At 46.9% G+C, this 127,639-nt stretch overlaps 2 protein-coding genes and 1 non-coding gene across 3 annotated transcripts; 1 reads left to right on the top strand and 2 right to left on the bottom strand.

Moving 5' to 3' along the window:
• The first annotated feature begins 19,967 nt into the window (after nt 1-19,967).
• MATN2 (matrilin 2) lies at nt 19,968-85,071 on the top strand. The gene is made up of 25 exons (XM_054385377.1): nt 19,968-20,100; nt 33,978-34,547; nt 38,612-38,734; nt 49,055-49,177; nt 52,116-52,238; nt 54,488-54,610; nt 59,763-59,885; nt 63,247-63,369; nt 65,499-65,621; nt 66,707-66,829; nt 68,729-68,851; nt 68,969-69,091; nt 70,143-70,265; nt 72,633-72,755; nt 72,845-72,967; nt 73,059-73,181; nt 73,803-73,925; nt 75,061-75,183; nt 75,634-75,756; nt 77,995-78,408; nt 79,407-79,559; nt 82,498-82,569; nt 83,174-83,278; nt 83,703-83,798; nt 85,019-85,071. The coding sequence occupies exons 1-25, from the start codon at nt 19,968-19,970 to the stop codon at nt 85,069-85,071; spliced, it is 3,687 nt and encodes a 1,228-aa protein (XP_054241352.1).
• Nucleotides 85,072-86,932: 1,861 nt separating this feature from the next.
• RPL30 (ribosomal protein L30) lies at nt 86,933-92,042 on the bottom strand. Its single transcript, XM_054385453.1, has 5 exons — nt 91,999-92,042; nt 91,857-91,907; nt 90,756-90,901; nt 89,169-89,299; nt 86,933-87,120 (listed from the first exon to the last, which is right to left on the bottom strand). The coding sequence occupies exons 2-5, from the start codon at nt 91,875-91,877 to the stop codon at nt 87,071-87,073; spliced, it is 348 nt and encodes a 115-aa protein (XP_054241428.1). The 5' UTR covers nt 91,878-91,907; nt 91,999-92,042; the 3' UTR covers nt 86,933-87,070.
• LOC128970468 (small nucleolar RNA SNORA72) lies at nt 87,257-87,388 on the bottom strand. Its single transcript, XR_008489191.1, has one exon. It is a non-coding gene; the product is annotated as a small nucleolar RNA SNORA72 (small nucleolar RNA).
• Nucleotides 92,043-127,639: the final 35,597 nt, after the last annotated feature.

Genomic DNA, 127,639 nt, shown 5'->3' with positions numbered 1-127,639 from the left:
AATGAGAGCAAAGTTAGATTGGATGTGAAGAACAAGTTGTGCACCATGAGGGTGCTGCAACACTGCAACAGGTTGCCTAGGGAGGTGGTTGAGGTCTCATCCTTGGGGATATTCAAGGTGAGGCTGGACAGGGCTCTGAGCAACCTGAGCTAGTGGAGGACGTCCCTGCTGCCTGCAGTGGGGTTGGACTAGAATTCTTTCAGAGAAGTGATCTGGTATTTGTAAATGATGTCTCCACACCCATGGATGTGACCCAAAATGGTTCTGCAGCGTGGCCAGATTTTCAGCTGAATAGCTCAGCAGGGTGTGGGAGGCAGATCTCTGACCTCCTGCCTGCAGCCTGTGTCTACCTCCAGCAGAATAAGACACTGAGGCAGGAGGAGTGGAGACCCCAGTGTCACTCAGGCAGCAGGCAGAAAGTTATCTCAAAGCAAAAAAAAAAATATTTAAAAAAATTTAAAATAAAATAAAATAAAATAAAATAAGACAAAACAATAAAATAAAGTAAAAGAAAATAAATAAAATAAAATATAAAATATAAAATAAAATAACATAAAATATAAAATAAAATAAAATAAAATAAAATAAAATATAAAATAAAATAAAATAAATTAAAATAAAATAAAATAAAACAATAAAATAAAATAAAGTAAAATAAAAAATAAAAAAATAAAATAACATAAAATATAAAATAAAATAGAAGTAAAATAAAATAAATTAAATATAAAATAAAACAAAACAAAATTTAATTTAATTTAATTTAATTTAATTTTAAAATAAAATAAAATAACATAAAATATAAAATAAAATAGAAATAAAATAATATAAATAAAAAATAAAATTACAAAATAAAATAAAATATAATAAAATAAAATAAAATAAAATAAAATAAAATAAAATAAAATAAAATAAAGGCAATTCTGCAACTCTCACCTAAACCAGGAGCTACCAGAGGAGTTCAATGAAAAGCTTGCAGGAAATTGAACCCAGTGTTTTGCTTTTGTTCCTTCAGATTATTCAGCCCTTTCAAACAGGAGGGTATCCAGAACACCATGGAAGGTTTATCTTCTGCAGCCAGAGCTGGATTTAACTGATTAGCTTGAGCAGAGAACACAGGGTCACATGGAAGGGTGGATAAACAGCAAGGAGATGAATCAGGGCTGGCTACTTGGCTTGCAAGAGAAGCTGGCTCGGCAGAGAGAGCGAGCTGTGAAGCTACTCTGAGAGAAGGAGCTGCAGTGTGGAAGAGTCTCTGCAGCCATTTCAGAGGACTTCTGTTGGCTCTTTGAGATCCACACAGGCAGCAACAGCAGCAATGAGCCACACTAAGCATTTTAGCCCAGGATCTGAGTTCCACTGCAGTACCTAAGTGCAGCCTTGCTAATAACTCTACATACAAGGTCTCTGATCTGTATAAACTTAGCCCAAGTAGCCAAATATTTCTGGGGGTTGGAGGAGTTGAGAGATGTTTTGTTTTGTTTTGTTTTGTTTTCAGTTCCTTCTACTTCATCACCAGGAGCACTTGGGGGTTGATCACCTGTAATTTTGAAGCTGCATCCCACTCCAAATTGCCCCATTTCAGGTTCCTGCATGTCAGCAGAGGCAAGGAGGCAAATAGAGACAGAGGTCCAACACTGATAGACTTTTTAGCTTCAAATCTCAGAGTCATAGAATAGTTTGGGTTGGAAGGGCCCTCCAAAGAGCATCTAACCCTACATCTTCCCCTGCACTCAGCAGGGGAATCCTCCACTAGGTCAAGTTGCTCAGAGCCTTGTTGAGCCTAACCCTGAGTATCTCCAGGGATGGGGCCCCAACCAACCCACTTGGGTAACCTGTTGCAGTGCTCCACCACTCTCGTGGTGCAGAACTTGTTCCTCACATCCAATCTCCATCTCCTCTTCTTCAGTTTGAAGCCATTGTCCCTCATCCTGTCCCTGCAGGCCCTTGCAAACAGTCCCTCTGCAGCCTTCTTGTAGCCCCCTTCAGGCACTGGCAGGCTGCTCTGAGCTCTCCTCTCCAGGCTGAACACCCCCAGCTCCCTCAGCCTGTCCTCATAGCAGAGGTGCTCCAACCCCCTGATCATTTTTCTGGGGCCTCCTCTATAGCCAATCCATCAGGTCCATGTCCTTCAGTGTCAGGATGGGCAAGATGTCCTGAAAAATGCAGATACTACCCTAGTAAGACAGATGTGTTGCACTTCATGGATGGCAGACCTTTCTGATTCCTCTCTGGGAGCCAAAAAAGAGGCAAGCACAAAGAGATGGCCTGGCTCTGATGGAGGAAGGATGGCTGGAGCAGTGCCACCACTCTAAGACTGTTAGATCAAATCTTGGTGGGACACTGTGAGCTTGGGACCATTGATATGAACGTGGTCATTCCTAGCAGGATCAGATGCAATCACCTGAGGGCAGCAAGGGCACAGAAAGTACAGGAAGAAAGGCAAGAGCGGCCAATTAGTCACATTTAATTATCTTTTTTATTTTTTTTTTTCAGTTCATGAAGCCTTCTCCCCATCAAATCGTCAGAAAATTGGAATGGGCTTCATTTCCTTCACTGCATCACAGCAGAGGATGAAATCAGCTTTATCAAGCTGCAGCCAGCTTACATTTCCTGCTATTGTGTGATCCTCCTTCACTGATTCTCAGAATCACAGAATCACAGCAACATTCAGGCTGGAAAAGCCCCTCAGGGTCACCAAGTCCAACCATTAACCCTACTCTGCAAGGGTCACCCCTAAACCACATCCCCAAGCACCACATCCAAACCACCTTTAAACACATCCAGGCTTGGGGACTCCACCACCTCCCTGGGCAGCAGATTCTCACAAAGAAAAACCAGCTAAAGAATTTCAAAATGCATTTTAATGAACTAGACTACTTGATAAAGTATTTTGGGTTGTTTTTTTTTTACTCCAAAGGTACTCAAGTTTGCTTTTTTTTTTTTTTCTGGGTTTTTTTTTTTTTCATGCAAAGGTTTTCCTTCCAAATACAGATATTTAGATCTGCTGGAGAACTAAAAGTGGCAAATGCTACCACCAGGACCAGTGGTGGCACTCAAAAAGCATGTTTTGGAGAGTTGTGAATTAACATTTTTAGGCTTGAGGTTTCAGAGAGATTCAGCATTTCAGTGTTATGGACTAACTTGAGGGAAAATCTATCCATAAGGACCTTGACAGGCTTGAGGAGTAGGCCACTGCCAACTGCAGGAGGTTCAACAAGTCCAAGTGCAAGGTCCTGCAGCTGGGTCAGGCTAATCCCAGGCACAAATCCAGGCTGGGTGCAGAGTGGGATGAGAGGAGCTCTGAGAAAAAAAGACTTGGGGGTGTTGGTTGCTGAGCAGCTCCCCAGGAGCCAGCAGTGCCCTCCTGCAGCCCAGCAGGCAGCTGTGTGCTGGGCTGCAGCCAGAGGAGTGTGGGCAGCAGGGCAAGAGAGGGGATTCTGCCCCTGGGCTCTGCTCTGCTGAGACCTCACCTCCAATCCTGCCTCCAGCTCTGGTGTCCCCAGCAGAAGAAGGACACAGAGCTGCTGGAGTGAGTCCAGAGGAGGCCACAAGGGCTGGAGCAGCTCTGCTGTGAGGACAGGCTGAGGGAGCTGGGGGTGTTCAGCCTGGAGAAGAGAAGACTCCAGGGGGACCTTAGAGCTGCCTTCCAGTACCTGAAGGGATCCTACAGGAAGGCTGCAGAGGGACTTTTCCTGAGGGTGTCTAGAGACAGGACAAGGGGGAATTGTTTGAAGCTGAGGGAGAGCAGGGTGAGACTGGAGCTGAGGCAGAAGTTCTTCAGTATGAGACTGGCAAGATTTTTTTTGCCTATACCTTAAAACTGTGAATAATTCTGGCAGAACTGTTTAAAAAACCTTGGAGTGGGTTACTAAGAGATGAAAAAAAAATAAAACCCACAACCAAAACCACCACAATTAGAGAGCTGCAAAATATGCCATCAAGTGAAAAGCTCAGGAAATGCAGTGCCTCTACTAACTCACATTTAGGAGGTGACCTGGGGACACCATATGAGTAAGCATTCAGGGAACACACATCAAAGGGGTTCTCAATGCAGCCAAGAGAAGTGTGACAGAAACCTGCAGAGAGAAAAATCAGTCCAGAAACCAGTTGGGTTTCTGCTACTCTCCTTCTCCATTCTTCATATTCCACAATGTTCTGTAAGGTTGTTGGTTTGTTTTGGTTTTTCTTTTCCTTCCTTGGCATTGTTTTGAGTCATAAAGGTCTGGTTTTGTAAGGCAATCCAGAAATTAACTGAGGAATGAATTACTTCAGGGAACTGCTGCACCTTTTGGTATGTGGAAGTCTCAGAAAAGAGCTTGGATGTTTAATTCCCAAACCAGGCAGTGCCTTTAATGGCTGCCCAGCCTTGCAGATGCTTTAATTTGCTCAAGGACATTTGCTGCTCCCTTGGTGCCTGCAGTTCTGCATTGTGGACCAGGTTTCCTCCAGCCTTGGTATTCACCTCCTGCCTTGGCCCCAGAAATACCGGGTAAGGAGAAAAATCTGGTGATTCTAACACACCACGAGTGGGGCCCCACTCATTCACAAGCTCCCTGAAGCTGTTCAGCCACCTGAGTCCCTCTGTGCATTCTTACTACACACCCAGCACAGAAAGCTGCAGGAATCTGCTCCTCCTAAAAGGCAGAAGTGGCTCCTGGTGTCTTTTGCAGGACAGTCTGAGGTGCAGGTGCAGCTTGGCTGTTGCTGCTTGTAGAATGCTTTGGAGCATCTCCCCTGGGTTTGTGCCTGAAAGGAAGCAGAGAGTGACCAGCACAAGGACTGGGAGTCCTGGTGGACAAGAACTGGGAGTGCTGGTGAACAACAAGTTCTGCATGGGACAGCAATGTGCCCTGGTGGCCAAGAAGGCCAATGGGAGCCTGGGGTGCATTCAGAGGAGTGTGTCCAGCAGAGCCAGGGAGGTTCTCCTCCCCCTCTACTCTGCCCTGCTGAGACCTCACCTGGAATATTGCATCCAGTTCTGGGCTCCCCAGTTCAAGAGGGACAGGGATCTGCTGGAGAGAGTCCAAGGGAGGGTGACAAGGATGCTGAAGGGACTGGAGCACTGCCTGGGGAGGAGAGGCTGAGAGCCCTGGGGCTGTTTAGTGTGGAGAGAGAAGACTGAGAGGGGATCTGATCAATGTCTATCAATAGCTGAGGGCTGGGGGTCAGGAAGGAAGGGACAGGGACAGCCTCTGCTCACTCGTGCCCTGGGACAGGACAAGGGGCAATGGATGGAAACGACAGCACAGGAGGTTCCACCTCAACATGGGGAAGAACTTTTTCACTGTGAGGGTCCCAGAGCCCTGGAACAGGCTGCCCAGAGAAGTTGTGGAGTCTCCTTCTCTGGAGCCTTTCCATCCCTGTCTGGATGTGTTCCTGTGTGACCTGTGCTGGATTCTATGGTCCTGCTCTGGCTGGGGAGTTGGACTGGAAGATCTCCAGAGGTCCCTTCCAACCCCTAACATCCTGGGATCCTGTGACTCACAGAGGGCCAGGCAGACCCACTGCCCTTTCTCACCTGCAAGGACCCCTGCACAGCCCTCACAGCAGAGACCAGACTTCTGGTCTTGTGAGTGTTGGAACAGGACTGGCAAGAAAGGAAATGAACATCCAGATTGCCTTATGCACATAGAATCATAGAACTGTTTTGGATGGAAAAGACCTCTAAGATCATCAAGTCCAACTGTCAACCCAACACCATCATCTTTGTGGCCCTATGAAGTCTCTGAGTCCTGTTTCTGCTGCTACCACGTCGCAGGTTTGGGTTTTTTTCACCAGCAAACACTGTCGAGTCTGGACAGTAATAAGCTACCATAAGCTGCCAGACAATTCTTCTGAGGAAGATGAAGAAAGGATGCAAACTGTACATAGCAAATCCTTGCTTTGCAGGTCTCAGCTGCAAGAGTTCTCGTTTTCTTCCTCCACTATACTTGAAAGAGTCAAATGGAATTCCCAAGAGAATTTCAGTAGGTAAAACCTCACTCATTGCTTCAATAAGGAAATTTTCTGCCTTGTGCTGGTTTCACAGATCACAGAATTGTCAGGGTTGGAAGGGACCTCAAGGATCAGCCAGTTCCAAGCCCCCTGCCATGGGCAGGGACACCTCACACTACAGCAGGTTGCTCACAGCCACATCCAGCCTGGCTGCAAAAACCTCCAGGGATGAGGCTTCCACCACCTCCCTGGGCAACCTCTGCCAGTGTCTCACCACCCTCATGGGGAAGAATTTCTTCCTGACATCTAATCTGCATCTCCCCTCCTCTAGCTTGGATCCACTCCCCCCAGTCCTATCACTCCCTGACACCCTCAAAAGTCCCTCCCCAGCTTTCTTGGAGCCCCCTGCAGATACTGGAAGGCCACAAGAAGGTCTCCTCAGAGCCTTCTCTACTCCAGACTGAACAGCCCCAACTCTCTCAGGCTGTCTCCAGAGCAGAGCAGCTCCAGCCCTCTGCTCATCCTCCTGGCCCTTCTCTGGACACCTTCCAGCACCTCCAGATCTTTCCTGTACTAGGGGCTCCAGAACTGGACAGACAGCTCCAGGTGGGGTCTCACCACTTAGGTAGCAACCAGAAAGATGGAGGTCTGCAACAGTACAGAGACAGCAAAGCCAAAAAAAAAAAAAAAAAAGGCTGAACTGAGGCTGCATCTTGTCTGGCCATGTTCAGCAGTGAGTTATTTGCCTTTTTCAGATGTCTTAAGGATACAAAGTGATTCTTAGAATCAAGTACAGAGCCAGCCAAGGTCATAATCCTCAAACATTCGTAACTAAAACACTTCAAAATCAACACAGAAGTGTGGGAGAAAAGTTAAGGGCACACTCTTCACAAATTCATAGCCCTTCAGACCCTTGGATCTGCTTCAGTTCCCCAAGTGTTCCATAGACACAGTGAAGTTCATGAACTATGAGCCACGAGCAGAACCATGCAGGGTGTGTATCATCAGCCCAACACTGACACTCAGGTAAGGCTCCTTCTACCACAAAGGAGAAACAAACACATCAGGGTTTGAACCTTTACTGAGCCAAGTTCCTGGGATTATAGAAAGTGGCAGCTGAACAAAAAAAGACCCAAATAAGGATTTAAAAAAAATCATACTATGGGTTGGATTGGAAGGGACCTTCAAAGCTCATCCAGTCCAACCCTCTGCAGTCAGCAGGGACATCCTCCTCTAGATCAGGTTGCCCAGAGCCCTGTTGAGCCTAACCTTGAATATCCCCAGGGATGGGGCTCCAACCACCTCCCTGGGCAACCTGTTGCAGTGTTGCAGCAGCCTCATGATGCAGAATTTGTTCCTCACATCCGATCTAACTCTGCTCTTCTCTCATTTCAAACCATTGCCCTTCATCCTATCACTGCAGGCATCTGCAAACAGTCTCTGCAGCCTTCTTGTAGCCTGCTTCAGGTACTGCCAGGCTGCTATTAGGTCTGCCTGGAGTCTTCTCTAGGCTGAACAACTCCAGCTCCTTTGTAGCAGAGGCTCTCCAGCCCTTGGACCATCCTTGTGGCCTCCTCTGGACTCACTCCAGCAGCTCTGTGTCCTTCTGCTGGGGACACCAGAACTGGAGGCAGGATTGGAGGTGGGGTCTCAGCAGAGCAGAGTAAATATTTCTCTTGTTTACAATAGAAACTAACAGAGCTTTTATCTAAGGCCCTTGAGAGACCTGCCTTGTTTGTGCTTGTCTGCTCAATGCTAAACACTTCGCTATCTCCAAATATTTTGTTACTATCAATACAGACAAAGGCAGGGTAATAAGCAAGAGCAGCTGCAACTACAGGCAAGGGAGGCTTGAACCTTAAAACACATTCACATCAGGAGGAGCAGACAATTTCCATGCCAAAGGACAGCACAGGTGTGATAGCAAATTTTGTTGACAATTGGATTGAGTTAGATGGTCCCTAAAAAATGCATTTAATCAGAGAATGACAGAATTGTCAGGGTTGGAAGGGACCTCAAGGATCACCCAGGTCCAACCCCTTGCCGTGGCCAGGGACACCTCACACTACAGCAGGTTGCTCACAGCCACATCCAGCCTGGCTGCAAAATCCTCCAGGGATGAGGCTTCCACCACCTCCCTGGGCAACCTGTGCCAGTGTCTCACCACCCTCATGGGGAAGAATTTCTTCCTAACATCCAATCTGAATCTACCCATTTCTAATTTTGCTCCATTCCCCAACTCCTATCATACCTGACACCCTAAAAAGTCCCTCTCCAGCTTTCTTGGAGCCCCCTTCAGATACTGGAGGGCCACAAGAAGGTCTCCTGGGAGCTTTCTCTTCTCCAGACTGAACGACCCCAACTCTCTCAGCCTGTCTCTGTAGGAGAGGTACAGAAGTTTTCTGACAAAACACAGGAGAGTCAATAGACATTGTAAGAGTAAAAGGGGAAAAAAGACCTTGTTTGGAAAGAACTGAATGATCTTGAGACAAAGGGAAAGAGAGGAGAAATGAAACACCACAGTTTAAAATGCAAGACCCTGGTTTAGGTAGGGTTTATGGACTGGCAAAACAGTTGCAGCTGCATGTATAAAACTGAACACAAAGATGACCATCAGCAGTAATGCTGCTACTGAAAATGAAGAGGAAATCCTAGACCACGTCAGGCAAAGTATTTTCCAGAACCAGAAATGTTCTGGTGAGAGCTCACACAGTCTATCATGGGCAGTTCTGCCACATGCACCCATAGGAGCCAGCTCAGCACAAGCATGGCTGGAACCTGTTGAGCAAGCAAGAGGGAAGGCTGAAAGGGGAAATGATTGCTGGCTAGGGAAGCCTTGAAGAAAGGTGGGGGGGGGAAAGAGCTGTTTAAGTTGGAAGACAACATCTGTACTAGAAAACAAGCAAAAAATGGCCATAAATACATTTGGGCTGTAAATCAGTAGAAAGTACCTAACTACAGGGTGGTCTGAAACAGTGCTCTAGCAGTGGAGGAAAACCAATTAATTGTTTCACCAAAGCACTTGATTTGAAGAGGGAAATGTAGCAGCCTACAATAATCCCGAGGCAGCCCACATCACTGGGAGCTTCTTCCAGACTGAGAACTATGCTTCCAGACTCTGAGAGAAACCAAGAAAGGAAAGATGAGACACAGAAAGCGTCTACTATCCAGTTAGTAATCTTCAAGAGGCTTAATAATTGCCTGTAGGTCAAAGCATGGCTTGGAAGAAGCCTCCAGCTCTAACTTAACATATTCCAGTTTCCCTGTACCCATCCTTGCAAACAAATGGAAAAGAAGTCACACCATGGGAATGGAGGACAGGAGCTCATCATTTGAGGAACAAGTGGAGGAGACAGTGAGACTTTGCAATGTGTCAGTAGAGGTTGGGGACTGAGCTGTTGGAGAGCAGTGAAGGGGAAAAGGCCCTGGGGGTCCTGGTGGATGGGAGGTTGACCATGAGCCAGCAATGTGCTCTGGTGGCCAAGAAGGCCAAGGGCATCCTGGGGGGGATTAGAGGGGCTGTGGTTAGGAGATCCAGAGAGGTTCTCCTGCCCCTCTACTCTGCCCTGCTAAGGCCACATCTGGAATATTGTGTCCAGTTGTGGGCCCCTGAGGTCAAGAAGGACCTCAGGGAACTGCTTGAAAGAGTCCAGCACAGAGCCACAAAGATGATGAAGGCAGTGGAACATCTTCCTTATGAGGAGAGCCTGAGGGAGCTGAGGGCTCTGTAGTTGGAGAGGAGGAGCCTGAGGGTGACCTCATTGCTGGTGATAAAGATGTGCAGGGGGAGTGCCCAGAGGCTGGAGCCAGGCTCTGCTGGGTGATGCCCAATGCCAGCACAAGGGGCAGTGGTGGAAGCTGAGGCATAGGAAGTTCCATGGAAACAGGAGGAAGATTTTTTTTCCCTGTGAGGGTGTCAGAATGCTGGAACAGGCTGCCCAGGAGGATTGTGGAGTCTCCCTCTCTGGAGATATTGCAAACCCACCTGGATGTGTTCCTGTGTGATCTGCTCTAGGTGATCCTGCTCTGGCAGAGGGGTTGGGCTGGATGATCTTTGGAGGTCCTTTGCAGACCCCAACATTCTGTGATTCTGTGAATACACAGAACTTCTGGTAGAGTATCAAATAAATATCAAACAAAAATCCTTCCATCTTCTCAGCTGTGTCTTATGAAATGAACAGATGCCTTCTCATGCTGACCCACTGCCATCACACCCCTTCCTCTGGTCTCCAGCTGGGATACTTCCCATGTGTTCAACCTGTCACCAGCAGCAGGCTGCACAGCCTCTGGGAAGAGTTAATGTTGGGATTCCTCACACATAAACTGGAGCTGAAGGCACCAACCTGAGCTCACTCTCATCTCACCACAGCACTTTGTCTCCTGCTATTTGTTTTCCTCAGCTGGTGCCTCAAGCTATGTCACAGTGAAATCTCCCGAGGTATAGAGTCTGCCTTTCGAGATGATGGAGCATTAATGGACACTGGGGCTGGAGCCTCCTCCTTATGCTCACATTACAAAGGATGAAACAGAAGGTGTGAACTGTTCTGCGCCTGGATCTGCTGGGTTTGCTGTAATGTCTACCAAATGTTCAGGTGCTCTTTTCGTTCTTTACTTTCCTCTGGCTACAAGAGAGTTGCAGGAGCCAGCGCAGAGAACAAAAGGTGGCATGGATCCCTCCTCTTTCAGTTTAAGATTTACTCATCACTTACTCTCCCCGTTTTCAGGGATTAGATTTTGTACCCCCACCTGACAGACAGCTAATTATGTTTTACAAAACTCACCCAGATTAGCTCTGCTAATTTCCAAAGATTGCTCTGGGGGTACAAATTTCCTCTCTCAGAACCCGCTGGCACCCGAGGCACCAGAACTGGCATGGCTTGGTGATTTTACCCTGATCCTGCTCGACGTGACAGTGAGGCCGACCCGCCCCTGCCATTTGCAATGACTTTCACCGATGCGTTGTGGGTTTCATTTCCAAGTAACAGAAATCAGAATTGCTTCGGAACAAAGCAGGATTTTTTTGTTCTTCATCCCTATTAAACCCGTGTTGATATAAACCCCACATCCAGCTTTTTTTTTCCATCTGGACTGCTGGCCACGCTGCTGCCCTGACAGCAGGGAAACCGTCCCTGAAAGTGTTTAAAATAAGACTGGATGAGGAACTTAGTGACATGGTTTAGTTGATTAAATGGTGTTGGTTGATAGGTTGGACTTGATGATCCCAAAGATCTTTTCCAACATGGTTAATTCTGTGATTCTGTGAAACGCCGCTCCCCGCTGCTTGCCCTATTCCCTTCACGCCTCCCTCGGCGCTCTCCCCTACGGAGGCTGTCCCCGCTCGCCGCGGTGGCAGACACCCCCATGATTCACCGGGGACTGTTTGCCTTGGCCCGCAGGGAATGGGATTTCCATTCTCCGGCGGCTTCCCTTGGTCGGCTTCCCTGGAGAAGCACGGTGCTAGCTGGGGCAGGGTGCTGCTGGCCCGGCGCTGAACCGCCGTAACGAAACCCTGCCGCTTTCCTCTACCGTGGGACCCACGGCTCCCTCCTGCAGGGAGAACCCACTCGGCCGGGGCAGAAATTACTCCTTGGGGCTGCAGGAGCTTTCCTCGCCGCCTGCTCGCAGGTCCGACAGATAAGAACCGGCGGCGCGGACGAGGCGCGCGGCGAGCGCGGGGCGACGAGACCGAGTCGGGGCCACAGCAGGCGAGAGGCGGGAGGGTGGGAAGGAGTGGGTCCCGTGCCCCTCGAGGGGCAGGAGGGAAGGCGTGGGACCGACGGCCACGTACCCCGGGAGGGACATCGCTCCCGTTTCTTCCCTCACGGCAATCGGGAGGCAGCGGGAGGGCAGCCAGCGTCTCTCCGCGGAGCAGACGGGAAGAAGGGTACCGCGTCCCTGACGGCAGCGGCGGCTGATCGCAGAGGAGCCCGGACACCCCGGAGAAGAACTGGCTCCGGAGATCCGGACAGGGAAGCCGGTGTTTCCCTAGCGAGACGCTGTCTTTCCCTCCCCTCACGGCGGCTGAGCCTTGCTGCTGCCGCTCGGGGACAGGGCTGGCGGGAGGCGGCAGCTCCCCACGGCCCGCGGCGCTCCCCGGGAGGGGGGAGGGGGGGGCGGGAGGGGGAGCGCCGTCCGGGGCCGCGCCGAGGTGGGAGGAGGCCCTCCCGCGCTCGCTGCGTGCCGCTGCCCTCCGCCGAGCACAGCGGCCCCGCCAGCCCGTCAGGTAAGCCTGGCTCTGCCGCTCGCGCTGCGCTGCCCTGCGCTGCCCAGCCCAGCCCAGCCCAGCCCTGCCCTGCCCAGCCCTACCCTGCTCTGCCCCTGTCCAGCCCTGCCCTGCGCTGCCCAGCCCTGTCCAGCCCAGCCCAGCCCTGCCCTGCCCCTCCGGACCGCGCCCGGGCGCACCCCTCTGCCCGCCGCGCCGCCCGGCGGGGCTCGGCATCGCAGACTCGTCCTGTGCACGGCACAGCCTGCGGTCACTCCCACGCCGGGGTCCAGGCTCGGCGGAGGGACGGTCCCGTCCCCGCGGCGGCAGTGTTCCGGAGGCCCCTCCGGGTGAGGAGGTGGACGGGGAGGGCCCTGCGGGCGGCGGGGGCTGCAACGTGGGCGGCAGGGGCCTGGCTGGGAGCGGGAGGCCGAGGAAAGGGGCTGCGGCGGAGTCCGGGGATGTGTTAGATGCTCGTTTGCAGGGTCCTAGCGGAGAAATGTTTCCCTTTCGTTTGGACCGCAAGGGTCAGAGCAAACTCCCCGCATGCCCTCTTCCCCGTGCGTGCTTCAGTAATTCAACCGCTGTTAACCATCTGCTAGAAGGAAAGAGGCCACTGCTTTTGAAAAATCAGTGCAGAAACGGAGCCAAACTTTACCTAGAAGCCACTCGTTAGCTGGTAGCCTGCAGGTGTCTTTCCCAGCTTCCATCTGGCCAGGAAGCAGCAGATCTTGGTGCAGTTGGGACAGCTCTGCGATGGAGCAGTCACCTCGGTCCCTGCTTTGGCAGGGGGGTTGGAAACGATGGTCTCTGGAGGTCCCTTCCAACCTCTAACGTTCTGTGATTCTGCGACATGCAGCGTGGGAGCTGCTGGAGATAGCTGAAAGCACGACGTTTGCTGGAGATGGAAGGACTGGGGGGCAGTTGCTGCATGTAGTACACTTACCGTGGAAACCCAGCCTAGATGGTGCTCTTTCCTCTTGTAAAAACTGTTGTGGCATCTTCAACGATCACATATTCCTGCCTCAGCAGACAGTTCTTTCCATGGCAAGACCTAGCCCCCTATCACTGCTTAACTGTGGGGCAGTGCTGCCTGAGTGCAACCTACTGGTTTATGTAATGCTTGGGGTTTCGTTTGGGGCCACCATTCAAGGGGTGAATGATCCTGACTGAGATCTGAGGAGGTGACATGGCTGTGGTACATGTTCCAGCTGTGCTACTGTCGTGAAACTGACTGCTTGAGAAGAAATTATCATTTCCTCAAGCACACACATGTGGCTTTTCCATAAAAACCCTGCACAAACCTGCAAAAGTGATTTCTGAAGGACATGATTTTCCTAGGGCTGTGTCAGCTGTAAGCATTGGGGGTTTTTTTAAGCTTCCCCTCATGCATGTCACTGATTATAATGATGTTAACCCACGTTAAATTGGATTCCCTTCACGTTTTGAGCAAGTCTAGCACTGCACTGCACAAAGCTGGAGCTAAGCTCCTCTGTCTTGCACTCAGTGTTCACACCTCATGACTTTCTGTGAATGTTTCCACTGACCTCACTGGGGTTTCTCATGAGCAAACTGGGCACTCTAGTGCTTATGGTTTGGGATCCAGCTGTAATCATAAAAGCTGTTTTCATCAGTCCAGGCAAAGTAGGGAAAGGCTAATCAGATGTAAATATTCTCCCATGACTTACAAACTATCTCCATGGGAGGGTAAAACATCAAGCACTGCTGTCTAATTATAATCTGGAGATCCTGAACAAGCTCCTTTTGCACAGTGTGCTCATTGTTGGATCATGTTTTCCTTGTGAGCCAGGAGGATTCGGAATGGAGTGGGTTTTATCCTCAAGTTACTGTTCCACGCTTGGTGCTGGTACTGGGGTTAGTGTGGGTTTGAAAATGACTTCAGAACTCCTGTCTCAGTCGTGGTACCAACAGCTCAATGTCCAAATGGAGACCACTGACAAGTGGAATCCCTCAGGGGTCAGTGCTGGCACCAGTGCTGTTTGACATCTTTGTCAGTGACGTAGTGGCACTGAGGCACCCTCAGCAAATTTCTGGTGGCATCAAACTGTGTGGTGCAGCTGAGAGGCTGGAGGGAAGGGATCCATCCTGAGGGACCTGGACAGGCTGCAGAGCTGGGCCCAAGCCAACCTCAGGAAGTTCCACAAGGCCAAGTGCAAGGTCCTGCAGCTGGCTCAGGGCAATCCCAAGCACAAATCCAGGCTGGGTGAGGAGTGGCTGGAGAGCAGCCTGGAGGAGAAGGCCTTGGGGATGTCAGATGATGACAAACTCCCCAGGAGTCAGCAATGGTCCCTGGCAGCCCAGCAGGCAGCTGTGTGCTGAGCTGCATCCAAAGCAGGGAGAGCAGCAGCACAGGGAGGGGATTCTGCTCCTCTGCTCTGCTGAGACCCCACCTGCAGCACTGCCTCCAGTTCTGGTGCCTCCCAGCACAAGAGGGACATGGAGGTGCTGCAGTGGGTCCAGAGGAGGCCATGAAGATGATCAGAGGGCTGGAGAACCTCCCCTGTGGGGACAGGCTGAGAGAGTTGGAGGTTGTTAAGCTCAGAGAAGAGAAAGCTCCAGGGAAACCTTAGAGCAGCCTTCCAGTACCTGAAGGGGGCTACAGGAAAGCCAGGAGGGGACATTTGACAAGGGCTGTAGTGATAGGACAAGGGGGAATGGATTTAGACTGGAGATTAGGAAGAAATTCTTTGCAGTGAGGGTGGTGAGACACTGGAACAGGTTGCCCAGGGAGGTTGACTGTTCTTCTCTGGAGCCTTTCAAAACCCACCTGGATGTGTTCCTGTCCCTAGCAGAGGGGTTGGAACTAGATGCTCTTTAAGGTGCCTTCCAACCTAAACCATTCTGTGAATCATTCCATGAATTTTGAATTGTACTTCTAAAAAGCTTCCTCTTTGTAGTCTGCTGTGGTTTGTGACTGTACTTCACGGAGACAAAGCTAAGCAGCCCACATGCGTTACATGTCATATAATCGATGCTTTCATAGAAATCCCTGGTCCTCATGCTAAAATTTCTTCCATTTTCCCATGCTTCTCTTCTGGGAACTTTGTGGAAACTCTGATGTCTAGAGCAGAATCAGAACCAGAAAGTTCAAATGAGTCTTCCCCAGAAAGAACAAGATAATGAAAAGGATTATTGTCCATGTGGTAACTGAAGAAAGTCATGGCATGGAGGTTGATGTGGTCATAAACCAAGAATTCCCACTGCTAAAGCTCACTGTCTGACCACTGCGAACTAAGCAGAGCCAACCATACTATGGGTGCAGTGTTCTACAGCATCACTGTGAGCTTTCATAGGGCAAGTATCTGAAATACTGAAATGGTTGTCAGCAGTTCAGGAGAGAAAGGGATCTGCTGGAGAGGGTCCAACAGAGAGCTACGAGGATGAGTGGGGGACTTGGAATATCTCTGCTGTGAAATAAGGCTGAGAGCCCTGGGGCTGTTTAGTCTGGAGAGGAGAAGGCTGAAAGGGGATCTCATCAATGTCTATCAGTACCTGAGGGGTGGGTGTAAGGAGGAAGGTGATGATTTCTTTTCTGTGATGCCCAGTGATAGGACAAGGAACAATGGGTACAAGCTGGAACACAGGAAGTTCCACCTCAACACGAGGAGGAACTTCTGTATGGTGAGAGTGCCAGAGCCCTGGAGCAGGCTGCCCAGAGAGGTTGTGGAGTCTCCTTCTCTGAAGACTTTCCAAACCTGCCTGGATGCATTCCTGTGTGACCTGCCCTGTGTGATCCTCTGGCAGGGCGGTTGGACCTGGATGATCTGAGGAGGTCCCTTCCAATCCCTAACGTCCTGTCACTGAGATCTGAGCAAGGGTTGGATCTGATAACCTACAGAGGTCCTTTCTGAGCATGATTAGTCTATGACTCTCCAGTTTAATAGTTACTGGTTTTAGAGCAGTGACCCCAGGAAGTCTATCTGTGGTTGGGATAAATTACTTAAGAATAACTAACACAACCTGTAATGTGCTTCATTTCATTAGCTTGTAGGAAAAGAAATGCTACATGGAGTACATCTACTCTAAGGCCTTTCGAAAACTGAGTCCATTGTGTAAAAGTCCTGCGATAATATTTAGAGCTCACAATAACATTGAGTGCTGATCTTTGCTCTATGTGGTGGGTTGCATCTTTTGGTGTCTGTACTCTTTAAAACCTCTGTGTGCTCATCTGATCTCTATCCCTTGACAGGCAAATTTGTTTTCACAGTATCATTAGAGACTGGAAGGGAGCTCCAGAGATCATCCAGTCCAACCCCCCTGCCAGAGCAGCATCACCCAGGGCAGTCTGCACAGGAATGCATCCAGGTGGGCTTGGAAAGTCTCCAGAGAAGGAGACTCCACAACCTCCCTGGGCAGCCTGCTCCAGGGCTCTGGCAACTTCACTGCAAAGAAGTTTCTCCTCATGTTGAGCTGAAACCTTCTCTGTTCAAGTTTGTATCCACTGTTCCTTGGCTTATTGCTGTGCACCACCCAAAAGAGCCTGGCCCCCTCCCCTTGACACCCACCCCTCAGCTATTGATAGACATTGATCAGATCCCCTCTCAGCCTTCTCTTCTCCAGACTAAACAGCCCCAGGGCTCTCAGGCTCTCTTCACAGGGGAGATGCTCAAGTCCCTTAAGCATCCTCCTGGCTCTCCCTTGGACTCTCTCCAGCAGGTCTCTGTCTCTCCTGAACTGGGCAGCCCCAAACTGGACACAGGATTGCAGCTGTGGTCTCAGCAGGGCAGAGCAGAGGGGCAGCAGAACCTCCCTAGCCCTGCTGGCCACACTTTCCTTGCTGCACCCCAGGATCCCATTGGCTCTCTTGGCCACAAGGGCACATTGCTGTCCCATGCAGAACTTGCTGTCCACCAGCACTCCAAGGTCTTTCTCCATGGAGCTGCTCTCCAGCAGGGCAGCTCCTAACCTGTCCTGGTGCCTGCTGTTGTTCCTCCCCATCTGCAGGACCCTGCACTTGTCCTTACTGAACTTGATGAGGTTTGCCTGCCCCCAGCTCTCAGCCTGTCCAGCTCTGGTTGGATGGCAGCACAGCCTGGCAGGTGTCAGCCACCCCCCAGGCTGGTATCATCAGAACTTGCTGAGGCTACTCTCGATCCCCTCTTCCAGGTTTCCCCCCATCCCTTAAGCTCTTCTCACAGCTTCCAGAATGTGGTTGTCCTCCTGTATCCTGCAGCACCTTCAGCTACACTCTGCATGCTGGTAGTCATGTACTCTGGTGGTTTTGTGGGAATATTTGGCTGACTTCCAAATGTCATTCACCTCCCTTCTAAGGAACTGCTTTCTAATGCATTTTGGGTCTTCCCTTTGTGGTTTCCAAATCAGAGTTAATTTAGTTAACTATCCCAGCTGTGGTTTACTAGTCCAGGATACAACTCAGCTGTGGGCATGTGTAGCAGCAGTGGTGCTGATGGGGTTCCAGCTGTAGTCCTGTTTTTATAGGAGGCAGGGATATGGCTCACTGCAGAGAGCACTGGAATAGCCTTTTAGCTGCTGAGGGAAGGGATATGTGTTTGATGAGGAAGTCTATGGGAAAGTGTAAGAAAAGAGCTGGTAGGCTTTGTGAGTCTGGTTTGCATCCTGTCCTCATCATTACACAGGCAAGCAAATTGCTGTCATGTGGCAGGATCATGCCCTTCAGGCAGGGCAAGAGAGGGGATTCTGCCCCTTGACTCTGCTCTGCTGAGGCCTCACCTCCAATCCTGCCTCCAGTTCTGGTGTCCCCAGCAGAAGAAGTACACAGAGCTGCTGGAGTGAGTCCAGAGGAGGCCACAAAGATGATCCAAGGGCTGGAGCACCTCTGCTGTGAGGAGAGGCTGAGGGAGCTGGGGTTGGTCAGCCTGGAGAAGAGAAGACTCCAGGGGGACCTTAGAGCTGCCTTCCAACAGCTGAAGGAATCCTCCAGGAAGGCTGCAGAGGGACTTTTCATGAAGGTGTTTAGAGACAGGACAAGGGGGAATGGTTTGAAGCTGAGGGAGAGTAGGTTTAGACTGGAGCTGAGGAAGAAGTTCTTCATTGTGAGGGTGATGAGACTTTGGAATAGGCTGCCCAGGGAGATTGTGTGGGTGTTCAAGGCCAGGTTGGATGAGGCCTTGAGCAGCCAAGTCTAGCTGAGAGGTGTCCCTGCCCGTGGTGGGGAGGTTGGAGTAGATGATTTCTGACATTCCTCCCAACCTAAGCCATCCTATGATTTTTATGATCCTACCTTGCTGGCCTCTGTGGGGCTCTATAGCTGTTTTCCAGAGCTGCAAAATGCCTGTGTCAGCAACTGGTCCGAAAGGAGGAAATTATTAATACTGTGTGTGCTGGTACCCATGGCACACAGAGTGAGTTTAATGAGTAATGGAGCAGTAATGCATGTGCTGGCTTGTGGTTGGTGAGGTACCTTGGAACACTTTATAACTGGTCTTTAACAGGGCTTTGCAGTGCCTACTGACCTTCTTCTAGAAAGAATTCCTGAGCTGATGGGATTGAGAGGGAGGTTTTTGTGGCTTCCATGCAATAAGAGCCCCACTGGGTTTCCAGCTGGCTGTACTTGCTAACCTGGGGCCAGAACCAGATTTTACTGACTCCTGTAGGTGCTTGCACTTCCTTTAACTTCAGGAAGAGCTTTTGATTTGATCACAGTTTCCTGTTTTCTTAAAAATGAGTGGGTAATGAGGAGTGCTGAAAGGACTTTATGATGTTTTAACTTTAAACCCCATAAATTAGATCTTCTGGCAGATTAATATAAGTCAAAGTCTGTCTCTTATCTGTCAAAGAAGGAAAGCTGAAGGCAGCCTCTGTAGAGGTGAGAACTGCAGCCTCTGGTGTTTTTTTTTTTTTTGCCTTCGCTTTCCTTCCTTCCCATCTATGATGAGAAATATATAAGGTTCAAGAAAGGGATATTATCTGCAGATAGAAAAGTTGTTGGTGTTATAGAATCATAGAATCATGTTCAAGGTAACTGCTGAGAGTTTCCACTTCCCTGCATTGTGGAAGGTGGAGAGACTGGCTTTGAGGAGTTCATAACTCTGATTAGCCTTGGCAGGGAGCTTGTAATGCAAGATGAGGAAGAAGACCACAGGAAGGAGCAGGAGGCATGGTTTACAATCTCTTTTTCAGCATGATCTGCCCACAATAGAGAGGTATGTTTTTGAAGTACCTGAATTAAAAAAAAAAAAAAAAAAAGTGGCTTCCAGGCTAGTGGAGTCCCAGTTCTGTGTGAAAAAGAATTCCCTGAAGTGAGGACAGAAATAGAAGGATATTTAGCATGAGCCACAGATCATCTCTTCTCCCTTGGTAGAGTTTTTACCACAGTGAAAAACCTTAATGCCCCTTGTGGTAGAGAAGGTCAATTGATTGATCACCACTGACAGTGAGAGTGACTCAAGAGCTGGAGGGAAAGGATCCATCCAGAGGGACCTGGACAGGCTGCAGAGCTGGGCCCAAGCCAGCCTCATGAGGTTCAACAAGACCAAGTGCAAGGTCCTGCAGCTGGGTCAGGGCAATCCCAAGCACAAATCCAGGCTTCGAGAGGAGTGGCTGGAGAGCAGCCTGGAGGAGAAGGAGTGGAGGTTTCAGTTAGAATCATAGAATTCATAGAATCAACCAGGTTGGAAGAGACCTCCAAGATCATCCAGTTGATGATAACCTCACCATGAGCCAGTGATGGTCACTGTATTCTTACCTACTGCCACCATCCCTGCATGCCTGTGTGGGATGAGAGGGAAGCAGCACAGCTGGCAGTGTACTTTGGTGTCCTCAAAGAGCTCATCTCCCTCTCTCCTTCATTGCAGTTTCACACCTTTGAATGTCCCTCTGTTTCCTGAAGATGAAGAAAATGATTGCCTGCTTCCTTCTGCTGTTTGGACAAGCTCTGCTTTCCACTCTCTGTGCCATGGCAAAAGATCTCCCTGGAGGACGTTTCACCCCGAGAAGGGATGTGAGTTCACAATCTCTGCTACGTAAGTTACCAAAGGAAAACCCCCAACCAAGCCAACAAGCCCCAAACCCCACTGCCAAAAGCCAGCTCATCTGCACATGAGCTGCTGGCCCAACCTTGGCTCAGGTAGATTAGAATTTAAAGGAGGTTGCTCTTTGCAGGCAGGACTAGGAGCAAGTTTTGTTGAGCAGATAGCAGCTAAGGAAAGAAGCTGTTTAACTTTTTGGGGTACTAGGTCTACTCTAGGTAAGTGGTGTGAAAGAAATATTTGCTGTCTTGGGAAAAACACCATCCACCACCAGAGTGGGTTGAGAGGAGCTCTGAAGAGAGAGACTGGGGGAGTGCTGATTGCTGAGCAGCTCCCCAGGAGCCAGCAGTGCCCTCCTGCAGCCCAGCAGGCAGCTGTGTGCTGGGCTGCAGCCAGAGGAGTGTGGGCAGCAGGGCAGGAGAGGGGATTCTGCCCCTTGACTCTGCTCTGCTCAGACCTCTCCTCCAATCCTGCCTCCACTTCTGGTGTCCCCAGCAGAAGAAGGACAAAGAGGTGGTGGAGAGAGTCCAGAGGAGGCCAAAACGATGATCCAAGGGCTGGAGCAGCTCTGCTGTGAGGACAGGCTGAGGGAGCTGGGGGTGTTCAGCATGGAGAAGAGAAGACTCTGGAGGGACCTTAGAGCTACCCTCCAATAGCTGAAGGGATCCTCCAGGAAGGCTGCAGAGGGACTTTTCATGAGGATTTGCCCTTCATGCAGGGCAAGAGAGGGGATTCTACCTCTTTATTTTGCTCTGCTGAGACCCCACCTCCAATCCTGCCTCCAGTTCTCGTGTCCCCAGCAGGAGAAGCTGTTGAAGTGAGTCCAGAGGGGGTCACAGAGATGATCCAAGGGCTGGAGCACCTCTGCCTTGGGGACAGGCTGAGGGAACTGGGGTTGTTCAGCCTGAATTCTTTATTTTGGCAGTTCTGGCTGAAGAATCTTTTCAAGCCATTAAATGATGCAAGAGACTTGGGCCACTCTCTGGTCCAGCCCATAAAAGTACGTGGCAGTTTGGAATCAGACTTTTGGGCATTGCATTCCCTTACAGTAAATTAGGTCACCTGCATCAGTTCCAGCAGTGCATATAAAGAGTGGCATGGCTAAAATTGCCTCTCTGAGGAGGAGAATGTGTCAAATGCATTGCCACTCTCCTGGAAAGCTCTGGTGTTCCTTCAGTGACATAAGAAGGAACAGGGCCAGAGCATGATCTCAGTGGCATCACATCTATGGACTTCATTGAATCACTCCTGAAATCCACAGCAGTTCAGCAGGGGTTAGAAGCTGTCCCATTCTAGACAAAATGTGTGGGGTGAATAAGAGTGGTGGTGACAGTTGTTGCTGTTGTGGAAAGACTTGGCTGGCAGGCAAAAGTGAGCAATATAGAGACATGGAATCATGGAATGGCTCAGGTTGGAAGGGACCTCAGAGATCATTTGCTCAGCTAGACTCAGTTGCTCAAGGCCTCATCCAACCTGGCCTTGAACACCCCCAGGGGGGAGGAATCCACAATCTTCCTGGGCAGCCTGTTCCAGAGTCTCACCACCCTCACACTGAGAAACTTCTTCCTCAGCTCCAGTCTCACCCTGCTCTCCCTCAGCTTCAAACCATTCCCCCTTGTCCTGTCTCTAGACATCCTCAGGAAAAGTCCCTCTGCAGCCTTCCTGGAGGATCCCTTCAGCTATTGCAAGGCAGCTCTAAGGTCCCCCTGGAGTCTTCTCTTCTCCAGGCTGAACACCCCCAGCTCCCTCAGCCTCTCCTCACAGCAGAGCTGCTCCAGCCCTTGGATCATCCTTGTGGCCTCCTCTGGACTCCCTCCAGCAGCTCTGTGTCCTTCTTCTGCTGGGGACACCAGAGCTGGAGGCAGGATTGGAGGTGAGGTCTCAGCAGAGCAGAGTCAAGGGGCAGAATCCCCTCTCCTGCCCTGCTGCCCACACTCCTCTGGATGATGATCCTCTTAATTTGTATTAGATTTCTGGAAAAGACTGCTGGAATGTAGATGTATTCATGTTTTAAAGGAGCATTTCCATAGTCCTGCAAGATCTTGTGAACCAGGATGATCCATTTGTCTTCCCTGTAGCAGAGGGTGGTCACCTCTCCCATTCTGTGACATAGGAACTAAATTTTGTCTTTTCTTTCCCCTGATAAATAATTTGTAGCTGAGCCTTGGACCTTTGGCCCTGTCCTGTTTCTGGAAAGGAAAGGAGTTTTTTGGTGTAGAATCTTTCAATTTGAAGGCTTTGTCAGAGCTCTGAAGAGTTTGTGCTCAGCTCTCTGACGAAATCTTTGCCCCTGCTGAGCACAGCTTGCGATGTTATGGCAGCTGAGCATTGCTTTGTGGATGCTAAAGAAAAGCAGTAATGGAAATATAGGCTGGACAGGGACTGGCTTGAGAGCAGCCCTGAAGAAAAGGCCTTGGGGTTGCTGGGGGATGAGAAGCTCAGCAGGAGCCAGCAGTGAGCACTTGCAGCCCAGAGAGCCAAGCAGAGCCTGGGCTGCAGCAAGAGAAGTGTGGCCAGCAGGGCCAGGGAGGGGATTCTCCCCCTCTGCTCCACTCTGGAGCTCTGTGTCCAGTTCTGGAGCCCCTAGTACAGGAAAGATCTGGAGGTGCTGGAAGGTGTCCAGAGAAGGGCCATGAGGATGAGCAGAGGGCTGGAGCTGCTCTGCTATGAGGACAGCCTGAGAGAGTTGGGGTTGTGCAGTCTGGAGAAGAGAAGGCTCTGAGGAGACCTTCTTGTGGCCTTCCAGTATCTGAAGGGGGCTCCAAGAAAGCTGGGGAGGGACTTTTGAGGGTGTCAGGGAGTGATAGGACTGGGGAGAATGGAGCAAAACTAGGAATGAGTAGACTGCAATTGGATGTTAGGAAGAAATTCTTCCCCATGAGGGTGGTGAGACACTGGCACAGGTTGCCCAGGGAGGTGGTGGAAGCCTCATCCCTGGAGGTGTTTGCAGCCAGGCTGGATGTGGCTGTGAGCAACCTGCTGTAGTGTGAGGTGTCCCTGCCCATGGCAGGGGGGTTGGGACTGGATGATCCTTGAGGTCCCTTCCACCCCTGACAATTCTGTGATTCTAAACCCCACAACAGTTTGTGTTGCTTGTTTTTGTTTTCTTGGTGAACTCTGTTCTTGTAAACTGGGCATGTATTTGGTGTTACGTGGGGATATTTCCTTGGGGACCTCTGAAACAGAGGCAAGGGAATGATTTAATAAGTTGCAGAATCATATTCTGAGCAATAACATTCCCTGTTTTCTTTAGGAATGTAAAACATGCACCAGTCTGGTTTGGAAAACAGCTATTTGGGAGGAGAAAAGCAAATTTGGGGGGCATCCCTTCTGCCACAGCAGAAGAAAGAAACTACAAGAGGTTAAAGGATGCTGCACAAAATTGAAAGAGAGAGGGGAAAGGAAACAGAGAGGGGAAAGGAAGGGGGGAAGGAAATGTACTTGGCTCCTGTTCAGTTAAAAAATGCTGCTATTTGCAAATGGCTTTGTCTGTGTTAAATTATATTTTGCAACTAAGTCTGTCATGGTTTCTGTCTTGCAGCCCAGAAGGCAAATTGTATCCTGGGCTGCAGCCAGAGGAGTGTGGGCAGCAGGGCAAGAGAGGGGATTCTGCCCCTTGACTCTGCTCTGCTCAGACCTCACCTCCAATCCTGCCTCCAGCTCTGGTGTTCCCCAGCAGAAGAAGGACACAGAGCTGCTGGAGTGTGTCCAGAGGAGACCAAAAAGATGATCCAAGGGCTGGAGCACACACAGGGGCCCTACAAGAAGGCTGCAGAGGGACTGTTTGCAAAGGCCTGCAGGAACAGGACGAGGTGCAATGGTTTGAAATGAGAGCAGAGCAGATTGAGATTGGATGTTAGGAACAAGTTCTTCACTATGAGGGTGGTAGAACACTGCAACAGGTTGCCCAGGAAGGTAGTAGAGGCCCCATCCCTGGAGATATTCAAGGTGAGGCTCAACAGGGCTCTGGGCAACCTGAGCTAGTGGAGAATGTCTCTGCTGACTGCAGGGGATTGGACTGGATGATCTTCAGATGTCCCTTCCAACTCATAGGATCATAGGATGTTAGGGGTTGGAAGGGACCTTTGAAGATGATCAAGTCCAACCACCCTGCCAGAGCAGGACCATAGAATCTAGAACAGGTTGCATAGGAACACAACCATTCTATGAGTCTATGATTAACTCCTGTGTCCCTCCTGCTTGATCTTGCAAATGAAACTCCTACAGTTTCCTAGAAGAAATGCTCAAGTCCCATAATCATCCTCGTGGCTCTCCCTTGGACTCTCTCCAGCAGTCTCTTGAACTGGGCAGCCCCAAACTGGACACAGGATTGCAGCTGTGGTCTCAGCAGGGCAGAGCAGAGGGGCAGCAGAACCTCCCTAGCCCTGCTGGCCACACTTTCCTTGCTGCACCCCAGGATCCCATTGGCTCTCTTGGCCACCAGGGCACATTGCTGTCCCATGCAGAACTTGCTGTCCACGAGCACTCCAAGGTCTTTCTCCATGGAGCTGCTCTCCAGCAGGGCAGCCTCTAACCTGTCCTGGTGCCTGCTGTTGTTCCTCCCCAGCTGCAGGACCCTGCCCTTGTCCTTACTGAACTTCATGAGGTTGTCCTTTACCCAGCTCTCAGCCTGTGCAGCTCTCATTTATCCTGAGTTTAATAGTGTGGATGCAGGCCAGCTGGCCTGAGCTCAGCTTGTGTCTTAGACTGCTCTGTGGCACTGCAACCAGTGGTGTAAACATCCTGCTTCTGTGCCACTGAATCCCCTGAGCTTACAGGGGAGGTTGCATCCACATTGCTTTTATTAGGATGGGTCCCTGGCTCTTGCTACTTCCCATATTCTGCCTGATTGTTTGAGAAAATGTTAATTGTCCTAGGACAAACAATACCAGGAACTGTTCTAATGATTTAGCAGCCTAGAAGAGTCAGTCCCAGTGCCCAGGAGTACTCCCTGGTGCTGCTTTAGTTCTATTAAGGCAATGTAGCAGTAGTTAGAATCAAGCTAACTCACTCTCAGGCAGAGGCCTTGAGTAGGTGAGCAAAGTCAAAGCTGCATGAGCTTCATCATAGCCAAAGTAGAGGTTCAGGTCTGAGCATGGTTTGCTTTGAGAAAGGAGTAGAAGGAAACCTGCAGGAATCACAGCAAATAACTGAACAGACTTTTCAGCTTTAGAGGAAATTCAGATACTCAATGTGAAATATTCCTGTAAGGTTTTGGTTTGGTGTTTTTTTGTATTGTTTGTTAGCTTGAGGTGGTGCTTTTGTTGTGTTTGTTTTGGTTTGGTTTGTTTTTATCTGTTGGTAGTTGGGTCCCAGCTGGATTCTTCCAAGTACAGCTGAAATTTCCTTGCATTGTTGATTTTGCATCACTGGAACTGTTGAGTGCAGGAGAAAAGTGCAAGGTCCTACATGTGGGTCAGGGAAATCCCAAGCACAAATCCAGGCTGGGTGAAGAGTGGCTGGAGAGCAACCTGAAGGTGAAGGACAGGGAGAGCAGCAGCACAGGGAGGGGATTCTGGCCCTCTGCTCTGCTCTGATCAGACCCCACCTGCAGCACTGCCTCCAGTTCTGGTGCTCCCAGTATCAAAGGGACATGGAGCTGCTGGAGTGGGTCCAGAAGAGGCCACAAAGATGATCAGAGGGCTGGAGAACCTCCCCTGTGGAGACTGCCTGCAAGAGGGGATGTTTAGCTTGGAGAAGAGAAAGCTCCAGGGAGACCTTAAAGCAACCTTCCAGGACCTGAAGGGGCTACAAGGAAGCCAGGAGGAGACTTTTGACAAGGGCTGTAGTGATAGGATGAGAGGGAATGGATTGAAGCTTGAAGAGGGCAGATTGAGACTGGAGATTAGGAAGAAATTCTTTGCAGTGAGGGTGGTGAGACACTGGAACAGGTTGCCCAGGGAGGTGGTGGATGTCTCCTCCCTGGAGGGGTTCAAGGCCAGGCTGGGTGAGGCTTTGAGCAACCTGGGCTAGAGGAAGGTGTCCCTGCCCATGGCAGGGGGTTGGAACTGGATGATCCTTAAGTTCCCTTCCAACCCAAACCATTCCATGAATCTCTGTACTACTGACTTGACCTTTCCTTCCCTTCTGTGTCCTTGTTTTGCCTCTCCTGGCTTGGCCTCTGGCTAATACAGCTCCCACTGAGGATTTTCCTAACTTTTGTGTTGGCAATACAAAACCTCTGCAGCCTTAGAAGCAGGTTTCCAGATGAGTAGCTCTTTTCAATGAGGATGTCACTCTTCATAAGAAGAGTGGAAGGGGAATGACTTCTGGGGATGAGGATGTCTGGCAAAGCTGCAAGGAAGTTCCTTGTTGGAGAGCTGGTGAGAAGAAAGGGTTGTGGTTTACAGGGCAGCTGCTGAAAAGGTACCACTGAGAATCCATTCCCTCTTATCCTATCACTATAGACCTTGCAAAAAGTCCCTTCCTGCCATTCCTGTAGCCCCCTTCAGGTACTGGAAGGCTGCTCTAAGGGGGCTATAGATTCATAGAGTTATGGAGTGGGTTGGGTTGGAAGGGAACTTAAAGATCATAGAATCACAGAATCATAGAATCAACCAGGTTGGAAAAGACCTCAGACCATCAGGTCCAACCTATCACCCAGCACCTCATGACTACTAAACCATGGCTCCAGGTGCCATGTCCAATCCTTTTTTGAACACCTCCAGGGATGGTGACTCCACCACCTCCCTGGGCAGCTCATTCCATGGCCAATTGCTCTTTCTGTGAGAACTTTCTCCTCACCTCCAGCCTAAACTTCCCCCTGCACAGCTTGAGACTGTGTCCTCTTGTTCTGCTGCTGGTTGCCTGGGAGAAGAGACCAACCCCCTCCTGGCTACAACCTCCCTTCAGGTAGTTGTAGACAGCAATGAGGTCTGCCCTGAGCCTCCTCTTCTCCAGGCTAAACACCCCCAGCTCCCTCAGCCTCTCCTCACAGGGCTGTGCTCCAGACCCCTCCCCAGCCTTGATGCCCTTCTCTGGACACATTCCAGCATCTCAACATCTCTCTTGAATTGAGGACCCCAGAACTGGACACAGTACTCAAGGTGTGGTCTGACCAGTGCTGAGCACAGGGCAGGATGACTTCCCTGCTCCTGCTGGCCACACTATTGCTGATGCAGGCCAGGATGCCATTGGCCTTCTTGGCCACCTGGGCACACAGATCATCCAGTTCCAACCCCCCTGCCATGGGCAGGGACACCTTCCACCAGCCCAGGTTGCTCAAGACTTTATCCAATCTGACCCTGATCACCCCCAGGGAGGGGACATCCACAGCCTCCCAGGGCAACCTGTTCCAGTGTCTCACCACCCTCACTGCAAAGAATCTCTTCCTAGTCTCCAGTCTAAATCTACCCTCCTCAAGCTTCCATCCATTCCCTCCCATCCTACCACTACAAGCCCTTGTCCAAAGTCCCTTCCCAGCTCTCCTGTAGCTCCCTTCAGGTACTGGAAGACTGCTCTAAGGTCTCCCCGGAGCCTTCTCTTTTCTAGCCTCAGCAGCTCCAGCTCTCTCAGCCTGTCCCCACAGGGGAGGTTCTCCAGCCCTCTGATCATCTTTGTGGCCTCCTCTGGACCCACTGCAGCAGCTCCAAGTCCCTTTGATACTGGGAGCACCAGAACTGGAGGCAGTGCTGCAGGTGGGGTCTCAGCAGAGCAGAGGGCCAGAATCCCCTCCCTGTGCTGCTGCTCTCCCTGCTTTGGATGGGGATGAGTGCTCAGATCTTTGGTGATTGCCACTCTTCCAAATACCTCCCAGCTGGAGCTTTGCTTAATGAAGGAGCTGCATTTTATTGTTGTTTCTTTTTTTTAACAGAGCCCAACTCATCTCAATGAACTTTAATAATTGCAAGGTCATTAAAAGTCCTGACCAAATGAGAAGACAAAAGTGTTAAATACATTTTAATTTGGAAAGCTTTGGGGTTTCTATAGATAGATCTTTTGCTCTTTGTATTCAAATATTTAATGCACGGAAACTTCAGTTCCACTTGGAAGAATCCAGCTGGGATCCAATGACAAAGCGATTGAAAAAAAAAAAAGAAAAAAGATGAAAAGAATATTTCACATTGAGTAACTTAAACACCATGGCTGTGGTTTTAACTTGATTTAAAGGCAATAAATCAGCAGTGATTTTACTCTTCTCCCTACTCTGTCCTTTCCCTCATATCCACAGCCATATTTTTAGCCTTTCTCTTTCTTCTATAATTATCTTTCTTTCCCCTTGCTCTGTTCCCACAAATCATATCTTAATGCTATCTTTGGCTTACAACCCTGCTGGAATATTTCATGTTATAGTAGTAAAAAACAATTACTCATGAGATGCCACTAAGATAGCAAGATGGAGAACAATTAATCTGTCAGGATCTCTGTATCCCGTTAGGAGTGGGATTTTGTTTCTGCTCCCTTTGGCTTGCATTCAGCATCCTCTGCTTTTGAAAGGCTCAGCAAGCCCAGCATATTCCTGTGCTTGTGACTGAAGCTGTGCTGTAGGCTGCACAGGAATCAATGCAGGCACTCATTTTTTTATTGTCATCAAAGAGCATTTTTATTCTGTGCCCACAAACGTTCTGGGTGATCTGTGAAAGGGATCTCTGAGGGAACAACTGAAAGCAGGCATCTTGCTCACCCCTGGCCTTGGCTTCAGAAGGTTGTGCTCAGCATTCAGCAGCAAGCACAACTGAACTCATAGAGTCAGGGAATCACAGAATGGTCCAGACTGGAAGGGACCTCCAAAGCTCATCCAGTCTGCACTCAGCAGAGACATCCCCAGCTAGATCAAGTTGCTCACAGCCCTGTTGAGCCTCACCTTGAATATCTACAGGGATGGAGCCTCAACCAGCTCCCTGGGCAACCTGTTCCAGTGTTCCACCACCCTCACGGTGCAGAACTTACTCCTCACATCCAATCTAAATTTCCTCCTCTTTAATTTCAAACCATTTTCCCTCGTCCTGTCCCTGCAGACCTTTGCAAACAGTCCCTCTGCAGCCTTCTTGTAGCCCCCTTCAGCTACTGGCAGGCTGCTGTTAGGTCTCCCCTGATGGCTTGTTCCCAGCCACCAGCTCTGCAAGACAGTTTAAGAAACTTTATGGATTTCTGCAGTGAGGCAGCACAATGTTGTCAGCCCTCCAGAGAGAGGGATAAATGGATGGATTGCAGAGGGATACATGGATCCATTGCAGGGGGATAAATGGATGGATTGCAGAGGGATACATGGATCCATTGCAGAGGGATAAATGGATCTGTTGTACAGGGATTAATGGATCCATTGCAGAGGGGTAAATGGATCTGTTGTAGAGGGATTAATGGATCCATTGCAGAGGGATAAATGGATCTATTGCAGAGGGATTAATGGATCCATTGCAGAGGGATAAATGGATGGATTGCAGAGCGATAAATGGATCTATTGCAGAGGGATTAATGGATCCATTGCAGGGGGATAAATGGATCCATTGCAGAGGGATAAATGGATCTATTGCAGAGGGATAAATGGATCTATTGCAGAGGGATTAATGGATCCATTGCAGAGGGATAAATGGATCTATTGCAGAGGGATAAATGGATCTATTGTAGAGCGATAAATGGATCTATTGCAGAGGGATTAATGGATCCATTGCAGAGAGATAAATGGACCTATTGGAGAGGGGTAAATGGATCCATTGCAGGGGGATAAATGGATCCATTGCAGAGGGATAAATGGATCCATTGCAGGGGGATAAATGGATCCATTGCAGAGGGATAAATGGATCTATTGCAGGGGGATAAATGGATCCATTGCAGAGGGATAAATGGATCTATTGCAGAGGGATAAATGGATCTATTGCAGAGGGATTAATGGATCCATTGCAGAGGGATAAATGGATCCATTGCAGAGGGATAAATGGATCCATTGCAGGGGGATAAATGGATCCATTGCAGAGGGATTAATGGATCTATTGCAGAGGGATTAATGGATCTATTGCAGAAGGATTAATGGATCTATTGCAGAAGGATTAATGGATCCATTGCAGAGAGATAAATGGATCTATTGCAGAGGGGTAAATGGATCCATTGCAGAGGGATAAATGAATCTATTGCAGAGGAATAAATGTATCTATTGCAGAGAGATAAATGGATCTATTGCAGAGGGAGAAATGGATCTGTTGTAGAGGGATAAATGGATCCATTGCAGAGGGGTAAATGGATCTATTGTAGAGGGATAAATGGATCTATTGCAGAGGGGTAAATGGATCCATTGCAGAGGGGTAAATGTATCTGTTTTAGAAGGATTAATGGATCCACTCCAGAGGGATAAAAGGATCCATTGCAGAGGGATAAATGGATCCACTGCAGAGGTTCCACCACCCTCATAGTGAAGAATTTGTTCCTAACATCCAATCTCAATCTGCTCTTCTCCAGTTAGAAGTCATTGTCCCTCATCCTGTCCCTGCAGGCCTTTGCAAACAGTCTCTCTGCAGCCTTCTTGTAGCCCCCTTCAGGTCCTGGCAGGTTGCTCTTAGGTCTCCCTGGAGCCTTCTCTTCTCCAGGCTGAACACCCCCAGCTCCCTCAGCCTGTCCTCATAGCAGAGCTGCTTCAACCCCCTGATCATTTTCATGTCCCTCCTCTGGACCCTCTCCATCAGGTCCATGTCCTTCCTGTGCTGAGGGCTCCAGACCTGCACACAGCACTCCAGGTGAGGTCTCCCCAGAGCAGAGCAAAGTGGCAGAATCACCTCTCTGGCTCTGCTGGCAATGCTGCTTTGGATGCAGCCCAGGCTGCCATTGGCCTTCTGTGCTGCAAGCTCACACTGCCTGCTCCTGTCCAACTCATGCAAAGCCTTCTCTACAGGCAGATGTTATTGCAGTTGGGCCTTGGGCTGGCCCACTGGTGCAGTGTGACATGACCTTAGGTTACACTTTTGCACCAAGCATTTGCCTCCCTTGGTGCACAAGAGAGATGAGAATGCACTGGGAAGGGGATTGGGTTGGACAGTGAGGGAAATGACTGACTTGGGGTATCTCAGCTTGGGAAGATGAGGATGGTGCTGCAGTCTGGTGAGCATTCTTGGTAGCTTTAATCACAGGATTACAGGATGTTTGGGGTTGGAAGGGACCTCTGGATGTGCTCCTGTGTGGCCTCCCCTGGGTGATCCTGCTTTGGGAGGGGGACTGTATTGGGTGATCTCTGGAAGTCCCTTCCAACCCCTAACCTTCTGTGATTCTGCTAAGTCAACATGACCAACAGATCACAGGATCCCAGGATGTTAGGGGTTGGAAGGGACCTCTGGAGATCTTCAAGTCCACCCCTCCCTGCCAGAGCAAGACCATAGAATCCAGTAGAGGTCACACAGGAACACATCCAGACAGGGCTGGAAAGTCTCCAGAGAAGAAGACTCCACAACCTCTCTGGGCAGCCTGGTCCAGGGCTTCATCATCCTCACCAGACAGAAGTGTCTCCTCATGTTGAGGTGGAACCTCCTGTGTTCCAGCTTGTACCTAGTGTTCCTTGTCCTATCACTGGGCACCAGCAAAAAGAGACCATCACCTTCATCTTGACTCCCACCCCTCAGCTATTGACAGACATTGATCAGAGCCCCTCTCAGCCTTCTCTCCAGGCTAAACAGCCCCAGGGCTCTCAGTCTTTGTTGACAGCAGAGATGTTCAGTCTCTCAGTCATCCTCATAGCTCTCTGTTGGACCCTCTCCAGAGGATCCCTGTCTTTCTTGACCTGGGGAGCCTCACACTGAACCCAGTGTTCCAGATGTGGCTCAGGGATGTTCTCTTTGGTATTTCTGCTTCAGTGGCCATTGGGGAAAAAAAAAAAAAAAGGCTGCTGAAACTGAAGAGTTCAGGAAGTGTGTGAGTGGTCTTTTGGCCAAGCTGAGTGCCACTGTAGACAACAGGACTTTTCTGTCTGGTGCAGCCAGAGAATTTCTGTGTTTTGCTGAGTTAGTCCAATAGGCCAGGCCATTAATTATACATTTGGAATCCTGAGGATTCATTTGCAGAAGCGCTGAGCAGTCCCAGCTGCAGCTGATGTCACTGATTGCTGTGCTTTGGACGTGCAAAGCTCTGCTTCAGGCCATGTTCCCTCTCAAGTCAGCACCTCCACGTCTCCTATTGCTCACTGCAGTGAACAACTGGGAGTGTTCAGCCTGGAGAAGAAAAGGCTCAGGGGAGACCTTATTGCTCTCTACAACTACCTGAAGGCAGGTTGTAGCCAGGAGGGGGTTGGTCTCTTCTCCCTGGCAACCAGCACCAGAACAAGAGGACACAGTCTCAAGCTGTGCCAGGGGAAGTTTAGGCTGGAGGTGAGGAGAAAGTTCTTCCCAGAAAGAGTAATTGGCCATGGAATGAGCTGCCCAGGGAGGTGGTGGAGTCACCATCCCTGGAGGTGTTCAAAAAAAACTTGGATGTGGCACAGTGCAGCCTGCTCTCTGCAGAGAGATCTGGGCAGGTCCCATCCGTGGGCTGAGCTCAACTCAATGGGGTTTAACAAGACCCAGGGCTGGGTCCTGCACTTTGCTCACAACAACCCCAAGCAATGCTCCAGGCTTGGGGCAGAGTATCTGGAAAGCAGCCTGATGGAAAAGGACCTGGGGGTGCTGGTGGACACCCAGCAGTAGTGGACATGAGCCAGCAGTGTGCTCAGGTGGTCAAGAAGGCCAAAAGCATCCTGGCCTGGCTCCAAACCAGTGTCCAGCAGGAGTGGGGCAGTGATGGTGCCCCTGGACTCAGTCCTGGTGAGGCCACAGCTTGAGCACTGGGTTCAGTTCTGGGCACCACAGCGTAGGAAAGACACTGAGATGCTGGAGGGTGTCCAGAGAAGAGCAACAAGGCTGGGGAGGGGTTTGGAGGGCATCATATGAGGAGCAGCTGGGGAAGCTGGGGTTGTTTAGCCTGGAGAAGAGATCTTTTTGCTCTCTACTGCTCCCTGAAAGGAGGTTGGAGTGGGGCTGGTGTTGGGCTCTTCTCCCAAGTAGAGAATAGGATGAGAGGAAATAGTCTGAAGTTGTGCCAGGGAAGGTTTAGGTAGGACATGAGGAAAACTTCCTTACTGAGAGAGTGGTGAGGGGTTGGAACAGGCTGCCCAGGGAGGTGGTGGGATCCCTATTCCTGGAGGTGTTCAAGAAACTGTAGACGTGGTGCTTCAGGATATAGTTTAGTGGTCATGGTAGCTGCCATTATCTACCTGATCTCACCAAAAATAATCTATGTCTTGTGGTAGAGAAGGGCCATGAGGATGATCAGAGGGCTGGAGCTCCTCTCCTATGAGGGCAGACTGAAAGAGTTGGGGTTGTTCAGTCTGAGAAGAGAAGGCTCCCAGGAGACCTTCTTGTGGCCTTCCAGTATCTGAAGGGGGCTCCAAGAAAGCTGGGGAGGGACTTTTTAGCGTGTTGGGTAGGGATAGGAATGGGGGGAATGGATCCAAGCTAGAGGAGGGGAGATGTAGATTAGATGTCAGGAAGAAATTCTTCCCCATGAGGGTGGTGAGACACTGGCAGAGGTTGCCCAGGGAGGTGGTGGAAGCCTCATCCCTGGAGGTTTTTGCAGCCAGGCTGGATGTGGCTGTGAGCAACCTGCTTTAGTGTGAGGTGTCCCTGTCCCTGTCAGGGGGGTTGGAACTGGATGATCCTTGAGGTCCCTTCCAACCCTGACAACTCTGTGATGTCCTTATCACGCCACAGCAACCTTCTGTTATTTCCCGGAGGCCAAACCGATACTGCCTGAGCTGCCTCAGCTCTGGAATCTGCCTCCCCTGCCGCCTTTCCCCAGCACTCAGCAGGCTGTTCGTTTAGACAGTCAGGTCATCGTGAACCCATCTGCCTGCTGGAAATCCTTGCAGAGCCCTTCTGTTTCCATTTGGGGTCTTTTTTTTTGTTTTTTTTGCCTTCCAGAAAACACTTGCAGCAGCAAACGCCTGGACCTGGTCTTCATCATCGACAGCTCCCGCAGCGTCCGGCCCCACGACTTCGCCAAAGTGAAGGAGTTCATCCTGACCATCCTGCAGTTCCTGGACATCAGGCCCGAGGCCACCCGTGTGGGGCTGCTGCAGTATGGCAGCACGGTCAAGCAGGAGTTCTCCCTGCGCACCTTCCGCAGGAAGCAGGACGTGGAGAGGGCGGTGAGGAGGATGATGCACCTGGCCACGGGCACCATGACCGGCCTGGCTCTGCAGTACGCCCTCAGCATCGCCTTCTCGGAGCCCGAAGGAGCTCGCCCCCCGCGGCAGAACGTGCCCAGGATCATCATGATCGTGACAGACGGGAGGCCGCAGGACCCCGTGGCTGAGATCGCTGCCAGGGCGCGGAACTCGGGGATCCTGATCTTTGCCATCGGGGTGGGGAGGGTGGACATGAACACGCTGAGGGCCATCGGCAGCGAGCCCCACGAGGAGCACGTCTTCCTGGTGGCTAACTTCAGCCAGATGGAAACGCTCACCTCCGCCTTCCAGACCAAGCTTTGTGGTAAGGCTCCTTGTCTGCCGGCGTCCCTGCGTGGGGGCAAGTTAGACACGACACACAATCCTGCGTTGTGGTTAGCAGAGCAGCAGAGAATGGGCTGGGTTGGAAGGGACCTCCAAAGGGCATCCAGTCCAACCCCCTCTGCAGTCAGCAAGGGCATCCTCCAATAGAGCAGGTGTCCAGTTCTGGGCCACTCAGTTCGAGGAGGACCTCAGGAAAGTGCTTGAGAGAGTCCAGCACTGATCTACAAAGCTGCTGCAGGCAGTGGAACATCTCCCTGTGAGGACAGGCTGAGGGAGCTGGGGCTCTGCAGCTGGGAGCAGAGGAGCCTGAGGGCTGCCCTCATTGCTGGTGATAAAGATGTGCAGAAAGACAAAGCCAGGCTCTGCTCAGGGATGTCCAAGGACAGGACAAGGGGCACTAGGGGCAAGCTGGAGCAGAGGAGATTCAACCGGAACAAAAGGGAAAACTTTTTCCCTGTGAGGGCTGCAGAGCCCTGGAGCAGGCTGCCCAGAGAGGTTGTGGAGTCTCCTTCTCTGGAGACATTCAGAACCCAGCTGGATGTGTTCCTGTGTGACCTGCCCTGGGTGAGCCTGCTCTGGCAGGGGGGTTGGACTGGATGATCTCTGGAGGTCCCTTCCAACCCCTAATGTTCTGTGATTCTTTTTGATTTTTTTTTGAATTTATTTATTCCAATCTGTGTGCTTAATATAATTTTGGAGTTTTTTTCCTGAGATATAATTATGAAAGATTTTCACAGGGATTTGGCACTGAGCTGAGGCATTTTCAGCAGAGTCTAGCAAAAGAATGCATTGGGAGACTGAATGCTCACTCATCTTTGGGGCTGCTTTTGCCAGAACAGAACTGAGGCTCATTGTCAGGGTAGTGTCTGGAGAATTTTCCTTACTTGGTCTTTTCCACAACTGTTTCAAAGAGCACCAGGGCTCCAGCTGAACTGCATCAGCACAAAACCCCAGCACAGACATTCACCAGATAATAGATTGGTTCCTGTTTATTCCTTGCTGTATTATCAGCTGGCCAAGTGACATCCATTTAACATCAAGAAAAAAAGAGTAAACTAAATGTGGGTTGAGATTTTCAATGGAAGGAGCAGCAAATGCTTCAAAACTTCATCCTACTGGATTTTTGGTCATTGAGTTTTAGAAACAAATGCAGCACAAATGCCTCTTACTTGGTTGTTTTCTGACTGAGCAGTGTCCAGTAAATATGCTGGAGTTGTGTAGCTCACTTTTAATGCAATCAGATGTGATCCCCAATAAAACCACCGCCCTGCAGAGGAGGGGGTGGAGGTGACAAGAAGTGGCTGCTGCCTCTTTTTCTAAGGGTTGTCTCCACAACTTTTGCTGTGTCAGGAATTGAAGGTGATGTCTGAAAAGGCACTTTAAAAAACCAAGGCCCAGATGCAACAGAGAGTTTAGGTGATGGATCCTTATCACAGAATCACAGGCTGGAAGGGACCTCCAAAGCTCATCCAGTCAAACCCCCCTGCCAGAGCAGGATCACCCAGGGCAGGTCACACAGGAACACATCCAGGTGGGTTTGGAATATCTCCAGAGAGGGAGACTCCACAACCCTCCTGGGTAGCCTGCTCCAGCATTCTGTCACCCTCACAGAGAAAAAATTCTTCCTCCTGTTTCCATGGAACTGCCTCAACTTCCACCACTGCTCCTTGTGCTGTCATTGGGCATCACCCAGCAGAGCCTGGCTCCAGCCTCTGGGCACTCCCCCTGCACATCTTTATCACCAGCAATGAGGTCACCCTCAGGCTCCTCCTCTCCAAGCTACAGAGCCCTCAGCTCCCTCAGGCTCTCCTCATAAGGAAGATCTTCCACTGCCTTCATCATCTCTGTGGCTCTGTGCTGGACTCTTTCAAGCAGTTCCCTGAGGTCCTTCTTGAAGTGAGGGGCCCAGAACTGGACACAATACTCCAGATTAAGGTACAGTTTAAGGGACTAAATTGCAGGTAGGGTCCTTAGGATTCTATTGAGGCTGGGCTGTGAGAGCAATCTAAGAATCCACAAACTGTGCTTCCTAGAGCTCCTGCATTCATAGAATCATGGAATCTATGAATCATAGAATGGTCTGGGTTGGAAGGGACCTCCAAAGCTCATCCAATCCAACCTCCTCTGCAGTCAGCAGGGACATCCTCCTCTAGACCAGGTTGCCCAGAGCCCTATCGAGCCTCACCTTGAATATCTCCAGGGATTCCTCCCAGGATATGTGGCTAGTTTTAAGTCCTCCCCAGCATGGACTCAGAGGCAGTATCATTAGAGTGGAGCTGAGCATCTGGACACTTTGTTTCTTTGCTAGAGCAACTGAAGATAGCCCTCTGGTCAATGCTTCATGCAGTGGGAAAATGTCTCCTATGGAGACAGACTGAGAGAGTTGAGGCTATCCAGTCTGGAGAAGAGAAGACTCCGAGGAGACCTTTTTGTGGCCTTCCAGTATCTGAAGGGGGCTCCAAGAAAGCTGGGGAGGGACTTGTTAGGGTATCAGGTAGTGATGGGACTGGGGGGAGTGGATCCAAGCTAGAGGAAGGCAGATTTAGATTAGATGTTAGGAAGAAGCTCTTCCCCATGAGGGTGGTGAGACACTGGAAGAGGTTGCCCAGGGAGGTGGTGGAAGCCTCATCCCTGGAGGTTTTCGCAGCCAGGCTGGATGTGGCTGTGAGCAACCTGCTGTAGTGTGAGGTGTCCCTGGCCATGGCAGGGGCTTGGATCTGGATGATCCCTGAGGTCCCTTCTGTTTTTAGTCTAAGACACCATTCACAGCTCTACAGCCTTTGCTTGTAGAGGAGAGGGTCCTGCATTCTTGCAAACCCAGATTCAGGTGTCTCCAGCTGAACAGATACAGTGTGAAGGTTGAAGCTTGCTTGGAGATACTGCTGTTATTGTCTTACCCAAAGTCAGATGAGGACCTTGTAGTAAATCAAATTCACAAGAATCACAAAATCACAGAATGTATCTGGTTGGAAGAGACCTTCAAGATCATCCGGTCCAACCTTCCACCCAGCACTGAAGAGTCAACACTAAACCATGTCCCTAAGTGCCAGGCCCCAGAAATTTAATGTTCCCTAGAACAGTTTGTACTTAAATTCCATTTATTTTCTCAATTTGAATGTGGTAAGGCTGTTTCATTGTCTTCCTGGGACCACAAAGTAATTAGTGTTTTGTTTAGATCTCCATTCCACATGTAATTTCATGTCCCAAAGCATGCCACCAGTGTCAACCAGACTGAGCAGCTCCCCTCAAGCAGCCCAGCAGGCAGCTGTGTGCTGGGCTGCAGCCAGAGGAGTGTGGGCAGCAGGGCAGGAGAGGGGATCCTGCCCCTTGACTCTGCTCTGCTGAGACCCCACCTCCAATCCTGCCTCCAGTTCTGGTGTCCCCAGCAGAAGAAGGACACAGAGCTGCTGGAGTGAGTCCAGAGGAGGCCACAAAGATGATCCAAGGGCTGGAGCAGCTCTGCTGTGAGGACAGGCTGAGGGAGCTGGGGGTGTTCCGCTTGGAGAAGACTCTAGGGGTACCTTAGAGCTGCCTTCCAACAGCTGAAGGGATCCTACAGGAAGGCTGCAAAGGGTGTCCAAAGAAAGGACAAAGGGGAGTGGATTGAAGCTGAGGGAGAGCAGGGTCAGACTGGAGCTGAGGAAGAAGTTTTTCATTCTGAGGGTGGTGAGACTCTGGAATAGGCTGCCCAGGGAGATTGTGGATTCCTCCTCTCTGGGGTGTTCAAGGCCAGGCTGGATGAGACCTTGAGCAGCTGAGTCTAGTTGAGAGATGTCCCTGCCCCTGGTGGGGAGGTTGGAGTAGATCTCTGAGGTCCCTGAACCATTCTGTGACTGTCTGATTAAATTCCTACTTTTAGGAATAAATGCAGAGTACTCTTGGGTAGGGTCTTGGGGTATAAGCTCCCATTTTTCTCTTTGCTTTCAACACTACATGTGAAATTTCTGAACTAAGTCTATAAATTGTACTCTTTTCTTTTTTTTTTCCTAATTTAATGTTGTGACCACAAGTAAGTTAATTAATCTTTTCCTTTGTCTCTCTCAGTGCCCCACATGTGCAGTGTCGTTGAGCATGGCTGCGATCACTTCTGCATCAACACTCCTGGCTCCTACACGTGCAGGTGTAAACAAGGATACATTCTGAATGCTGACCACAAGACCTGCAGCAGTAGGTTCTCTTTTCTTACCTTCTTCATGCTCCCAAAGAGTGGGTTTTGTTAGGCTCATAAAGAGGGACTGAGGTCAGTATCTAATTGATGGTAGTCAGCAGAAAGAGTCTGAAAACCATCGATGAAGTTCTCCTTCTTGTTTCGTGTAAGACCTTCCCCAAGCTCACTGTTATACAGAGCTCTGCAGAGGTGCACTGGAACTTCATGACCTCACATGTGGGCATTGTTGGGGTAGGAAGGTCAAGATGAAAGAAGCAACAACGAAAGCAAGAACTGTTCCTGTCAGAGCTTCATAGATGCATTCACAGAATGGTTTAGGTTGGAAGAGACCTTAAAGATCATCCAGTTCCAACCCCACTGCCATGGGCAGGGACACCTCCCACCAGCCCAGGTTGCTCAAGGCCTCATCCAACCTGGACTCGAACACCTCCAGGGAGGAGACATCCACCACCTCCCTGGGCAATCTGTTCCAGCATCTCCCCATCCTCACTGGAAAGAATTTCTTCCTAATCTCCAGTCTCAATCTCCTTTCATCAAGCTTCAATCCATTCCCTCTCACTACAAATCCCTGTAAAAAGTCCCTTCTCAGCCTTCCTGTAGAATCCCTTCAGGTACTGGAAGGCTGCTCTAGGGTCTCCCTGGAGCCTTTTCTTCTCCAGGCTGAACAGCCCCAGTAGATGATCTCTGAGATCCCTTCCAATCTAAGCCATTCTAGGATCCACCATTAATTTAAGCAAATTATATAATCCTATTTTTAGTTACTTGTGGAAAATGTGCTTGATGAAAATGCAGTTTCTTATCCCATGACAGTGCATGGATTCAAGTGAAATTTCCCAACTTGATTGTAGCCAGAAAACAAATTTTGGGAAACAAAAGCTGGAGGAGGCAGTCATGGTGAGAGCTTAGGATGTACCCCTCACAGCTTGTCCCTTACAATTAAGATGAAGGATGCAGGCTCAAACCCTGTCGTTGTGTTTGAACTTGCAAGGTCCACATCTCAGGAGAGGTAGCTTGGGATCAGAGGGTGGAACGTGCTGGAAGGTGTCCAGAGAAGGGCCATGAGGATGATCAGAGGGCTGGAGCTGCTCTGCTATGAGGACAGCCTGAGAGAGTTGGGGTTGTGCAGTCTGGAGAAGAGAAGGCTCTGAGGAGACCTTCCTGTGGCCTTCCAGTATCTGAAGGAGGCTCCAAGAAAGCTGGGGAGGGACTTTTGAGGGTGTCAGGGAGTGATAGGACTGGGGGGAATGGAACAAAACTAGAAATGGGGAGATTCAGATTGGATGTTAGGAAGAAGTTTTTCCCCATGAGGGTGGTGAGACACTGGCACAGGTTGCCCAGGGAGGTGGTGGAAGCCTCATGCCTGGAGGTTTTTGCAGCCAGGCTGGATGTGGCTGTGAGCAACCTGCTGTAGTGTGAGGTGTCCCTGGCCATGGCAGGGGGGTTGGAACTGGATGATCCTTGAGGTCCCTTCCAACCCTGACAATTCTGTGATTCTTGCTTAGTTTTCTCTTTTATATCCAACACTTAATGACCAATGAAGCAGCAAGAACATGGCAGTGTCTGAGGTGACTCTGCAGCTCGGCAGTGAGAGTCCTTACACGTGTGGTGGGACACATGGTTTCAGTCAGAGCCTCAGTAAATAGGAATGGGAACAAAAAGATGACAGCACTGGAGCAATTTGGGCATTCTGACTGCTGCATGAAATTGGCTTCAGACCCTTTGGGCTACAGTAGAAAACTGCTTTGGAGCTGTACACCTCCTGTACTACTGGAGTTCATTTTAGCAATCTCAGTTTCCTTCTCACCAGCATTCTTCACCAAATGCAGACTTTTTTTCCTGTGTGTGAATTAGGGGGGCATAGTTTGTGTTCCATGGAACAAATTTAACAGGTTGGTTTGTTGTTTGGTTTTTTTGGTGGTTTTGTTTCCTCAAGAAGATATTGAGAACAAAAAAATTGAATCTACTCTGGAATATTTCCTGGTTCTCATTTGGTTTAGCAGCTAAGCCAAGAGAAGAAGAGTGAGAGGAAAAACTTTTCCTGCAGCCTGTTTTCTTTGCTGTAGCTCTTCAGAGAGTGGTCAGATGGCTCCAACTACCTAATCCCATTTCAATAATTCTAACTCATTATTTTAGATGGGGCAATTTAAAAAGGCTTCTCATTTACAGAATCACAGAACGTTAGAGGTTGGAAGGAACCTCCAGAGATCATCCAGTCCAACCCCCCTGCCAGAGCAGGATCACCCAGGGGAGTCTGCACTGGAATGCATCCAGGAGGGTTTGGAAAGTCTCCAGAGAAGGAGACTCCACAACCTCTCTGGGCAGCCTGCTCCAGGGCTCTGACACCCTCACTGTAAAGAAGTTTCTCCTCATGTTGAGCTGAAACCTTCTCCGTTCAAGTTTGTCTCCATTGTTCCTTGGCTTAGTCCTGTGAACCACCAAAAGAGCCTGGCCCCCTCCCCTTGACCCCCACCCCTCAGCTATTGATAGACATTGATCAGATCCCTCTCAGCCTTCTCTTCTCCAGACTAAACAGCCCCAGGGCTCTCAGTCTCTCTTCACAGGGGAGATGCTCAAGTCCCCTAAGCATCCTCCTGGCTCTCCCTTGGACTCTCTCCAGCAGGTCTCTGTCTCTCCTGAACTGGGGAGCCCCAAACTGGACACAGGATTGCAGGAGTGGTCTCAGCAGGGCAGAGCAGAGGGGCAGCAGAACCTCCCCAGCCCTGCTGGCCACACTTTTCTTGCTGTCCCCCAGGATCCCATTGGCTCTCTTGGCCACAAGGGCACATTGCTGTCCCATGCAGAACTTGCTGTCCACCAGCACTCCAAGGTCTTTCTCCATGGAGCTGCTCTCCAGCAGGGCAGCTCCTAACCTGTCCTGATGCCTGCTGTTGTTCCTCCCCATCTGCAGGACCCTGCCCTTGTCCTTATTGAACTTGATGAGGTTTGCCTGCCCCCAGCTCTCAGCCTGTGCAGCTCTGGTTGGATGGCAGCACAGCCTGGCAGGTGTCTAGCCACATTTGGGCACTGCAGTGTTTCAAAGTACAGATTAATTTTCCAGAGTTTTGGAATTGTGAAGAGTTTTTCTCCTGGTGACCCATACACAGCAACTCTCACTGTGCTCCCCTCTCTACCATTTTTCAAAGTCCATTTCTGTATTGCTTTACTTTTTTTTTTCATGGCTGAACACTCAGTCTGATATTAGTTTCCCTCCCCTGAGACAGGATATGCTTGGCTCTGTGCTTGCTTTGATCATCACTCAGATGATACCAGTCTGCAGTTTGCTAAATATGGAAGGGAAAGGAATCATTCTCCAGGGCTGCCACATCTTATGGTGTTCACACCTCTTTCATTTTGCCATTAACCTAGGGCAGATCAGCCTCCTAATATTACTCCTCATCCCTCTGACACAGATAGACTTTGCTGTGTCTTCACCTCAATCTCCCCTCCTCTAGCCTGCATCCATTCCCCCCAGTCCCATCACTACCCAAAGGCTTTGCTGTATCCTGTCCAGACAATCACAGCACAATCAGGAATCTGCTGCTGAGCAATTAGCTGTGCAAAGCAGCCTGAGCTCTTGGCACCAAATGACAAAGGCTTGAGCCTGAAAACATGAGGATTGGAGCAACTGCAAAAGCAGGGCAGAGGATGACTGAGCCAGAGCTGGGCCTCCAAAGCATTTAACAGCTGCTCTCAGCTCAGAACTTAGCAGGGCAAATGCTACCAGCAGGTTCAAAAGCTGCTCTTGATGGACTCATTTCCTTCTTGCTATGCACAAGCAACAGCATTACAGAATCACAGAGTCACAGAATTGTCAGGGCTGGAAGGGACCTTGTGATGGTTTGAAACTGTCTTTTTAATTTTTCCTTGCAAAGTTCAGAACAGAGAAAGTGAAAGAATGTAAATAAGTCACTATTGGGTGTAAGAAAGCAAAATAACGATTGTTCTAAACACTTCCATTGGATAGATAGAAATGTTTAAGAACTATTACCCAAAACAAAGTAGGCACTCTGCACATTCTGCGTTCGGCAGTGGGGGCAGTTGCTGGGCTGTCTGGCTGCTGTTTCTTCTTCTCTTCTGGCTGAAGATAACACACTGACCTTGGCAGCTAAGTTAACAACTTTCTGCTTAACTAACTCTGCTTCTCTGTCCAGGGGGTTCTGGGGGGAAGCTCCTGGGAGAGAGAGAGGCCCCTTTGGGAGGGTCCCCTTGGGGGGAAGCAAAGGGAGATCGATTGTGCTTTTTCTGTTGATTGTATATATTTGTGAATGTTGTGAATTTTGTATATTTGTACATATTCATTGCATTTCATTGTAGATTTCAGACTCTGCTTGTAAATACAGCCTTCATTTGCTTCCAGACTGAGCTAGCCTGGTTATTGTCGGTGGGGGGGGAATTTCAGCTCACACCGACACACTTTTTATTTTTGGCGCCCAACGTGGGGCTCGATTGCTTGTGATTTATTTCTGCTCAGATTAGGAAGCAAAATGAAGCTGTTTTGGATTCTGAGTCATTCTATTTCATCTGTTATCAGTGTGATTGTTTACAGATGGGCCATTTCTTGCATGATAGACAAGATTGTGAGATATGTGGCATATAAGTCATTTCTTTGGGTTAAGAACAAGTTACTGAATGTTGGTGAATTCTGTTGTGGTCTTATTGGGCTAAGAAGCTATGGTAACTCAACTATGGATCTGCTAGCAGACACATATGAGTTTGTTACTCCTCTTACAACTACAGAGGGTCTTTGGAACCAGTGGTACCCTAGATATCTTGTGCTAGCCTTAATCTTAATTTTGTTGCTTCTTGGAATAATCATATGGCTACTGATAGCACTGTGTCAAGAAAGACATAAGGCTACTTGCTCTTCCAACTCTGCTGTGAATGTGAAAACCAAGCCAGTAAATTTGGTGGCCACTGTAACCAGAAAGCGTAAAGGAGATGCAGATGCTGCAGGAGATGGTGCAGATGGAGATGAGGGTCCTTCTATTCAGGGTCCCTCTGTTAAGAAAGATCCTTCTGATGAGGAAGAGAGGGTTAGCCTTAAAACTCTGGTAGACCTCTTGAGACCCCACATGGATGATGGAGATGTAGGTCAGGATGTAGACCCTAGTAGATTAGCAACTGCTGGCAGAGCCTCTGAACTCAAGGAAATTCAACGGAGGATTGCAACAGGATTATGGGGACAGCGACCTCAGGATGATGATGATGATGATGATGATGATGGCCATCAGGGAAAGGAAAAGCTGATCTCTGTGCTTTTCACACCAAGTCATGTCATAGCTGAGCTTGGAAATACTTTTCTGAAGCTAACTTTGCATGATGGACAAACCTTCAAAGGCAACAGACAGCTTCAGGTGTCGTGATTAAAATGTTTTGATTTAAATGTTTTGATAAATGTTTTGATAAACTTGGTCATAGGAAGCTCCATCTCAACATGAGAAGGAACTTCTTTACTTTGAGGGTGGCAGAGTCCTGGAGCAGGCTGCCCAGAGAGGTTGTGGAGTCTCCTATGGAGACCTTCCAAACCCACCTGGATATGTTCCTGTGTGACCTGCCCTGGGTGATGCTGCTCCAGCAGGGGGGTTGGACTGGATGCTCTCTGGAAGTCCCTTCCAACCCCTACTATTCTGTGATTCTGTGATTCATTCAGTGTGTTTGTAGCCTACATCTAGTGGACTTTTTTTTCCTACATCTCCAAACTATAAATTAATTTTCTTAATTAGCACTGGAAATCCAGTATTTAGAGTCATCAAACTGGTCTTAAATGTGTTAGGATGGTGCATATCCTTGATGAAGGAGGGAGATGGTTTGGCAGCAATCCAGACAAGAACAGACCATTATGTCTAAAACCTTACCAAAGAAGCAGCAGAATTCATGAGGGGAGGGGACTGAGCCTGGACAAACTGGACAGCTTATTTCTGGAGGTAAGGGCAATAGAAACCTCCCCAGTCTGTGACCATTTCAGTTACCTTCATTGACTGCTGATGGTCCACAAGTGCACAGAGAGAGAGGAGGAGCCTGAGGGTGACCTCATTGCTGTTGATAAAGATGTGCAGGGGGAGTGCCCAGATGCTGGAGCCAGGCTCTGCTGGGTGATGCCCAATGCCAGCACAAGGGGCAGTGGTGGAAGCTGAGGCATAGGAAGTTTCATGGAAACAGGAGGAAGAATTTTTTTCCCTGTGAGGGTGACAGAACCTGGAACAGGCTACCCAGGGGAGTTGTGGAGTCTCCCTCTGGAGATATTCAAACCCCACCTAGATGTGTTCCTGTGTGAGCTGGCCTGGGTGATCTTGTTCTGGCCGGGGGGTTCGGCTGGATGAGCTTTGGAGGTCCCTTCCAACCCCTAACATTCTGTGATTCTGTGATAATGTCTTCCTCCTGTGACCTCTGAGTAAAAGAAGTCTCCATCATGTTTCTGTTTGGTGCAATCCATAACAGACATAAACCAGATGTGTTGATCTAAAGCTTGATTGTTTCTGTCAGGTCTTTCATCAACAAATCATGAGCTCACGTAGCCATTTTAGCACTTTCCACAGGAAATAGCTCAGGGAAGGTGAATGATATCTGCCTAAAGTTATGCTCTCTTCATTTGTCTGTCCCCTCCTATGGTGTGAATGCAGACCATGCCTCTGTCCACATCCTAAAAGGGTTTACCCAAATGGCTTCCATCAGCAATGAAGGGACAGCTTTGCTGCAGGCTGAAAAAACCTGCATTTCTGTTTTGAATAAGTGATAGCTTTAGTCCTTGATATATTTCATTGTAAGATTATTGCAGGGGAAAAAAAAAAGTGTTTCCTTACACTGAAGGAGAAGAATCTGCCTTGTGATTTATTGCTTTCCATAAGGAAAAAAAAAAGAAGAAAAAAAAAGAAAAGAAGGAAAATAAAATGAAAGGAATTAAAAGAAGAGAAAATAGAGTAAGAGAAAAGAAACAACGTAAAGAGAAGAAAAGGGGAAAAAGGAAGAAAAGAGAGAGAAAAGAAAAGTGAAAAAAAGGAAAGATTAATAAAGATGAGAGGAAAAAGAAGAGAGAAAAGGAGATGGGAAAAAAAAAGAGAAAAAAGGAAGAAAATAAAGAAGAAAGAAAAAAGAGAAAAAGAAAAAAAGAAGAGAGAAAAGAAGAAAAAAGTAAAGAGAAAAAGAAGGGAAAATAGAAGAGAAAAAAGAAAAGAGAAAAAGAGAGAAAAGAAAAAAAGAAGAAAAGAATAAAGAAGAAAGGAGAAAAGAGGGAAAAAGAAAAGAAAATGGAAAAGAAAAAAGAAAAGAAAAGAAAAAAAGAAAATAAAAGAAATAGAAAAGAAAAGAAAAGAGAAAATAAAAGAAAAGAAGAAAAGGAAGAAAAGAGAAAAGAAAGGGAAAACAGGAAAGGAAAGAAGGGGAAAGAAAAAGAAAATAAAAAAGGAAAAAGAATAAAAGAGAAAAGAAGGGGAAAAGAGGAAAGGAAGGAAAAGAAAAGAAAAAGAAAAGAAAAAGAAACTAAAGAAGAAGAGGGGGGGGGGGGGAGAAGGCATCTGTGGTATTTTCCAGGAAAAAAAAATAGGGGGAAAAAAAGTTCTTTTGTTGAAGTCGAAACATTCTCCTATTCATTTCCCTAAGATTGTTTTGCTGCAGAGCAGAGCCAGACCCTGGCTGATTTTGCTATTTTGGCTGGTTTTTAACTCCATACACTGCATTGGTTTACCTTCATCTCTTCCATTCTTCTCCAGGGGTGTTCAAACCATGCCTGAATGTACAAAATAGGAGAAAAAAAATAAGATAAAAAGAAATGGAGTTGAAAGGAGCTGGAAAATGCTCTGTGAATGTTTCTCCTGGAACAAGAGGGTTACCCAACTGTTTATGCAGTCCATCCTGCTGCTTGATATGAAGCAGAGAGCACTGAAAGCAAATTTGTGTTTGCTTGGCTGCTTTCCCCAAACATGATCCAAAAGTGTGGGGGAGTTATAGCTGGAAATGATCATTTATGTGTTGAACCTGGTTCTGGGCCCCTCGCTGTAAGAAGGATATTGAGGTGATGGAGAGGGTCCAGAAGACAGTGACCAGACTGGGGAAGGGACTGGAGGGAAAGAGAGACAGAGTGGGGTGCAGCAAGAAAAGTGTGGCCAGCAGGGCTAGGGAGGTTCTGCTGCCCCTCTGCTCTGCCCTGCTGAGACCACTCCTGCAATCCTGTGTCCAGTTTGGGGCTGCCCAGTTCAGGAGAGACAGAGACCTGCTGGAGAGAGTCCAAGGGAGAGCCAGGAGGATGCTTAAGGGACTTGAGCATCTCCCTTGTGAAGAGAGACTGAGAGCCCTGGGGCTGTTTAGTGTGGAGAAGAGAAGGCTGAGAGGGATCTGATCAATGTCTATCAATAGCTGAGGGGTGGGGGTCAAGTGGAGGGGGCCAGGCTCTTTTGGGTGGTGCACAGTGACAAGGAGTACTGGGTTCAAACTAGAATACAGGAGGTTCCACCTCAACACAAGGAGAAATTTCTTTATAGTGAGGGTGACAGAGCACTGGAACAGGCTCCCCAGGGGGATTGTGGAGTCTCCTTCTCTGGAGACTTTCCAAACCCACCTGGTTGCATTCCTGTGGGGACTCCCCTGGGTGATGCTGCTCTTGCAGGAGGGGTGGACCTGATGTCTCTTGAGGTCCCTTCCAACCTCTGATATACTATGGTACTGTGATACTGTGAAAGTCTGATGAGGTGAGGCTGAGGGAGCTTGGGGGTGTTTAGCCTGGAGGAGAGGAGACTCAGGGGGGACCTTATTACTCTCTGAAACTACCTGAAGGGAAACTGTAGTAAGGTGTAGGTTGGGCTCTTCTCCCAGGCAATTTGTGAGGGCATGGGCTGAAGCTGTGCCAGGGCAGGGTTAGGTTGGATGTTAGGAAGCACTTCCTCATGGAAAGGGGAGTTAGAGACTGGAATGGACTGCTCAGGGAGGTGGTGGAGTTGCTGTCCCTGGAGGTGTTTAAGGCAAGATTGGATGTGGCACTCAGTGCCATGGTCTGGTCGGTGTGGTGGTGTTAAGTCACTTGATGATCTTAGAGGTCTATTCCAGCCTCAACTATTCCGTGTGATTCTGTGAAAGTTCCTTTGCTTTCCATGAATCTGACTGGGGAAACATGGAGGGGGGCTCAGAAATCTTTCATGTGTTGAAAAGAAAGCCCAGCGTGCTTTGTAGAGCCAGGTGCTGACCTCATCTATTAATTTAGTAATTTTCCTAATGGGCTCTTTTACTTGCAGGGGATGACTTGCTCTGTGTTTTGCACTAAAATGAAAACTCATAAAACCCAGAAATTAAATATCCTCAATTCTCCTGGTGTTACATTTTTCTTGCCTTTCCCCTTCCAACCTCATCATCATTTATTGGAGAGAGTTACACAAAAAGGACAAAAAAAATTGATTTTTATTGGGTTTTTGTACAAAACCTGAATATTGCCCTTCAAATTTTTTAGAGTAATACACACTCAAGCAACTCTACCAGGCATCATTGGCCCACCAGTAGCCATTGGCTCATCAATAATCATTGGCCCATCAGTAGTCATTGACTCATCAGCAGTCATTGGTCCATTAGTAGTCATTGGTCCATCAATAGTCATTGGTCCATCAATAGTCACTGGCCCATCAGTAGTCATTGACTCATTGTCATTGGTCCATCAATAGTCATTGACTCATCAGCAGTCATTGGTCCATTAGTAGTCATTGGTCCATCAATAGTCATTGGTCCATCAGTAGTCACTGGCCCATCAGTAGTCATTGACTCATCAATAATCATTGGTCCATCAGTAGTCATTGGTCCATCAATAGACACTGGCCTATCAGTAGTCATTGACTCATCAATAATCATTGATCCATCAATAGTCATTGACTCATCAGCAGTCATTGGTCCATAAGTAGTCATTGGTCCATCAATAGTCATTGGTCCGTCAATAGTCACTGGCCCATCAGTAGTCATTAACTCATCAATAATCATTGGTCCATCAGTAGTCACTGGTCCATCAATAGACACTGGCCCATCAGTACTCATGTGCCCATCAGGACTCACTGACCCCTCAATAGTCATTGACTTATCAATAGCCATTGGCCCATCATTAGTCACTGGCCCATCAGTAGCCATTGGCCCATCAGCAGGCATTGCCTGCAGCTGAAGGCATGAGCTCCTCAGATGTGAGTGAGTGCTCCTGTTGGCTTTCATGGTTTGACAGAACATTGGCGTCACCTCTGTTCAAACGAGCTCATCTCTGAAGAGCTGTTGATAGCTTCCTGCAGTTTGGGTTTTTTCATCCATAGTGCCTTACAGGAGGTGAAGGATTTTCACATGCCTGCAATTCTGTGTTGTAGCTCAGGACCTGTGTGCAGTGGAGCAGCATGACTGTGAGCAGATCTGTGTCAACACACCTGGCTCCTACGTCTGCCAGTGTTACGAGGGGTACGAGCTGCATGCAGATGGGAAGAGTTGTCTTGGTGAGTATCAGCTGGGCCATTCACATTTGATCTTGACCCCAAAGAGAAATTCAGTGCAATATTGTGCCCAGTTCTGGGCCCCTCAATTCAAGAAGAACCTCAGGGAACTGCTTGAGAGAGTCCAGCACAGAAATACAAAGCTGCTGCAGGCAGTGGAACATCTCCCTGTGAGGACAGGCTGAGGGAGTTGGGGCTTGGAGCAGAGGAGCCTGAGGGCTGCCCTCATTGCTGGAGATAAAGATGTGCAGGGCAGTGTGGGGAGGATGGAGCCAGGCTCTGCTCAGGGATGTCCAAGGACAGCACAAGGGGCACTGGGGGCAAGCTGGAGCAGAGGAAGTGCCACAGGGACAGATGGGAAAACTTTTTCCCTGTGAGGATGACAGAGCCCTGGAGCAGGCTGCCCAGAGAGGTTGTGGAGTTTCCTTCTTTGGAGACATTCAGAACCCGGCTGGATGTGTTCCTGTGTGACCTGCCCTGGGTGATGCTGCTCTGGTAAGGGGGTTGGACTGAATGATCTCTGGAGGTCCCTTCCAACAGCTCACACTCTGTGTGTGTCAGATGAATAGTTTATTCACACAATTGTCAGGTTTAGAAGGTACCTTGAAGAACCTCCAGTTCCAACCCCCCTGCCATGGGCAGGGACACCTCACACTAGAGCAGGTTGCTCACAGCCACATCCAGCCTGGCCTTAAAAGCTTCCAGGGATGAGGCTTCTACCACCTCCCTGGGCAACCTGTTCCTATAGACACTGATGGAAAGCTTTCCATAGGCATTGATTCCATAGATATTGATGGGAAGCTTTCCATAGACATTGATTCCATAGATATTGATGGGAAGCTTTCAATAGAAATTGATTCCATAGACACTGATGAGAAGCTTTCCGTAGACATTGATGGGAAGCTTTCTGTGGACATTGATTCCATTGACATGGATGGGAAGCTTTCCATAGGCATTGATTCCATAGACACTGATGGAAAGCTTTCCATAGACATTGATTCCATAGACACTGATTCCATAGACATTGATGGGAAGCTTTCCATAGACATTGATGGGAAGCTTTCTGTAGGCACTGATTCCATAGACACTGATGGAAAGCTTTCCATAGACATTGATTCCCTAGACATTGATGGGAAGCTTTCCTCTCTTTTATGAGTGGTAGATAAAGAAGAATTTATGAGGCTGTGTTGGTAGGGCCTTGACTGCTAAGAAGTGGTGACCTGTTCTAATTTCACACAGAGAATACTATTGCTGTTGTGAAACAGCACACCAGGTGTTTTCTTCTAAATCCATTCTCTCTTGGTGCTTGCCAGGAAAATGGTCTCACACAGTAGCCAATAAGCAGTCTAAATTGATATGATTTGATATATATGTGTATTCTGAAGGATAAAATGAAGTTCTTTCAAAGTATGAACATGACCTATCCCCTTTCCTGACTAGATGACCTTGCCTAAATATCTTAGCACACCTTTGCAAAGAGATGAAAGGAACTGATTCATCAAAACAAATTATTGCCTCCTAAAGTAGTTTGGGAGGCTCAGGAGTATAAAGGAATAAAAACATGACTCAGCTGGCAAAGAAGGGGAACCTGACTCCTTAAATGTCTGTGAAGCTGAGCACATTTACTGTCTTCTGCAGAAAGAATCAGGCAAATTTTGTCTACTGTAAGCCTGGCAGCTCTTTGGGGAGAGAACACCTGCTTTGTGGCTTGGCTTTAAGTTCTTCCAAGGCTTTCTTTGTGAAGAGACAGCTTACTCTGCAAAGAAAGGATAATAATTTAAAAATAATAATACATCAACTTCTTTAGCACTTTGGAACGGACCTGACTGAGTCAACTCTACAGAGTTATCTTATTGCCCTTCAGGAATCTGTCTTGGAAATATGGAAATATGAAATACGTGATTGTTCTGCCCATGATGTTTTGTTTCTGTCATCCAAAAGGTGTTACATAAGCAAAGTAGCAATGGTGAGTATTGGCCTGAAGCTCTCAGGCTGCTTCATAGCTGCAGCTGCTTTGTACAGGATGAAGCTGGAGCACATTAGGGAGAGTACATGTAGAGGGATGGGCCTTTAGTGCAGAAGGTATTGCCATGGGTCTCCTTTATACTCAGGCCATGGAAACAGCTCTTAAGAACAAATACAGCTGGGAGGCAACTAAGGAAAAGCAGAGCAATCCCAGGACTGGGACAGAAGGCAGAGCTAAATGAAACAAACTTTGCTACGCCCTGGTGTACAGTGTGAACATCTGGAGAGAGTTACAGACAAGCATGGCTTCCAGTTCTGAGAAAACATGTTGAGGAGGCTCCTGACAGTCCAAGAGCTTGATAAATGTTCAGAGGGTAGGAGAAATTACAATTGTATCTGTAGTGTTCTTCTCCTAGGCTGGGTGTTATGGTGTTTCCAGGTGATGCCAAGACGAGAAGACTCTTATTGTGAAAGGCAAAAGCATTTATTGCCTAAGCAACTAAGCAAAGCACTAAGCACAAGCAAAAGCCAGAGCTTAAGCATAAGCCAAAGCCTACTACTCTGTTACATAGTCAACTTCTCTACTGTTCTAATACAGAGCTGTCACATCCCCATTGGCTAGCCTTTCACTGACATAGGTCCAAGCAAAGCATACAATAGGTTAATACTGACAAACAAGCTTCTCAACATATCCAGTCAGCTTCTGCCTAGTCTTTCTCTTCAGTTACAAGGTGCTCACATTCTTCCCACTCAAAGACAAAGCATAGCCTTCTCAGATGTTGTTCAAAGGTTTGCTATCTTCCTACATGAAATGACCCAGGAGTGACATCAAATCTGATTTACCCACTGGAGAAAGGCTGTTTATGACAGAGGTGTTGTCAGCTTTCCCTCACTCCCAGCTGCTGTGTGTAACTTGTGCCATGCTGGTTCTGGTTTTGTTTTGCTCACTGCACATCTTGGTCTTGTTCTTTTTCAGTTGTTGACTACTGTGCTTTGGATAACCAAGGTTGCCAACACGAATGTGTTAACACTGAGGACTCCTATTACTGTAAATGCTACCCAGGGTTCCTTTTAAACCCAGACAAAAGAACCTGCAGAAGTAAGTTGTGCTAAGGTTGAACTATGAACAGTTTTGTACTTATTCTGTCTTCCAGTTCTCAGCAGTGATATTCCCACAGGTCCCTGGAACACTGAACAATGTATCAGGTAGAGAAAATGTTTGGAGTGCACTGGAAGCCAAAGGTCTTGCAGGGCAATGCAAGTTGTTCTGGGATTAGTTTGGCTTTTTAGGGGAAGGGCTGAGGGTAGAGGTCACTAATATGAACAGTGAAAAACAAAGTAACAGGAGAGCTCTTTGGAGCACAAGTGTCCCCTATGTCCCATGTGTTATGAATCATAGATTTGCGGAATGGTTTGGGTTGGAAGAGACCTTCAAGATCATCCAGTGCCATGGGCAGGGACACCTCCCACCAGCCCAGGTTGCTAAATGCCTCATCCAACCTGGCCTTGAACACCTCCAGGGAGGGAACATTCACAACCACCCCGGGCAACCTGTTCCAGAGTCTCCCCACCCTCACTGCAAAGAATTTCTTCCTAATCTCCAGTCTCAATCTACCCTCCTCAAGCTTCAATCCATTCCCTCTCATCCTATCACTCCCAGCCCTCGTCAAAAGTCCCTTCATGCTGCCTGTGAGCTAGCATAAATAACATGAAGAAACAAACCTCAGACCCCTGGACTTAAAATGCTGGTAAATTAAAAACCTTTAACAGAAATTCCTACCTATTTGGTTTACATTCTGAATCTCAGGGATGATCACCTGCTAGCCAAGACTCACAGCTGTGCCAGACCAGATCTCAGCAGCAGCAAGCAGGCCTGGGCCTGGGGCACAAGCTCATGAGATCTTGTGATTATCTAACAGTCCTGGGTTTCCTTTCAAAAGCATAAAGCAGGCTTTCATGCTCTTGACTACAAAGAAAAGCTTGAAAATGGAACCATTAGCAGCACAGTCATCCATGGCTGACAGTTGTGTTCTCTGGGAGTTACTGCAGCTTCTCAGAATGAAATACAAGGAGCGAGGCTCAGGAGGACAACCCTGCCAACACCCACAGAGTCCTCTGAGTGTGGCTGGAAGAGAGCAGCAAGCTGTCAGTGAGGCAAGCAGAGGGCATTCCTAGCTACTAGGTTAACTATTATGGGGACTGCTGCCACTCCTGCTGCTCCCTTCAAGAGAGCATGTTCACAGATTGCATTGGGTTGGAAGGGACCCTCAAAGATCATTTTGTCTAACCCCCTGCAAGTCATCAGGAACACCTCAAGATAGATCAGGCTGCCCAGAGCCACATCAAGTCAGATCATGGATGTCTGGAGTACCTCTGCTGTGAGGACAGGCTGAGGGAGCTGGGGGTGTTCAGCCTGGAGAAGAGAAGACTCCAGGGGGGCCTTAGAGCTGCCTTCCAGTACCTGAAAGGATCCTACAGGAAGGCTGCAGAGGGACTTTTCCTGAGGGTGTCTAGAGACAGGACAAGGGGGAATGGTTTGAAGCTGAGGCAGAGCAGGGTTAGACTGGAGCTGAGGAAGAAGTTCTTCATTCTGAGTGTGGTGAGACTCTGGAACAGGCTGCCCAGGGAGGCTGTGGATGACTCCTCCTTGGAGGTGTTTAAGGCCAGATGGAATGAGGCAACCAAGTCTAGTTGAGAGGCATCCCTGCCCATGGCAGGAGGTTTGGAGTAGATGATGTCTAAGATCCCTTCCAATCTGAGCCATTCTATGATGATCATAGAATCATAGAATTGTCAGGGTTGGAAGGGACCTCAAGGATCATCCAGTTCCAACCCCCCTACCATGGCCAGGGACACCTCACACTACAGCAGGTTGCTCACAGCCACATCCAGCCTGGCTGCAAAAACCTCCAGGGATGAGGCTTCCACCACCTCCCTGGGCAAGCTGTGCCAGTGTCTGGTGATGATTGTCCTGCTTTGTCTAATGAACAGCACTCAAAAGCACATTTGTGTATTTATTACAGGTCAGATCTAACTTGCTCTGAGTAAAATACAGAGGTAGGTTTGATGAGGCAACATCTGGGACTTAGCTGCAGAATGCTGAGACATGTTTAGGATTCATGCATCTTGAGGTGTACTTGAGGTATGGCTAATTAAGGCAGGGATTTGGGGGAAGCGGGGGGAAAGGAATATTTTATTTTCATGGTATGAGCCAATATGGTAAAAAAAGTCAGAATGGTACCTAGGAAAAAAGTAAAAGCCTAAAGTAAACAAAGTAATGTATCTCTCCTGAGCTTATTTCTGAGGAATTGTATTGTTCACTGACATCCTTTTTTCCCCACCTTCTAGGACCAGACTATTGTGCTCTGGAGGACCATGGTTGTGAACAGGAATGTGTTAATGCAGATGATTCCTATTTTTGTCGATGCCAAGAAGGGTTTAGACTTAATGCAGATAAGAAAACATGCAAAAGTGAGTAATGCTTTGGACTAACAAAGTTCATCTGCTTGTGTTTCTTAAACCTGCTGTCAATAGTTTCGCTTCTGAAAGGATGAAAGTTTTCTCCATAATTAAGATTGAAACAAATGTTGCTTTATAAAGCTGAGTTTTCACTGAGCCAGTCGTGCTGGGAAAGCAGTTTGCTGTTTTGCAGCCTAGATTGGGTATTAGAGGCTTTCTGGAGAAAACTGTGCAAACCTGAAGAGTGATAGAGGAACCAAAGTGGCTCAAACCCATAGATTCTTAGATGACATTAGGCTGGAAGAAGGGACCCTCAAAGGGCATCTTGTCCAACCCCCTGCACTCAGCAGGGACACCTCCAACTAGAGCAGGCTGCCCAGGAACACATCCAGTCTGACTTGAATGTCTGCAGGGATGGAGCCTCAACCACCTCCCTGGGCAGCCTGTTCAGTATTTCACCACTCTCACTGTGCAGAACTTCCTCCTGATGTCCAACCTGAATCTGCCCTGCTCCAGTTTCAAACCCTTGCCTCTCATCCTGTCCCCACAGACCCTTCTGAACAGTCCCTCCCCAGCCCTCCTGTAGGTCCCCTTCAGATACTGAAATGCAGCTCTAAGGTCTGCCCAGAGCCTTCTCCTCTCCAGGCTGAACAGCCCCAATTCTTTCAGCCTGTCTTCATAGCAGAGGTTCTCCAGCCCCTTGATCATCTTGGTGCCCTCCTCTGGACCTCATCCATCAGGTCCATGTTTCTCTTGTGTTAGGGACCCCAGAGCTGGATACAATGAGGTCATTACCTGAAACTTTCTGACCTTGTCTTGTAGTGCCACAAGCAGCTTTAAGGAATGAATTCAGCTTGCTTGGCCCAGTGGGTTTAGCCAAGGACAGATGTTTGTTGTTAGCAAAACAAACTAACCTGATCTAGTGACTCAGTTCTTATGGGGAGGAGAAATGTCCTGCTGATATTTTATGAATAAAGAGCTTACCTGGAGCAACATCATTATAGATCTAGACACTCACAAAATTTGGAAGTTCTGGAGCTGTATTTTTTTTTCCAGTCTTAAACTTGCATTCCCATGAAGCATCATTGTCTACTCAGTGCTGTTTCTCCAGCACTCCCTGCTACCCTGGTTTTTATTGTCCCTGTGGTATTTTAATACATTCAGGGGGGTTAGAGATTGGAAGAAAGATTGAGAGACCTGAGGCTGTTTAGTTTGGAGAGGAGAAGGCTGAGAGAGGATCTGATCAATGTCTGTAAATACCTGAGGGGTGGGTGTCAGGAGGAAGGTGCTGCCCAGTGTTAGGATAATGTACAATAGGTACAAGCTGGAACACAGGAGGTTCCACCTCAACATGAGGAGAAACTTCTTTCCAGTGAGGGTGCTGGAGCCCTGGAGCAGGCTGCCCAGAGAGGTTGTGGAGTCTCCTTCTCTGGAGACTTTCAAAACCTTCCTGGATGTGTTCTTGTGTGACCTGCCCTGGGTGCTCCTGCTCTGGCAGGGGGGTTGGACTGGATGAGCTCTGGAGGTCCCTTCCAACCTGTGGCCATTCAGGCTTGGTGCCTTCCAAAAAAGAAGTCACAAAGGTGAGACCTCCAGTGCCTGGAGTGCCCAGCCCAGGGGGTGGACACAGGCAATAGTGTATTTCTGCCCATAAATCCTGCACCCTTATAAACCTGGCTGAAAAGTTATTCTCTCTCTCTTTCTTCCCTCTCTGCTCCTGTGGGAGAGAGACTCTCTCTTGTCAAGTAACGATGAGGGAGTTTCCCAAGCCTCTTTGGCCTGAGTAATTTTTTTCTCCTGCACAATCTTAGCCTGTTCAGGCCTAATGCCAGGATAAAAAGTGGGAGGAGAGACAGTTCAGGTCTGGCCAGCCTGAAACCAGCCAAGCAGTGAGGGGGAAGAAAGAGCCCTGGGGGTTTTGGGTGAACCCCAGGTGGGGAGAAGGGGAGTGTTGGGCTTTTGGTCTGGTGTAAAGGAACTTGTGTGTTGGGTCTAGGCTGGAGATTTACTTTGAATTGCTATGCTCACCACCAATGCTTTGTAGTTTTTGTATCACCTATGAATTGCTTTCGCATTTAAAGTTTCCATGCCTCTCCAATCCATTTCTGTGAGCATTATTCTTTTGCCACTTTTGGAGCAACAGAGCAATCTGTCATGCTCTAAACAAGGACCCAAACCCCTAACATTCTATGACTCCTGGGGTGCATTCAGAGGAGTGTGTCCAGCAGATCCAGGGAGGTTCTCCTCCCCCTCTACTCTGCCCTAGTGAGGCGTCACCTGGAATATTGCATCCAGTTCTGGGCTGCCCAGTTCAAGAGGGACAGGGATCTGCTGGAGAGAGTCCAAGGGAGGGCTCCAGGGATGCTGAAGGGACTGGAGCACTGCCTGGGGAGGAGAGGCTGAAAGCCCTGGGGGTGTTTAGTGTGGAGAGGAGAAGACTGAGAGGGTATCTGATCAATGTCTATCAATAGCTGAGGGGTGGGGATCAAGGGGGAGGGGAGAGGCTCTGCTCACTTGCACCCTGGGATAGGACAATGGGTGGAAACTGCAGCACAGGAGGTTCCACCTCAACATGAGGAGGAACTTCTTTACTCTGAGGGTTCCAGAGCCCTGGAACAGGCTATCCAGAGGGGTTGTGGAGTCTCCTTCTCTGGAGACTTTCAAGAGACATCTGGATGCATTCCTGTGTGGCCTGCACTAGATTCTATGGTCCTGCTTTGGCAGGGGGTTGGACTGGAAGATCTCCTGGGGTCTCTTCCAACCCCTAACATCCTGGGATCCTGTGACTCTGTCATTCTGTGATGACCAAACTTCCAGTTATGCTAATTTCTAAAACCTGGTAAGGAGCAGCTTGATAATTCCTCCACTCTTTGAAGAAGTGAGCCAGGAGATGCTGCATGAGAACCCAAAGTATTTTATGCCTGGAACATTTCAGGTTAAAATTTACAGTAGTGTGGGTGGTTGTGTTGTAAAAGCCCCAAACAGATGCAGTTTCTCACAGAGAACACTGGAGAGCTATCTTTTCTTTCCCACAAAATTCTTTTTGAGCTCTGAGAAGTTACACAAGCTTCTTCAGGATGATGTAAACTCTTGGGGAAAAAAAATAACAAAAGGAGAACCTTCCAGTTGGAACTTGCTCAAGCTAGTAAACACTAACACCTTAGCTTTACTTGTTCAAGCCAATGTTATCCCTGTGTAGAAAGTTAAAACCTGGGCCAAATACTGGGGGGAAGAAAAAATTGTTGCTTAGTTAAATAAACGAATAAACAGCAAAATTTAGAATGAAGTAATTTTAAATTGAATACAGGAATGGATTTTATGTAAGCAAATAGCTGCAGACGTGCCTTGCCACATCTGTAAATCATCTGCACATAGAGACAGATGAGAGTGTGTTTGGGTCTGAGGGAACACCACTGCTTTTGATCAAGTTAAGCTGAAGTGGTTTGTGCCTATAGCACAGAATCACAGAATGGCTCAGGTTGGAAGGGACCTCAGAGATCATCTCCTCCAACCTCCCCACCATGGGCAGGGACGCCTCTCAACTAGACTCAGCTGCTCAAGGCCTCATCCAGCCTGGCCTTGAACACCCCCAGGGAGGAGGCAGCCACAACCTCCCTGGGCAGCCTGTTCCAGAGTCTCACCACCCTCACACTGAAGAACTTCTTCCTCAGCTCCAGTCTAACCCTGCTCTCCCTCAGCTTCAAACCATTCCCCCTTGTCCTGTCTCTAGACACCCTCAGGAAAAGTCTCTCTGCAGCCTTCCTGGAGGATCCCTTCAGCTATTGGAAGGCAGCTCTAAGGTCCCCTCAGAGTCTTCTCTTCTCCAGGCTGAACACCCCCAGCTCCCTCAGCCTGTCCTCACAGCAGAGCTGCTCCAGCCCTTGGATCCTCCAGGAAGGCTGCAGAGGGACTTTTCTTGAGGGTGTCTAGAGACAGGCAAGGGGGAATGGTTTGAAGCTGAGGGAGAGCAGGGTGAGACTAGAGCTGAGGAAGAAGTTCTTCAGTACGAGGGGAGTGAAATTCTGGAATAAGTTGCCCAAAGAGGCTGTGGCTGCATCTTTCCTGGGGATGTTCAAGGCCAGGTTGGATAAGGACTAGGGCAGCTGAGTCTGGTTGAGAGGTGTCCCTGCCCATGGTGGGAAAGTTGGAGTAGATGATCTCCGAGGTCCTTTCCAACCTGAGCCATTCTGTGATTCATCCTTTGTATGTCTGCCAGTACACTTGAAGAGTTTGAATGTGTTGAAGTTCTAAATTAGTGATTTCTCATCCTGTTGAAAAAGGCTTTGCTGCTTATGAATTAATCCAGAAGCCCTCACTTCTGTTTTAGAATTACTTCATACTTTCTCTCTGAGAAAATTTTCTGGTGTCCAAAAGAGTCAGCCTTGCTTGTTAGAGAGCATGATTCTGTGGGTATGACCAGGAGGGACTGCAGGGTTCTTCATGTTAGTTTTTCCTCTGTGATTTTTGGTACGGGAGGTCTGCCCCTACAGAAGTGTCCAGAGAAGGGCCACAAGGATGAGCAGAGGGCTGGAGCTCCTCTGCTGTGAGGACAGGCTGAGAATGTTGGGGTGGTTCAGTCTGGAGAAGAGAATGCTCCAAAAAGACCTTCTTGTGGCCTTCCAGTATCTCAAGAGGGCTACAAGCAAACTGGGGAGGGACTTTTGAGGGTGTCAGGGAGTGATAGGACTGGGGGCAATGGAGCAAAACTAGAAATGGGGAGATTCAGATTGGATGCTAGGAAGAAATTCTTCCCCATGAGGGTGGTGAGAGACTGGCAGAGGTTGCCCAGGGAGGTGGTGGAAGCCTCATGCCTGGAGGTTTTTGCAGCCAGGCTGGATGTGGCTGTGAGCAACCTGCTGTAGTGTGAGGTGTCCCTGGCCATGGCAGGGGGGTTGGAACTGGATGATCCTTGAGGTCCTTTCCAACCCTGACAACTCTGTGATTCTTCATCAAGTTTGTTACCTGCCAGGTGGGGTTGTTGGTTTCCTGGGGGTGTTGTTAAGGCACTCCAGCTGCTGAAGCAGGTGGGGATGCTGCAGAAGTGAAGAGCTGTGCTGATCTTTTGGCCTGGCTCTGTGAGGGCATTGCCTGCTAACCACAGTGTGGCAGTGGTTGTGTCTATGGCTCCAATGTGATTTCCTCAACTGTTCACACAAATCAACAGGGGTGGACCACTGTGCTGAGAGCAATCATGGCTGTGAGCAGCTGTGCCTAAACACTGGTGCCTCCTATGTCTGTCAGTGCTCTGAAGGATTTGTCATCAACGAGGACCTAAAAACCTGCACACGTAAGTCTCATGAGAACCTCCTTAACCTCATTCTTTTCCTCACAGGGCAGAGGAATTTATTCTTACAGGCTTACCTTCAATTTATTCTTACAGACTGCATGTTGACAATACTTTTAACCATGGCTTGAAAGCAGAAACAGACAGGGGAAAAGGAAAAGACAAAAAAAAAAGTCATAGGGGATGATCCTCTGCTCTGGTGAGACCCCACCTGGAGTACTGCATCCAGGTGTAGAGCCCACATTACAAGAAGGATATGGACATGCTGGAAGGTGTCCAGAGAAGGGCCATGAGGATGAGCAGAGGGCTGGAGCTGCTCTGCTATGGAGACAGACTGAGAGAGTTGGGGTTGTGCAGTCTGGAGAAGAGAAGGCTCTGAGGAGACCTTCTTGTGGCCTTCCAATATCTGAAGGAGCCTCCAAGAAAGCTGGGGAGGGACTTTTGAGGGTGTCAGGGAGTGATAGGACTGGGGGGGATGGAGCAAAACTAGAAATGGGGAGATTCAGATTGGATGTTAGGAAGAAATTCTTCCCCATGAGGGTGGTGAGACACTGGCACAGGTTGCCCAGGGAGGTGGTGGAAGCCTCATGCCTGGAGGTTTTTGCAGCCAGGCTGGATGTGGCTGTGAGCAACCTGCTGTAGTGTGAGGTGTCCCTGGCCATGGCAGGGGGGTTGGAACTGGGTGATCCTTGAGGTCCCTTCCAACCCTGACAATTCTGTGATTCCATGATAGTATAACTGTAAATCCTCCAAGGTTTGGCAGAGTTTTGGAAGATCCAGGTGTTGAGGACAGTTTTTCAATGGCATGAGAAGGGTGTCTGACCAACAGGTCAGTGTCCCCCAGGCAAACTGCATCAGCTTACCTGTGCTAGGAGGTGAGAGTCCCACAGTGGGCTTCAGATTTTGCTTGGAAGCCCTTAATAAGGGAGCAAATGTTGTCCTGAGAGCTCTCCACCGTTTACCAGTCTCGTGCTCACTGAGAGTCATTGCAGATAAACAAACAGCTGAATTGCCTCCTTCAGAGGGCAAAAGAATTAGATGGGAAGGGTCAGGAAAAGAGGAATGTGAATTCATTTTGCCTGTTGACTTTTCCTGGACCTCTTTGATGAGAAGGATTTGGCCACTTTGGCTCCAGGTTTAGGAGGTACAATACTTTTCAAGCTCGAGTATTGGAGCAGCTCCAGAGCTTGCTCCTTTTCTTGCACTCAGGCAGCACAGTTTTAAGAGCCCTCAAAATCCAAGTGCTCAGTCACAAAAAATGATCTAGGGAGAGGTGAGGCAAATCAGCAAAGGCAAATTTGTCTTTAAACTTATCTTTGCCTCCATATTACTTTTCCCCCCATCCAATACTTTGAGAGACTTTGCTTCTGCAACTACAGCTCTAATAGAAAAGCAGGACCAGTGTACATGGAGCAGTGACAGGGTCTGGAGCCTAGCCCCTGGCTGAGACACCTGAAGGCTGTGAGGCCATTCAGAGACTTGGACAGACTGAGAGCTGGGCACAGAGGAACCTACTGAGGGTCAACAAGGATGAGTGCAGAGTCCTGCACCTGGGGAGGAAGAATAAACTGCAGCAGGACAGGTTGGGAGGGGATCTGCTGGAGAGCAGCCCCAAGGAGAAGGACCTGGGAGTGCTGGGGGACAACAAGTTCTGCATGGGACAGCAATGTGCCCTGGGGGACAAGAAGGCCAATGGGGTCCTGGGGTGCATTCAGAGGAGTGTGTCCAGCAGAGCCAGGGAGGTTCTCCTCCCCCTCTGCTCTGCCCTGCTGAGACCTCACCTGGAATATTGCATCCAGTTCTGGGCTGCCCAGTTCAAGAGGGACAGGGATCTGCTGGAGAGAGTCCAAGGGAGGGCTGCAAGGATGCTGAAGGGACTGGAGCAGTGCCTGGGGAGGAGAGGCTGAGAGCCCTGGGGGTGTTTAGTGTGGAGAGAAGACTGAGAGGGGATCTGATCAATGTCTATCAATAGCTGAGGGCTGGGGATCAGGAAGGAAGGGACAGGGACAGGCTCTGCTCAGTTGCACCCTGTGACAGGACAAGGGGCAGTGGATGGAAACTGAAGCACAGGAGGTTCCACCTCGACAGGAGGAGGAACTTCTTTACTGTGAGGGTTCCAGAGCCCTGGAACAGGCTCCCCAGAGAGGTTGTGGAGTCTCCTTCTCTGGAGCCTTTCCAGCCCTGTCTGGATGTGTTCCTGTGTGACCTGTGCTGGATTCTATGGTCCTGCTCTGGCAGGGGGGTTGGACTGGAAGATCTCCTGAGGTCCCTTCCAAGCCTTAGCATCCTGTGTGATCCTGTGACAGCAGCAAGTGCTGCCTGCAGGTTCCCAGGGCTGCTGTGTCCCTGCATTACAGAGAAACACTTCTGCAATGTGAGATGAGCAATGGACCCCATTTAACAGTCCTTGTCATTTGCCATTCCTTGCAAAAGCTTGAGTAGTCCAAACCCACTGAGGTCCCTCAGAGGCTTCCTGCTTGCTGCCATGGCAGCTGGGTGAGGTCCACAAGTGACTTCTGGGGGCTACTATCCTCACTGCAGCTAGTTTGGAGGCTGTGTTTAAAAGAAAAATGTTCCCAAGGTGGCATTTATGGCTTTGCCACTGTCTTGTATAAAATTATTGCTAAAGTGTTTGGGGTTTGTGGATTCAGTTTGTGAGTACTGAGGTGTGGTCCCTGCTGAGCTACATTAAGCACAGGAAAAAAGGATTTCTCAGCTCTGCTGAAAGCAACCAGGGGAAAGTACCCCAGGCCCTCTTTGCATTTTATTTCACAGATTCATAGGATGGGTTGGATTGGAAGGGAACTTAAAGATCATCTAGTTTCAACCCCCCTGCCATGGGCAGGGACACCTTCCACCAGCCCAGGTTGCTAAATGCCTCATCCAGCCTGGTCTTGAACGGCTCCAGGGAGGAGGCACCACAATATCCCTGGGCAACCTGTTCCAGTGTCTCACCACCCTCAAGCTGAAGAATTTCTTCCTAATCTCCAGTCTCAATCTGCCCTCCTCAAGCTTCAATCCATTCCCTCTCATCCTATCACTCCCAGCCCTTGTCAAAAGTCCCTTCATGGCTTTCTTGTAGCCCCCCTCAGGTACAGGAAGGCTGCTCTAAGGTCAGCCTTCTCTTCTCCAGGCTGAACAGCCCAAAGTCACTCAGCCTGTGCCCATAAGGGAGGTTCTCCAGCCCTGTGGTCACTTTGTGGCCCTGTGTGTATCCTGGGAGATAAGGCAGTGAATCATTGCTTAAGCAGTTCAGTGTATTTGGGTTTCCTTGCTTATATGCCATGCAAATGCTAGAGGCTAAAACCCGTTGATGTGTTAATTTATTTTTCTTTTCTGTTGCTAACTTTGATTGCTCCTGCAGGAGTTGACTATTGTGCCCTGGGTGATCATGGCTGTGAACATTTGTGTGTGAGTGGGGACAGATCTTACACCTGTCAGTGTCTGGAAGGATACAGGCTTCGGAGTGATGGCAAGACATGCAGACGTAAGTGAGCATTTAGCAGCTCCAGCCAGGATTGTACTGCACACCTAGAAGGTCAGGAGGGGATCTGCTGGAGAGCAGCCCCAAGGAGAAGGACCTGGGAGTGCTGGGGGACAGCAAGTTCTGCATGGGACAGCAATGTGCCCTGGTGGCCAAGAAGGCCAATGGGGTCCTGGGGTGCATTCAGAGGAGTGTGTCCAGCAGAGCCAGGGAGGTTCTCCTCCTCCTCTGCTCTGCCCTGCTGAGACGTCACCTGGAATATTGCATCCAGTTCTGGGCTTCCCAGTTCAAGAGGGACAGGGATCTGCTGGAGAGAGTCCAAGGGAGGGCTGCAAGGATGCTGAAGGGACTGGAGCACTGCCTGGGGAGGAGAGGCTGAGAGCCCTGGGGCTGTTCAGTGTGGAGAGGAGAAGACTGAGAGGGGATCTGATCAATGTCTATCAATAGCTGAGGGCTGGGGGTCAGGAAGGAAGGGACAGGGAGAGGCTCTGCTCAGTTGTGCCCTGGGATAGGACAAGGGGCAGTGGATGGAAACTGAAGCACAGGAGGTTCCACCTCAACAGGAGAAGGAACTTCTTTATTGTGAGGGTCACAGAGCCCTGGAGCAGGCTGCCCAGAGAGGTTGTGGAGTCTCCTTCTCTGGAGCCTTTCCATCCCTGTCTGGATGTGTTCCTGTGTGACCTGTGCTGGATTCTATGGTCCTGCTCTGGCAGGGGGTTGGCCTGGAAGATCTCCAGAGGTCCCTTCCAACCCCTAACATTCTGTGACCCTGTGAAGAAATCTGTAACCTAGGGTTTGATTGCCTAAACATTGCTGTCCAGTGGCCTTTTAAACTGTCAAGGACTCCAAAAGTTCATTATTTCCCCTTTGGTGTCCTATTTGCCAGCAGTATGTCAACATCTGGGATATGTTTAGATGCTACAGCATCTAAAATGGTACTGGGTGAACACTTCCAGGCACCTCAATCCCACCCTGACTGTTTGTGTCCTTGAAAAAGCAGCCCTGAAACCGGACTCTTGTGGACTCAAAACTATTTTGGTCTGACATAATCCTTGTAAAGGACAACTGTAATTTTCTTCTCAAATCAAGGCACAAATATTCTGCTTCTGAAGTCTTACACACAGCATGAAGCTTGCAATATGAGTAAGGGAAAGTTCATTGTGTCCAGCATGGGGTAAGGATGGTTGCAAAAGGGATAGAATTGCAATGGAGACTTGGTACTTCATGCAGCTGTGATGAATGGCAGGTATCAAGAAAAAAAGTTCCTTGCAAATTTTTTCTCCAGTTTTATACTTTTGATCCCTAACCCATCAAGGAAGGATCGTGGATAAGTCTCTGAAAAACACACAGGCATTGAGTATTCTGTAATTGTAAGCCCCCAAATAGCCACAGATCTCACCAGCTTTTTGTTACAACCCAAAAGACGGCAGGGGCTATAGATTCATACAGTTATGGAATGGGTTGGGTTGGAAGGGAACTTAAGGATCATCCAGTTCCAAGCCCCCTGCCATGGGCAGGGACACCTTCCTCTAGCCCAGGTTGCTCAAGGCTTCATCCAGCCTGGCCTTGAACCCCTCCAGGGAGGAGACATCCACCACCTCCCTGGGCAACCTGTTCCAGTGTCTCACCACCCTCACTGCAAAGAATTTCTTCCTCATCTCCAGTCTCAATCTGCCCTCCTCAAGCTTCAATCCATTCCCTCTCATCCTAACACAGCAGCCCTTGTCAAAAGTCCCTTCCCAGCTCTCTTGTAGCCCCCTTCAGGTACTGGAAGGCTGTTCTAAGGTCTCTCCAGAGCCTTTTCTTCTCCAAGCTGAGCCTGTCCCCATAGGGGAGGTTCTCCAGCCCTCTGATCATCTTTGAGGCTTCCTCTGGACCCTCTCCATCAGTTCTATGTCCCGCTTATGCTGGGGGCACCAGAACTGGAGGCAGTGCTGCTGGAGGGGTTTGAGCAGAGCAGAGGGGCAGAATCCCCTCCTTCACTCTGTTGATGCAGCCCAGGGAAAATGTATGACTGAGTCCAGTCTGCCAGCAAGGACAAAGGACATTCAGTAGCTTGGAACTGTAAGACTTTGAACATCTGACTCTTAGGTAACTCACCTAACTTCTTTTATCTGTTAAATTATTCCCAGGTAAAAATGTCTGCAAATCAGTCAGCCATGGCTGTGAGCACGTTTGTGTTAGTGCTGACAGCTCCTACAGCTGCAGGTGCCATGAGGGATTCATACTGAGAGAAGATGGCAAGACCTGCAGAAGTGAGTGACCAACATCTAGTGAACATTTTACCATGTGCAGCAGGCAAGGAAAGAAAACTTTTTGGCCTTCTCACTGAACAAAACCAAATGAAAACAAAACCAAAACCCAAAAAAGCAATGAAAACATCACAAAAAACCCCAAACAAACAAAAAAACCTGAACAAAAACCCAAACCAAGACCCTTCACCTCCTATCCTCCTCAACATTCATTTCAAGGAGTATCAGAGGGCTGGAGCTCCTCTGCTATGGAGACAGACTGAGAGAGTTGGGGCTGTTCAGTTTGAAGAAGAGAAGGCTCCCAGGAGACCTTCTTGTGCCTTCCAGTATCTGAAGGGAGCTACAAGAAAGTTGGGGGGGGTTTTTTTTTAGGGTGTCAGGGAGTGATAGGACTGGGGGGAATAGAGCAAAACTAGAAATGGGGAGGTCCAGATTGGATGTCAGGAAGAAATTCATCACCCTGAGGGTGGTGAGACACTGGCACAGGTTGCCCAGGGAGGTGGTGGAAGCCTCATGCCTGGAGGTTTTTGCAGCCAGGCTGGATGTGGCTGTGAGCAACCTGCTGTAGTGTGAGGTGTCCCTGCCCATGGCAGGGGGCTTGGAACTGGCTGATCCTTGAGGTCCCTTCCAGCCCTGACAATTCTGTGACTCTGTGATTCTGTAATGCTGTTGCTTGTGCATAGCAAGAAGGAAATGAGTCCATCAAGAGCAGCTTTTGAACCTGCTGGTAGCATTTGCCCTGCTAAGTTCTGAGCTGAGAGCAGCTGTTAAATGCTTTGGAGGCCCAGCTCTGGCTCAGTCATCCTCTGCCCTGCTTTTGCAGTTGCTCCAATCCTCATGTTTTCAGGCTCAAGCCTTTGTCATTTGGTGCCAAGAGCTCAGGCTGCTTTGCACAGCTAATTGCTCAGCAGCAGATGCCTGATTGTGCTGTGATTGTCTGGACAGGATACAGCAAAGCCTTTGGGTAGTGATGGGACTGGGGGGAATGGATGCAGGCTAGAGGAGGGGAGATTGAGGTGAAGACACAGCAAAGTCTAGCTATCTGCATTTTTTCATCATCTTTTCATTTTTGTATCTGTCATTCCCAGGACAGGACATCTGCCAATCAGTCAGCCATGGCTGTGAGCATGTCTGTGTTAGTGAAGGGGACTCCTATGTTTGCAAGTGTCATGAGGGTTTTCTGCTGAGAGAAGATGGGAAAACCTGCAGGAGTAAGTACCTCAGAATCACACAATATTTGGTCTGGAGAAGAGCAGCCTGAGAGGAAGCCTTCTCTATTCTGGTCAATATTTATAGGGCAGGTGTCCACAGGATGGTGTTGGGCTCTTTTCGGGGATGCCCAGTGACGGGACAAGGGAAAATGGGCACAAACTGCAACCCAGGAGGTTCCACTTGAACCAAGGAAAAGCTTATTTCCTGTGAGGGTGCTAGAGCAGGCTGCCCAGATTGATTGTGGAGTCTCCTTCTCAGGAGATGGACACATTCAGAGAATCACAGAATGTGAGGGGTTGGATGCAGAGACCATCCAGTCCAACCCCCCTGCCAGAGCAGGGTCACCCAGGGCAGGTCACACAGGAACACATCCAGATGGGGTTTGAATGTCTGCAGGGGAGACTCCACAACCTCTCTGGGCAGCCTGCTCCAGGGCTCTGCCACCCTCACAGGGAAAAAGTTTTCCCTTCTGTTCCTGTGGCACCTCCTCTGCTCCAGCTTGCCCCCAGTGCCCCTTGTCCTGTCACAGGACATCACTGTGCTCTGATAATGACTCAGACTTTTCTCTGCAGTCTGTAGATTTGTGGAAGTGTTCTAACAAATCTCTGGTGGGTCCCAACATAAAATTGCCAGACCGGCTCAGCTGGAAGCAGATGAAGCTGTATTTACAAGCAAATCTAAAATGAAACGCAATGAATAAGTGCAAAGTATACAATATTTATCTACAGGTATTTACAATTTATAAACAGCACAAGAACTCCCATGGGCTAACCAGGGGAGCTACTAATAGATTCCCCTTCTTGCTCCCTACTCACCCTGTACATGATGGAAGAGAGAAATAGCAAAGAGTTGTTTGTTAGATCCCTCTCTACTCTGCTGTGGTGAGACCCCACCTGGAGTACTGCATCCAGTTCTGGAGCCTCTGTTACAAGAGGGATATGGACATGCTGGAAGGTGTCCAGAGAAGGGCCACCAGGATGAGCAGAGGGCTGGAGCACCTCTCCTTTGAGCACAGACTGAAGGAGTTGGGGCTGTTCAGTCTGGAGAAGAGAAGGCTCTGAGGTGACCTTGTGGCCTTCCAGTATCTGAAGGGGGCTCCAAGAAAGCTGGGGAGGGACTTTTTAGGATCTCAGATAGTGATAGGACTGGGGGGAATGGAATAAAGCTGGAGGTGAGGAAGAAGTTCTTCCCCATGAGAGTGGTGAGAGCCTGGAATGGGTTGTGCAGGGAGGTGGTTGAGGCCCCATCCCTGGAGGTGTTTGCAGCCAGGCTGGATGAGGCTCTGGCCAGCCTGATCTAGTGTGAGGTGTCCCTGCCCATGGCAGGGGGGTTGGAACTGGATGATTCTTGTGGTCCCTTCCAACCCTGACTGATTCTATGATTCTATGAGATACTGAACCACAACAAAGCAAGCCAAGGTCAGCAAAGAGCCAGCAGAAGCACCAGCCAGAGCAGAGGAAGCAAAGAGAGAAGGTTAGTGTACACAACTAGCTTATGTTTGTTATCTGTCCAATGGGGTTGCTTAGAGCTTCTCATTATTTTCCTTTTTACTCCCAGTGGTGATTTATTTATGTTCTACTACTTTCTGTGCAAGATCTGTGGAAAATTTTCAAGGCACAGCCTGCAAGTACCACACAAATCCAACAACAAAAGCTTCTTATTAGAACACAGGAGCAGCACTGTAACACCTGCTGGAAGCTTGTAGGAGGCTCTGCAGACAGAAAAGCATATTTTAAAATCCCAACTGACATGCCTGGAGTCTAAGATTAAAGCCTGGAGCTTTTCAGGTGCCAAGAAGTCAGTCTTGCTGCCAGCAGACCTAATCAAAGCTGCTAGTTCTCCCTGGCTGATCTCTTGACTGTAGATCTGCTTTAACCAAACACCTCAACCCCTCTTAGGTAAAGACATCTGCAGAGGAGTCGACCACGGCTGTGAACACCTCTGTGTCAGCGCTGGGGAGTCCTACACCTGCCAGTGTTCTGAGGGATTTGCACTAAGGGAAGATGGAAAAACCTGTAGGAGTAAGTCTCCTTATCCTCAGCAGATGTCCTCTGTCAGCTGTGCATTCACAGACATCTTTCCAATACTGGCAACCTTATTTATTTAATTTCCTCCCCCCCCCCAACCTTTTTTTCCAGACAAAGATGTCTGCAATTCTGTTGACCATGGCTGTGAGCATGTTTGTGTGAATACTGACAGTTCATACATCTGCCAGTGCTACGAGGGCTTTGTCTTGAGGGAAGATAAGAAAACATGTAGAAGTAAGTTGGTTTGATGTTACTCTATGTTGTTTTTTTTTTTTTTTTTTGCACTCACAGGGCTACTGAAGAAACATCTTGGACTGAAGAAACATCTTGTGTTAGAGGCAGGGCTTCTTCTGGGCACTTTTGCCAGACAAAAGGAGGCTATCTTCTGTATTTGTTAGGAGCTTACTATGTTTACCCTTAAAAGTCTTGGGAATCACAGAATGTATCTGGTTGGAAGAGACTTTCGAGCTCATTCAGTCCAACCTTTCACCCAGCACCAGAAGGGTCAACACTAAACCATGTCCCTAAGCACCCACACACTGCTTAAACACCTCCAGGGATGGTGACTCCAGCACTGCCCTGGGCAGACCATTCCCATGGCTGAGAACTCTCTCTGTGAAGAAATATTTCCTAACATCCAGCCTGAACCTCCCCTGGGGCAGCCTGGAACCATTTCATAGAATCATAGAATCAGTCAGGGTTGGAAGGGACCACAAGGCTCATCCAGTTCCAACCCCCCTGCCATGGGCAGGGACACCTCACACTACAGCAGGTTGCTCACAGCCTCATCCAGCCTGGCCTTAAACACCTCCAGGGATGGGGCCTCAACCACCTCCCTGGACAACCCATTCCAGGCTCTCACCACTCTCATGGGGAAGAACTTCTTCCTCACGTCCAGCCTGAATCTCCCCACTTCCAGCTTTGTTCCATTCCCTCCGGTCCTATCACTTCCTCTGGTCCTATCTCTTGCCACCAAGGAGCAGAGGCTGCCCCCTCCTCGCTCCAGCGTCCCCTCAGGGAGCTGTAGAGAACAATGAGGTCTCCCTCAGCCTCCTCTTCTCCAGACTGAACACCCCCAGCTCTCTCAGCCCCTCCTTGAAGTCCAGGTGCTCCAGGCTCTTCTCCAGCCTCACTGCCCTTCCCTGGACCTGCTCTAGCCTCTCAATGTCCTTCCTGTAGTGAGGGGCCCAGAGCTGAACACAGCACTCCAGGTGTGGCCTCCCCAGTGCTGAGCACATGTTCTCATTCATCCAGCTGTAGTAAATAAAATCTGAATTATTCCTAGATAAGGACATCTGCAAGTCAGTCAGTCATGGCTGCGAACACCTCTGCATTACCACTGATGACTCCTACACTTGCCAGTGCCATGATGGATTTGTACTGAGGCACGATGGGAGAACATGCCGAAGTAAGTACCTCAACAATAAGAGAACACGTTGCATTTTCCTTTTGTTAGCAGATTATCCACTGATTCATAGCTCTCAGAAGAGAATATAGCTCTCTATAGGTCACACACAATCACAGAGTCACAGAATGTGAGGGGTTGGAAGGGTCCTCAGAAGATCATCCAGTCCAACCCCCCTGCCAGAGCAGGATCACCCAGGGCAGGTCACACAGGAACACATCCAGCTGGGTTTTGAATGTCTCCAGAGAAGGAGACTCCACAACCTCTCTGGGAAGCCTGCTCCAGGGCTCTGTCACCCTCACAGTACAGAAGTGTCTCCTCATGTTGAGGTGGCACCTCCTCTGCTGCACCTTGCCCCCAGTTCCCCTTGTGCTGTCCTTGGACATCCCTGAGCAGAGCCTGGCTTTGTCTTTCTGCACATCTTTATCCCCAGCAATGAGGGCAGCCCTCAGGCTCCTCTGCTCCAAGCTCCAAGCCCCAGCTCCCTCAGCCTGTCCTCACAGGGAGATGTTCCACTGCCTGCAGCAGCTTTGTGGCTCTCTGCTGGACTCTCTCAAGCAGTTCCCTGAGGTCCTTCTTGGTCTGAGGGGCCCAGAACTGGGCACAATATTCCAGATGTGGCCTCAGCAGGGCATAGCAGAGGGGAAGAAGAGCCTCTCTCAAGCTAAGAAATAAGGAATGCTGCTAGATGACTTCACTTCCTTCTATACTTTCTCCCCATCTATCCTTCTTGACAAGGTTTTGCCCAACTGGTTTTAACCATTGAAGTCATACAAATGCTGCCTTCAGTTCTCAGCAGTACCAGCTGGATGTTGTTTATCCTCATATCAACAGGTCCTATTCTTCTGAGGTTTGCTTATGCAGACTCCTGACATTGGTGTAAGAATGTAAAGAATTCTTTTGCTTCCCATCCTGTGGTGTTCTGTTTCATTTTGGTTTTTAGCAGCATGAATTTGTGCTCAATGGCTACAAAGTTATTCCCTCCTTTCACTTTTGCAGCTCTTCATTCAAAGTCCTCCTCCTTGCTCTAGTCAGATTAATCCTGAAATGATTTCTTGTCAGTAGGAGGCCATCCCCACCATGCAGCTCCTTCTGCTCAGGTGGTAAGGAGCTCATGCTCCATGTAAGCTGAGCCATTTCATCAGCCAGTTTGCTTTCAGTTTGCAGGCAAAGGCTGTGCCTTTAAAAATTTTCCACAGATCTTGAACAGAAAAGTGGTAAAAGGTAAATAAATCACTAGTGGGTGTAAAAAGGAAACCAATCATAGTTCTGAACAATCCCATTGGAGAGGTATCTACCATAAGACTTAGTTTGCAAAACAATCTCTCTCTTTTTTGCTTCTTTGCTCTGGGAGAGTCTAACTGGCTTCTGCTTGACCTGGGCTGCACTCCTCTGGTGTGACTGCTGTTAACAACAACTTCTCTCTGCTCTCTTTTCCCTTGTCCCTCTTTGTGTGCAGGGTAGGTAAGGAAGGGAGGCAGGGAGAGAGAAGCTGTTGCAGCTCCCCCGGTCTTTGGCCAAGGGGAGTTCTTGTGCTGTTTATTAATTGTAAATACCTGTAAATGTTATAAATCCTGTCTATTTTGTACATATTCCTTGCATTCCATTGTAGGTTGTAGTTTTGCTTGTAAATTCAGCTCCATTTGCTTCCAACTGAGCTGCTCTGGCAAATTTAATATTGGGGGGGGGGGATTTTTTTCAACCCACCCCAGCAGGCTTCCATCTTTCTTTGCTCATGGGATTACCCCCGTGGGTTTTTGGAGCTGTGGAAAAAAAAACCCAAACAGTTCAGCTGACCAAGCACATTAACTCTGCCTTGGTGAGACCACAGCTGCAATCCTGTGTCCAGTTTGGGGCTCCCCAGTTCAAGAGAGACAGAGACCTGCTGGAGAGAGTCCAAGGGAGAGCCATGAGGATGCTTAGGGGACTTGAGCATCTCCCCTGTGAAGAGAGACTGAGAGCCCTGGGGCTGTTTAGTGTGGAGAAGAGAAGGCTGAGAGGGATCTGATCAATGTCTATCAATAGCTGAGGGGTGGGGGTCAAGGGGAGGGGGCCAGGCTCTTTTGGGTGGTGCACAGTGATAAGCCAAGGAACAATGGAGACAAACTTGAACATAGAAGATTTCAGCTCAACATGAGGAGAAACTTCTTTAGAGTGAGGGTGCCAGAGGCCTGGAGCAGGCTGCCCAGAGAGGTTGTCCACAACTCTCTGGAGACTTTCCAAACCCTCCTGGATGCATTGCTGTCCAGATTCCCCTGGGTGATGCTGCTCTGGCATGGGGGTTGGACCTGATGATCTCTTGAGGTCCCTTCCAACCTCTGATACACTGTGGCACTGTGGTACTGTAAGCTATTGTCTGACTGTTCCCAGGCAAGGATATCTGCAAATCAGTCAGCCATGGCTGTGAGCACGCTTGTGTCAGCACTGGGGAGTCCTATGTCTGCACGTGTCAGGAGGGATTCCTGCTAAGAGAAGATGGAAGAACCTGCAAAAGTAAGTAGGCTGCTTGTGCAGCAGCACACTCTCCACCTGCAGCTGGTGTGGAAGGGCACTGAGCAGCAGGAGCTTGCCTCTGTTTGCAGATAAGGATCTCTGCCAAGCACTCAGGCACGGCTGTGAGCACCTCTGTGTTAGTACTGAGGACTCCTACGTCTGCCAATGCCACGATGGCTTCCTGCTGGCAGAAGATGGGAAAACCTGCAGAAGTGAGCAGCATGAGGGCTTAATGTGAGGAATTACAGACACAATGGAGGCCTCAGCTTGATGTATCCTGACTGCTGACTCTTGTGTTTGCAGAGAAGGATGTTTGCAGTTCACTCAAGCATGGCTGTGAACATCTCTGTGTGAATACTGAAGATTCATACATCTGCAAGTGTCATGAGAAGTTCACACTGAATGAAGATGGAAAGACCTGTAGAGGTGAGTAGCCTCAGCTGCAGAAGTGTGTTTTTATTTGAGGCTTTCAAGTGTTGTGGCTGGGAGTGTTTGCACATGTGTATGCTGGTGGGGTCCAGCGAGCTGAGTCACAGAATGGCTTAGATAGGAGGGGACCTCAAATCTCATCTACTCCAACCTTCCCACCATGGGCAAGGACACCTCTCAACTAGACTCAGTTGCTCAAGGCCTCATCCAACCTGGCCTTGAACACCCCCAGGGAGGAGGCAGCCACAGCCTCCCTGGGCAGCCTATGCCAGAGTCTCACCACCCTCACACTGAAGAACTTCTTCCTCAGCTCCAGTCTCACCCTTCTCTCCCTCAGCTTCAAACCATTCCCCCTTGCCTGTCTCTAGACACCCTCAGGAGAAGTCCCTCTGCAGCCTTCCTGGAGGATCCCTTCAGCTATTGGAAGGCAGCTCTAACCTGCCCCTAGAGTCTTCTCCAGGCTGAACACCCCCAGCTCCCTCAGCCTCTCCTCGTAGCAGAGGTGCTCCAGCCCTTGGATCATCCTTGTGGCCTCCTCTGGACTGATTTGAGCTGGTTAATAAAAAGTAATCTCTGCCTAAAGAACCTCACCTCACCAACTCCATCCACTTTTCTCAGATCAGGATGTCTGCAACTCAGTTGACCATGGCTGTGAACAAATTTGTGTTAACATGGACAATTCCTATGTCTGCAAGTGTCATGAGGACTTCATCTTGAGGGAGGATGGAAAAACTTGTAGGAGTAAGTGGCTGAATCTTTGTTTTGTGCTTCCTGATCTGGTAATGAAATGCATTATGCAATGACAGAATCAGAACATTAGGGGTTGGGAGGGACCTCCAGAGATCATCCAGTCCAACCCCCCTGCCAGAGCAGCATCACCCAGGGCAGGTCACACAGGAACACATCCAGATGGGTTCTGAATGTCTCCAGAGAAGGAGACTCCACAACCTCTCTGGGCAGCCTGCTCCAGGGCTCTGCCACCCTCACAGGGAAAAAGTTTTCCCTTCTGTTCCTGTGGCACCTCCTCTGCTCCAGCTTGCCCCCAGTGCCCCTTGTCCTGTCCTTGGACATCCCTGAGCAGAGCCTGGCTCCATCCTCCCCACACTGCATATCTTTATCCCCAGCAATGAGGGCAGCCCTCAGGCTCCTCTGCTCCAAGCTCCAAGCCCCAGCTCCCTCAGCCTGTCCTCACAGGGAGATGTTCCACTGCCTGCAGCAGCTTTGTGGCTCTCTGCTGGACTCTCTCAAGCAGTTCCCTGAGATCCTTCTTGAACTGAGAGGCCCAGAACTGGGCACAATATTCCAGATGTAGCGTCAGCAGGGCATAGCAGAGGGGGAGGAAAACCTTTCTTGACCTCCTAACCACAACCCTTCTAATCCACCCCAGGATGCTCTTGGCCTCTTGGCCACAAGGCCACATTGCTGGCTCATGGGCATCCTTCTGTCCACCAGGACCCCCAGGTCCCTCTCCTCTGCACTGCTCCCCAGTGGTGTTGTGCTATTTGTGTCTTCATTATAGAACCAACCTCCTGAGAGTGAGCTCCTTCAGGGAGTTATTATTGCCATCATTTTACATTTAGTGGAAGTTATTTCCCCAGCTCACCAGGCTACATGCAATTTTTATTATTCCAAGGGGGAAAAAAAAATCTGCAAAAACCTCAGCCAGGCTTGTGAACATCTCTGTGTCCCACACAAGTCAGTGTCACAGGGGACTTTTGCTGAGGTGAGACAGGAAAAGGTACAGGAGTGAGCAGGAGCTTTCATGGGGTATGTTTTTTTTTTTTTCAGTCATGAAAGAAATAACAGCCTTCATTCCACTCCAAGCTTTCTCAGGCCAGAAATGCTCTAATAAGGCAATTCTTTTCACAATTCCCAGGTAAAGACCTGTGTAAATCCATTGCCCATGGCTGTGAGCATCTGTGCATCAGTGATGGTGATTGGTACAGCTGCCTGTGCCCTGATGGCTTTGTGCTGAGACAGGATGGCACAACCTGCCGAGGTGAGTCAGTGGTGGGTGTGTGTCAGCCACTTTGCTCTGGCACTGCTGCAGAAGTGAGCCAAGGGCACACTGCTTTGTCATGCACTCCTCAGGTGTCATCTTTGGAGTCTGAATTTTCAGAGATTCATAGAATGGCTCAGGTTGGAAGGGACCTCACAGATCGTTTACTCCAAACCCCCTGCCATGGGCAGGGACTCATCCAGCCTGGCCTTGAACACCTCCAGGGAGGGGACAATCACAGCTTCCCTGGACAACCTGTTCCAGTGTCTCACCACCCTCACTGCAAAGAATTTCTTCCTAATCTCCAGTCTCAATGTGCCCTCCTCAAGCTTCAATCCATTCCCTCTCATCCTGTCACTACAAGTCCTTCCCTAGCTGTCAAAAGTCCCTTCCCTAACTTGTAAAGCTGTTAAACAGAATCCATAGCGATGTTTCCATTTTTTTCCCTAGATGAAGATGTCTGCAAATCAGTTGCCCATGGCTGTGAGCATACCTGTGTGAATAATGATGATTCATACATCTGCAAGTGCCAGGAGGGATATGTCCTGAATGAGGACCAGAAAACATGCAGAAGTAAGTACATCTTATCTAGGGGGAAGGGTTTGAAGCTGAGGGAGAGCAGGGTCAGACTGGAGCTGAGGAAGAAGTTCTTCAATCTGAGGGTGGTGAGACTCTGGAACAGGCTGCCCAGGGAGGTAGTGGCTGCTTCCTTCCTGGGGATGTTCAAGGCCAGGCTGGATGAGGCCTTGGGCAGCCTAGTCTAGTTGAGAGGTGTCCCTGCCCACAGTGGGGAGATTGGGGTAGATGATCTCTGAGGTCCCTTCCAACCTGAGCCATTCTGTGATTCTATGATTTAGGCAGCATTTGTTTCTTTGATTTCTAAAATGATTTGACCTCACCACAAAAAGTGCCTCACTTCAAAACTGCTTTGATATTTGTAAAGCCCAAAGCATAGGTGAGTGTGATGGGAAATGTCTTGAAGAATTCACTTGATGTTCCTGTGAGCAAAAAACTAACAGACTGGAAGAGTTGTTTGGTACACCCAACAGTTCTTTCCAAACATCAGGCATAAGTCCAAAATGCAACCTTATTATCAAGGAATATGCACTTCAGTCAGATTCATATATTGTGGAGCTTTTCATGGAATCACAGAGTGTGAGGGGTTGGAAGGGACCTCCAGAGATCATCCAGTCCAACCCCCCTGCCAGAGCAGCATCACCCAGGGCAGGTCACACAGGAACACATCCAGCTGGGTTCTGAATGTCTCCAGAGAAGGAGACTCCACAACCTCTCTGGGCAGCCTGCTCCAGGGCTCTGCCACCCTCACAGGGAAAAAGTTTTCCCTTTTGTTCCCATGGCACCTCCTCTGCTCCAGCTTGCCCCCAGTGCCCCTTGTGCTGTCCTTGGACATCCCTGAGCAGAGCCTGGCTCCATCCTCCCCACACTGCCCTGCACATCTTTATCCCTAGCAATGAGGGCAGCCCTCAGGCTCCTCTGCTCCAAGCCCCAGCTCCCTCAGCCTGTCCTCACAGGGAGATGTTCCACTGCCTGCAGCAGCTTTGTGGCTCTGTGCTGGACTCTCTCAAGAAGTTCTCTGAGGTCCTTCTTGAATTGAAGGGCCCAGAACTGGGCACAAGATTCCAGGTGTGGCCTCAGCAGGGTAGAGGGGCAGGGGAACCTCTCAACCTCTATATCCCATTTTCAAATGCCATTCATTCCATTTGCTTCCCTTCCAACTTGACCTGCTTAGAGCATTGATATGCATTTATCACATCACCCTTGTTGAACACTCAGAGGAGAAACTCTTCTGCTGGAACTCACTAAAAACATTTATTCTGGCAGAAATGGTTGCCTTGGGGAGACTTACTCCCCAAAGGATGGTAGCATGTTCATGGCTGATCTCAGTCCTAACTGAAACCATTCCCCATGAGCTGCTGCCCTGTCTTGACTTTATGCAGTGATCTTGACATAGTTCTGGTAGTTCATATTCATTGCGTTTCCATCACCTTTAGTGTACAGAATCATAGAATGGTTTGGATGTAGACTGTACACAACCTCTTCAGACACACTGGCTTGGATGAGCCAGGATGATCATCTCTAATGATCAGGGGGCTGGAGCACCTCTACTACAAGGACAGGCTGAACTTCTGCAGGTCTATTGCTTTGAAAAACCTGCTGTGCCCAGAGGTGTCAAATGTGTTCTCCATGGTACTCAGCAGAAGTCCTTGTATTGAAGTACTCACTTGGGGAGACAGACAAATTAGAAGGGAAGTCAGGATGGGGCTTGAAGTTCAGGGGGTTGGAGCACCTCTGTTATGAGGACAGGCTGAGGGGGCTGGGGGTGTTCAGCCTGGAGAAGAGAAGGCTCCAGGGAGACCTAATAGCAGCCTGCCAGTACCTGAAGGGGGCCAGAGGAAGGCTGCAGAGGGACTGTTTGCAAAGGCCTGCAGGGACAGGATGAGGGACAATGGCTTCAAAATAGAGAAGGGCAGATTTAGATTGGATATCAGGAAGAAGTTCTTCACTCTGAGGGTGCTGGAACACTGGAACAGGTTGCCCAGGGAGGTGGCTGGGGGTCCCATCCCAGGAGATATTCAAGGTGAGGCTCAACAGAGCTCTGAGCAACCTGCTCTAGTGGAGGATGTCCCTGCTGACTGCAGAGGGGGTTGGACTGGATGAGCTTTGGAGGTCCCCTCCAAGCCAGCCCATTCTGTGATGCTATGATCTGTGAGTGGGAGCAGTCTCCCAGGTGCCTCTCTGGGTGCTGTGTAGCTTTCTGATGGTGTGAACGCTCTGCCACTTGTCTTGCAGGGTGCACTGAAGGCCCCATTGACCTGGTGTTTGTCATTGATGGATCAAAAAGCCTGGGAGAGGACAACTTTGAAACTGTCAAACAGTTTGTCACAAGCATCTTGGATTCCCTTGAGATTTCCCCCAAAGCTGCTCGGGTTGGGCTGCTGCAGTACTCCACAGAGGTGCGCACAGAGTTCTCGCTGCGGCAGTTCGGCTCGGCCAAGGACGTGAAGAAAGCTGTGTCACAAATGAAGTACATGGGGAGAGGCTCCATGACAGGGCTGGCCCTGAGGCAAATGTTTGAAAGAAGCTTCACAGAAGCAGAAGGAGCAAGACCATTTTCAGCAGGTGTGCCTCGGATCTCCATTGTGTTCACAGACGGACGAGCCCAGGATGAAGTCTCGGAGTGGGCGATGAGAGCCAAGCGAAGTGGTGAGTGAGATATGCTTGCACAGCTGCACAGGTTGCACTGCCTTGGAAGGGAGCCTCAAAGGGCAGCTTGGCCAACCCCTCTGCACTCAGCAAGGACACCTCCAACTAGAACAGGCTGCACAGGGACACATCCAGTCTGACTTGAATGTCTCCAGGGATGGGGTCTCAACCACCTCCCTGGGCAGCCTGTTCCAGTATTTCACCACTCTCACTGTGCAGAACTTCCTCCTGATGTCCAACCTGAATCTGCCCTCCTCCAGTTTCAAACCCTTGCCCTTCATCCTATCCCCACAGACCCTTCTGAACAGTCTGTGTTCATCTCTGGAGCCCTCAGCACGGGAAAGACACGGACCTGATGGAGCAGGTCCAGAAGAGGGCCACAAAAATGATCAGGGGGTTGGAGCACCTTCCCTATGGGGATAGGCTGAGAGAGCTGGGGGTGTTCAGCCTGGAGAAGAGAAGGCTCTGGGGAGACCTAATAGCAGTCTGCCAGTATGTGAAGAGGACTACAAGAAGGCTGCACAGCAACTGTTTGCAAAGGCCTGCAGGGACAGGACAAGAGGCAATGGCTTCAAACTAGAGCAGAGCAGATTTAGATTGGATGTTAGGAACACGTTCTGCACCATGAGGGTGCTGGAACACTGGAACAGGTTGCACAGGGAGGTAGTTGGGGCCCCATCCCTGGAGATATTCAGGGTGAGGCTCAACAGGGCTCTGAGCAACCTGATCTAGTGGAAGATGTCCCTGCTGACTGCAGAGGTTGGTCTAGAAGAGCTTTGGAGGTCCCTTCCAACCCAACCCATTCTATAACTCTCTCTACCTAAAGCACATTAAGGCTGAACTGTTAAAAGTTGGCTTTCAAGTTCCCCAGCACAGACATTCCTCATCCTCACCCTTCCTCTCTCTCTAGACTGAGTAATGTTCATTTTTTTCCTGTCAGGAAACGAGGATTTGGGACTGCTGATGTAATAATCATGTGCACCTTCTTTTGCATCCAGGTATCATTATCTATGCCGTTGGAATAGGCAAAGCCATTGAGGAAGAACTGCTGGAAATTGCATCAGAGCCTTCATACAAACATCTCTTCTATGCTGAGGATTTCACAGCTTTGGAGGACATAAGTGAAGAGCTCAGAGCCCAGATCTGTGAAGGTAACAATATTCCCCTTTTACTGAGAGAGAAGAGGAATAAATGCTTATAGATTTCATTTAATTTTTTTTTTGCAGGCCTAAAAGAACAACTAAGGGAATGTGAGCTGGGACAAAAGCTGTTCAGACAAAGAGGACAGCATGTTATAGTCACAGAAGTTTGGGCTGGAAGGGACTTTAAAAGTCATCTAGTTCCAACACCCCCTGCCACTAGCCCAGTTCCAACCTTCCACTAGCCCAGGTTGCTTAAGGCCTCCCCACTCACACATTCTCAGGACTTGGTTTTAATTGTAGAATCATAGAACATTAGGGGTTGGAAAGGACCTCCAGAGATCCAGTCCAGCCCCCCTACCAAAAGCAGGATCATCCAGGACAGGTCACACAGGAATGCATCCAGGCAGGTTTTGAACGTCTCCAGAGAAGGAGACTCCAGAACCTCTCTGGGCAGCCTGCTCCAGGGCTCTGACACCCTCACTGTAAAGAAGTTTCTCCTCATGCCGAGGTGAAACCTTCTCTGTTCAAGTTTGTCTCCATTGTTCCTTGGCTTATTCCTGTGCACCACCCAAAAGAGCCTGGCCCCCTCCCCTTGACACCCACCCCTCAGCTATTGATAGACATTGATCAGATCCCTCTCAGCCTTCTCTTCTCCACACTAAACAGCCCCAGGGCTCTCAGTCTCTCTTCACAGGGGAGATGCTCAAGTCCCCTAAGCATCCTTCTGGCTCTCCCTTGGACTCTCTCCAGCAGGTCTCTGTCTCCCTTGACCTGGGGAGCCCCAAACTGGACACAGGATTGCAGCTGTGGTCTCAGCAGGGCAGAGTAGAGGGGCAGCAGAACCTCCCTAGAACTGCCAAGGCTGGAAGTGCCTGGCAGCTGCTGTCAGGATGCTCACTGGTTAGCAAACCCCAGAGCTCGCTGGTGGAAATGCAGCTTTCAGGCACCCACGTTGCTGTTTAGCAACCACCAGCTGGAAAATCTGGGCTTTTTAACTTCAGGACTGACACAAAAACTAAGGCAATCCTGCCCCTTCGTGGCAGTCTCTGGACTGCAGGTCTAGTAGCTGGGCAGAGCTGAGGCCTCTCTGCTGCTCTCCTCTCACCAACAGGCACTGCCTCACGCCTGGGAACTGATGACTGAGCCAGACTTACTTTTCTGGACACTCCAGGACTACCTATTGCTCATCAACTCACTCCACCAGAAATTCTGCCTCCAAGCTGGAACCTGTTGGGTTTTGCTTGTTTTTTTGGTTTTGCCTTTTTTTTTTTTTGTTGTTGGGGTTTTTTGTTTGTTTGTTTGTTTTTTGGAGGGGGGGGTGGTTGGTTGGTTCTTTCTTTTTTTCCCTCTTCTGTTTTGGTTTACAGCCTATTTTTTTCCCCTCCTTTGCAACAGCACTAATTTCACTTTTACTCCAGCCTTAGTCTTTAGCTGAGGACTTCTGAGGCTGCAGCCTGTGAAGGCTGGGAAACCCTCTGAACTTCATGATTCCACTGACTAAGCCTCTCTCATCCCTACTTCCATCTGTAGAGGCATGCTCCCAAGTAAAGCAGAAGCCCTCCTAATCTCCTTTCATTTTTTCCTTTTATTCTGCAAGAGAGCACCAGCTTTGGACAAGAGCTGCTGGTTATTATTAATTCTTAATTGCCACTATTGAAAAATAAAAAGGTAGCTCTCTCTTTTGCTGCTTCAGAGAAATTCAGGCAGAAGGTTCCCATTCATTGCCTTGCTTCATTTCTCATCCCACTGGAAGCACTGAGGAGGTTACAGCAATGTCCTGCCTAATGCATACTCATCATGGTTGCCTTTTCACCCCTGCTCTGAGCCTTATGGGAACCTCTCATGACATGGCCACAGAACTCTTTTTGTCACCAGATCCCAGCCCTGATCAGATGGCAGCAGAACATTGTTCTTCTTCCAAGCTGCAGATGGTTCTCATGGCTGCAAATAGTCACAGAATCACAGGATGTTAGGGGTTGGAAGGGACCTGCTGGCCACACTTTTCTTGCTGCACCCCAGGATCCCATTGGCTCTCTTGGCCACCAGGGCACATTGCTGTCCCATGCAGGACTTGCTGTCCACCAGCACTCCAAGGTCTTTCTCCATGGAGCTGCTCTCCAGCAGGGCAGCTCCTAACCTGTCCTGGTGCCTGCTGTTATTCCTCCCCAGCTGCAGGACCCTGCACTTGTCCTTATTGAACTTGATGAGGTTTGCCTGCCCCCAGCTCTACTTTATCTATATGAATATTGTAGTTCTGCCCACTGAACTGTGGTGGTCATCTTCTTACTCAACAACTTACCTTGGTTCATTCCCAGCAATCCTCATGCTCAGTCACTCCAGCCTCCACCCAGAGAGTCTCATCTCCTTCCCAGTGTAGCTTAGCACAGCTGCCTAACAGCATGGGTGTCAAAATTCAGTAGATCAAGGGAGATCCCAATAGCTATAAACAATCTCTGGAGTCTAGAAGCATCTTCCACCTCCCTACTCCATCCTCCAAGGCATCCTTCTCACCTGAATTCTCCCAACTTCCTCATCAATGTCTCCCATTATAAAGGAGAAAATAGCCTTAAGCCTTTCCTTCCTATTCCAAGCAGTTTCTATCCTTACTCAGTTCACCCCAAGGGGCTGAGAGATGGCAATGGAACATGCAGGAATTCCCACTGAAGGGCACAAGGCAGGTTGCTGTCATTTCAGATTACTACTCTCCATCTGTTCATAAAGCACTTCTGGTTTTGGAGGAGTTCCTCTGCTAGTCTGAGAGTTGAAGGGTGAGTCCTGGAGTTTCCATTCACACTGGACCTCATCTAAACTGCACAGATCTGAGGCATTCTCCATAGAGACAAACACCAAGTTAGTGGCAAGAAACAGCTCTGTTTCCAGGGAATGTGAACAGTTCTATTGCTGCTTTTCCAATCTCATTTCCTTTGGCAATTTCTTTCTACACCAGCTTTGAGAGAGCCACCTCAGCAGCAGGATCCATCATCTGGGAGGCTTCCTAAGACTGCTCCACAGACTTCAGGTGGGCTATTTTAACTCAGTGTCTTGTCTTGCTGTCTCCCCATTGCTCAGTTGCTCCTTTGTGCTGCCTTCTGTAGAGAACTTTAACAGTTTACCTGTGAGAGAACTGTTCACCCCATTCCCTTTTCCACCCCCAACTCCAAGCCACCTTCCTTTTGCAGTTCAGATCTGCTTTGTACAGAAAGAAAAAAAAAAAACCTAAGAGTCACTCTAACAAATGCATGGCTGCATGCTCCTTACACCATCCAAACCAAGCCCTTGCTGGGAAGCTTGCATTGCAACACTCTCTGCTTGGCATTTTAAAGCATGTTCAGCTTTCAGTCACTTCTGTCTCTCACAGGAACCTTTCACAACTCCCTTCCAGTTCTGCAACCCACAACTTTAGTCATGGGTACAGTAAATGCAGCCTAACAACCCTAACAGCTCAGCTTCCCTCACATCCCTGTGTCCCCCTGCTCCTCTCCATCAAAGATCCTCACTGCAGGCAGTGAGATTCTAACTAAGGAGAACTCAGTGCATGTGAGTGGAAAGCAAACCAAAAATAACAACTCTGTAATTAAATGCAGTGGGTTTGATTTTTAGACTTTTTGGGGGGTTTCCTGCAGGATCTGACTCAACCACCATAGCCATCACAGATGTCATTGCCTGTCCCAATCTTGCAGTACACCACAAGTACCTTTTTGAGGATGGTCACACTCACTCCACCACAGGTAATCAGCTTACTTTTGTCTAGAACCATTCAGCCTGCTCTCTGAATGCACAGCCCTGTCTCATAGACTCTTTTCCTCTGGTGACAAAATTTGCCTCAGACCAGTCAGAGACTCCACAACCTCTCTGGGCAGCCTGCTCCAGGGCTCTGTCATCCTCATAGTGAAAAGGTTTCTCCTTATATTCACTATGCTCCAGCTTCCTTTGGATGTTGGCATGTGCTGGGAACAGGAAGCTGTGTTAAACCTGCCCTGCATTTCCAAGTCCTTGTCATAGAGTCACAGAATCACTAAGGCTGGAAGAGATCATCCAGTCTAACCATAACCCAACTACCACGTGCTGCCCCATCCCATTTGATTTATTCAGCATTTAGCCAATGCTTTACTGTTTGATTGGCTTGTTGGTTTTTTTTTTTTTTTCTTTCAGCAAAAACCTTGAAAGATAAAGAGCAGTGCAGATGTGAAAACCTTGTGACCTTCCAGAACTATGCAACCAGTGAAGTCAGGAAACTCAGCCAGAGATATATCCTTTTACATGTAAGAGACGAGGGGGCAGCTGAGAAAGGAATGGGGACACAGCCAAAGCTGGCTCCATAGCTCAAATCAATCTACTCCAGTTGAAAGCTCAAGATCCTAAGGCTTGAAATCTGCCTCTTTCATAGAAAGGGACAAGGTATTTATTTAATAAGGATGTTTGAATAACCCCCTAATAGCAAACCCCTTCAGGGACAGCACAGGCATGACTGGTCAAATGCAAGAGTCACACTCTCTGGGTTGTTTCTTTGGATGGTGTGGACGCAGGTAATTTTTAACTGCATTCTGTTCATGCAAATGTCATCAGCCCTCTGAACTCTTCCTCATTTGGAGCACTGTTTGAAGCAACTGGCTGCATCTGGTGCTCCACCAGCAGTGCAGCTGCTGTGTTCTGCCTCCTGCAGCCAGTAGATGCTAAGTGCAGGCTGACACCTTCCCTGCCAGGTCAGTCTTTGCAAGGCAGCTGTCAGCACAGCAGCCTCAGTAGGTTTGACACAACCTGCAACAGCTCCCAGCTGTTTAGCTTCCCTTTAGGACAGAGCAGAAGGGGCAGCTCTCAGAAGCAGCAGCCTGAGCTCCCTTGTCTAGGTGTCTGTTAATGAATAGGGCTTCACAGATTAGTTCAGCTCAGTTAGGTCAAGGCTGAATAAGGGAGTAGCACATAGAATCACAGGATTGTCAGGGTTGGAAGGGACCTCAAGGATCATCCAGTTCCAACCCCCCTGCCATGGCCAGGGACACCTCACACTGCAGCAGGTTGCTCACAGCCACATCCAGCCTGGCTGCAAAAACCTCCAGGGATGAGGCTTCCACCACCTCCCTGGGCAACCTGTGCCAGTGTCTCACCACCCTCATGGGGAAGAATTTCTTCCTAACATCCAATCTGAATCTATCCATTTCTAGTTTTGCTCCATTCCCCCAGTCCTCCTCTAGCTTGGATCCATTCCCCCCAGTTCTGTCACTCCCTGACACCCTAAAAAGTCCCTCCCCAGCCTTCTTGTAGGCCCCCTTCAGATACTGGAAGGCCACAATAAGGTCTCCAGGGAGCCTTCTTTTCTCCAGACTGAATAGTCCCAGCTCTCATAAAGTGCTGGGACTCAAGAGGGTAAGCAAGAGAAAGAGCAGCAATGGCCTACAGCCATCAGGCAGCAACCACTCTTGTTCTATTCATGCATCCCATCAGCAGCTCTTTCCTTAACCTTTGCCTACTGGAAGAGATGACCAAGAGGATGGAAGAGTTGGAAAACAGACTAAAATACTGATCAAACCAAAGTGTATCCTGCATTCTTTATTTATACACACAAAGTGGTCAGAGCTATTTTCTTAAACTGGTTCAAAGTAAAACAAACCACAAATCCTGGTGTCTGAAGTTGAAAAAGAGTATTTTTGGATCCCTGCACCTATAACCCTGTGTTCTTGCATTGATTGCAGATAAGAAATGTTGAAATCTTTATATGATATAAACATTTCAGTACCTAGCAAAAAAAAGAAGAAAATCTAATTCAGCAGAACTAAAGAACTGAAGTAAGCTGTGCAAAATAATAAAATGCTGTTATTTTTTTGAATTGTTTTGAAATACTTTTAGGGTATGAATTTATTTGGCTTGTCTTTCTGCATTTCCCTCCTCTACCTCCACTAGGCTCTGCTGGTAAATATTTTAAGTACCCTGTGTGGATACAGTTCTGGATCTACACCCAGAATACAGAACAAGTGGGACAGCACTCACAGCAACCAGGTTTCACTTCAGATTGGCTCAGGTTGAAAGGGACCTCAGAAATTATCTACTCCAACCTCCCCACCATGGCCAGGGACATACCTCTCAACTCAGCTGCTCAAGGCCTCATCCAACCTGGCTTTGAACACCCCCAGGGAGGAGGCAGCCACAAGCTCCCTGGGCAGCCTCTTCAAGAGTCTCACCACCCTCATACTGGTCTTACAGCAAACAAGCACAAAGCTGCAGGCAGGGATACCCTCACCAGTGATTTGCCAACATCAGCTCTTCTGTGTAACATCTTCAAACAACTACAAAAGGGCACCAGTGTAAAACCAGCTTGGAGAAGTTCATTGGTAAGTTATTGGAAATACAATCACAGAATCAGAGAATGATCCAGCCCAGAAGGGACCTCCAAAGCTCATCCAGTCTGACCTCCCTGCAGGCAGCAGGGACATTCCCAATGAGATCAGGTTGCCCAGAGCCCTGTCAAGCCTCACCTTGAATATCTCCAGGGAAGGAGCCTCAACCACCTCCCTGGGCAACCTGTCCCAGTGTTCCAGCACCCTCAAAGAACTTCTTCCTGATATCCAATCTAAATCTGCTCTTCTCTAGTTTGAAGCCATTTCCCCTCATCCTGTCCCTGCAGGCCTTTGCAAACAGTCTCTCTGCAGCCTTCTTGTAGCCCCCTTCAGCTCCTGGCAGGCTGCTATTAGGTGTCCTTGGAATCTCCTCTTCTCCAGGCTGAACACCCCCAGCTCCCTCAGCCTGTCCTTGTACCAGAGCTGCTCCAAGCCTCTGATCATTTTTGTGGCCCTCCTCTGGACCCTCTCCATCAGCTCCATGTCCTTCCTGTGCTTAGGACTCCAGATCTGCACACAGCACTCCAGGTAAAGCCTCACCAGAACAAAGTGGCAGAATCACCTCTCTGGATCTGCTGGCAGTGCTGCTTTTGGTGCAGCCCAGGATGTCATACATCAAGTCTGGCAACTATCCTCTTTGCCATGTGACAGAATCATAGAATCATGGAGTGTTAGGGTCTGGAAGAGACTTCCAGAGATCATCAAGTCCAACACCCCTGCCAGAGCAGGACCATATTCTCTTGGAAGACAAAGGAGGTGGATAATGTGCCTCAGGTGCTTTGTGATTAACTTGATGAAGTAGTCTGATTTTTAAGTGCAAGTAAAACCTTTGGGATCTCCCACCAACAACCCAAATTTGCTACTGTACCTCTCAATATGCATTGGTTTTGGAGTAACACTCTGAAACAAACAACTAAGGAAATTGTAGCCTGTTGGGAACTGGCAACATACTTGCCATGACCAAGTCTTCCTCCACTTACCTGTCCAGATCCAGAGCTTTTAAAGAAACAGGCAAAGTTTTGCCCTGTGCAGTTACTGCCAACAGAACAGGCAACACATCAGTGGCAACCAATCTCCATTTATAGAGTTTCTTCCCTGAAGCCAGCAAAGGTATAATACAAATTATTGTTGTTTTCTTAAAACACATCTGTAACCAGTTTTATTGTAGAAATAAGACCTTTACAGCATTTACTTCTCACTGGTTTGTTCTGGCATGCTTCTGATGATGTCAGAGTCACCTGTAAAACAACAACAAGAAAAAGAGGACTCACAGAATGATCTGCTTTCAGTAAAAATTGATTAAAAATCCCCAACACACTGATTCTACAGATATCAACTTCAAAGCAACACAAAGTCTTTTTGCAATGATTATGCAGCTGTCACTAGCATTCACAAAGCCAGTCCTAGAGCAGCAGTCTAGGCCTGGAGGACACAATGCAGTTTTCCTCTAGCGAATGTCTAGCCTCCCCTGGTCACAGATCCCAGGACAGCGAGAATTATTCGCAGGGGGGTTGCTACACAGCAGGAAGCAGTCTGCATTTTGGGCAACAAACACAACCAAATAGTCACTCTGAGAAGATTCTGTAGAGAGGATGGAAAGTCACCTCATCAGCAGACCATGTGAGGAATTTCAGCAAATCTGTGCTACCACACCACAGAATCACAGAAATGTTCAGGTTGGAAAAGCCCCTCAGGGTCACCAAGTCCAACCATTGACCCTACTCTGCAAGGGTCACCCCTAAACCACATCCCCAAGCACCACATCCAAACCACCTTTAAACACATCCAGGCTTGGGGACTCCACCACTTCCCTGTGCAGCTCATTCCAATGCCTGACCACTATCCCTGAAAATATTTTTCCTACTGTCCAGTCTAAACCTCCCCTGGTGCAGCTTGAGGCCATTCCCTCTTGTTCTGTCACTAATTCCCTGTGAGAAGAGACCAGCACCAACCTCTCCACAAGGTCCTTTCAGGGAGTTGTAGACAGCAATGAGGTCTCCCCTCAGCCTCCTCTTTTTCACACTAACCATCCTCAGCTCCTTCAGTTGCTCCTCATCAGATTTCTTCTCCAGGCCCTTCCCAGCTTCCTTGCCCTCCTCTGCCCTGGCTCCAGCACCTCCACATCTCTCTTGGATTGAGCTGCCCCAAACTGGACACAACACTCCAGGTGTGACCTCCCCAGAGCTGAGTGCCAGAGAACAATCCCCTCCCTGCTCCTGCTGGACACAGCATTGCTGATCCCAGCCAGGATGCCTTTGGCTTTCTTGGCCACCTGGGCACACTGCTGGCTCATATTCAGTTGCTTGTTGATTGCACACAGACTCACAGATACCAAATAAAACACTGCAGGTGACCTTCACTCCTGGATCAGCATCCAGCTGCATGTGGGATTTTTTGGTATGGATCATTCTGGGAAGCAGGACAATTCACAACCCTTTGCCTTAGATTAAGGCAAATGAAACAAGGTATTGGAATGAGCTGCCCAGGGAGGTGGTGGAGTCCCCAAGCCTGGATGTGTTTAAAGGTGGTTTGGATGTGGTGCTTAGGGATGTGGTTTAGGGGTGAGCCTTGTGGAGCAGGGTTAATGGTTGGACTTGGTGATCCTGAGGGGCTTTTCCAACCTGACCATTTCTGTGATTCTATGAAACAGCATGTAGCAGACGCTCATGTTCTACCTGATGTGCTCAGAAACATAGATGCATAGAATAGTTAGGTTGGAAGCGGCCTTAAAAGTCATCTAATTTTAACCCCCCTGTGAGGGCAGGGACACCTTCCACCAGACCACGTTGCTCAAGGATTCATCCAACCTGGCCTTCAACACCTCCAGGGAGGGGGCATTCATGAAGTTGCTTCTCAGTCACTGAAGCATCAGTACTGACCAACTCAAGGCCACAGGGTTTGGCAGTATGAGGAGCTCTCTGCAAACATGAGCAGTAGAAATCCCAGATTCTAAGAACCTAAACTCAGGAAAGAACAGGATCTTGGTCAGAGGAAATTATAACTTAAACTTGACACAAAAGGACAGGGAAATTCTTTCAGTACAAGGGTGGTGAGGCCCCGGCATGGGTTGCTCAGGGAGGTTGTGGATGGTTGTTCAAGGCCTTGAGTGTAGTTGAGAGGTGTCCCTGCCCACGGCAGGGCAGTTGGAGTAGACCACTAAGGTGCCTTCCAACCTTGGCCATTCTAGGATTCTGTGACAGCAGAGTGTGTCTTCAGCCCTGCAGGTTACTGCTCAGTGCTGCTGAATGGAGGAAGCAGTGGTGGGTGGAGTGCCAGAGAGCCATACCTGGGTCGATGATGGCCAGCGTGCAGACCCTGTAGTACTTGCCGCAGGCTGTGCCCAGCTCGATGTTGTTGCCGCTGTAGTGGTGGACGCCAGTCTTGGCCAGCATGGCGTAGTACTCGATCTCAGACTTCCTGCGTCCAGGGAAAGGGCAGTTAGGCACTGACACACCTGACCAGCTGTGACACAGCCAGAGCACCTCTGGCTCCATCACCCTGAAACCTTCCCACACAGTGCTAGACAACAGCACAGCATCACCAAATGGCAGGGGTTGGAAGGGACCTTCAGAGATCGTCCAGTCCAACCCCTCAGCCAGAGCAGGGTCACCCAGGGCAGGTCACACAGGAATGCATCCAGGTGGGTTTGGAAAGCCTCCAGAGAATGACACTCCACAACCTCTCTGGACATACTGCTCCAGGGCTATGTTACCCACACAATAAAGATGTATCTCTATGTTGAGATGGAATCTTCTGTGTTCCAGCTTGTACCCATTGTTCCTTGTCCTATTGCTGAGTACCACAGAAAAGAGACCATCACCTTCATCCTGACACCCACCCCTCAGCTATTGATAGACATTGATCAGATCCCTCTCAGCCTTCTCTTCTCCAGACTAAACAGCCCCAGGGCTCTCAATCTTTCCTCACAGCAGAGATCTTCAAGTCCTCCAGTCATCCTCATAACTCTCCCTGTCTCTTGAACTGGGGAGCCCAAAACTGGCTGCTGCTGGCTGCCAAAGGAACTTGGCATTTTTCTTCTCCATCATCTTTTCTCCTTCCTGTAAGATTTCATTCAGATTTCCAGTGGTCAATACTGTTCCTCAGACACTTTCAAGATCCCTGCCTACCTTAAACAGCCCCCTGCCATTTCTCAAGCAGCTTATTTTGGTTTTCTGTATTTACAGTTTCTTGAACCTGCCAATAGCTTTTGAGGACAAAAAGGGCCCCAAAATTCAACTAACTGGTGGACAGCAATGTGCCCTTGGGGCCAAGAAGGCCAATGGGATCCTGGCTTGCATTGAGACTGTCCAGCAGATCCAGGGAGGTCAGGAAGGGACAGGGACAGGCTCTGCTCACTTGTGCCCTGTGAGAGGACAAGGGGCAGTGGATGGAAACTACAGCACAGGAGGTTCCACCTCAACATGAGGAGGAACTTCTTTAGTGTAAGGGTGACAGCATTGGAACAGGCTGCCCAGAGAAGTTGTGGAGTCTCCTTCTCTGGAGCCTTTCCAGCCCTGTCTGGATGTGTGCTTGTGTGACCTGCCCTAGATTCTATGGTCCTGATCTGGCAGGGGGGGTTGGACTCGAAGATCTCCACGGGTCCTTTCCAACCCCTAACGTCCTGGGATCCTCTGAACTCTTTAGATTGGAAATCTAGAGCAATGTTTGGAAGCATTTGAACACATCCAGACCTGAAATCGTTATACACCAAACTCATCATCACTTTAACTTCAGAGGACTCACAGCCGGCAAAGCATTCTGCATTCTTAATTCAGTGCAGCAATAAATATTAAGTACACTCTGTATTTGTAACCCCCCCAAAAAAAAAAGAAGAATCTCTTAAGGAGAATGAGTTTTTCACACATCTGCTTACCTCAAAGCAGGACAGTTGTTGGCAAGGATGACCAACTTGGCTTTGCCCTGCCTAATCATTTTCAGAGTCTGTTTGTAGCCTAGCACATATTTACCACTTTTCATAACCAGCTGCAGCCTGGAGTTTATGGACTCTAGGGACTTTTTCTGAAAAAAAAAAAAAAAGACAGAGAAAAGCATTAGTGTTGTGTTAGTCTACAGCTTGCAAAATGGTGCAGGACATACAGCAGTTAAGGAATTCCAAATATAGGCAAACTTTCACTCATTTATTAATGATCTCCATCATGGAACAAAAAAGGCCAGCCTACCACAGGAGTATGAGAAAGTCTGTGGATAAGAGATGGGGATGGTTGGTCGATCTCATAAAAATCTCTCATCCTCACGGATCTTACGATAGGAAAATACATCCTGAAGCACTGTTGCTTCTATTTGTTTTAACCATTAACATCCAGGTGCATTTCACAAGCCTTAATCAAAGCTCTGCTAGCTAAATGCAAGTAAATAGTACTGCTCTGCAAATCTAAGCCAGGTTTGGAGTATTTCTCAAGTGGTTAGCAGAAACATAATCACAAGCAATAGGAGGTGACACTCCAGCAGGAGAGCATGGTGCTCCTGACAAGCAATTAGTGCATTTAAAAGGAAGAAAACCACCATCGAACAAGAATCCCGTACCTTCTAGAGCAGCTCAAAGAGTAAGACAAGAACATGTCAGGAAATGCAAATGTCAAGCTCCACACGCACTAGGAACTCGGCACCAGCTCCCCCTTCCTCCTAGCAGGGCAGCCCCGCCAGCAGCCCAGGGTAGTGCACTGAAGGAACCCGAGGGCAGAAAAGCCGGTGGGAGGCATCTGTAGGGTACGGCCGGCAGCCTGTGCACGGAGGACGCGATCTGAGCTCTGAGGGTGGCGACCCGGGTCTGTGCCCAGGCCCTCCTGCCACCGCCATCCCCTGCCGGGGCCCACTGTGTCTCATCGCGGCGCGACCCATCCCATGACGCGATCCATCCCACGACGCGACCCATCCCTCTCCGCTGCCCGTCCCGCGCCGCGCCCGCCGCTGGCGGAGGCCGGGCCGCCGCCACGTGAGCCCCGCTCCCACTCACCGTCTTCTTCGCGGCCACCATGTTGCTGCCTCGCGTCGGCTCGGGCGGTAACTGGAACACAAGGGGGAACACGGGGAGGGGTTAGCACCCGGCAAGCGGCTCCTCCGGCCCGCCCGCGCCGCCCCGGCCGAGCCGCACTCACCGGAGACGCTCCGCCAAGATGGACAGGCAGCAGGAAAGGGCCGAACTCCCACACGGCACCGCGCCTCACGCGCCGCCGCTCTCGCGAGAGCTGCCCGCCGCCTCCGCGACCCTGCCGTCGGCTGCCAGCGCGCCTGCGCCCACCGCTTCCGGCGACCTCAGCCGCTCCTCTTAGAGCTCCTGCCCTCAGAGGCAGGGGGCAACGCCTGGAGGTGGGGAGCGGCTGCGCCCGACGGAGCGCGCCCCCTCCCCTCCCCCTCCCTCCCCCCCCTCCCCCCCCCCCCCCACCCTCCGGTCGCAGCCGCCCCCCGGTCGCAGCCGCTCGGTGCTTGAGGTGACGACCGCTGCTAACCTGCGCAAGGAGAATCTGTCCGTCGCTAGAGGAGACAGAGGAGTGCTGTAAAACCTTATTCGAATAAAGGGGAAAGTCCGTGGGATAATAATCCCTAGGGAATCTCAAGTTGCTGGAAGGCGCAGCTTGCTTCCCTTTCATCCTAAAGTCCCAGAGGCAAATTTCCCTCTCCATTTATCCCACTGGCTGAGGTGCTTGGAATTTACAGTCTTCCCCATCCATCGGCTACAGGTCCCCTTTTACCTGCAGCTCCCCTGTGTATTGTACACGGTACGTTCACTTAAATTAGGTTCTCCTCCGGGTGGAGAAGTTAATATCCAGCAGCCTATGAAGCCTGTGCTCTGTCCTAAAAGGTCAGCAGTTGAGGCTGTGTTCAGTGTCTGCTGCCATTGGGGAGCATCCTGCTCACCCACAGCAAGAGCCCTGCCGCGGCACTAGCAGAGGCTCTCTGTGAGTTCCATAATGTAACAGAAATAAAGGCAGACCGGTTCTTTCTTCGTTATCTCAGCTTCCTCCAGCTGACTCTTCATTCTTAAAGATGCTGTCCACTTAATCCTATCGCCTGTTATCAGTAAAGAACGGGGAAACGTTAGGAAGAGTATGACCAGCAGATCGAGGGAAGTTCTCCTCCCCCTCTGCTCTGCCCTGCTGAGACCTCACCTGGAATATTGCATCCAGTTCTGGGCTCCCCAGTTCAAGAGGGACAGGGATCTGCTGGAGAGAGTCCAAGGGAGGGCTCCAAGGATGCTGAAGGGACAGGAGGACTGACTAATGAGGAGAGTCTGAGAGCCCTGGGGCTGTTTAGTGTGGAGAGGAGAAGACTGAGAGGGGATCTGATCAATGTCTATCAATAGCTGAGGGCTGGGGGTCAGGAAGGAAGGCACAGGGACAGGCTCTGCTCACTTGTGCCCTGTGAAAGGACAAGGGGCAATGGATATAAACTACAGCACAGGAGATTCCACCTCAACATGAGGAGGAACTTCTTTATTGTGAGGGTCACAGAGCACTGGAGCAGGCTTGCCCAGAGAGGTTGTGGAGTCTCCTTCTCTGGAGCCTTTCCAGCCCTGTCTGGATGTGTTCCTGTGTGACCTGTGCTGGATTCTATGGTTCTGCTCTGGCAGGGGTGGTTGGACTGGAAGATCTCCAGAGGTCCCTTCCAACCCCTAACATCCTGGGATCCTGGGATCCATTCTTTTCTAGAACAGGTTTTTAAAATCTGTTTAGCACCACACCTGATTTCTACTATTTTTACAAACCCTGAATCCAGTCTTATGCAGCACCATGGTCCTCAGAGTAGAAAACAAACCCACACCCAGACACCTGTACATGTACCCTGTGCATCATATATCAGCAGGCCACGTGATTAAGCTTCTGTCTCACCATGCTGATGACCATCTAAACTTCTGGAGAAAAAAGAGGTTGAGAGTTTTGCTAGAAAGGCTCTGTGGTACCTTGTGATACACAAGAAAGCATTCAAATCAATGTTCAGACTTTCATGTTGGATGGCTGTGGCATCCACCTGTCAAAGGGCAAGGCTGGGCTGGCCACCAAATGAGTTCCAGATGCTCTCTAAGAACCCCTCTGATTCCCAAAGGGAAGAGAAAGGGGATAAGGGAGAGAGACTGATGAGGTGGGAAAGAAACTAAATCAGCTTTAATGAAAATAATGAAACCAAATAGATAGAAATAGCTACAAACCAATCTTGAACCCGGCCCCTCATGGCAATTGGTCACCATCACCACTGATGCTGTGGCAGAAGTCACAGACTGGACTCAGCAGCAGACAGGATCCATATTCAGGAGGTGGATTTTTGAGCTGGATTCAGGAACTCCTGGATCAGGATTGAAGGCAGAAGGGGCAGAGCCCTCTTCAGATATGCTGGCCATTGAAGAAGAGAGAATCACAGAATCGACCAGGTTGGAAAAGACCTCAGAGATCATTGAGTCCAACCTATCACCTAATACCTAACACCTCCTGACAACTAAACCATGGCTCCAAGTGCCACATCCAAGCTTTTATTGAACACCTCCAGGGATGGTGACTCCACCACCTCCCTGGGCAGCTCATTCCATGGCCAATTACTCTTTCTGTGGAGAACTTTATCCTCACCTCAAGCCTATACCTCCCCTGGCACAGTTTGAGATTGTGTCCTCTTGTTCTGGTGCTGGTTGCCAGGGAGAAGAGACCAACCCCCTCCTGGCTACAACCTCCCTTCAGGTAGTTGTAGACAGCAATGAGGTCTGCCCTGAGCCTCCTCTTCTCCAGGCTAAACTCCCTCAGCCTCTCCTCACAGGGCTGTGCTCCAGACCCCTCCCCAGCCTTGTTGCCCTTCTCTGGACACATTCAAGTACTCAATGTCCTTCTTAACCTGAGGAGCCCAGAACTGGACACAGTACTCAAGGTGTGGTCTAAGCAGTGCTGAGCACGGGCAGGATGACTTCCCTGCTGGCCATGCTATTCTTGATCCAGGCCAGGATGCCACTGGCCTGTAGAGGAGAGGCTTGACCCTGGTGACCCCTCAGCTTTTTACTGAACATGCTGTCCATGGGCTGCAACCTTGTTGATCACTTTAGGGTCACCTGAACTGTCTGCTCCTCCAGCTTGTTTGTTTTTATGGATTAACTGAAAACACAAAACCTGCTTGCCCTCCTTTAAATAGCTTTTTAAGATGATTGAATGGCTCCTGCCCAGCGTCATGCACACACAACTCAGACAGATGACCAAAGAAACTCTCAGTGCAACTGTTGCTTCCAGAGACACTCAAGACAACCTGCTGAGCACCTTCTGAACTGAAACACCAGAGGCTTCCCTCCTTGGACAGCATCAGATCAATGCTGTGTGAGCCTCAAAGCTGCTTGGTTTGACTTGGCACAGAAGACAGAAACCAGGCTAGGAAGTGGTCTTGGAATCGGTGTTTGTTGTGCAGGTCCCACATACCAAGATCTGATATAAAATATATCTGATGTGTGACAGAGCAAACAGCAACTGAAAAGCAGAAGAGTGCTGGTGTTCTCAGGCTCAGTAGTGTCCAGAGGTATCAGAGCAAAGGAAACAAGCCAGGCTGCAAAGAAACTTTACACAAACACACAAAAGGAATCCTGCACAAGGAGCACACAGCACAAGTGCTTCTAAACCTCATCCTGGTGTGAGGAGTTTAATCCTGGATGAGTCTTTGGCTGTGTGGTGCAGCAGACAGGCTGGAAGGAAGGGATGTCAGCCAGAGGGACCTTGACAGGCTGGAGAGGTGGGCACAAGCCAACCTCATGAGGTTCAACAAGACCAAGTGCAGGGTCCTGCATGTGGGTCGAGGCAATCCCAAGCACAAATCGAGGCTGGGCAGGGACTGGCTGGAAAGCAGCCCTGAGGAGAGGGACTTGAGGGTGCTGGTGGAGGAGAAGCTCAACAGGAGCTGTCAATGTGCACTTGCAGCCCAGAAAGCCAAGCAGAGCCTGGGCTGCATCAAGAGAAGTGTGGCCAGCAGGTCAAGGGAAGTGATTCTCCCCCTCTACTCAGCTCTGGTGAGACCCCATCTGGAGTACTGTGTCCAGCTCTGGAGCCCCTATTACAAGAGGGATATGGACATGCTGGAAGGTGTCCAGAGAAGGGCCACCAGGATGATCAGAGGGCTGGAGCACCTCTCCTTTGAGCACAGACTGAAGGAGTTGGGGCTGTTCAGTCTGGAGAAGAGAAGGCTCTGAGGTGACCTTCTTGTGGCCTTCCAGTATCTGAAGGGGGCTCCAAGAAAGCTGGGGAGGGACTTTTTAGGCTCTCAGGTAGTGATAGGACTGGGGGGAATGGAATAAAGCTGGAAGTGGGGAGATTCAGGCTGGAAGTGAGGAAGAAGTTCTTCCCCATGAGAGTGGTGAGAGCCTGGAATGGGTTGTCCAGGGAGGTGGTTGAGGCCCCATCCCTGGAGGTGTTTGCAGCCAGGCTGGATGAGGCTCTGGCCAGCCTGCTGTAGTGTGAGGTGTCCCTGCCCATGGCAGGGGGGTTGGAACTGGATGAGCCTTGTGGTCCCTTCCAACCCTGACTGATTCTATGATTCTAAGACTACAGAAGAGGCTGCTCCAAACTGCAAAGAACTTATGCAGGCTCTCTAATGGTCATTGTCATTGTTACAACCACAAAATGTTTTCCTTTTCCTTCACAGGTTTGCAGAGTACCTGCGGTCACAACAACACCATGAAGGCTCCAGGCTTGGGGCAGAGTGGTTAAGGATGTCCCCTCCACTCTGATTTTTTTTTTAAGCTAGGTTTCTATTCAACTCTATAGGAAAATACACATTTTCTGAGACATTAGCAAAAAACCAGCCCAGCTGATGACTGCTGAACGTTGCCTTCGCTGCTCTGCACCCATCCTCTCAGGCTGGGCTCACAGAGCTGATTATCCCAATGAATAGGGTTGGCTGCTCCCAAATCTGTGGCCTTGGCTTGGCTTTTTTTTTTTTTTTTTTATCCTCAGGACACTAAAGCCTGTTTATGTCTTTGGTAGCTATAGAGTCTGCAGCATTATATAGGTGAGGCTTGGGTGGAATGTTAATGATCTTGGGTATGTGAGGCTACTGCTGCATCACAGAAGCACACAGAAGCTTCTGATAAGCTCTGCTTACACTGCTTGGGTTTAATCCCCATCTATCAAAGAAGGATGGCAACGACAGAGACGTGGTGGTGCTGTTTGGAATCACACACAAGCCCTGCATAGGAAAGAAAAGGCTCTGATTTCTTGGATTTGTTGCAAAGCTTTCCCAAGGCAGAAGAACATGCTGTGCCTTTTTTTTTTTCTTTTGTGATGCAATTCTGCATTCCCGAATGCAATTCTGCATTCCTTCATTCTGCATTCCCTAATGCAATTCTGCATCCCTTCACTCTGCATTCCTTAATGCAGCTTTGCATCTCTTCACTCTACTCCCCTTCATTCTGCATTCCTTAATGCAATTCTGCATTCCCTAATGCAATTCTCTATTCCTTCATTCTGCATTTCTTCATTCTGCATGCCCTAATGCAATTCTTTATCCCTTCATTCTTCATTCCTCCATTCTGCATTCCCTAATGAACATCTGCATTCCTTCATTCTGCATTCCTTCATTTCATGACATCACCTCAAGCTTGCTGTCACGAATGGCAGCTTTCATTCAGGCTGCTGAGTAGAGCACCTTGGTGAGGGGGTGACAATAGAGATGCATTGGTGAGGAGGTGACAATAGAGATGCATTGGTGGGGAAGTGACAATAGAGATGAATGGGTGAGGAGGGAACAGTAGACTTTCCCTTAAATATCTATTCCTGCACCCACAGAGCACTTTATGGACTTAAAGACACTTTATGGACTTAAAGACAGCCTTTTGTTGGGCATTTTCCAATTTCATGTTGCTTTTTTTCTTTCATCAGGCCTTTGAGTGCTTGACCATGCTGAAAATCAAGCTGTAAGCAATGACAGGAGTGAAGACTGAGATCCATACAGCTGTCACCACACCTCAGCATACCCTTTCAGTCCCATGATCATCTTAACAGTCAGAGTAAAAAAGAGATTAAATAAATACCTATTGGTCATGGCAGAAACTTAGGTGTATTTGAAGGTATTTTGCTGAGAGATGTTGCATTTGGAGGTGTTTTGCTACGAGATTTTTGCATTTGAAGGTATTTTACTGGAAGATTTTGCATTGGGAAGTATATTGCTGGGAGATTTTGCATTTGGAAGTGTTTTGCTGAGAGATTTTGCATTTGAAGGCCTTTTACTATGATATTTTACAATTTAAGGTATTTCACTGAGAGGTTTTGTGCCAAAGAAATATTTCCCTGCAAGAAGAATAGAATAAAGTGTGGTTCATTCACCACACCTTATGAGAATTGTTTGTAAATTCTAAAGCAAAGAGAGATTTATTATATATTATTATGTGCTCTAAACCCAATATAAGATAAGGACGGTAAAGATGGTCAAGATAAGATATATTCCCATTGAAATGAAAAAAGCTCTAAACCAAACATAAGAAAAAGATGGTCAAGATAAGATTTATTCCCATTGAAATGAAAAATGCTCTAAAACCAATATAAGATAGAGAAGATAATGATGATAAACATGATGAAGATAAGATTTATTCCCACTGGAATAAAAAATGCTCTAAACCAAATATAAGATGAAGATGATCAAGATAAGAATTATTGCAACTGAAAATTAACAATGCTCTAAACCCAATAGAAGATGATCAACATAAAATTTATTTCCATTGAAATTAAAAATGTTCTAAAACCAATATAGAATAGAGATGGTAAAGATGATCAAAATGCTCTGAAAACAATAGAAAATGATCAAGATAAGATTTACTCCCATTAAAATTAAAAAGGCTCTAAAACCACTGGAAGATGATCAAGATAAGATTTATTCCCACTGAAATTTAAGGGGGGGAAAAAACAAACTAGAATAAACTGTGGTTTATTCACCACATCTCAGCAGGATTGCTTGCAAATTCCAAAGGAAATCTGGATTTATTCCCTTTGAAATGTAAAAATAAAAAAAAAAAGAGAGAAGAAAAAAAAAAGAAGCAGCAGCAGCTATAAAATCCATGAACTAAAGCCCCACAACCAAAGCCCAACCTGACTCCCTTGTACTATGCAGCTGTTTTAGGTAGGTGACAGCAATTTGTGACATATTACCATGGCAACATTGGCCTATCTCAATAGCTGCATTGCTCCTGAAGGGAAGAAATGCTCAGGGTGCATCCTAATGCTCCTAATTATTGCTCCAATTTCAGCATCTTCTGTAGAAATCAAAACTGATTTTTTTTTCTCACTTTTATTCTCTTTTTCTCTCCTTCTTTCTTCCTTTCTCCTTCCTTTTTTCTTTATTTCTTTATTTCTTTTTTTTTGTCTTATTGCAAAAATTTTTTTTTTTTTCCTCCTCCCTTGATACTTCTTGAAAGAGATTTCAGCCTGTGATAAGTTTCAACCGTGCTCAGTTAGGCCACGAGACCGAGCAACAACCATTTCTAGAAGGAGCAAAAAGCAGCTCCTGAGGAAGAGAATTTTCACAACTGCATGTGGAAGCTGCTGGAAGTTTAAGAGAGGAGGGGTTGGGGGGGAAAGCAAATCACAATCTGTTTCAACTTCTCTTTACAAGGCTGTGTTTTGATTCAGCCTCATTTATGTTTGTGTTTCATTCAGATTTACCTTGATAGATATTTATGTTATATATTTATATATGCCTGCAGTTATATATTTATGTATTTATATATATATTTATCTTACATATTTAGATATGTCTGCATTTATATATTTATTATTTATGTATTTATAAAGTTATATATATTTATATTACATATACTTGTGTTTATACTTAAATTTATACTTACATTTATTTATACCTATATTTCTCTATTTCTATTTTATTTTTATAACACATTATTCTTTCTATTTATATTATTTTTATTTCTCTCTCTTTCTCCTCTCTATCTCTATGTGTATCTGTGCCTATCTATATCAACATTATTTATACTCTTTGCACTTACATCTATACTTCTATTTACATCTTTGTGCCTTATGGATTATAGTGAAAACTCCTCATTTTTTCTTCCAGAAAGGAAGAAAATAAATAAATACATTAAAAAAAAATTAAAGAAAGAAGCTGAGGAGGAAAGAAGCTCCTGAGGAAGAGACTTTTCTGAAGTGCATGTTAAAGCCACCGGAAGTTTAAGAGAGGAGAGGGAGGGAAAGCAAATCACAATCTGTTTCAACTTCTCTTTCAGAGTCAGCCTTTTGATTCAGCCTCATTTACCAGAAGAAAATAAACCCCAGCAGGGTTGACATCTACATGATGGAAGCTATTTGAAGAATGATCTCATTTTCTAGTTAGTGATTTATTTTGAAATACAAGGAAAGTGAGAGGAGAGGAGAAATGTTTTGAGATTATCCAGTAAGGTTTCAGTGCTCTCCTTAATCCTGTGTGATTTGATGTTTTGACTGAGATATGCAGCCTGATTTTGTATTTTGATTGAGATATACAGCCTGATTTTATATTTTCATTGAGATATGCTGCCTGATTTCCTGCTTTGATTTATATATGCAGCCTGATTTCATGTTTTGATTTATATATGCAGCCTGATTTCCTGCTTTGATTTATAGATCCAGCCTGAAGCAATCTTTGGAGGACAGTTTCCATTAAATGCTGCAAATTCTGTGGACTAGGAAAAAAGAAATGATAATGAAGGCTGTGTGGAGTAGAGAGGCAAAAAAAAGAGGGGTTGGGGAGAGAAATGAGAGATGCACTTGAATGCAGAGCAAAGAGCAGTGGCCATTGTAGTGTCATAGGACGGCTGTGAAAACCAGGCAGGAGCTCCAATGCCCAAACCCCTGCAGTCAGCAGGGACATTCTCATCTAGAAGAAGTTGCTCAGAGCTTTGTCAAGCTTGACCTTGAATATCTCTAGGGATGGAGCCTCAGGTTGTTCAGTCTGGAGAAGAGATGGCTCCAGGGAGACCTTAGAGCAGCCTTCCAGTACCTGAAGGATGGGACAAAAAGGCAGAAGTGGGACTGTTCCCAACGGCCTTCAGGGACAGGATGAGAGGCAATGGTTTGAAACGAGAGCAGAGCAGATTGAGATTGGATGTGAGGAACAAGTTCTGCAGTAGGAGGCTGCTGGAACACTGCAACAGGTTGCCCAGGGAGGTGGTTGAGGCCCCATCCCTGGGGGGTGCCTTTTCAGGCAAGAAGTTTCTTCTACTCTCCAACTTAAACCTCCCCTGGGGCAACTTGCTATTGAGCAAGCCTGGGTGCCTAGCTTGCTCCATGGGATTTCAAGGCAGCTGAAGCTGAGTGCTTGAGTCTCATCCCTAGAGTCTATTCTTGGTGTGTTCACAAAGGAAAAGATGGATTTGAGGAGGAGAATGTCTAGACTGCAACCTCCCCATCTAAGGATTTCAAGGCAGCTGAAGCTGAGTGCTTGAGTCTCATCCCTAGAGTCTATTCTTGGTGTGTTCACAAAGGAAAAGATGGATTTGAGGAGGAGAATGTCTAGACTGCAACCTCCCCATCTAAGGAGATTAATGACAACTCTCCAGGGACTCCCTCACAGGAGGGAAGTGTCTGCCTGATGCCAATCTGACAGACAGCAGCTGCAAGGCTCTTGCTGCCTCCAGCAGAATTTGTCTCCTGCCATAGCTGACAATGGTTTTACTTTTCCTAATTTGCATGGAAATGTTTACACTAAACTGTAAAGCAAACAAATCCAAAAGGGTTTGCATGGTTGTAGGAATATGAGTCTGCTTCTAGTCCCAGCTACTCCAGGGACTAGAATTCCAGGGATGGAGATTCAACCACCTCCCTGTACAGCCTGCTTTTGAGAAGCCTTTCAGTCAAGAAGTTTCTTCTCATCTCCAACCTAAACCTAGACCTAAACCTAATTTTTAGGGTTGGAAGGGACCTCAAGGATCATCTACTTCTAACCATTTGGAATTGTTTGCTGGTATCCAGGGAGAAAATTCACTCTTGGAGAACTTTTTTGTTTGGTTGGTTGGTTTTGGTTGTGGTTTTGTTAAAGGTTGTTCTTCTGATGTGCAAAGCACAGATTATCCTCATCAAGCAAAATGAGCATTATGGAAAGATTTCCTTGTGCTAGCCAGCCTTGTGCTTTGGTTTGTGAAGTCTTGTGAAGTTTGTTCTTTTTTGCATGGAGGCAAAGCAAACCCTGAACTGCAGTTGTCCATTAGAAAAGATTAAAATAAAGTTATTCTAAATGCCCTTCTTTCACCACCACCTCCTCTTTCCCATCTATCTGTGCCCCATTTCCCCCCTTTTTCCCCTCAAACCCAGAGCACTTGGGCTCTCTTGGAGTCTCCTCCCACCCCAGGTGTGGCCACTTTGCCCTCCCCACCCAATGCCCTTTTTAATTCCCCCGGGAAAGGCAGAAGCCCCAAGCTGAGCCCATTGTGGGCTGAGGATCTTCTTCCTCTCCCTGGTGAGTACCTCTGGTGCACATTGGGTGATTGGTGGTGGTGAATCAAAGGCTGGGGGGGGGCCTGCTGCCCCCCTCCCCCGGCTAGCTAGGGATAGGGTCCATGACTACTCCAATATCATTCATGCATGCTGATTGCACCTCTTTACTGACACTGAGCTGCTCTGTGTGGTATCTTGGTTGGTTGAGGCTCTGAGATGGGTGCAAGAATGGTGGTGGTGGAGCAGGAGCTGTTTATGCAGGAGTGAGGATGATGTAGAGGGAGCAGGGGCTGCTTTGGGAAGGTGAAGAGGGGAGGTGGAGCAGGAGCTGCTGCGGGAGGCAAGGCGGGCTTAAGCTAGATGACTGTTAGAGGCCATTTCCAACAGTGGTGGTTCCAACCATGGCAGGGGCACCTTCAACTAGCCCAAGTCAGTGTCTTTAAGGGCATTTTTTTATTTTTAGTGTAGACAGAAATCAAGATATATATATTTTTTTTTCCCAGAAATAAGTTCAAGGTGATTGTTTCAGCAACTAACCTCAACGTTTTCTGAGTCTTCTAAACAGATGTCTTTTTGCAAGCCTTCATAATACCTCAAAATGCAAGTTTGGCTTTGCAGCTAAAAGAATGGTAACTGCCTTAGTAAATGAACAACTTCTTGGAGTTGTTCTGTGCCTTTGTAAGAAGTTAAGGTAAGGAAGGAAAATTACTTAATGAACTTTCTTTTTCGCAGCTCTTCTCAGTGAGGTCAAAATGAAACCTGCATTGTGATAGATCAAGAAATATTTTATCACTATCAATTGATGTTTCAAGGCTTTCTGCAGCTGAGGTTTTGTAGATGTGTAGAAGGGTTGGGATTCTAGTATCTCTTTCAAGTGACAGCTGAGGCTTTCAGTCACAAGTCTCTTTCTAGAGCCCAAGCTTTGTTTTCTTCCTTTATTTCTTTCCACTTGATCCCCATCTGCTGCCAAGTGCAAGGTCTGCTTATAGTCCCAGCTACTCCTGTCCTGGTTTGGCTTTTTGCTCCAGACATCAATAGGGTGCATGCAGGGCTGTGGGCCCTTTGCATTTGTTTGGAAGTGAAATGAGACTCCCAGAAGCAACTTGAAAAGCTAAGGGAGCTGGGGTTGTTCATCCTGGAGTAGAGAAGGCTCCAGGGAGACCTTAGAGCTGCATTTCAATCTCTGCAGGGGACCTTCAGGGAGGCTGGGGAGGGACTGTTCAGAAGAGTAGATTTAGATTGGCCACTAGGAAGAAGTTCTTTATCCTGAGGGTGGTGGAACACCTGGCACAAGTTGCCAGGAAGGTGGTAGTGTCCTAATCCTTGGAGAATCATAGAATCAAGAAGGTTGGAAGAGACCTCAAAGATCGAGTCCAACCTGTCACCCTAAACCTCATGACTAAGCCATGGCACTAAGTGCCACGTCCAATCCCCTCTTGAACACCTCCAGGGATGGTGACTCCACCATCTCCCTGGGCAGCACATTCCAATGGCCAACCACTCTTTCTGGGAAGAACTTTCTCCTCACCTCCAGCCTAAACCTCCCCTGGTGCAGCTTGAGACTGTGTCCTCTTGTTCTGGTGCTAGTTGCCTGAGATATTCCAGGCCAGGCTTGATGTGTTTCTGAGGAACCTCATCTTCCTACCTGGCTGTACTTCCCACTCTCCTCTTCTGTCTCTCACTCCTTGCTGCTTCTCTCTTTGTTTGTTTACTTCCAGAAGTAGAATCACAGAATCATTTTGTCTGGGCAAGACCTTTAAGATCATCAAGCTCAATCATTCTCTAACTCTACCAAGTCTGGTGCTAACTCCTGTTCCTCAGCACTGTGTCTTTGGAACAATTCCAGGGATGGGGATTCAACCACCACCTTGTGCAGCCTGCTTTGGAGAAGCCTTTCAGTCAAGAAGTTTCTTCTCATCTCCAACCTAAACCTCTCCAGGTGCATCTTGAGGCTGTGGTCTCTCAGGTGTTACAAGGAAGAAGTAGAAGACTGGATCCCAAGCAAGATTATAAACAGGAGACTCACTGAGCTGAAGAACTCCACAGACAACAAAAGACCAAGATCTTTTCTTTGTTCTGATGAAACCTGTGGTGCAAGAAGCAGCTCTGCCTGCTGCTCCCTCCTGGACTAAGGGCAGAGTCTTGGAGCTGCCTTCCTGCAGGAAGGCTGCAGAGGGACTTTTCCTGAGGGTGTCTAGAGACAGGACAAGGGGGAATGGTTTGGAGCTGAGGCAGAGCAGGGTTGGACTGGAGCTGAGGAAGATCTTCAGTGCCAGGGTGGTGAGACTCTGGCACAGGCTGCCCAGGGAAGCTGTGGCTGCCTCCTGCTTGGGGATGTTCTAGGCCAGGCTGGATGAGGCCCTGAGCAGCGGAGTCTAGCTGACAGATGTCCCTGGGCATGGTGGAGAGGTTGGAGATGAACTCTGAGCTTCCTTCCAACCTGAGCCATTCTGTTCCTCCTTTAGGTCATGAAATGATTAACATATAGGGAACACAAAACTTTTCAGAACCTAACAAGGGAGTGCCTTCACTGCAGGAAACAGCTGCCCGATATCCTGAAGCCTCTGGAAAACCCAAGCAATAAAAATGGAGCCATCTTATTCCAGCAAGTTCACTCTTTCTCCACTGGAGAGTCACATCAATTGATGACAGCTCAGGTCTCTGGTGGCATTTCATGACATCTACACTGGCACAAGGTTTTGTTGGTTTTTTTTTTTTTTTTTTTTTTTTTGGAGTTGGATTTTGTTGGTGGTGGTTTTCTGTTAGTTTGATTATTTTTTTATTTTTTTTTTTCTGCACTGTTTGGCAATCATTCAACACAGCAACTGTTATCCTCTAGGACACCAGTTGTTAATCAAACAGCTGATACTGCCCAAACTGAGAGCCAGACTGAGAAGAGGCTTTCCATTTATCAGGAGGGGGAAAAAAAGAAAAAGCCAATGTCCTATACAAGATGGATGATGGAAAGTGGATTTCCTGACTCTGACAGCTCCTTGAGCATTTGCTGTGAAAGGAACTTTGGAGAAGTTGGTATCATGTCCATTAGCACCACAGCTGACTTCCTCAGCTCTCATTTAAGCTGTACAGGAAATTCCAGAAGAAATAGAGAGTTGCACAGGAGATATGGAGAGAAATAGATCTGTTCCTTAGCAAATATGTAGAGAAATAGGTCTGTTCCTTTCCTGGCTCCTTGATTCTGGTCACCAGTGGTGTTCCCCAGGGCTCATTGCTGAGGCCAGTTCTCTTTCATGTCTTTAGCAATGATCTGGGTGAGGGGATTGATGGCATCAGTGCAGGTGACCTTGAGCTGGGAGGGAGAGTTGAGCTGCTGGAGGATAGGAAGGGTGTGTGGAGCAGCAGTAGCACAGATACAGTTGTGCATAGCTGTTTTGATTTGCAAGTTCCTCACACAGCCAAACTTCCAAGTGATGGTGCAGACAGAAATATAGAGTCAGTCGTGTCTGCGGGCAGTAGCTGTGATGTTTCTTCTCAAAAAAAAAAAAAAAAAAAAAAAAAACCAAAACAGCCTAAGGGCTGGAGCTAAGGCCACAGATATCACTCTCCTTTGAAGTGAGTTCTCATCAGATTGCCTTCTGCTATTCACAACTGGAGGCCTGTAGGGAAAGGTCTGGAGTGCCTTAGAAGTGATGGACACGGATGGCACTGCTAGGTCATGGCCATGGAACAAATCTGGGTCTTTCTCAGCTCATCCAATTATTGAGAAGGAAGGGGAGGAGAAATGGGAAGTCTGTTCTTAATGAATTTGGAGAGCTGGGCCCATGCCAACCTCATGAGGTTCACCGAAACCAAGGTCCTGCACCTGGGTTGGGGCAATCCTGAGCACTGATATAGGCTGGGCAGGGACTGGCTGGAGAGCAGCCCTGAAGAAAAGGACTTGGGGGTGCTGGGGGATAAGAAGCTCAACGTGAGCCAGCAGTGAGCACTTGCAATCCAGAGAGCAAATCACATCCTGGGCTGCATCAAGAGAAGTGTGGCCAGCAGGGCCAGGGAGGGGATTCCCCCCCTCTGCTCCACTCTGCTGGGACCCCACCTGGACTACTGCAGCCATTTCCAGAGCCTCTATTACAAGAAGGATCTGGAAGGTGTCCAGAGGAAAGCCATGAAGATGAGCAGAGGGCTGGAGCTCCTCTGCTATGAGGACAGCCTGAGAGAGTTGGGGTTGTTCAGTCTGGAGAGGAGAAGGCTCTGAGGAGACCTTCTTGTGGCCTTCCAGGATCTGAAGGGGGCTACAAGAATGCTAGGGAGGGACTTAGGGTGTCAGGGAGTGATAAGACTGGGGGGAATGGAGCAAAACTAGAAGTGGGGAGATTCAGTCCAACCCCTTTGCCAGAGCAGCATCCCCTAGGGCAGAGCACACAGGAAGACATCTAGGTGGGATTTGAAAGTCTCTAGAGAAGGTGACTCCACAACTCTTCCTCTTTAAGCAGCCAAAGCTGTTTCTGTGCAGGAACTCCAAACAGCAATTCCTGCTGTGATTTTAAAAGAAAGGCTGCAGACAGTCTGCCTACATTTTTCCCCTTCCATGACTTGGATTTATTGCCTGCAATTTAAGGCATTTTATGGAAATCCCTCAGTTGGAAGGTCAGTTCAGCCAAAGCAGAGGGAAAGGTGGAGATGACTTCCTAGGAGCTGAACAATCTGCAGGAGAATATATATGTCTATAATACATTCTGTATAGCAGAAATATCATCTTATAGCACTTGCTTTTCACATTACAGCATCAAAAAGCATCCTAGGAATTTGTACGTATCACTTCCCTTTCATTCACTGTTGCTAACAAACTTACACAGACATCTTGTCAGCTCTCCTGCTGTTCTCATAAATCTCTAAGCAGCTAATGTTTTACATAAATTTCTAGCTTTTGCGAGAGATGATGCAAATATTTCAGATTTCATTGAAGACAAAAAGCATGTCTAGTGTTTAATCTTCAGAGCTCTGATGACCTAGGGAGGCCTGACTTGACAAGGAAGAATTAGAGCCTTTGGCTAGGTCTCAACTCTCATGATTTTTGACCACTTGAGATCAGGAATGCTGAATATTTGGGTAGTCCTCTATATCATGAGGTTCATTTCAGTAGGATGCTGATTTAATTTGTCTTTCCTGGATGCCTGTCTCTGCCAATAAGTTTGTTTTTTTTTTTATTTCTCTACAATCTTCATTCAGCAACACTTCAAAAACTTGACTGAGTACCAGTAGCCACTCCAAAGAATTATTCATCTTACATTCACACTGCTTCACTATGATACAGATTGTCATGCAAGATGACAGTTCAGAAAGGATGGGGAACCTCCAAACAACTTCTTTTTCTTCTCTATCATTTTAACTTCTTATTGGTACTCCAACTCCCTTGGTCCAAAGAAATACTTTTCTAATTTGTAGAACATTTTGTACTTTAAAAGTGATTAAAACTTCTGCAATCAACAAGCTAATAAGCTGCGTAATTGTCTTTTATGTTCATGAGAGCAGATTTTGTTCCCTATAGAAAATTGTTTGAAATATAGATGGTGAATTTTGAGGATGAACAGGTAGCTCTTTAGAACTTAGATCTTAAAAAAAAAAAATTAACAAATCAACTCTATTCTCATATGTATCTGTGTATAAATTGACAGAAGTACAAAACCAGTTCAGTCACAGAGAATTTGAAATATACAACTTTACAACAGAATCATCTTACTATAGATTGCAGTTGGCACTAAAAAGGGAATGAAACTCAATAAAAAAGAATAGGTGATAAAAAATAATCTTAGGAGTATATTTTTGTGTACTATCTTATGCAATAGCATTAAAGTGTTCATTTTTAGACAACTAGAAAGACTAAGGAAGACTTAATTCTCTCATGGGTCAGCACTTTTTGTCATGATGTTGTTTTGGTTTTAGATGAAATTTCCCAGGCAATTGGTTAGATCCATTTTCTAGACTATTATGTAGAAAGAGCTTCTGCTTTGTCAAGTAATTTATTTAGGCAAACAAAGGCCCAATCTCTCATTTTGTGTTCCTCTGGCTATAAATGCATACATGTATACATATCTCTAGATGTGTATGAACACAGGTAATCTTTCAATGGCATGGCAGGTAATTGTTCTGGGAAGATTGTTGTCTTTACCCTTGACTTGTGTTGAGTATTCCACTCAGGTTATAGAAGATGGTTGTCTGATTACCCACCTTATTTTTCTTTGCCAGAGCAGAAAGAGTATGCTTATCTATTAAAAGCACTCCAGAGCAACATTAAGCTTGGATACCTGTGGAGCTTGTCAGTGCAGCTTCTCACACAGCTCATTGGTTGATGGGCAGCTTCAAGAAGAGAATAACAAACACACTTTGATATGGAAACATACATCTCTGTGTATTTTTCTTATTAGCATACCAAAAAAAATTCCTTTGGCTAATGAAATAAAAAACTCCAGCTAATCTGGCTTTTTGGTCTTTGGTAGTTATTTTTATCTTTGAATCACAGAAATATTGAAAACCTTTCTACTGGTGGGGTTAATTCTGTATCACCTCCAGTTCTTGGAGAGATGTCTCATTTCAGAAATGAAGGTTCATAGACACAAATAAGTGATCAACCCTCTGAAAAAGTCAGGAGTGAAAATAAGATTTATCCAAGATAATTTAGCATCACGTCCTACTATGACTGCTGATTTTTAGGGGTTATATTCAGTTGTGTGAGCCAAAGTGCCTACTGACTTATGACATCTGAGTAGGTTGCATAGACCTCTACATATCTGAGTTGACAGTTATAGGAGGCCTGTGGTTATCAAGAGATGGAAGCTATGTGGAAGAACCCTCAATACCTACAAAGGTATGAGACAGCTGTATTCAGGAAACTACATAACCCTCCACTAAGCTTTGCATTTTATTGTTGTATTGTTATTTAATGACAGAGCCTTGGGTTCCATTCAGGTGTCTTTATAGAGGTGATGGTTAAAAGTGAGCTTCCCAGGGCCATCCTGCCTGGCCTTCAATGGTCCTCTGGTGGGGGTAGGTTCTCCTACAGATCCTGTGTCACAGCTGATAAAATTACTGTTCCATTCTGGAACACTCTTGAATAATACTAGGTGCAGGATAGTGCAGTCAATTACCATGATTCTAGAACTTCCAGATTTCTTCTTAAGTAAATGCTTTTATTAACCTGCTATACAGAAATCCTTTATAATCCTTTAACCTTTTAATACATCTTCTTATGCAAACATCTCCTTGCACATATTTGCTCTTAGGCTCAAAAATTAAAAGCTAAGTAGATGCAAGTCTGACAAAAAGACTTTCAATGGTCAGCTGTGTTGTGCTCAGTTGTTTGAAATATTTCTTTTAATATATAATAAATACTAGTATATATTCAATATCCATATGTTCTTTTAATAGATATTTTAATAGATATTTTTCCTATGTAAACATTTCCTTGCACACGTCTGCTCTTAGGCTCAAAAATAAAAAGCTAAGTATATGCAAGTCTGACAAAAAGGCTTGAAGGTGTTCCACTATCTTGGGCTCAATTGTAAGGTGATTTTACTTTAAATATATATTAACATATATTATATATATTACGTATTTAACGTGTACTTTAATACATATTTTAATGTATATATTTATTTTTCCTTATGCAAACATTTCCTTGGATCTATCTGCTCTTAAGCTCAAGAATATAAGGCCAAATATATGGAAGTGTGACAAAAAGGTTTCAAAATGTTCAATTATATTAGGCCAAATTATTTACACTGTTTTTTCTTTATATCTATTTAAATAAAATTATTCTGAAAAGGAGGTTTGAAATTATTTTTCTTATAATTTATGTTAATCTATATTTATTAGTATACATAATACCTATCTATTATTTTAATATTTATATATTCCCATGCAAAGGTTTCCTTGCACATATCTGCTCTTAGGATCAAGACCAAAAAGCTAAGTAGATGCAAGTGTGACAAAAAAGGCTTCAAAATGGCCAACTGTGTTTTGCACAACTGTTTAGACTTGTATTTCAGTCAACATACATTAACATAGATTCAATATGTATTTTTAATATATATTTTGAAATATAACAGATATATTTTTTTCTCTGCTAGCATTTCCTTCCCCATATCTGCTCTTAAGCTCATAAAACAAAAATCCAAGTGTGACAAAAAGGCTTCCAAATGTTCAACTCTTGCTGTGCTGAATTGTTTAAACTGATTTTCCTTTTAATATATATTCATACATATTCAATATGTATATAGCATTTTAATCTTTCTTTTAATATGTGTATTTATTTTCCCCTATGCAAACATCTCCTTGCACACATCTGCTCTTAGGCTCAAGAAATCAAAGCTGAGGTAGGTGCAAGTGTGACAAAAAGGCTTCAAAATGTCCAACTGTGTTGGGCTCAATTATTTAAACAAATATTTATTTTATTAATTTTTATATATTCACATATTAATATTCATTTATATATTTTATTTGTTTTTCTAATATATATAATTATGTATTAATATTTATTTATGGTTTTTATTATTTTACCAATTTTTATATATTAACAGATTAACATTTATTTATGGATTTTTATTGATTTATTTTGCTAATTTATATATATTATATATTATATTTATATATATTTAATATGTTAATATTTATAGATGTTGTTTATTTTACTAATATATACATTTAGACATTAATACTTATTTATAGATTTTATTTTTTATTAATTTATCTTACTAATTTATATATATTTACATATTAATATTTATCTATTGATTGCTTTTTTTTCCACCCTATGCAAACATTTCCTTTCCTTCCTTGAGCTTGTAGGCTCAAAACCAAAAGGCTAAGTAGACGAAAACACCACAAAAAGGCTTCAAAATTTTCAACTGGTTGTGCTCAGTTGTTTAAACTGATTTTTCTTTTAATACATATCAATATCTATCATGCATACTGATATGGATTCAATATGTGGGTATTATTTTAATATCTGTTTCAATATATATTTTTTCCCCCATGCAAACATTTCTATGTATATATCTACTCTTAGGCTCAAAAATTAAAAATCTAAGGAGATGCAAATGTGTCCAAAAAAGGCTTAAAAACCTTCAAATGGTTGGGCTTAATTGTTTATACTGATATTTCTTTTAAGATATATTGATATATAAGATGGATTCAATATATACGTGTTGAATGTATTTTTTAAATATATTTTAAAATATATATTTACTTCCTAGAAATATTATATATAAAAAGTATGTCTATAATACATATATATTCTTTCAATATATAATTTTCTTTATTTTATTTTCTTTATTTTATTTTCTTTATTTTATTTATTTTATTTTATTTATTTTATTTTATTATTCATTCATTTATTTTTCCCTATGCAAGCATCTCCTTGCACGTATCTGCTCTTGGGCTCAAAAAGAGAAGGCCAAAGAAATGCAAGTGTGACAGGAAAAAAAAAGGATTAGAAATGTTCAACTGTATTGTGATCAATTCTTTAACACAATCTTTCTTTTTATATATTTTAATTTATAATATGTATCAGTATATATTCTACACCTATATATAATTTTAATATATTTGTTTCCTATGCAATAACTTCCTTGCACTTATCTGCTCTTAGGCTCAAAATTCGCAGCCAAATAAATGCAAGTGTGACCAAAAAAAAAAAAATGAGGCTTAGAATGTTCACCTGTGTTGGGCCCAATTGTTTAAACTAATATTTATTTCAATATATTATAGATAAATATATTATACATATTTTTAAATATAAACTACTATTTAATATATATTCTATATACATTGAAATAAATATCAACTAATATTTATTTCATTATATGTAAATATACTATACATATATATTTTAAAATATTTTTAAATGGTGTATAAATGCTGCTTCTTTTAATATATATTAATACTTTTCAGATATCTATTAATATACATAATGCAAATACATTTTAATATATATTATTTTTCCTTTTTTTCCCCCTATTCATACATGCTTTTGCACACATCTGTTCTTAGGCTCTAAAATAACAGGTGAAGTAGATGCAAGCCTGATCAAAATGTTCAATTGTGTTGGGCTCAATTGTTTAAACTGATAATTATTTTAGCATATATATTAATATATGTAATATATTCCATGTATACCTGTTGAATTTATATATTTTTAATATATCTTTAATTATATTTATTTATTTCCTATGCAAACATTTAATTGCACACATCTGCTCTTAGGCTCAAAAATAAAATAGACACATATTGAATATATTCCTATTCAGATATAGACATATAAATCACTAGATCAGTACATGCTCAATGTACATCAATATATCAATACAAATTCAATATATATCTTCAATGTGCATATTGAATATATATATTCTGTATATGTTTATCAATATACATATCCTATATGGATAGTCATATACATATTGACTGTATATACTATATTGAATATATAGTCAATATGAATGAAATATATATGAATATATAATGAATATTATAATAATATGAATATATATTCAATATATTGAATATACATTCATTATAGATATTGAATACGTATTTTTAACAGATTTTTTTCCTTTTTAAATCCACTTATTTATTTCCCACACAACCCTTTCCTTGCACAGATCTGCTGTTAGGCTCAGAAACAAAAAGCCATGTAGATGGGAGGGTGACAGAGAAAAAGGCTGCAGAATGAAGAATGTTGTGTGTGCTCAGCTTGGTGGATGGAAGCAGTGGGCACTGAGTGGTTGGCAGTGGAGGCTTGTGCCAGTCCCTGTGTGGGTGCTGATTAACCAAAACCTTGTGTGGAGAGAGTGCCACTTCAGTTGGATCAGCTTTTGATGTGACATGGCATATCCAAGCTGCCAAGCAGAGGACCATCTGGAAAGGGGTCAGCAGAGTGGATTTTGACTCCCCTTTGACTGACAAAGAGGGAAGACCAAGACCAGAATGGGGAGGGGAAAAATAAACAACCAAGCCAGTCCCATCCCTCAGAAAGTCCCAATCCAGCCTCATCCTCTCTATGGGAATAATGTGCTCCTTAATAAGAGGCAGAGATTGACTCAAGGGAATGTAAAAATACTTCTTAAAATCTTTGCCTTCTGCAAAAAAAACCTGTGTCTTACTTTCTTATGTTCCCTTCGGTTCCAAAAGCACAAATCCTCCCGAGAAGAACAGATGTGTTATCCTTTTTACTCCGCACCGCCCCCCCCCCCCCCCCCCCCCTTTCTCCCCACTCTACCTCTACGGAATAAAAATGTTTTGGATTTTTTTTTTTAAGAGCTTCCCAGCCTGATTTTGAACAGACATTGTAGAAACGCTCAGACAGGCTTCTTTCTGGCGGTCCATCTCTTGTACGCATACACCGTAGAGCACGTGAATATATTCAGAGGAGCATTACAGATGCCCTGGTGATTTATTCACCATGCTCGATTAACTTTCTGCTAGCAAGCTTGTAACAACCAGGCAATAGTTCAGCCCTGATGAGGATGATGATGAACTGTGATGAGGTGGCAGGTATCCAATAGATGTGATGCTGGGAGTCTCTATTGATTTACTGCCTTGTGTTGCTCTACTTAGTAACTTCTGTACTCTGCTCTGTGTCCATGTCTCCTACATTTTTATTTCTCCTTCTGTTTCCATTCAGGAAGGACTTTTTTTTTTTTTTTTTCATGGAATATCATCCTTACATAACTCAGTACAATTCTGCTGCTTCCTGCTGTAAATGCTTCCTGGGCTTTTTTTCATAGATGCTTGTCACATCTCTCATTGCTTAAACCCTGCTTGAATTTATCTGCAAGACCTACAGTCATAGAATCATTAAGGCTGACAAAAAAAAAGACAAAGACCATATAGATCATCTAGTCCAACCATCAACCCAACCCCACCATGGCCATTTCACCATGTCCCACAGTGCCATCTCCACAGTTTTCTGGAATACCTCCATGGATGCTGAGTGCACCACCTCCCTGGGCAGTCTGTTCCAATCCCTGACCACTCTTGCAGCAAAGAAATTTTTCCTCATCTCCAACCTAAGCCTCCCCTGGCACAATTCCAGGCTCTTTCTTCTCAGTCTATCACCTGTGCCAGTCTTTGAGAACCCTTTCAGTCAAGAACTTTCTTCTAATATCCAACCTCAGCCTCCCCTGGTGCTACCTGAGGCCATTTCCTCTTGTTCTATCACTTACTACTACTACTTCCCCATGCTTTCCATGCTAAAATTTGTTTTTCCTATAGTTTTGATGCTAAAAATTATTGTTATTCCTGTGCTTTCCATGCTAAAACTTCGTTTTCCCCATGCTTTTATGTTAAAACTTATTTGTTCTTCCTATAGTTTCCATGCTAAATCTTCTTTAACTATGGATTTCATGCTAAACCTTCATTTCTCTTTGCTGTCCATGCTAAAATTTGTTTTTCCCATGCTTTCCATGTTACAACTTCTTTGCTTTTCCTATTTTCTATGCTAAAACTTATTTGTTTTCCCTGTGCTCTCCATGCTGAAATTTCTTTGGTTTTCCTGTGCTTTCCATGCTAAAACTTCTTTTTCATCTACCTTCCATGATAAATTTTCTTTCTTTTTCTGTGGTTTCCATTCACTAACTTCTTTGTTTTCCTCGGTATTATATATTAAATCATATTGGTTTCTCCTGTGCTTTTCATGCTAAAATTTCTTTGTTTTTCTCTACTTTCCATTCTAAAATTTCTTTGCTTTTCCGGTGCTTTTCATGCTAAATGGCCGGGAGGGGGCAGGTCCGCACCGGCGCATGGGGCAATGGGCGGGGGGCGAAGGTGCTGGCGTGTCGCGTCCGAGATATGTGCTGAAGGGGGCGTGGCCGGCCCTGCGCGTTAGCAAATTGGGCGGGAAGGGGCGGGGCCGGACTGGCGAGTCCGACCAATCTGTGGGAGGGGGCGGGAGCCGGCATGTCACGTCCGAAAAATACTCGGTAGGGGGCGGGGCCGGAGTCACGTCAGGAAATTGGGCGGGAGGGGGCGGGGCCGGCCCGGCGCGTCTGTAAACTGAGCGTGAGGGGGAGCCGCTTGGCATCTTTAGTTGGCTGCCAGGGGGAAAAAGAAAAAAGAAAGGTTCTCCATGTTTTCCAGAAGCTGAGTGTGGCATTTGAGCTCAATACGACTGTTACACTTGTACCAGGAGAGCATACAGCAAGGAAGGGAGGTCATGCAGATGTTACAGGGGGATACTGTCAATGTCAGCAAAAGCAGCCTCTGATGGTTCAGTTGGCCTTATTGAAGGGTTTATTTATGTTTTATCTGAAGATGAGGGAAGAAGTTCAAATAAAATAAGTAATAACTCATGGGATGCTGTCTCAGGCTCACAGATAACAGTTTATCTCCTCTGGATCTGGCAGTCAGCCAGGTATTGCTTGAGAATATCTGCGTCATCTGGGCTGGGCAAGATACAAAATTATGTTGGAGAATGCCTCCATCTCACAGTGATTCTCATCACAGCTCTTACTGTCGTTTATAAAATTTACATTTATAAGCCCAGACCAACACTACAAGCAGGTAACAACTCGTTTTAAAGGAGCAATTTCATAGTAAAATTCCCAATTAAACTGACACTTTGCTCTCCAGTGCATTTGATTTTCTAGACAAGAATGTTAACACTTCCACCGCAGGGAAGGCATTTGTACTACTGGAGCTGTTCAGAAGCATATCCACATTGTCCCCTTATTCAGGACAAGCAAGGTGTCATTGCTTTAGGAGTCACTATTTTCTCTTGCCTCTCTGCTGAATTTAAAAAGCAATCTGTCACATTTGAGCCCAGTCACAGCTGTTTCCCTCAACAACAGGACAAAGGGTTCTCAAAGACTCAAAGGCACACAAAACCTTCTCCAGCAGAACACCTTGCCCATGTACCTTCATAGATACCTAAGTTTATTTCCATCTGTGCTATGAAGAGCAAAGGAAATGAGCAAATGGTTCCATTAGAACTGCCATGTACTAAATAGATCTGACAAGAAACAGGTAATTAAATGTCGTGCTCAGTTTGGGTTAGAGCTGACCAGCCCTAGACAAAGCAGAAGACTGTGGGGTTTATTCCAATCGCTTTAATGAAAGCTAAACCGTTTGGCTTTGCTGGTTTTAATCAGTGGGTTTACATGAAATCGATAGGAAAAAAACCATAGATTTGTGACCTAAACAAGGAAACACTAATAAAACTATCACCTATGACCTCCTTTTTCATTGTCTCAGATGAGCAAGAGCCACACTATATAAAGCTGTCTTTCTTTTTTATGACATGCTCTAGTGGCACAGCAACAGAAAGGTCACTAAGAGAGCAGTCCCAGTTCCTGAAGCCAACAATATTAACTGTATCTCAGCCTATCCTAGGAATAGTGTTCTTGTAATTAATGCACTTATGGGGAGCTGTCAGATATTTGTATATTTTTATTTTAAGAGTTTGGACCCATGTGCTTTACAACAGTAAATAACAAAAATACCTTTCAACTCACTGTCCTCCTGCATTATTTGAGATCAAGTTTCCAGCATCTCTGTGACAGCATTTTAATGGTCTGTTAACACTGACCTTCCATTTTCTGAGCCAACAAGAGAAGTCAAGGAACTGCAATATAAAGGAATGCTAAAGCAATATTGCCCAAGTCTCAAATGCTGACGCAGTATGCTAAATTTTTAATGCCTCTCTCAAATCCACAGTGCACCTTAAATCCTACCTGCTTTTTGTTGCATTGAATTCTTTAATTATGTGAAAGTTCAGTCAGTGTTTTAGATTCTTAAGTGTGATGCAGTATAAAAAAGAATGCTTTCCTGAATGACAAAAATTAGAGTGACATAGGACACAGCTTGCAAACAAACAAAACAGAAAAAAAAAGGGGGGGGATTCATCATACCCTAGTAATCCTTCTGGTTTTGTCCCCCTCTGTATATGGGAAGTGGAAAGCATGGAGCCAATCACAGAATCATAGCGGTTAGAAGGAGCCTCTGGAGATCATTTAGTCCAAACCCCCTGCTAGAGCAGAATCACCTAGGGCAGGCTGCACAGGACAGCATTCACGTGGGTTTTGAATGACTCCAGAGGAGACTCCACCACCTCTCTGGGCAGCCTGTTCCAGTGTTCCACAATCCTCAAAGTAAAGTTCCTTTTCATATTTACATGGAATTTTTTATGTTCTATGTGTGTGTGCCTGCTGCCCTTTGTCCTGTCACTGGGCACTACTGAAAAAGGATGGTCCCATCCTCCTGTTACCCACCCTTTAAGCATTTGAAAGCAGAGATCCCCCTTCAGTCTTCTCTTCTCCACACTTGAAAGCTGAAAGTCCATCAGCTTTTCATCATAGGACAATTCATCATAGAATTGTTAGGGTTGGAAGGGACCTCGAGGACCATCCAGTTCCAACTCCCCTGCTATGGGCAGGGACATCTCACACTAGATCAGGTTGCTGAATAAAATGATTAAGAACTCTAAGGACAATGTTACTATTTTATTTGTGAATTGCAGAATTGGTCATCACTTAGGAGAAATTAAATGCAACTAGAGTGGGCTAACACCTAACATTAGGTTTCACCAAGCAGCTAGGTCATGCACCACTCACATTTTGCAGCAAGGATTGCCCTTTATGTTTCTTTGCCTTCATGTTACACACTTGCTCTTGATCACAGGTATATTTTTTAAGCACTTCTAAATTATACCTGCACAGCTGGAAAACAAATATCTAAAGGGAAAAGTCACTTTTGCTGCTGCTTTCAAAGCAGCTACTTGTCAGCAAAAGCTCCTTGAGGGGATGACCTGCCTGGTGTGAAGGTGCTGGAGGGTAGCAGTGACTATCGGTGATGATGAAAGCTTCTGGCTTCACATTCCTCAAATGCAGTGGGAGCTAGAAGCAGACAGAGTTCTCACAGAATTTTGTTGGACTTTGGCCAGAGATGATGCATGTTCTCCTGAAGAATATTTATTACTGTCCTTCAGTTCCTTAAAATCCTTCCAAAGCAGCCTGCCCATAAGATAATGCAGGTGCTAAGGGGGAAATCATGGCTTTATTGCACCGTCTATAAACAAGCATTTCCATGAACTTCAGATGATTCAGCTTGTACCAGAAAGAAGTGCAAACATCTTTGCAGGTCAGTACTCGCAGCTATTGAAGCCAATGCTGCCTCCTTTTTTTTGTTTGTTTGTTTTTCCCTATGACAGCCTCATTGATGGAAGATACCTTAGTTGAAATAGTCTGTTATTCATGCAACTCTTTTTCACATGCTTTTGCACCTGAGACTTGACTCTGCAAGTGCTTCTGGAATGCCTAAATACATTCTGTCGTCTGGGGTTACATTTGCTCTTATGTTCAATTGTTACAGCTAGAAGCTTGCTTTCTTTTTCTCTAAGCTTTCAGAAATAAGCAGCAGAAAACAGCCAGGGTTTTTCAGGAAATGTTTCCTGGAGAGGGACAGGCTAGATAAACTCAAAATGTATTTACTATAATAGTTCAAAGTAGCCAACACCAATCAAGGGTTACCTACTCTTTTTTTCCCTGTGTATCTCAGTGAGGAGTATTTGTGCTAATTGTGTCCTGCTTTTAGTCATACTGCCATTGAAGGTGCCTTATAAATAGAATGATTTCTCAGGATTTTAACTCTACCAGCTAGACAACCACTCTAATTTTTGTTGATACTAACAGCACAAGGATTTTGGTGTTTTCACTCCTACAGATTATGCTCTAATATATCTAGAATGCAGTCAGCTAGCTACTCATGTTTCAAATTAACTCTAAAAGATGGGATAGAATAGTAACAGCAAAGTGAATCATGCTGATGCAGTGACACATTCCTCCCTTAAGATCTCTTCTGGATTCCTTCTTCATGCTTTTTTATGACTACATCCAGTTGATTTTATCTCTGGTTGTGGTTTAAATTCCATTAGAGAGTAACTTTTTAGCATAGATGGTACCATGTCTCAAAGAGTGACATTAGGATATTATCACAAACCTAAAAGCACCTGGCAGTACTTTTCATAGAATGCTCCAGACTGGAAGGGCTCTCCAAAGGTCATCCAGTCCAACCCTCTCTGCAGTAAGCAGGGGTACCCTCAACTAGATCAGGTTACCCAAAGCCCTGTTGAGCCTCACTTTGAGTATCTCCAGGGATGGGGCCTCAACCACCTCCCTGGGCAACCTGTTCCAGTGTTCTACCCCTCTCATAGTAAAGAACCTGTTCCTAACATCCAATCTAAATCTGCTCTTCTCTAGGTTGAAGCTGTTGCTCCTCGTCCCCTTTTCTCCCCTTTCGCTTTAAATGGAAAACTCAGAGGCTAACTTTCAAAGGACCTGGATGCTGCAGCTCCTGAGAGACCCAAGCCTTTGTGAAAGCAGCTCCTAAGTGTTTCAGGAGGCACACTTTGGTTTTTACTAAACAAATGTAACTTTTAGTAATAACACTTTTATCCCCCATTCTAAATTGGGAATGTTTATTGACAAACACAATGTTTTCTCTGTAAACAAATATGACACCAACATCTGCTATACTACTAGGTCAGCCAGTCCTGGGCTGACTTGTTTAAAGCAAGCTATTGATTTATACACTTGTCCTTTGTTGTAATGCCATCATTAATAGTGCTGGGGATGCTCCTTCTCTTCTGGCTCCATCTCCAAGCCACTTGCATTGGTCAGTTGTTCTGGCTGTTGCTTGAAACAGAAGTTAGCATGCCTTATATTCCAGCTGCTGTCAGAGTGCTTGCCTTGGAATTGTGTCTTTGCCAAGGGTGGATGGGGTTCTTCTCCAAATAACTATTCCAAACTTATATGCTTTATAAAATAACATCTGCTTCCTTTTTACAACTAACTACCAGCATTATCGTTACTCTTCCTCTTCCAAGCACCCCAATTCCCCTGACATGTCCAGACTCTTGGATGAACATCCTGATACTTGTTTCTGTTGCACTTAGTCTGCTGTCAACAGAAGTTTTGGGGTGAGAGGGAAGAGGTTGAGGTCTTTCAGGGAATCAATACATTTCTGATACTGCTTTTTGTAGAAGCTTACGAATATAAATCAGGAAAGGCAGTTTGCAATTCCACACAATTTTCAATTCAGCCTTGACCTAAAATGGCCATTTTTCTATCCAGATTCATATGTCAGAACTCTGGTAGAACATTATAGTATAGAGTGATTAGCTGAAGCTTCCTCCAGACAAACTAGCTGTAGAGGTATTGTCCAGCATTTGCAGTTTCTCATATTAAAAGAGCCACTTAAAGATTCAAAAATGTTGTGATGACCATTAGTAATGGAGTAATACCTAGGGCAGAAACATTAGCTACCTCTGTCTTCATCATAGGGAATGATGAGTGACTGCAAACAACAGAAGGCAAATATTATAATCATAAATGAAGGCTAACTTCCTCAGTTCTCAGTTTTCTCAGAGGGGACCTTGTTGGCTGCTGCTACTGCATCTATTTCTTCAGATTTTTGGAGGCTTTTTTTCAGAAGAGAAAACCCCAGAGAAGAAAACAATATCAAATAGCAAGGCTAGCAAGAATTAAGCTTTTAATTCTGATTTGATTGATTAACCTTGATAGTCTGCTCTTGCTTTGGCTTTGTTTACAGGTTATGATTTGCCTAAGGAAAATGTTAACAAGTAAATAACTCTTCAAGAATGCATTCCCTTTATATACCCATTTAAGCCTGCTTCTCAGTGTCAAACTAGACTTTTAGATCCTGGTCTAACTTTTTCTTTATCTCCGCACTTTGTGAACGACAAAACTATTTCTCTCTGGAGGTTATTTAACATCTCAAAACACCCCATGTATAAGAACAGTGGTCATTGACCATATGGCTACCTGGTTACACAAACATCTGCTCTAAGCATCAGTAGTTTCTCCTGCTGGACTGGTTGCTGTTGGACTGGTGCTGAGTGCTTATTAGAAAGGCTCCCTCATCCCTTCGAGAGTAGAAGCAGGACACAGCCCATCCTAGGTCTTATAGAAAGCCAGGTCTCTGGACAAAGTGATATCTGTTTTTCCCCCAGGGATGGTCAGTACTCTCCACAAGAAGTTTGGCTGCTCAGACACCGTGGAGCCTGGTTGCAGCTTTAGCTGCACGTCATCCTGTTACGCACAAATGGATCCAACCTGGGTCTCGTGCCAGAAGCCTACCACAAATTTCACTTGGCACAGCCTTCTGGCAAAGCTATCCTGGCCTTTGGTGTCTTTGCAATTGAGCCAGCAAGACCAGACATGCCAACAGTGGTACAGAAAGTAATTCTTGTAAGGTTTTCTGTCTTTATTTCAGACACCAAAAAAAAAAAAAAAAAAAAAAAAAAGAAGAGCCTGAAGGTTTTTCAGCTGGAAATTTTGTTTTTCAGCTGTGTTTAAGCAGTTCAACATTTCATAGTTCCCACAATGATGTCTTACTCTCCTGTAACCATGCTCCCATATTTTTACTAAGGGTAAACAACTGTTGTCTGCCACACTCCCTCCTCCTCCTTTTTTTTTTCCTTTTAATATGACTGGAGAGAAAAAAAAAAACACAAACAAAACATTGCGTAAATAAAGGATAAAGTTGTCATTACAAAAGGAAACAATGACTTATGAATTACTCTGACTCTGAAACTGTAAACAGAGCTTGGGTAGAACTCTGAGCAGTTTTGGAAGGCTTAATTCAAGTCCTTACTAACACCGAATATTATTAAACTTACTAGTGCCTACATCATACATGTAGAAGCATTATCCTCTCCAAAAGGACAAAAACTGTTTACATATTTTAGGTAATTTTCCCATGAAAAGGCAATGCAAGTACGTATTCTGATAGCTTTAAAGAACATAAACAGTAGGAGAGGAGATCAGATTATTTGAATTGCAAAAAGGAATCTGTAAAAATGCTCTTTTGTGTCTCTAATCCTCAGTTTACCAATGCAGCATAAGCTGCCATGCAGATGAAACAATGCAGAATGGCATTCAGTGTCAGACATTTGATGCAGCACCTTTTCATTACTGAGAAGTGAAAGAGTAAACCCAGACAGTAATTTATCACTTGGGAGTATCACCCTACATATTTGTCACTAAAGTCAGGTTCTAGTATCATTATCTCACAGGTGTCAGCATTTAGAACTTGAAATGTACCTTGATGAAATAACTGAAACTTTTAGCATCTTAGTCTGTAAAATACATAGGCTGTAAAGAAAAGAAAATTAAAACTGAGGTAAGACCATTTTCTTTGCTTGCTCCAACTGAAGAGAGTAGAAGACAGAACTGGGATTGCCAAATTCCAGTATTTAGATGTCAAGATCCAAATTAAGTTAAAAATTGTAACTCTTCAAAACATGACCATCAGATGTGCAGCAGCATGCTTCCTTCTGCTCTAGTTAGATAGATCCTTACATCAACAAGATACCACATAAGAGATGTAACTTCACTTCAGCTATAAGCTTATAGCTCCATGCAGGTTAAAAAGAAAATGTTTATCTGGCCTGAGTTACATCATTCTTTTCTTCTGTGTAAACTAACATAATGCTTTAGGACAAGACTCAGACCAGAAGTCATGAGGATTCTGCTTATGTGATACACATCACCTGAAGCTAATGGGATGCAGTAGAGATTTCAGTTTGCAGAAGAAAGCTCTTCATAGCAAATACTTTTGTTTTCTGAACAACAATAGAAAATATTCCAGACTTCTTTCCATACCCACTACAAAATGTGCTAAGCTAGACCATGCTGCAGGAGTGAGCACAGCTGTAGAAATTCCCTCTCCCAGCACTTGTTCTTGTGCAAGAATTCTGGTTCTTCATGCAAGAATCCCAACACAGATGTAGGCTCAGCTTCATGATGCCAACCCTGCCTGCTCACAGCATCCATGGCTTTCTCTGTGATGGAGAGGGAACAATGTGCATATGGGTCCTGCTCTTCATGGCCAATTTCATTAGAGGCAAATCCCATCTAAGCATTCCACATCCTTTTAACCATTTATTCCTTCATAAAGAGTGACACAAACATAACTGAAGAGGCCTGCAAAATAAATAAGTGAAGAATAATGACTGACTGCAAGTGAAGATGACAATTATCATTTTGACTGGTAGTACAGCTCAGAAAATGTTAACATTAAACTGGAGCCTGAACATGGGATGCATAAAGGTTAGCACTCTGTACAGGGATGCTCCTTGTAGGACATGAGAGATTTGGAGAACTTTGGATTTCTCCAGGTTTTGAATGCAAATCTCTGCACAGGAAGAAGATATCTCTTGGTGAGGATTTGAAGGCATGGACCTCCTCATGAAGATAATCACTTCTTTCTTTTTGCCCAAAGCTGAAAGATGCCAGTCTTTATAGCAACAGTTCAGCAACTCAAATATTCATTCACAGGTAGAGAAATTAAATTTTTCTCTTATATTTTCTAATATGGTAGCAAACCAAGACAAAATCTCCTATTTGTTGGAACAGATCATTAAGCTCTGGGCTAACAGGGTGTCCTCTTCTGGACTATCCTCAGTTGCTCCTCTTAAAGCCATCTATTTACTGCAAATTTCCACTGGGACAAGGAATGGATCATGAGTAATATATTCAAACAGCCAGCTATCCAACTGCAAAATTCTTGGCCTTCCATGTTTTTGGCTCAATATTTTTGACAGATGATACTGCTGTAAAACAAAAAACTGAAGGACACAACTTCCTTACAGCTCCATAATTCAGAATCCCATTACTTTATATATAATGCTTACTATTACTGTATTCTTTAAAAGAACCAAAGTACCATTTTAACCTACAGTTTCCATCTGGCATAAAAAAAAAATATGATGCAACAGCACTGGTGCAAAGTTCTAAATTCAAAGGGTTAAGAGGACCTGAATGGAGGTTGTAGTGAGGTGGGTTTTGAACTCTTCTCCCAAGTAACTAGCCTCAGGTTGTGCCAGGGGAGGTTTAGGTTGGCTGTTAGGAAAAATTTCTTTCCTGAAGGAGTGGTCAAGCATTGGAATAGGCTGCCCAGGGAAGCAGGCACAAAACTTTTATCAAAACAAACGAAGGAAATTCCTATGTGTCCATGGTTGTCACATACTGAAATAAGCCATTTTATGCCTAAACAGCAGAAAAACTGAGCTGAGAGCAATGAAAGCAACACCATAAAGTGAATATATTATCATTTCCACTGCCACTGGAATTCAGGTGTCAAGTTTGACTAGGATCATAAATCATCTTGGGCTAGAGACCAAGAGCTGGCAGAAGGGGGATTTTTGACAGAGGTAACCCTAAACAAAACAGTGACCATGAGCTGAGTGAAGGAAAATTTCTGAAGGTTTTATTCTTGGTCTTTTCAATTGCAGACAATGGTTTGTAATTACACAAAAGAAATTCCTGCCTTATGTTTTTTTTCCTTGCATTTGTAATCAAAGTATCCTTATGATCCTTTAAGCTTTTGTAGGCAAGACTAAAAAAAGCTTTAAAACTACAAAGGCACTGTAGCCTCCTGTTCTTAAGGGCTAGTTCCACATTAGGAGAAAGTTAATCATGACAGACTGATGTGGTGTAGGTCTGTTGAAAGGTCATGACATTTCAGCAGGAGGAAGCTGTTGTTGTAAGGCAGTGGAGCCTGTAAATACATAACTGGCAATTTCTGCTACTCCAGTAGCTGCCACTTCAGAAAGGGTCTTTAAACACCATTAATCCCTTATTCTACTAAACCAGATTCTACAAAAACAAGCAGCTTACCAAAACATAATTTCAAAGAAATTGATCATTTGAGCATAGCAACACTAGCACAGCAGTCTTGTGTAGCTGTCAAAACTTTATTCATGCTCTTTATTCAATTCCAAGTCATTTCTGGAAGTGCACTTAAGTTCTCATAGGTGTATTCTAGTTCAGAGCACATTAACAAATAGATAAACCACACATACAGCTCAAAAGCCACATACCTTGTAATATAAGATATTTTATTCTGATCCTCATAAGCCTTCTTTTCTTCCTCTCACACTCTCCTGAAATTTGGGAATGTGTAAAGAAGCAAGAAGGGAAAATTGGGCTGCAGGCAGGTTAAGCAGTGGTAGAAAATTTTAAGAGGCAGTGAAGGCCACTTGTCAGGAACACCAAGGAATCTTGCAGTGTTGGATACTCTGCCCAAGAACTCGTTAAAGCCCCACAAGGTTACACCACAACAGGGCATGAATGGCAATCTCTGCCACAGAACACATCAGTTGCAAAAAGGATGCCTACTGCTATCAGCTGAACTAGAGCACAGGTCCAGTAGTTCAGAGTAGCTTTCCCAAAGGGAGGAAAACTAGTTCAGTAGAGGCAGGTGGAAATTTTGGAGGGAAGACTCAGGTTCTGCCAGCTTTCTATGGACATGGCTGTGCTCTGTCATTACTTCCATTGATCAATGGGAGTATTCAGGCAGCAATGTTCTTTGTGTAATGGAACAAAACTGCTTCCATATAAATTCAAACTCAATATGGTTAAGGTATACAATCTGGCTCATTTGTTTTGTAGCTGCAACCCACTGGCTTTCCAACTTGTTATGGAAGTATCAACAACTGTTCTCTCCACCCAGCTATATAATGTTGAGCTGGAAAGGAGACTAATCCATCAGTAATGAGAACCAATTCCTTCACAGAGTATGAATAAGCAAAGAAAATGTTACTGAAAAACTGGATGCGTAAAAAGACACTTAGGGATCAAAACATTCTGTGTCTTGGAGAAAATAGTATGTGGATGATTCACTCTTGTGAAGAGGGGGAAAAGAGAAATGTTGTGTTTCTGCAACTGGTGTTTGAAAACCTCTGGCAAATTTTTGAAGACAAATTCATCCATCCTCTGGGGTTGAAAGGTATTAGCATTCACACATGGAAAAAAAAAAAAGAAAAAAAAAAAAAGACAGCTACTCACAAAATCATAGAATGGTGGGGGTTGGAAGGGACCTCTGGAGATCACCAAATCCACTCCTTCTGCCAAAGCAGGATCACCTATTGCAGGTCACCCAGGAAGACATCCAGAGTGGTTTTGAAAGTCCCTTAAAATCACCTTTATAGCCTCCATTTGACTCTCTCTTGCATATCTCTGTCCCTCTTGATCTGAGGAGTCCAGAACTGGACACAGTATCTGTGTTCTAGCCGTGGTTAAGTACAATAAATAAAATAGTACAATAAATAAAATCAGGAAATGCAGGTACTGTATTCACTGTCTCAAGCAGCAGCCCATTCCCATTGAGATACCACCTTGAGATAAAAAGTATTTAAGTGGAAAGGGGAAGGAAAGTATTTGTTGAGTCATATAAATAGCACTGACAAAACACTGCTTCTAGTTTTGGAGTCCCCAGAGACTCTTAGAATCATAGAATTCACTGGGTTGGAAGGCAACTTTAATGATCACCTAGCCCAACTCCCCTGCAGTAAGCAGGGACATCCCCAATTAGATCAAGTTGCTCAGAGCCCCATCAAGCATGACCTTGAATGATGGGCTGTATTCAAATTACTTGGTCTTCTCTTCATGCTCTACTGGTCTTCTCTTCATGCTCTACTGAAAATGGAATTCTCCTCCTTGGAGGTGTTCAAGACCACGTTGAAAAGGGCTTTGAGCAACCTGGTGGAACATCTAGTAGAAGATGTCCCTGCCCAGGGCAGGAGGGCAGGAACTAGGTGATCTTTAATGTCCCTTCCAACCCAAACCACTCTATGATTCAGTGAAAATGATAATTTGTACTACACACAATAAGACCTATATTTTAGTGAATAAAGTCAGAAGTCTATCCCCAGCAGTGAAGGAGGGGACTCACAGGATACATAGGAAGATATGAGTGAACCTTAGAGGAAAGGGGTGATGGCAACAGTCATTTTAAGAACAAGCTACAACCAAGGTCAAACAGATTCCTCTTGAGAACTCCAGAAATGGAAGTAGTAGAGAGACACCCAAACTCTCCACATGGGAGTGTCCACAGACACTGTGTTGTGAATGACAAGACAAGTTAGCTCAATAGAAACATCACTACACTCCCTTGGATATGAACTCTTAACTCCACATGAACCTCACATCTGGGGAGAAATAACAGCAGGCACCACTACAAGTCAGGGGCTGCCCTGCTGGAAAGCAGCTCCACAGAGAAAGACCTTGGAGTGCTGGTGGACAGCAAGTTCTGCATGGAACAACAATGTGCTCTTGTGGCCAAGAGAGCCAATGGGATCCTGGGATGCATCAAGAAAGGTGTGTCCAGCAGGGCTAGGGATGTTCTTCTACCTCTCTACTCTGCCCTGGTGAGACCACACCTGGAACACTGTGTCCAGTTTTGGGCTCCCCAGTTCAAGAGAGACAGAGACCTGCTGGAGAGAATCCAAGGGAGAGCCAGGAGGATGCTTAGGGGACTTGAGCATCTCCCCTGGGAAGAGAGCCTGAGAGCCCTGGGGCTGTTTAGTCTGGAGAAGAGAAAACTGAGATGGGAATCTCAT

This window comes from Indicator indicator, chromosome 12 (genome assembly GCF_027791375.1).
Source record: "Indicator indicator isolate 239-I01 chromosome 12, UM_Iind_1.1, whole genome shotgun sequence".
NCBI lineage: Eukaryota > Metazoa > Chordata > Aves > Piciformes > Indicatoridae > Indicator > Indicator indicator.
Note: the sequence above shows the minus strand (reverse complement) of the source record. Positions and strands in the feature narration are given on the sequence as shown.

Excerpts from the sequence above, each read along its gene's own strand:
- MATN2 (XM_054385377.1), top strand. The coding sequence starts at position 19,968 with ATGAAGAAAATGATTGCCTGCTTCCTTCTGCTGTTTGGACAAGCTCTG. Across the intron at positions 59,886-63,246 it reads GGACCTAAAAACCTGCACAC|GAGTTGACTATTGTGCCCTG; the intron begins GTAAGTCTCATG and ends TTGCTCCTGCAG. Across the intron at positions 78,409-79,406 it reads GATGAGAGCCAAGCGAAGTG|GTATCATTATCTATGCCGTT; the intron begins GTGAGTGAGATA and ends TTTTGCATCCAG.
- RPL30 (XM_054385453.1), bottom strand. The coding sequence starts at position 91,877 with ATGGTGGCCGCGAAGAAGACG. Across the intron at positions 90,902-91,856 it reads TGGTGGCCGCGAAGAAGACG|AAAAAGTCCCTAGAGTCCAT; the intron begins GTGAGTGGGAGC and ends TTTTTTTTTCAG. Across the intron at positions 89,300-90,755 it reads AACAACTGTCCTGCTTTGAG|GAAGTCTGAGATCGAGTACT; the intron begins GTAAGCAGATGT and ends CCCTGGACGCAG.